The sequence below is a fragment of the Xiphophorus couchianus genome, chromosome 23, assembly GCF_001444195.1.
Source record: "Xiphophorus couchianus chromosome 23, X_couchianus-1.0, whole genome shotgun sequence".
Classification (NCBI taxonomy): Eukaryota; Metazoa; Chordata; class Actinopteri; order Cyprinodontiformes; family Poeciliidae; genus Xiphophorus; species Xiphophorus couchianus.
Window position 1 is genome coordinate 19,473,825 of NC_040250.1, and position 123,535 is coordinate 19,597,359.

Sequence of the window (123,535 nt, forward strand, 5' to 3'; positions counted from 1 at the left end):
TTACATTGTCTTAATTTGCATTAAGCTTAGGGAAAAAATGCAACTTGAGCAGAGTAGCTTTCTCATTAAGAACACACATGAAACTGATTTTCCACTCCTCTCAGCACGAATTAACCTCTTTTAATACAGAGTAATACCTCAGGAAACCATAAACCCACAGTTCTGTTACAACTCAGTTTAGAAAAGGAGGTGGTGGATCCTTGAATCTCCCACGCCAGCAATTCGGTGGTGCCTTAATCCAGGACAAGATAAGAAACAGAGTGAAAGCAGCTTAATAGAAGCAACAGTTTTACCACCTCCAACTGATGCAATGAACATGCCCCGATCAATAAATCAGCGGAGGAGAAGATTGTCTCCTGACAGCCAAGCTTCGGATTACTGTTCTTTTTTAGGGCGGACGATGGGGATGCTCATGCTCAGCACTGTAGTTTTAGTTTTTTTATTTTGTCTTCAAAAGTCTGACTAATTACCACTGCAGCTTTCGTCTGGTATGTTTTTCCTTCGTATTATGTTTGCGGTCCTCTTGAATTTAGATGCACCTTTGATGTTTCCCTCCATGTCTCTGCTAGCCTCCTCTCTCCAGAAATAATCACTGACGCATGAGACCATCCCGATTGCTGTTTTTGTTGGGATTCATATAAAAATATCCATGTATTATTTTGGCCTCATAAAAAATAAATTAAAAAAAGTCTGGTGAGCAACAAGCAACAAATAGCACACACAGCCTCCACTACAATTACAATGTTTCCCATCTTGGTGGATTTATTTATTTATTTTTTTATGTTTTGCTAATTTTATCCACCCCCTCTGACTCATTTAAACCTAATAAAGTCAAACTTCTCTTTGTTCGTCATGCTCCCATTGGATCTCCACTGTGTCTCGCTTTAGGTTTTATGATCCTGTCTCGTCTTGGAGTTTCTATCTGCATTGCACCTTGTTTCTAATTCCTTTACAGCCTTAAAATCAGAGTTAAGAACTCATCAGATGAATTGTTTAGACAAAGAGAACCGTTTTTTTCCAGGTGCACTGCTAACCTCTAAGATGCAACAGCTACATCGTCTTGTTCTGAGTAGCGGGGGATTAGCAATAGATTAGCGTTTGTCACAGCCTTAAAGACTGCATTAACAGTAGGCTACTCTTCTTAGAAGATAAACTGTTTTGACTGTTTACGAATCAGCCTTAACTAAAATATTTTATAACAACCCAAACATTCAGCTCTTTTCCAGCAGGCCGCAGACTTAATCTCTAAGGAGGAATTGCTCTTTTACAGTCATTAGAGAGCATTGCGTTCATTAGCTTCTTCTTTATGGTATTTTTCATCAGCAGCTTGTAGTGCGGCAGCACTGCGACTCAGACCCGTGGTGTCATTATGCTGCATGCTGAGTCAGAGTCCATGCGGAGGATCAAAAGCTGGTCGTTCACATTCAAATCCCCCGTTTACGGTTTCAGATGCTGCAATCTTCCTGCAGACAAAACATGCATCCCAAAAGGAAAGTGTGTGCTTTAAATTGGTGTTTTCTCAAATATAAGGCAAAAAAACCCCAAAAAACTGTTTCCTTTTTCAATTCTCTTTCATCTTTTGTCTCTTTCTGGAACAACTTTCAGAGTAGACAACTTATTACGAATGCTCAATGAGAATTTAATCTCTGAAGTCGATATGCTGAGCCCTGCAACAAAGAGAATCCCTTTCCTTTGAAATGGAGAGGTAAAGCAGACTGGTGGGTTCAAGATGGGCAGGAAAATAGTCTTTGACAGAATATTCTAGCCAGTGAGATCAAACCAGGAATTGTAGCAACAATCATTAGCATTAGACAGAGGCACTGAACACCAGGTGGGTTTCTCCAGCAATGTCTTGAAGTTGTAAGTAGATTGAAACTTGATGTTCTGTAAGGACAGACTTTGATTTTAGGCAAAGACTTTCATTGGTTCAGGATTTCCCTCAGTTAAATAACGCCTTGTTTTACACGAGCCTCGTTTTTTGAGGAGATTTAGCCAAATTATCCAGACAAGGAGCAGGACGGCAAATGATGTCCCTCATTTATTAATGTATAATTTATTTTTGTGTTTCTACCTCTATAATCTACGGCGCCTTACATTTGCATGAAGGAGCACCTTGCAGATTTCTTTGGAACGGACAGCAATACATTAACATCTCATTTCTTCCGGGCATGAGTTATCTTCAGTGCAGTCTGCTCTCTTGACAATTAAAGCAGAGGCTGAAAAGGATCCGGGTAAAAAAAAAAAAAAATAAGGAAAAAGAGTAATACTCAGAGGGTCATGAGATATTTTAGTATTTCAGCTATCAGGAAGAGTTTCACACTCAAAGTTTGTGTGCGATGAAATGTGGTTTCAAGGGAGATAAGAAAAGAGAGGCCTAATTATTGGACTTGAAATGGGGCTGGAAAAGAAAGATGAAGGTCCAAGACAGCAAACTGTTTATATTTTTATTCTGCAGAATTTTTATTAAAGAGTTGGCCAGAGGATTTGCTTAATTTAAATACAAGGAGGGGATTTCTTTGACGTAAGAACAAAAGACTCCATGTCAAACGAACTTCGACCTAGATCAATTGAACTAATCCGAAAATTTTTTATGGCATTATGTCAATAGCCAACAAACAAAATCAGTGCCAGATCTTGCACACTCACACAGGATGACAAGCTGCCTCAGACAGAGAAAACTGTGTCTCCCATGAGGAGGTTCTTCAAGAGATAAGTGCTAAAACAGAGCTTTTCAGCCTAAAAGAGGAAACGCAAGGTCAAAAGTGAGCAAAAGTGCACAAATGGTAAAGTAAAATACTTTAGCAGCCATGTGAATTATGTGATTTAGCTTGATAAGACTATTGAGCAAAAAAAAAAAAAAGATGTAAAAGTTAAAAGAAATTCCTTCACCTGTCTTTGCTCTTTCTCTTGTTTTAAGAGACTCCCCACTAAAGTCGAAAGTCTGCATGAAATCCCAGTTCGCAGCTCTGGGTATCCGAGTCTCCCACGGATCAATGCTGAGTCTCTCGCATATCACCGAGGATTTCTCAGGAAGCGGAACTTCAGCTGCTTGAGGTCAGGAAATGCTAATGACAACCCAATGGAGAAAACAAACAAGCAAACAAAAAAACAGTTTCACTCACATACTTGTACTGTGCTCTGACCTCGTCTTTTTTCACAGAAAGAGAAGGGAATAAGAACATCCAATCGTTTCTTTCAGTGACTTGTAAAAGAGTTTATAACCTTGGACCCTTTTTGAATTTGCCTGTGTATGTGTATTCAGGTCTAAGGAAAAAATTGAAAATCCAGACCATATTGCTCAGCAAGCGTTACCGTGCTGTGTTGCTTTGGCAGGCGTGCTTCAGCACATAAATGTTTTTCTTTTTTTTTTTAAAACAACCACATGTAATTTATTGGAGAACAGGGATGGCCAGTCATGCAGGCAGTGAGTGGTACATGCTGTGGGGGGAGGCAGTGAAGAGAAGAGTGCCAGAGGGAATGTGTCAGACTCCGTTCACAGCTTTTCCATTTCCATCATTAAAACCTGGAGCCTAATCCATGCAGCTCCTTTAATCTCTTAATTCTGTTCCCATTTTCTCTGCAGACTGCGCTCTCCTGTTCCATTCTCTCTGCCTCTCTCTTTCTCTGTCACTAATTCAAAATCATATGTGTTTCTGGACGCAGCGTGCTAACTCTTTCTCCTCTCACATACACAAACTCCACCTGTGGTTTTCACTTTACTTGCACCTTAAATGCTTTACGTGCCTCTGCGTTATTCATGCTAATTTTTTTTCTTTTTTTTTTTTTGCCTGTGTCCTTGATTGTTGTCAGCCGCTAAGCATGACTAATGGTATGTAAGAGGATATACAGCTGCCACGTCGTGGAGCTGAGCAGCGACATGATTTGGATGGGAGCATTAGATGACTCGATTACCAAGACTGACATAAAAGAGTGAATTTTTGCGAGGTGGCAAGACAGATGGCCTGACAGTCCGATTCTGAGCCAGAGAGCTCAGCTCGCTACTTTCATGACATGGCCTGTCTGAATGTGAGGCATGGTGCCGTGTTCCTGTGTTTTTTTTTTTTCTTCTTCATTTTTTTTACAGTGACTGCTGTGTGACTGGAACAGCCTCCAATGCGCTGCATGGAAATTATAATTTACCAAATATAGAAGCACATATCAAACAGGCTCAGCCTCCTGCCAGAGTGTAACTTATTCATAAGACATTGCAATAACTACATAAGCGCACATTAGAGATGTAAAAGCCTACTTAGGACATTGTTTGAATTGATTAAGATTCACCCTGATCATTTCGACAGCTCAGACGCTCATTAATGCTTTCCGTAGCTCACGGCACTGCATTGCTTCCTCCATAATTTCCTCCATTTTCCAAACCATTGACTGTCGATTTCAGCATGCCATCAAATGCTTAGCTCACATGTCACTCTGAAGGTAGTCTGCACCCAACATGCAGATGTGTGAGGAGGAAGAAATGTTTGGTCTGTACTTTTCTCCCAATTGGTTTCTCTCTTTTTTTTTCTCTGCTTTTCTGACCTACAGAATATTAATTAGGTGAAATCAGGCTGAAAAATAAAAACCCTAGACAAATCAGAGCACAGTGTGTGACTCGAGGCAAAGTTTTCTGCAAGTGGAGCTGGTTTCTGATATCTCTTGGAATTAAAATGAAGCAGAGTGAAAAAGTGTATTTTGTACCTTACTAAGAATATATCCGCCTGGCGTGAAGTTCCAAAAGAGAAGGATTTGGTCAAGATGTGTGCACAAACCACTCATAAGATTGTAATGGTAAGTCAAAAATGTTTATTGTTTCAACATGATCAACAACATTGATAACCTACATTTAAAGTCTGTCTGCCCATCTGTCCATACCCTTCTTACTAATCTAGATTGCCGGAATAATGAATGTGGGAGTGAAACCCAGATATCGCTCTCCCCAGTGTCACTGTCCGTGTTTTTCCGGGGGTGTTATAAAGAGTTCAAAAGGGATATGTTTTTCCTCTAGCGAGTCTGAGTCTGTCCTGGATCTCTTCCTGGTTGACCACGACAGGGAAACCTCAAAATAGAAATGCCAAGTAGGACTCTGGATCTGATGTAATGCCTGAACCTCCACAGTCAACTTCTTCCAGGCCTGGCTCCATCCCAAGATTCCTCTGGATGATGGAGCTCCTCACCCTATCACTAAGGCAGAGGGTGGCTACCACATGGAAGCTAATTTCAGCCACTGTTGTCCAGGATTTTTTTTGGCCACAATATTTCTGGACCATAGATGAGGGGAAGAAAACAGACTGATTGGTAGATTGAGAGTTTTGCTTTTTGATTCGGCTCTTGACTCAAAACGGGACCCAATAATGCCAGCGAGGCTCCAACATGTTCATCCTTGCTAGCAAGACATTAAGACGTGAACTTCTCCACTGGAGACAGAGACTGAATCTCAAAGCAGAGGGAGAGAAGCACATTTTCCCAGATGAGAACATATCTGCCCCAACACTTCCAAACCAGATACTCTCCTCTTCATAACAAGACCTTAAGATCCAATCCATGAACACCACAAACGGGATGAGTGACACAAAGAAGCAATGGAGAAGATGAACCTGAGCTTACAACAAGCTGTTCTGGGAATCCAGACACAGGTATTGTTTTCATCATAGAGGGAATAACTGGTCCTTAAAAGCAGCCAGGTATGCCCCACATCGCCCCCTCACAAAATAGTAAAAAGTCCCCACATCAACGAAATACATTCGGAATGGTTAAACCCAACTCCACTGACCTCCTCAGCAACTCTGCAAGCATAAAGCTGTGAGCCATTATCTCACAAAAGCTGCTGCTGCTCTTGCAACTGATATTCGGCAATTAGTCAGCGCCTCTATTCCGACATCCTAGAGTAGACTTTCCCATGGAGGCTAAGAAGAGGCATCCCCCGGTAATCGGAAAATACTCATCAGTCCTCTTGCTAAAAGTATGACCAATTAATTGTCATCTCATTGTAAACTGAAAAGCATAAGAGGAGGAGACGGTGTTTCTCAAAGATATGAGGCAGATGTGTAAAAACCTGTGAGAAAATTCCTGAATAGACAATAGAAAGCACAAACAGATAAGCCACTTAGAGGAAATGTAGTAATGAAGGACATAATTATGAGAGTGGTTTAGTGTTTTACCAGGTACAGATAGTTGTTCAGCAGGATGGTGGTTCTGCTGCTGCCGTATTGTTTTGTCTAATGCCAGCAGCTCAGAAGGCTTACAGAAAGGCTGTGAAGAGTTTCTGACAATCTTCCGAGCCACGTCTCTAAAACCGCTCTAAAACAAATCCTTGTGACGTTACCTGATCCCCTCACTATCCTCTCCAGGGCCATTTTATCTGCGTCGTTGCAGTGGTCTTGAGGATGCTGATAGGGAGTTTGTTTCAGCTTCCTCAGAAAGTGCGGCCTGTTCAAGCAGGCGAGGCCATCAGAGGTCTGTACTCTGATGAACTTCATGCTATTCCCTCTGCTGTGCGGCTGCTGATGCTGAGAACTCTGTGTTCAGTGTGTGACCTCCAGACGTCAAAGATCATCCCCTTCATTTTGTCCAAATTGAGCTTGAGGTTTTCCCTGCACAGATGTCTTGTGGTTTGATCCCTTCTCAACATTGATATGTCGTTCTCATGAATGAGCTCTTCCCACCTCACAGCAACCAGAGAGAACGCTGACATTTAACACCAATTAACCTTTACTCCCACTTTGCCAGACTTCACCTTTAACGACATTTTAAAGACTCTTAAAAGTGCTGCCTTATCGGCAAAATAGACAAAACACAAGCAAACCTGTTATTTGTGAAGATGGTGGCAAACATTTCTGCAAACTACAGAATTTCTACCTAGAATAAGATATTCTAGATAGGTTTGTTGCAGCGTATATTTTTGTAGGGACCCTTGCTACAGTAGAAACCTGCTTCTTTTCTATTTCTGGTGTAATGTCCCTACTGTTCCTGTTCCCCACAGTAATCAGTCTTACTCCACTTTCTTGCACATCCACTCCTTCACTTTCCTTGTTGATGTTTAAGGTCACACCAGTCTTGAGTTTTTGCTGTTTCAACATTCAAGCCACTTTGAATGTTTTGATTTTATTTTATCTCACAAAAAACTAAACTTAACTTTATGCTAATCCTGACTTCCCAACAAAAAGCGGTAGTCATGCATTTTTTATGCCGCCTTGCAGTGTGAGGCACAACTCTTTTAGAGACAAACAACAGAATAGTAAAAGCGTGTGTCTATATCTTCAAAAGCCACAGCGGAAGTTGATTTAATAAGCTCACACTATTAATACTTTTTAAAAATTTTCACGATTTTTGTATTTTAAGCTCTTTGACATCCTGCAGGGATTGTTGCTTCAGTCTTCATATGTTCCTTTCTTTCCTACTGTCACATTTCAATGTGAAGGTTGCAGAATAACAAATCCTTTGTGTTATTAATACTAACTAAATATTTCACCACGATCATCTGAGCATTCAAATGTTCCCTTTGACTTATTCAGCAAGAAAGAAGAGACTATTAGTCTCGTAGGGAGTTGAGAAGGAGATCAAACGTAAAGTCTGACTTGCAAACGTTCAACACTCAGGCATTTCAAGAAGCAGATAGAGTCCATTAAACAACATCATTATTAACAACAACTCTATGGAAACCTTTGAAAAGAAAACCCCCACAGAGGCGCGGAACTGCCGTCTTCCATGCAGCAGAGGCGTTGTGGCGAACAGGATGCAGATAGTAGATTTCTTGGCTCCGTATACCCGCTGTGTCAGCCTGAGTCACCGTGCTCTGTTGGCATCGTGTACTGCTGAGGAGGCTCCTCAACACACCGGGGCTGTACATCATCATCAGTCTCTGTATTCTGTGTGTGCGTGTGCGTGCGTGGACATGCAGGTTCGCTGCAAAATCTCCCAATAGGCCCCACTGACTCTGGGCGCAACAAACAAACACTGCGGCATCAACAGACCCAGCTCAAATTCCCTGCTGTTCCCAAATATACGAGGAGGATTGTTTTCCTCCATCTCTTCTATCCGGAGGCGCTGTGTACCACAATATACTGCAAGCACATAAATATTCTAAAAAAAAAAAAAAAAAAAGGAAATTACCACTAAATAACATTTCTTTTTTTTAAATTATATATAGAGTTATTTTTTTCCTTTTAATAATGAGGCTAACCATTTAATTCAGTCATTTCTTTTATTAGGAATAAAATCTACCAGTGCCTTTTTTTTCTGTCTAATACCATTTTAAACCTTAATTAACTGTCTCAGTGACTAACGTTCTTGAACAACCTAAAACCCAAACTAAACAATAACTTTAGTTGGATTTAAAACCCCGCTTGTAGTGCTTTTCCATTTGTGCACAATCCGTTGACTTGCTTAACTTCCTTTTAGTTTTCATGTGCCCTTGTTGTTTTCTGTGACATAAACCACAACAGTTTGTTGATGAGTGTATTTTTAGAGAGATCAAAAAATTCTTATACTGAATCAAATCAAAGCTGTAAGGTGTAATGTAATTATAAACTATATTAAGTTTTTTTAAGTGATGCAGTTTAAAAAGTGTTTTTTAGGGTTCAGGAGACAACATAGGGTCAAGTGAGCTTTGCTTCCTGCTGTGACAGCATTAGCTGTCACAGCAGGAAGCAAAGCAGGTTCAGATACTAAACTTTACATTTGTTCACTTTTAGGTTTCAATTTCTTAATTAGATTGTACAAATAATTCAATGTTCAGTTTCAATAAATGTCTGTGAGCATAAGCTGTTGTTTTCCATGTCCTTCTGAGATTGGTATCCAATTCCAAGCTACCGGCTTGACAGCGGATGAATGGATGCTACGTCCAGTGTCACGTTTTCCACCTGAGATAGAGAACACATTTTCAGCGCAGCCGGTGAGCCGAAAATAAATGAGTTGTCTCTGAAAAGCCCAGACACTGACGCATGCCTGTTGACTCGGGTTCAGACTAATTATAATTTGTATTTCGTGGCCTCTAGGCACCGTAACAACCAATCAAATGATTACATTGTTTGCTTAGGTTATTTGAATTTATGTGAAGTGAGTGTGAGTCTCTGCTTTTCTATGCTGGTGTTAATTTCATTTGCCCCTTTCACATAAAACAATGTCAGACTGCTGTTGCTGTTTGTTTTACTTGCAGTTTGGCTCCTGGAAGCTTGTCAGCATTGACTACAGCGTTCATAGTGTGGTTCCCACTCTCAGAACCACTGATTCACTTCGATGATAGTAGATAGCAGACGTTGCATTAAAACAGGAAAAGTTCTCCAAAATTCAAAGGCTTCACTTTTCTGAAGGATATACTGTATCTACGTTATACAATCCCTGCAATGACAGGATTTCTAGTCACCATTTGCGTTGTAAAAGAAAACTAAACTGGGCTGCTTTAAGAACATGTCCATGAAAGCAGCTTGTCTGTTGAGTGTGTTTTTTAGTTTCAGCAGAAGGAGCAGTCCCTCTCAGGTGGCTCGTGTTATTAAAGTGCCCGAGGAATAATTACCTCTAAATTAATTGGGTGGGAGGAACAATGCACTTTAGAGCGGACTCCTTTTGTGTTATCCATTACGTATAGGCCCGCTGACGGCTTTGAAGTGATCATCACACCGCTGTGTTCCTCCACCAGAGTCGTGTGAAGTTCTTATTATGGCCTTTGGGTGTATCCGTGTCTGCAGCACATCAAGGTGAGTGGAGAGAACACTCTCGCCTGCAACCACCTTATGGACAGGATTCAATTATAAAAAAACCTCCAACAGAACTCGCTGGAATTACTGAGATTGAATCAGTCTGTCACGCTGGAAAAACTCCGACTGAATGCAAGCAATTAACGGAAGAATGAATGAATTAGCGGAGGCCTGAAAGAGTGAAATGCTAATTGTGCTCAGGCATTCTCTAAGCAGCGCATTTGTTCTGATGTAAATATTTCAATAAAGTGCATTTATGATTTAGCTTTCCAGCAGCTGCTGGAGCCCACATCTGAGTACACAGTAACGATCACAACCGAAAAACATATGTGAATGTTCATACTAGGTTTGACATACTAGGCTGTCATAAAATGGTAATGAAGGATTTGTGTCATTAAACCACTCACGCAATTTCATATCAAGTTAGTCTAAGCCCACTGAAAATACATTTTGCAAATGTAAACTGGGTGTTTATTTTAGAAACTTGAAATGCTTGATAACATTGTTTTAGCCTTGTGTGTCAGCCACTGGCATATTTTTCATCCAACTAGACATCACGGAGTAATTTTCTGCATTAATAAACTAGATGTTCAGTAGCCTAAGCATCTGAAAATTGGACTACATTTGCTTTTTGGCATCTGGTGTAGATCTAGTTTATTGCTTAAATACCACATTTTCTTTAAAACTGCCATAATAACCGTTTTTATTTTAATTCTAACTTCTTTTTCTGATATTCCCCTCACTTGTTATCATGATCATGCTTGTTGCTTCTTCTTCCAAAACAACACTTTCTGCAAGTCTTTTTGACGTTGCTGCAAACACCCTACATGAACTGAGCTGTTCATTGCAATAAAACCATGTTTGCGTCTTTTTCTCTTAAATCACAAGAATCTACAGGCAAACATTGACATGTTTGTGTTTTCTTGTTGTAGTAGCTTCACTGTAAAACACGTGTGTGGCTTCAGTCCGAGCGCTGCGCTTAAAGGACAGCAGGCAGCGGGATTCTCACTTCTCAAATGTAAGAGAATCTCTTACATTTAAGATTCTCACTTCTCAAATGTAAGATAAGTAGTTACATTTGTGCGTGAGTCTGACACCATGGGATTCCTTCTTTCAGTCGTGATTACAAGATATCTTTGCTCAGTGTTGCTCACACGATGGCGTCCACATTAATGATGAAATCTGTATGGAAAAAATATGGATCTAAATGTGAAAAGCCCTTCCTAGATCATTCACAAGGCCTTCGTCCTACTTGCATACGTTATCTGTGCTAAATTTGTACTTTTCCGCTTGTTGATAAATGTCCCCCAGTAGGCCTCCTTCAACCTTAATTATGCAGTATTAGCTTTAATATTTTTTTTCTTTATCCATTCAGTGTTGGGAAAATATATTCAAAAGAGGACAAATTTTCATCGTGATGTGGCACATGCAATAGAGCTGCAACATCGCTGCGGCGAGTCTCCGGCTTCCGACGCCGCACGCTCCTCCGAACAAAGTCTTTGGAAGGCGGACGGAGGACGAAGGCCTCCCCATATTGGTTTAGCCTGTTATGGCATGAATGTGACCTTGCACAAGCTATTGATCTGTATCTCCACTCATTCACGTTTTCAAAAGGCCCGTTGAGTCATGTCAGTCATTTCAATATCACACCTCTCTTGTGGTTTCTTTTTCTTTTTTCCTGTGCTGTTTTGGGTCGAGCCCAGATAATTGGATTTTCCAACCACGGCCTGTGTGCAGAGTCAGTCAGAGAGAAGGGGTTGGGGGAAATTAAAATCTTCCGTGTGGAGTAAATCAATGTTAAAACACTCCCTCTTACTCTCAAAAAGTGCTACACGTGCACAGAAAAGCAATTAACCCACTGCAGGAATTGATTTAGTCCACTACGGCTTATCTCTTTTGGCATGGTTGAGATTTTTCACACCCACGGGGACGATCAAAAATCTTTTTTTGTCTTGTTTCAAAACCCAGCGGCATTTCGGGATTAGCACTGATTTTTATCTTCACCAAGCAATTACCTGCTATGGTAATCAATGCCGGACTGATGTCTTTAATAGTCTATATAGCGTCGCCTCCTCAGCAGGCTGCGCAAATTACAGTGATTCATCACCAGAGCGTCTCGCTGCTCTGCTGGAAATGCTGAATCAATTCTCATATACTGAGCACACATACAAACCTTCCTTCCCATGATGCGACTCCAGTGGCAGCAGCTCTCTGTATTCTGGCAGAGGTCACAAACACCTTGCTGCCTTTAAAAGGAGGCATTTCATCAGGAATATTTGAGTCAGGATTTTGTAAGTTTGAAGCTAGAGTGGCTCTGTCATGAACTTGTCTGGTGGGGAGGTGCTTTACAATTAGAATCCTGCAAGAACGCATGTTCACCCCTGCAATCTAATACATGAGTGGGTGTGCAAAGAGCAGAATAAAACTCTCCCTCTCTCTCTCTGATACATTGAAATAAAGAATTTATTGCTCCTGCACAGCTGGGCGCTGATAAACTAAGGGAAGACAGCTTCTGCTCCACTGAGCCACAATGAACACATCTGTAGTTCTCCCTCGTCACTTTCCCCCCCCCCCTGTCTTCTGTGCGCGCACACCCTCGGATAGAGGAAATCGATAAGTGTTGTTTCTATCTCCGCGTGACACCTGCCAACTCCTGCAAAGCTGATGTCTCACATGCAGACGTTTTTGACGAACACGCCGCAGCTGAGGAAGGTTCAGGGGGAAGGAGCCGAGACAGGCGAAGTCAAAACAGGAAAGATGGCTGATCATCAACTCCTGACAAGATGGACACACGTGGGGCGCAAGCGGTGGTAATAATAGATGGATGCATGACGCAGTGATGCACTCAGGCAGCAGGGACGCTTACTCATGTGGCAGAAAAATATCACCCAAGATGTGATGTCATCTGTGCCGCAGGGTGGTGTAGTTATTAGAACAATAGTATTACAGCACTGGAGACTTTTTGGACATTGTTTTTTCTTTTTGACTTCTTGTACTTGCCTCCGTTGTCTTCCGGTGGCGCAGCTTCCTGCCAGAGTTGATTTAATCAATGAAAGCCTGTCGCTTTCCACCTGCAACTCTTTGTCAGAGTTGATGCAGCTAAAAGTTGTAAGTTGTTCAGTAGACTCAATTTCTTGTGTAAAACTTAAAGTTTGGAGTATAGAGTTGTGGCAAAAAGAACAATGTGTTGTGAATTAATGTACATCTCCTTAAGGTATCCACACAGCTGTCTGGGTCTGCAAGATACTGAACCCGTATGAAGCACCTGCATCAATATTTAAGAAAGTTCATCTGCAGTGTTCTAAGTCAGCCTCGTAGGAGGCAATACTGCACTTTTTATAGCAGGAGAGTAACTGTATATTTAAAGGAGATAAAAAAGAAAGAACTGAGCTAAATAATAAAGAAAATACTGTGATTTTTGTCCTAGATATTACTGTTTTTGTGATCCTTAGATGAGTTATCCAAAACAGCTGTATTTCTTTAAACAAACAAGGGTCATTACTGTTATTCTTCTTCTATTTATCATCTAACTAAAGCAAGAGCAATTTGTCAGAATCTTTTTAAAAGATTCAGCAGTTGTTCTTGATATTTTTGTATCATTTGATACATGAAGCTGCAGTCGACTTTTCACATGGCTGGCACTTTAAAAAGGAATCTGTAAGCTTTATTTGCCAAATTATGTGTTTGATACCACAAATCCTCAAGCTATAAAATGGAGAATATTTTGTGAAAATTACTTTTTGTAAAAAGTAATAATAGTAATAAATAAAAGACAACAACAAGTCACTGGCAGGATCTGAATACATTGATTTAGTCCCAATGTGCTGAAGTCAGGAAGTCCTGCAAGCAAGCAAGCAAGCAGTACCTCAGCAGTATTGATGTTTATGTTGTAAAGCCTGGATATTTAAAAGTATTTAAATATTATTTGCATTTAGAATGACCTTAGTTCATCCAAATGCATTTCCCCATTTATCCAAAGGGACAGAAAATGTTTAACTGACTAAATTTTGACCATAATGTGATGACATTACTCACAAAATCTGACAATGAATTTAATTGCCACATTAGGACAGATTTATTTTCTCACATCTCCATCCCCATTGGCTCCAGTCTGATAAGACTAACCTATAGCTCCTTTGATTGGTAGATTACATTTTTGATGTCGTTCTCTACATAGGAGCTGTGCAATGAGCATCCTAATCTTGACTCCACTCTTCACAAATGGAAACAATATCATCCTGTTTTTTAGCAGCACAAACAGATTGGCGGATAAACTCCAAATCCACGAGTAGCTTTTCAGTAGTGGTAGCGTTTATCCGACATTTTCTTTGGTTCTATCCCCGAGAGCGAGGGATCAGCTGTGTCTGCGTGTGCCGTCCAATTTCAGATTTTTATTGTAAGACAGATGCTGCTGATAAAAAAGCACTTACTGTGTGTGATGTCTCTATATTCCCGTTCAAATTATCGAAACTCAGAAGCAATTACCAAGAGGCCTTTTTGTGCCAAAACACGTGTTTAGGCACGAAGCAAGTCCCGCAGTTCTGTTCACATGAAAATGAATCTGAAATGATTAAATGCATCTGCCTGAGAAAATTGTCTCAAAGACTCCAAACGGAGCTCCTCGGGATGAATCTTTCAGAAGTTAAAAAAATACAAAGGCACTCAAACAGCAATCAAAGCCCACTAAAAATACAACAGCAGAAACAAAGAGCTAAGACCGTAGCAATGATTGCAGGAGGAAAAAAGAACCACTGAAGAGACTTAAAAGACTTTGCAAAGACTTAAAGTAAAATTAAAGTGACTGCTCGGATCAAAATGACTGAAGTGCCAGAGTCGAAGGGGTTTTAGAGTCTAAATGCATGGAGGAGGAAACTGTTGACTAAATTACTGGGTCTGGTTTTTATGTGTCCACCTGATAGTGTAGAGATCTTTAATGATGCCCTGTTCTCTGAATAGATCAGCTCTGAAACAGTTTATAGGCAGATGGTTATGGAGACATGGATCATTTAAAAATACTAATACTTACAGCTTTTTGGTGTAGAGCTGATTTAACTTGCAAAAATAAGGTAAATAATAAACTAGTGACCTTTAACATGCTGCCGAATGAAAAGCTAACCCCAGCATTGTGTTGTTTAATGTTTTACAGAACAAATAGTCTGGTAAAAACTTATTTCATACATTGACTCTGGACTCTCGGCTATTGAGAAATGTCTCTGGAAGCCTGGACTGTATTGAAATTTTACATTATGATGCTATTATAACATTCAACTGTGATGTATATAAATCGCCAGCTCGATCATGAAGGAAGCTACGCTATGAAGCTTACTGGAAATTATGTTTCTCTGGTAGAAAAAGACATCATCCCCACTGTAAAGAGAGAAATGCTGATCTTAACGAGATGGATGTCAATGAGAGCTGCAAGAAAGAAATGCATCCTAAGAAACCGAGCTCAATGGGATAAATCCAAGTGACTGGAACACAGAGAGATGAGAATCAAGCGATTGTGTAGGAAGGCAGTAGCCGGGCTGCAGAACAACCCAACCGGGTTTCTTTGTTTACTTAAATATCCAGAAAAACTGGAGATTTTTGAATACTGTCTAAATTTAATAAACCAGTGTTGAGAAACCTTTCAATCATGAGACAATTCACTGTATCTGGACAGAGGAAGGGGCATTTAACAATAGAAATGAATATGGTCTTTAGGGAGGAACTCAGTGAGGTAAATATTTTCATTCTTGTGCTGTTCTGTCTTTCTGAAGGTGAACGTCGGCTATTTTCCCCTATTTCCCCCCCATCACTCCTGTTTAGTTATGCAGTCAAGATCTTTCACCTTCAATTCTCAGTCAATCAGCCTATAATTTATTCTTTATAAATTGTAGGCTATTTCAGTTGCTCTGCTCTTTAGGATTGTACTTATGCAACCCCTCTCACCCCATCTTCTCTTCTTTTGAATCAATCTCCTAATGTTGCCAACACCGGTGAAGGTTTCTACTTAAATAGTTCAGCTTTAAGATTTCAGAAGTCCTTCAATTCAACTTTCATCAAGTTCAGTCCTCATTTTAAGCTCTAATCTTGCCATGTTTTCTGTTTTGAATGTGGATACTAGCACATAAACCATCCACGAAACCTTTAACAGAGTTAATATTAGAAGGGGAGGAGGGAGTTGTGTAACATTATCTTTTTTGAGCTGTTCCATCAAAAACATACCCGAAGTGTTACTTTGATTTTTTTCATGTATGTTTGAGAAACCGTCTAATCGTTCCCGTGTCAGCCGTTCTGGGGGTGCCTAAATGCTTGCTCCCACAAAGTGGCAAGAGCAATTAGCAAACACCTGGTCAGCTGAGCTCATCATAGGAACTACTTCTCAGTCCAATGTTCCTGAGAACTGTTGTAAACGGCGTAATTATCAAATGCTATGATGGCATGCTGATGGTGGAGTATGAGAGTAGGAAAACAAGCTCAATTTTAAGGCGTCAAGCTGCGAAATCACATTTCTATTAAGCTATATGCAGTGTTTTTATAGCAACTGAAGGTAACAGAGTTACTTGATTGTGCTATAAAATGGCACTATGTACCTGGGAGGTACAAAATGCCTCCCCTTTGTAGAACCTCATTGAGGCAAATGGGTTGTGGATTATTAAATGAGATTGATTGAGACTCGCAGTGCTTGGGTTGTGGATTTTCCAAAGGAACCATTCTGATTGGGGCCTTCGATCTGCAGATGGTGATAAGAACAAGGTCAGATGGGCAGACAAGTTACCTTGAGTGGATTGTTCACAGAGGACCCACCAATAAGTGGGTTTAAGTCCCGAGGAAACAAGGCACAAATTATGAGCGACCTCCAGGAACAAATAGGGTCCAGATTACGACACCGTAGTTGGACAACCTGGCACTGCTTAGCAGGCCTCTCAGGCTGTTGCTTGATGAATTGGTCATTTACAGGCAGTGAGCAGCACAGCCTGCTGTGGAGCAGACAAAAAGACAAGAGGAGATAAAATGAAACACAGACCAAGTTCACACCAGGATATTCACATCTTTATATTAAATTGCTTTAATTTTCATTTTTCTTTCCTGCATATTTGTTAAATAAATCCTGTTACCACTGATTCTGGCTCTAATTAAATTTTGGACCAGGTGATTCTTATGGGAAATCTTTAGGTGTTTGCCAATTTCTGTTGACTTGGCTTGGCCTGGGCTTTCTTAGTATTAACAGTATAAGCCATTTTCAAGCTTTCTAAGGGATTCTGTTAACATTCAACCTGTATTTTCTGGGTGCAGGAGGCACATAAAATAGTTATGCCGAGTGTCCTAAGTGTCCTATCGTCTTAAGTCATTTTATGAAGCTATAAATTCTCAATAATGACATCCAGAGGGATGCTAGCGGTGCTTTAGAAACCCTGGCACACCACATCATTCTACTACAAAATTTAATGTGCTTTTTGTTCACAAACCTAATTGAAAACAGGCTGAAACAACAAGCAAAAGCAGCTCGCCAACATTTGGCTGAACAGTGACTGGAAAGCAAAACACTCTCACAAATAAAATAAATATGAAGTAAAAAATGACCCACGGAGAATAAAGCTATTGAGTAATTTTACTCTGGAATAAGACCAGAGTTTCTTGGACAGGAGTTTTGCATTCATGTGCCTTCACCACATAGATTTCCATCCCAAAATTGGATTTTTTTTTCTGTGTTTTTACACCTCGCTTCTTCTCTTGCAAAACAACTCATACCATGAGGATAAAAACCCAAAGCACAAACTGTCAGGGGAGAGCTGACTGGAAATATAAATATCCAAAATGACAACAAGGCTTGACATCATTTTGTTCTCCCCAGAAACTTCTTGCAACTCCAAACATTACTCCAGCTCCATAGAGTCAGAACATTTTAACTTCAAACAGAGTTAACATGCTTGATCTGGATAAATCGGGCATGTTATTGCTCACATTGAAATCTAAGGCATTCTTGGTGTTATGTTGCTGCTGGAAGCTGTAGTTTGGCTGCATGTGAGCATATCCGTCAGTGCATTCCCTGTACAGTCCTCAACTTTGTGGAAGTCTGAACACTGAGTTACAAGAGTGAAAGAAAATACTGAAATTACAAGTTTTAGCTCTGGATATTTATTGCCCATTGTCACAAGTAAATAAATGCTCTACACAGATTGTTTTGCGTGGATTTTGTGGAAGAGAACATTACCAGGTATGACTATATTAGGATCTTGGATTAAGTCCCTTTAAGGGTATCATTGTAAGGCTCAATGAAAGTCTTGTCTTGTTATATAAGCCCCAATTAAAGGAATCAACGTTTGCGGTTGTAAGCTGACAAAATGGATAAAAGCGCAACAGGTGTTATTACATGGTACCAAATATCTCGGATTAATGTTCAACCCTTACAGCTCTATAAAACTGACTTGAAGAAAACAAAACGTGAAGGCAGGCTATCAGATCGGACATGTACAAAGAGTTAAATTCTTGTTTTAGTTACAGGCTGGATGCGTTTACACTGCCTGTCCAGACTGACGCAAACAAAAAGTGAAAGCAGATGTACACAGTGATGCACCTTTCCACTGTTTACAGGGGCTGAGAAGGGCCTTTTGGCTGTTTAGCCTCTATAGGAACATGCATACCAGCCTAATTTCTGAAGTGATAACATTTATTTAGCTGGAGCTCAGTGTTAGCAAAACATGTCAGGATGTGAACACAGTGCAATGCATTTTCCTGCAGATGGATGGGAGCATTATTCTGCACTCAGCGCTTCCCTGAGTAGCGACATCTCGCATCTTCTGCCCCACAGAAAATGAAACTTAATGATACAATTTGCAATCATGGGGCATTCAGTCATTGGCAGCTGGTTCTCACAACTTTTGTTTCAGGCACAGCTCAATCTGTGTTTTGCGTAATCTTTTCCTTTGTGCCTGTGGGGATGTGTCGGGTCCTCAGACATAGACTTAGAGCATGACAGGGCCTGTGCCGGATCAAAGCAGCCTTCACTGTCGTTCAGTAAAAGGAAGATAGAATGCGGACTGTCACATCTGGCTCACCGGCTGCTGCCGTTTCTGCAGAGCCTCACAATCACTGCGACATCTTTGTTATCTCTGTCATCACATTATTCCCCTCCTTCTGTTCTCCTGCAACGCTCCTGCCTGTCTCCTTTCTTTGTGTCTTCACAATGAGCAGAAGCGAATTGCCGATCTGAGAACATTAACGCTGGTAAATTCCACAGGAAGGCAGAGGACGACTGTTTACATAGCGGAGCATGTGGGTTTATAATGAAATTGTCTTTGACTTGCCAAACAAAAGAAGGCCAGAGGTGGCCTGAGACTGAAGAGAATTGCTGTGGACTGAGTTATGAAGGTCCAATACAAAAAAACAACAGCTCTGTTTGCTGAATTCAAAGAGAGACGGCATCCTGGAAGCACTGTGATTTGTTCTTCTGCAAAGCAAGTTAGCAGCAAGAAATACTAATGTGATGTGATAGCTTTACGATCTCGCTGGTGGCAGCAGATATTTTCCCTTGATGTCAACTGAAAATAAATCTCCTTCCCATTTTCTATCCACTGGCCTGACTCCGTGCTAGATAACTCCTTTTTAGAATCAGTGAAATAGATAACATCACTTTAGGAAGAAGATGTATTGCTCCATTTCCTTGCTTCCACATACATAATGTAGACAAGATACGGAAATAGGTGAGAGCTATTTATATTCTTACTAAAATGACTGAAAATGCTTTATTCCAATGAATGCTGATGCTGGGTCGAGATAGGAGAGACAAAAGGGTGTCTACAGGTGTTTATGTACAGCGCAAACCAGAAATTTATATACACTGTTGAAAAAGTAACATAACCAGTTGTTTAATTATTATTACTGTTGGAGGTTAAATCTAAACATTTTCTGTTTTAGATAAAGATGACCAACAATCCCTCCTGTTTGCTAATACCTGAAGTACAGAGCAAGACAATTTGTATTTCTTCTTCAAATTCAGAAGTTTACATTCACAAAAACTACAATGTTGTCACAACATCTGGGAAAGCCCAGAAGATGATATCAGGATTTATGAAGTTTCTAATAAGATAATTTACAATATTTATGCTGATTGGAGACTAAAAGGTTTAAAGGAATCTGAGGCTAGTTAAACATGTTGGCCTAAATATGATGTAATTTTCCTTGAGTTAGAAAGTGGAGCTCTTTACAGCAAACTGTTGGATCGGTGTTTCCACATAGCAGCAGCAGAAACAGCAGCTTTTTCAGTCGACTCTGCCCTTCATCCGTTTGGTCCGCCTCATTTTCATTTCCCCACACGGAAATTATTCTAACACTCCTAATATCGTAACCCAAACATATCCAAACAATATCAGAAAATCCAATGTCACAGGGAGGAGGGGATGTTTACAAGCGATTCAAAAAAAAAATTTCTATAGCAGGCATCTCTTGACTTTGCACTTTGCCAAGCCCAAGAGCTTTGGCTGCAGATGTTTGGTTTGTTTGACGCAGGTAGCCTCTGTTCCCCTGGGAGAATTGCCGGTAATGACTTAGCTGCAATGGAGTGTAGGTGTATGGGTGGGCTGGGATTAAAAGAGAAGGGAATAAAAGCAAGAGCGGGGAGCTAATCACCAAAGCCTAATTAGGCTTTTAAATTTATGCAGAAGTGGCCAGGTTTCTAGTCTTCAAGAGATTGCATTCAATGTGCATGATTTCAAGGTAACTCTGGCAATGACAGTCTTATTCATTACTGTCAAATTACTGCTGCATTTGAGTTCTCAGAAGCAGGTGATGAATTTTAGCTGCAGAATAGGACTCCAGGCTCGAGATTATTTAATTATGGAAATTTGTGCTGCTGCTTTTTGTCATAAAGAGGAAAGATAATGCATCATTTTAAAGCACACATGCTCCATTGAATAAGAAGTCAAATAGCTTTTCCACCGATTTATGGGTTATTTCCTGAATTTCAGAGATGCTAACAGCATTACCTGAAAATAATAGAAGAGTAGTATAAAGAGTAGTATATCTCCTACATTTTTTATTTTGTTTTGCCTCATGTTAACATGAAATCACGATGTACTTAATCGGGATCAAATGAGATAGAACAACATAAAATAATGCTTAATTGTGCAGTAAGAAATATGATACATGACATTCATTGCATTCATTTTGATTGAAAGCCTAGACTTTGACTAATATGTCATTTTGCTATTTGTTCACTTATGTTCTCTACCAAATCTTTTAGGTCTTGAGAAGACTTGTGCCCTTTACTCACATGAAATTATATAGATTGACTCTTTTTTTACCTATTATGTTATTTCTTAAAGCAAGCGGATGCACTTTATTTTATTAAAAGGTTTCACAGTAAATGGAAATTGATTACATGTATGCCGCAATCCTCAGATATCAATTTGAATACAAACCACGTATAATTTTCTTTATGCTGGTCCATCACACAAAATTCCTCTAAAATACATCATAAATATGACAAAAATGAATGAAAGCTCAATAACAAAGAATAAGTAGCATTTAAATTGTCAGTATGACTGTACAATCCGGGAACAAAACATGTATATCATTGCTAGCTGCCTGGAAGTTTTAGAGATTCTGGTTGGGATAACTTTATTCCACAGTGATCAGATTCCTGGTTTAGGTTTTAAATATAAGTCATTTAATTAAACAGTACAGTTTTAGCAGAACTTTGAGTCCAATCCAGGTGTAAGAAAATTAGGTTTGGGTCATCAATAAATTGTAAACCATGGATTTAAGTCTTGGCCGTCTTTCAGGAAACAGTCACACACGAGAGGAAAGGAGATGTAGTAACTTAGTGTGAGCATCAATGTCCCTTAATGCCTGTTTTCTGGTGCAAACTGTTTTCAGACTGCATGTTTTCTACACCATTTTTTTGAAGCAGCTGTATTTGAAGTAATAAAACCCATGCACACAAGAAGAGAGGAAGAAAGTTGCTTCTCAATCATAATAAAATAGCTTAAGAGATCCTAAATATGATCCATTGCTTTCTGCTACTTTTGAACATCTGTTACGATGAATAACTCTGAAAAAAGGGAAAGTTATTTGCATGCAGAAGGAGCACTAGAATTTTTTCAAAGACAAATTAATGCTCAAATTAAAGGACTTAAATCACAGAGTAGCTGAATAGGAGATGGAAGATGGTGCAGAAGTGCAAGAACAGCATAGAAGAGACCATAAATGAGGAATTTCCCCCATTTAAACTTTAATCTCTTCTAACAATTTGTTCAGACCAGGGGTTTCCAAACTGTGACCCCTGACCACAGTTCAAAGATAATACACATTTGGCCCGCATGTATGGGTGGCTGAACCAGTTGGAGAACTTTTATTTTTCAAAAAGGGCAAAATTATTACCTAAAAATTTAAATCTTCTTACAATATTAAATGCGACACATAGTATTTGTCTTTTAATAAACATTCCCTTTTCTTTTGTTTTAGTTTCATACTAAATAGTAACTCATCTGTGCAGTGGCTTTTACGCAAAAGCAGAATTTGGAGCACTGAATTTCCATTTAACAAATTCATTAAACTTAGTTTAATACAGCAAGTGTTTTCAAACTAAACATTTTAGACTATTTTAACAGAAGCAGTACAAAAAATAACAAAAGTAAAGGAGATGGATTATTCAGATCGTTCCTGCCTCAAAACACTTTTGCGATATTGGGTAAACATAAAGACGTGCGGTAAAGAATCCCAACACTGCACCAAAAGGGCAAAGGAAGCCACAACAAGAGTAAAGATGCAACTGTACTATTTTTTAAATAAAATAACTCAAATAGAGAAGATGAACATAGCGTAACCTGAGACTGTCTTTGCAGAAAAGAGTCAGCAGTTACTGTCATCACATTTGTGTAATAATTTATTTTATTTTTTGTGAAAAAAAAAAAAAATCAAAAATGGTCACTTTCAGTATCAACAGTATGTTCATCCAGATTCCCTGTGCAGTGGAGGCCAACACCAGACACAGATAACGGAGCCAAAAGATGCTATAGGTCAAAAAGAGTGTGTGTGCAATACAGATGAGAAATGTAGAAAAGACAAGGCATTAAATCTGTTTCTGTTTCCACACCTCATCCCTTCTGCTGCTCTGGTGGAGCCTGGTGCAGGCAGGGAGAGAGTGTAGTCATGGATTAGCATAAACAATACAGATGAGCAGAGGAACACACAAACAGCTTAAATTTGTTTTATTTTTTTGGTTCCCTCTGTCTTTTCTCTCCAATCAATGTGCAGGAAAGCATGGCCGCATAGCAGCACAGATGCTGTTCTTAAGCAACTTAGGTTACAATAGCCAGGTTGGCTGCATTTAAATATGTTATCTTACTTTGTGGCCTTCCAGTGAAAAATTCAGACTTATTTTGCTTCATAGCAAGTAAAACTAACAAATGTGTGACTAAGGATAACTCTGCTTTATGCAAGCAAGGAGGGAATTGAACAGATGTAAATAATGTCGTAAAAGGCCGGGTTTCAGATTCTGCATGATGATGTAAATGACTGTGATTTTAGCTCGGGATGCTTAGATAGTGAACTAAAAAACATGAATCGATTCATCTTGAACCAACTTAAACTGAACTTAGAACTAGTTCTTAGTGTTATCTGCTTTTCTCATCCTTACCGTTTGACCTTAATCATCCATAAAAATCTCAACAAAAAGGTAACATGGAGATTTCCGATGAATATTTGATCCTTTCTATGCACACAGTAGAATCATTAAACTCTGCACATTACTGATATGATTTATTTAGCAATAATCCTGTTCCTGCAAGGATTTTTAAGTTTTAAGATTGGCCTGTTTCACTCTACCCTGCTGGAGCGTGTCCCCACTAGCCACTTTTCCAGACCAGGTTTTTATGTGCCGAACTTGGAATAGACTAGTGTCCCTCATGATGGCTCCCCCAGAGGAACTTCACTGTCTGCCCAGCATCTGCTCCCTGTGTGTAAGCCTTAGCTGTGGTGAGATAACAGCAGAGCATTTTGGAGAAATAACTCCAAAATGTTATTTTTTGGAAATCATAGCACTCCCTGCTCTGCTGTCATTTCCACTCTCTGGAATGGTGTGCCGCATTTCACATAAGTTTAATCTATACTGTTTACCATCTCATCTATCAGTTTCTGTTTATTTCTGTCACTCTTATACTATATTTTTCTATATTCATCAACTGTGCATTGGCAAGTATTCATACCCACTGAAGATTGTAAGAATTTGGTCCCTTGAGAACCACAAAACATTAACCTACCGTATTTTTCGAACTATAAGCCGCTACTTTTTTCCCACGCTTTGAACCATGCGGCTTATAGCCCGGTGCGGCTTTTCTGTGGATTTTTCTTCAACCACCAGGGGGCTCTTTAGCAGGAAGTGAATCATTGGAAGTCAAAATGATTCCAATGATTCTTTGATTTCTTCTTTGGAAATCAAAGAAGAAAGGACTAATTTTTTATTTAGAACAGGGGTGCCCAAAGTCGGTCCTCGAGGGCTGACTGCTGCTAGTACTGCTGGTACTGCTAGTATCAACAACCTTTTCAGCATGTCAGTGATCTTCTTAGGCCTTCTATCGAGCCATCATTGGATCCAGGTGATTTAAACCAGGAAGAGAACTAAAACATGCAGGATGCCGGCCCTCCAGGACCGACTTTGGGCACCCCTGATTTAGAACAAGCACATGCTAGCAGCAGGCACGACGGAGAAATGTTTTCAAACTCATACACCCTCATCATGGAAAGAACAGGAAGAAGTTCATATGATGCAGTTTTTAAGTTGAAGGCTATCGATCTGGTAGTTCAGATCGATAGCCTTCAGCCGCTGCACGTAAGCTCGGCGTGAACGAATCCATGGTTTGGCGTTGGAGACGCAGGGCTGTGTCCTTAATAGCATATTTAAGATAGATAAGATAAGATAAGATAAGATAAGATTTATTTGTCATTGTCATCAACAGATTACGAGATTGAGATTTGCTCGACTCGAGTTAAGATGTAGGTTATGTGTATATACGTAATATACCAAGATAAAGAAATGAATAGTACATTGTACATAGTACATGTCCTTATTAAGGACGCAACCCTCTGCTGCGTCCTTGTGAAAAACCGAGAGCGGCGGAGATACCAGCAGCATATAGCCCAGTGCGGTGTATATATGTACGTTTCCAATTTTTTAAAAAACCGTTGTAGATGCGGCTTATAGTGAGGTGCACTCCATAGTCCGGAAAATATGGTAATATATTGGGCTGTTGTGTTATGTAGCAGCACAAAGTGTCACATCTATTCCAGCTGTGCACATGTTGGGAATACAATCTGTCAATTTTTCTCAATTTTTTTTGCTCAAACTCATCAGACAGTATATGTAGGGAGAAATTGTCAAGTCTTGCCACAGATGCTCAGTTGACTGTAGATTTGTGATTAGGCTTTTTTGAACATGTGAATATGCTTCAGTCTAGAGTCCCATTGTGTTTCCTTCAGTTGTTTCCCTGCTCAACTCTGCCTACAGTCTTCTGCACGCTCTAACAGGTTTTCAGCAAGAAACAACAAACAAGAATTATATAAACAAATCTATCTAGTCATGTAAAAAGGTTTAACTTTTTTTTTTTCGGGCCAAAAAGTAAAATTTTGGGCTCTGACTGGACCCAAGCACTTTCTTTGTTCGTTGGTGTCATGGTGCTGTTTGTTCATTAATTGTTTTCTATCATACACTTGTAATTATAGTGACATAAGATTACATATTTGTTTGTGACGTAGATAACTTAAACTGCCTTTATTTAGGAGTATTAGAAGAAACTGAATTAAATACAAACACAAACAACACAATTTGTGTAAATTAAAACTAAAACCAATTTTTCATTTCCTTCAATTTTGTCCTTGAGCATTACTCAATACAACCCCATTGAAATACAATAAAGTTGGTAGTTTTAATATGCTGAAATGTAAATGTTTAAGGTGCATAAAAGCATTGGCTTTATCGTCTTGTTCCTGTCGCCATGTCCCATACTCCCTCTCCCATCACCTTTAACGTATCTCCCTTATGAACGCATGTCATTTAGGAGGCTCCTCTCCCTATCTCTGACTCTTGTCTTGTTTAACTCTCTCATTTTAGATCATTAAATATCCTCTGAGCTCGGTTGCGCTCAGAAATACAAACCACAAACAGCTGCACACACAGGAGCACATGCAACAGTGGGATCCGAAATCAATCCGCGCGTTCTGCTCCTTATCCTGTTATCAATAATTCAAGCCCAGCTGATGGAGGCCCACGCGGGGCGAAATGGTGCCGGCTTTGAACGAAAGGTCAGAGCTCACTGGGGCCTCCTGGGTGGCATTAATTAGCTCCTTCCTGGTGCCCCCCAAACAAACATCTCCACAGTAGAACTGCTCTCATTATCTTTTCCCCCTCACAGCGGGTCCTGAACACCCTGACATATATCCACACAATAACACCGCTTGCCTGGGAAGCGTCCCTCCCTCCCGCCGCTCCCTTCCACCTCCCTTTACTCAAACCATCACACATAGACACCCACACAACCTGACCTTGATCTCTTACTGAGCCCCCATCTACCAGCAATCTCAGCTTCTCTCTAACATGATAGCGTTTATGCTGTTCTTCACCATTGTCTCGCTTCTCACGTTTGACCTCTAATGGGCTGATCTTGTTTTATTACTTGTGGAAACCCAACACATTTCCCTCTAACCCTGGTTTCAGTTCCAGCACCTTATTACAAGAGTGATGGCTCACTCACGCTCCCTATCAAGCTGTCCTAGGCGGTCTCCTCCTTCTTTATCTCAGCCATCCATCTCTCCAGCCAGGCAAGGAGGAAAGAAAAGGGCAGTAAAAAGTGGATGTTAAGGAAGACAGATGTATTAAAGGAGTGCTGAGGAGCGGGTTATCAAGAGAGACAAGTTTTACCAAGCTAATCCTGTTGAATGGGTTGTAGAATAGACTGCATCTTTGTTTTTATGTGGTTTGTGTCATAAAGTTGAGATAGAAATAACTCAAGTCCAGGTCTAGATTGGCCAATTCACCAAAGCATGTGGATTTGCTGAAAAAGTCCAAAACAAACTTTGCACGTCTCACCAAATCTCAAAATACACACAAAAACATTAAATGGTGTCTCTGGTGCATCCTTTTTAGATGTGTCTCTGCTTCGGTATACTGGTATTAAATACATGGGACTCTTTACAAGTCGATGAGGCAGTTTAGCAAACATATTTAGTCGTGTCGGACCGGGATGTAAAGGCTGCAGGAGTTTAACAATTTGAGGTTTTGCTAATATTTACTTTTTATATTCTGAAAGACCATAGTGGATGACAATAAAAATCCAAATCTTCTTTTTTTGTAATGTTAATACGGAAGAAGACAAAGGGAGAGGGCAACCTGCTTTGCTGCTGACTTTAACAAACTAATAAATTCAAACATCTCAGAAATTGTTTTATGCTATTATGTTAATCCTGTTGCTATTTAAACTTTTAGAAAACAAACTTTATAACTGCAGATTCATTCAACAGAAATGTCACAGCAACAAGAAATCAAATAAATTAACAATATAAAGAAGATCCTTTGTTATTTCCTTGCACAATTGTGATAGTAATCTCTGCACCATGACACCATGGTCAGAGAGAGGAGATGGCAATTAGCACACAGCTAATATCCCACAATGGAAATCAAACAACCTTTTTTTATTTATTGAGAGAAAAAACAGGATGAAATCTGGGTCAAGAAAACAAGTTTTTCTTTTTCTATTATCACAATCGATCCCAAGTTAACACACCCTATAACTGTAGATTACATTCATCTTTACAGTCTATTGATTTTTGAAATTCAACTCTTTATCATTGCATGATTAAGCTGAAACAGACGAAATCTGTCTTGTGTAATTTGTAGAAAGTAAAGTAAGATATATTCATTTATGTAGCCGCAACAAGGCAGTTCAACGTGCTTTAAAAGTGCATTAAAACATCTACAACCCTTCCTGATTTAGAAACACCAATCTGATTGAGATCAATATCGTTTCGGGAGCTTGAGTGCTTATTTAGGAATCATTTCTTATCTCTGATTATTTCTGCACCCAGAGTGTTGAGCTCGAGAGGACAATTAAGATCTAACACAGAAGCTGGCGCAAATTGCTCCTATCTGCAGAACTTGATGGATCTGCATTGTGAATGTGATATAGAAATATGTGCAAAACAGCTTCAAAAAATGTGGGAGAAACTAACAAACCAGTGAGGAAAATTGTCTAAAATTAGGAGAATGTGTGCACACAGTGTTTTGGGGCTAAATGTTTATGTCAATATGTGGCACCCGAGTGGAGTACCCAATATGAACTAGCAGGGATTGTGAACAGAGTTCCAACAACCAATAAAAGTTCCAATAATTTATTTTAAAAACAGGAAATCAAAAGAAAGAGGAGGCGCAGGCAGTCCTTGTCAAACAAGTCAAAACGAGTCTATAAAATAGATGCTTAGCTCCAGCCTCTGATGAACCTCAGCCGCACCCTGGTCCCGACGGCTCCTCCAGCCGGCCACACGCTTCTTAACGGCGACCAGTCGAGTAACCCGCGGCCTCCAACAGCAACCCGACGGATGGCGCTTCCTGGCAACCCGTCCTCTCGTCGCTAGTTCCTGAGCCTGCTCGTGCCGTCCTCCACAAAAAACAGCCCAAGTCCGTCTGCCTCTTCCCTGTAGATGTCTCACCATCGATGATTTTATCCCAGTCCCAGTCTGCACGCTGCTTAATCAGAATGCGGAACACCTGTGCTGATGCAGTGGGCGTCTCCGGGTGCGCGTGGCACGTGACCTCAAAAACATGCAACACAACAATAAACACTTCAAAACATAACAATCCTAAGCAACAAATATAGAAAACATCACTTGAACTCAAAAGGAAAAACGAGGCCACATTACCACAAATAGGCTAACCCTGATTAGAATGCCGGTACTAATCTACCGATTTCCTCTGGACCCAAGCTAATTGGCTTTTGGGAAAGTCCTCAGTTTTGCCTTCACATAATGAAGGAATTAAGTTTATATTTGGTGCACGACCTTTAGATCTGTTACATGGCAGCTTAATTTGCAGGAGGGCAGCAAATGCACAGACTCTTGTGTGAGTATCCTCACTGTTCTCAGCTCAGCTGTCTCGCAAAGGAGCACTGCATCCACAAAATGTTTGCAGAGAAGAGAAAGTGAGAACTTTACTCTGAACCATGCTCTTTCTAATAAAAACGATCTAATTATCAGATTGTGATTCTAACAGAGACATGTTTAAACAAGTTACGAAGTACTGAGTTGTCCATAAAAATAGCAAAATCTATGATCAGGCTGCATTTTTTTTGCTTGTGTTTTCAATATTCAAACAAATCTTCAAACAGGATTCTTCATTCAGTTCAGCACATTTCAATTATTGGTAAATGTGTATGAAGACATTTCAAAATAAAAGCAAGTCATATTGAGAGCAATTTCACACAAACAGAGAAGTACGAGTTTTAACCCTTTCATGCATGAATTATGATCCTTTGTGTCCGAATTTTTTTTCCATTTTTTAAATTTTTTTTCTTAAGGCATGTGGTAGGACATTTTTTTTTGTAAATATATATATATATATATATATATATATATATATATATATATATATATATATATATTTTATGTGATCAATTGTAATTTTGTCCAAATACAAAGTTGTTATTTGAAAAATACATCAGTAGTATTGTTCCTTAGGGGTTATCTAATGTCACAATATTTATTTTACTTGCAAGAGTCGTCTACAGTAGAAGGAGGGACCGGGTCGGTTCTCATGCTTTTTTGTCTGTCGGCCATATTGTATTTAACAAAAATAATTTCTTGCATTTGCAGCTGATGGCCAGTAGTTGATGGTATATTTTATGATGCATTAGTGTCCACTTCAGTGGTCTGTGTGCATTTATAACATAAGAATCCACAGGAAGCACAAGAAAATGGCTTTTAGAAAGCTGTCCACTGTAGTGACCACTATGCATGAAAGGGTTAATTTCTGCTGATTTACTGAGAGCGCAAAAATAATCCCACATTTCGAAATACCTGTTAAAGCAAATGTCACCAGCGCCACAACAACTGGACAGCCGCTACAAAATAAATAAAATGTAACTCAAGCATTTCTTTATATGCATTTTTTTTTCCCTTTTTGAAGTTGATGACAGTGTCTAGAATGTTTTAGTAGTAATTCATCACTTCCTGTTTCCAGGGGAGGAAATGTGACAACACCCAGAGCCCAGTCTGTATTACTCACTCTCCAGATGGGAAAAGCTGGAAAAAACACCAATCCGTCAAGGTAGATGAGTGCTGGTCTTCATCAAAATGGTGTTGTGTCCTTTTTGTTCCATATCTAAAGTAAGAGCATTAATTAAAATATTCAGATCAACTGACACTTGGACAAATACGACTGGATAATAACCCAAATTCACTTGCTGCTGCACATTTTTCATTCATGTTTTTGATCTCAAAATAAGAGAATTCAAATTACAGGTCGTTGTTTTTTTTTTCCCTAAAAACGTTAATGTGACATAATTCTGCTGCACTCTTACACATGTGTACCCAAGGGAGCTGAGGAAATTTGAATTATTTTTGATAACTTTGCAGAATGTCTCCAGAGTTAAAAGGAGAACTTTAAAAAAAAAGCGAGAGGAAAAAAACTCCTTCTGTATTTTATGCAGCTCAATGCTAAAATTTGCCCCTGGATCAAACATTTTGCCCAAATCTAACTAAACATGAAAGTAATAGGTGAAGGATAAAATACACTTCTTCAATCATGCCATTCCAGTTTATGGTGACATTTTGTCAACATTTCTCACTTTAAAGAGGTTTATGCGCAACTGAGCATCTGTCACTAGAAAGATTGATATCCCCTACTCTATCCTCCCACTCCCCCCACTATTAAATTTTAACGGAATCACAAAAGAGATGATTCATCCTCCATGCATCATAAATGTCTGCATGAAAATTCCCCACCAACCCTAAAGCTACTCGGCTGGAATGGCAATAAATGGATTCTGCTGATAAAATGATTATCTGATAGAGTTGGGGAGCATTTTCTGCTGTAATGATGACAGTACAATAATTTAAACAATGAGATTATGTGTCAGCAATTGCTTAAAAGTCAGAGGATCCTTGAGAGCGATAACTTTCTTAGACTGTCGTCCTTCAGCCCCATGCAGTTTATCTTTATATCTAACCAATGTGGCCACAAACACTGGCATGCACATAACTCCCCTGCAGATTACAAACACATAGTTTATCTCTGAGGCAGTCAGGCTGCAGAGTGCAGAGCACACATTTTGCCTTCAGGCATTCCTTCAGCTTGTCTTTGCGGCGAGATAAAGGATGAAGGGGTTGTCTTCCCTCCCTGCATGGTAAGCTTGATTTAACGGGGAAATGGAGAGAAGCCAGCTATTGATTGAGAACCAGCAAGAGGACTGAATCAGATAGTTTTTCACTGGGATGTCCTCAAGGGGCCAGAGGCAAAGCTCCAGATTGGAATCTGCCATTTCTCCCACTTTGGAGGCCTCATGCATACTAAAGACTGGTCTCATCCTCTTATAAAGCGCCACGGGCAACTTCTGCCAGCCTTTTTACACTTTTAATTTTGCCCTTCAGCTAGTTTGTGCCATTCCCTCTGACACGTCAGACCTGAGCTTTTCAGTTTATATTTTTTTATCCTTTGCCACAAGCTCGCTCCCTATTGGTGTGCATGGGTCAGTCAGTCACCTCCAGAGTCCCATCATATCGCTCCAAATCCGCTGCCGAAAACAAAGGCCGGTGCTGGCTGAATTGGATATTAATTATGCTCCATCAGATTTGATTACTAGTGAGGTGTGGACACTGCTGTTAGTGTGTTTGTGAGTGCGTCGTGTGTGTTTGTGTGGACACCGCGTGGGCTGATGAATCACAAATCTATTTTGGTATTGAGGAGAATCACTGCAGAGAGTATAATTACAGACATCTCTGTTAGTGATGGGGAACACATGGAGATCACGACAGAAGCTGCAGGTTAACTGGGAGGCACTAATGGAAAAAAAAAATACAAATGCAGGAAGCACTTGTCTTTATAGTCGTAGCATTTTAAAAACATTTGGCAAGGCACATTTGGTCTCCTATTGGCAAATTGACATAATTTCCTGAGGATATAAAAAAAAGTCTGTGACACAAGTCTTTGCACAACACCCGAAAAAATGGTGGTCCATTAAAGGCCCTGTTAAAAACGACCATTTTAAAAGCAACTGTTTTCATGTGGTAAATTTACAGTGCTTTGTAAAAGTACTCATACAGTTTGAACGTTTTTATTATTTAGTCACTACTAAGACAAAGAAAAGCATCACTCCCAGACACACACCTGCCATGGACATAAATGTCATATTTCTCATGTGTTCCTTTCTTCCTTGATTATCTTTTATCTTACATGTTCCCTCAGGTGCCTGCATTTATTCTTCACAGCAATTTTTAAATAGTTTACAAGTGCAACTTGTGATAGCGTCACTATAGTATTTTTCTAACGTCAAAGACCTAACCTCGTATCTTGTGGACTATTTTTTCTGTCGGCACTCATGCTGATTCTGATTATTTTGCAGAAAACCTTCAGTTTCAACTTTGAGAAACCAGAAAAATTCTTGCAACCTTTCAGATTTCCTATCATCCCCCATTTTCTACCAAATCACAATAATCCGGAGACAAAATTATTTCGAGGATTGGCAGGTTATGAAGCTCTTTTTTACATTTGCAACTTATTATAGGTAAGAGAAGTACATTAATAATCCTCCCCAAAGAATGAGAGTAGGGGTCATATTACCGGTCCCTTACGGAGTCAAAATTGACTCAAAGAGACTTAATAGATTCTCCTCCTGATCTTTCCTTTGCTTTAAAGGCCGAAAACCCTGCTCAGCTCTGTAGGCATCACAGAAGCTTGCTGGATGTTTTATTCAATACCAATCTTATTCGTTTACTGCTGTGCTCTGTGCCAACTAGATAAAGTTGTCCTCTTTCTTCAGCTGTGAAATTAAAACTTGTGGGGGGGAAAGACAGTAAGCCCAGAGGGCGTCACAGGGATGCTGTGAGGGTGAAAATGTGGCTGACCTCATGAACACGTGTGTCTGGTGACGCGCGCAGTAAGCGAACCGCTCTTTAAAGCCGTCGCAGGGGTCAGGGTGTATTTTCATGTGTCTTTTGGGGCTGCCTCTTGTTGATGCTTCATGTTTGTGCATCTCTGACTTCATGAGCAACGTGCAGTTGATTGGCTGCTTGTTGCCACATTGACCTTCAGTAAGGGACTGCTCACAGCGTGCAGACGGGGGTCAAACACTCTCCAGAGGAGGCAGTATACTTTATTACTGATTAGTGCATGAGTCGCAGAGGGTGGTGAGGAGGTGGGGGGAGGAGGGGGGGTCTTCACTCACCGCACACAGCTTGAGCCAACAACCATGAGAACTCAAACCCGGGCCTCTAAGCTGAGGAAAGGCACATTAAGAGGAGACATTTTCCTCTTGTTAGAACAACCAGATATCTGATAGTCCAGCAAAAAGGATGAGGAGCTCAGTGAAGGCTGAGCTTTACAAGCTGTTACATCAGAGGTAATGATGTATCTTGATCTCGTTGAAAAAAGTCAGACATTGAAGCTGAAATGTCAACATGTGAAGAAGTGCTATCTCACGTCCCTGTGCTTGTCTCTCCTCTTTCTCCCCCTGTCAGTTATGCTCCTCGGGACGCGGGTGGCGGCGTGTCAGCCTGCATATTACCATGGCCTTTAATTGGGCTAATTTCCTGTTTCCATGGTCACAGAAAAGCTGTCCGTCTCGCTACATCAGATGTTATAAGAGCAATCCATTGATTTAAGCTCCGAGACATCCACGGTTTACACACACACACACACACACACACACACACACGCACACGCACACACACACACACACCCCTCCATGTGAGCCGAGAACTAAGAAAGCATTGCAAATGCAAACAACTTCAGCTCATCTCAGTCAATTTTGTGCAAAGGAAGCAACGGCGGAAGAGATAAACACCAGTCTGTGTATCAAATGATGGTAGTTCTTGATAAATACGGCGCATTTGTTTCCAGTTGAAGTTTTAATAATATGCTTGGATGGAGCTTTCTTTTGTATGGAGTGCTTTACCTGTCTCCAGATAAAATACATAATAATCAAAGGCATAAAAATAAATACATAAATAGATTTTAGATAAACACGTGTTTGTGAATACATAAAGTAAAACAACTCTGTTAAGTATTTTTATCTATTATCTATCTACTTAGATAATAGGTGAACCAGAATAATTTTTTGCAATGAAATCAGTGCTAATGATTACGTACAAAAGCAAATACACGTAACTTATTTCAAATAAAAGCTTTTTGTTCAAAGTTAGACATAGAGGGGAGAAAATGGGTTTATTTAACATTTCAACATCCATACAACTTTGAGTTTCAAAAGGAGTTTTACATTGTTATTGTTCTGGCAAAAAGAAGACGGCACTAAACACAATTTTACTTGATCTGTCATTGAGATAAAAATCTGTTTCTTCTGGGTTTCTTTGAATATGCAACTTAAGCTTCAAGATGAGAATTCAGATGTAGTTTAACTCTCTTGCAGTTGTATGGTTTGAAAGGTTATGCAGCTGTAGATTACAGTCAAAGTGACATTGTGTTTTTAAAGGTTTATTTAAACTGTTCTTGTTTTATGTTAATCACAACACTTGTTGCTACTTTCATGCTCAGTATGAAGGATTGCTGTAAAGTCAATAGAATAATGCAGTTGTCTGCTGTCACTATATGCTGCAGAAGTGAAACGCTGATAGTCTGTGACTCGTTATCTGCTGCGTTTCTCTAGATAGAAAACTTTTCTAACCAATTTCTCTACAGGAAATAAGGAAGCTGGATATTTGGCTTTTTTCCCCCCTCACATGATTTTGATGGCCAAAAGCGCTAGGCGTGCAGGCCTTCTTTCAAAGTTTTATGGCTCATTCGTATTCCCAAAAGATCTCGTTTCTGGAAAACTGTGCTCAGAGTAGATGTGTCGTAAATGCCTTTGTCTCTCCGAGGCTTTCAGAAAAAAGAATCACAGTCTTCTAAAAATATTCCATTACGCCCTTTTTCTTGCCAGAATTCTTCCATCCTGAACGGAAGTCGGAGTATGAAGTTTATGTTTTGCGGGCCAAGTATAACAGTTTCTGCACCAGTGACGTCGGTTGCTGTCCTAAAGACGAGCTCAGCTGCACATGTTGACCTCTCAGCGGCCCTCAAACAAGTCAAACGCAAACATGCACTCATGTCTGATCTGCTCCACTCTTTCTCATGTGAGATAAGACACAGTTTGGACTCACTGTGGGTTGACTTTAAGCTCAGACAGAGTCATCCTCATCAACTACGATAGATGAAAACAAAAAAATTGGACTGAGGATTTGAAGGAGCGCGGTTAAGTAATAAAGAGAGTCAGCTTCCAACCACAAAAAAATAAATAAAAAATTGCTCCCCTCTCCTCTTGGGATCATTTTCCACCTGGTTAAGCTTCACAATCTACTTTGATATGAGCAGAACGGTAAAATCTGCTCCTCGAAGATGAGGTGTCTAAGATCAAAGCAGACCCAGTGCTGCAGGAGAGCAGTAACTTTCTCAGGCAGCACGGGATGTTCTGTCCTGAAATGAGAAAAAAAAAAAACACAATAAAACATAAAAGCCACAGCCAGTTATAGTAGATGTGTCAAAAAGAAGCACCAGCTCGAGTCTAAACAGGTCCAATGTGTAGCTGAGGTAACCCTCCTGAGGTTTGCAATGCTTCAAATCTGTAATGTTTAGGTCAGCAACAAAGGTCGGAGTGACCTTTCGTTCGCTGACAAGCACTGAAAAGGTCCCAGGCTCTTACCAGCAGATAGCTGACACAGATGTTGATGACGGTGGTGGAAGGAAAGTCAGACATAATTGTAAGAGGGGCTTGTTTAGACTTAAAAGCATTTGGTTTAATGGTCCATTGTTATTCGAGTGTTATGACAGCTCAGACAGAGCAGTAAAAGCTGCAGCTTGCTTCAGGCGATCTCAGTTAAAACGCACACTGTCGATACCACTCACTGTCATCTTACCGACAGCATGTTTCACAACACTTATCTTTTCTCTCACCTCACCTCCCGTCTCCTTGCAGTGGTGTGAGCTGTGTTGCCGACAAGTGTCAGAGTTGACTCTCTCCAGCGCCTCCAGCCATCTGGTCCGCCCTCAAAACGCGGTGAGAACATCAGACATCAGTGAATGACAGCGTTGCCAACAGACCCTTGTGGCTTCAGAAGGATTGCGCATCAACAACCGGCGGCCGCAGAACACCAGACAATCCAATCAGCCCGGGTTTTCATTCTGTAGTTTGTTTTGTTCTCAGAAGTGCTCAAGCTGTTAGTTTTGCGATTCAAAGGCCCCAGTTTCCAACCTCCGAGCTGCAAACCAACATAATTAATACTTCAGCATCAGTGTCTGTTCTTTTCTTCTCTCTTTTCTTCCCTCTCTTATCTCTCTCAGAATAGCTCAACACTTAAAGGTTCACATTCGGGGTGCTTTTTGTTTTCAGGTATGTAAGTAGCACTGGCAGAAAATAAAGTTAACAAACCTTTGAGTCTGGAGATTATGCAGTGGGAAGTCATCCTCGGATTCAGATAAAAACTTAAAAATGATTTAAAGGAAATGTAAGGATTTTTTATAATTAAACTCACAGTGAGTCTGAACAAATGTGAAGAAATTTGAATCTGAAAGTTACCGACTTGTTAGGGTGCCATTATTACTGCCTCCATACAGTCCCTTAATATTTAGCCTGTGGGGGATTACAGAAGTTAGCCAGAAAAGTCCCAACATTTTTATGGCAGTGGGTTTTTCTTTCTTTCTTGAAATTCAGAAGTTTACACAAATTTCCTTAATATTTTGTAGAACTGCCTTTTAAACTGACAACTAGTCAGATAACATAGGGATTAAAACTTTTCACTTCTGCTCACAAACTATCTCCAAAACATTGACTTTGTTGTCCTTAATCCCCTTTGACTAATTTTACAGTATGCTTAGAATCATTGTGTGGATGGAAACCATTTGTGACGAAGCGCTAGCCTCCTGGCTAACATCTTTAGAGGTTACTTCAATACTTACACACATTGCTTCATCTTCATGACACCGTCTACTCTGATGATGTTCTGAGACCTGCAAGCTTCTCCCTATTTTCTCCATATGTAATTGGAGAAGCAATTTTAGCTTCATCAGATCACAAGACACGTCTCCATAACTAACAGTTGTTGTCCCTGATTGCAATCGCTAACTGCAGTCTAGCCTTTTATGTTGCTCTGGGAACAATTGCCGTGTGAGTAGGGCCAACGCCCATGTCTTACAGGACTAATTTCAATTTGGATAATAACACAATCAGCATTTTTACAAGGTCAAGCAAGCAACTCCACATGCTGTTTATACTTGCAATTGCTTAAACAGAAAAAACAGCACATTCAGACATCAGGAAATTTTATTCAGGAGGAGCCTGACTTGTGGAGGTTCAAATTTATCTTCCAGATTTCTTCCCTGTTTTTTTTCTTGTTTCGTCTATTATTAAGATATTAACAACAACAACAAAAAAAAATGCAACCACAAGCGTGCATTCATTCAGAAATGCACACGGTCAGGTCACAATTTAAGTTTTTCTAAATCGTTCAAAGACATAATATCCTTACTGTACCTAAAATTCTGGATTTAAAAGAAGCATTGCTTGAAAAGAGATTCTCCTGCTCCCAATTCCAGCATTTAGCAAATATTGCATGCTGTTTGTGCCATGTTGGTAGACTGAAAAGCAGTACAAAATGTAACAACAGAAAGTAAAGGGTGATTTTAATTTACAAAAACAAGGAGCTTACACAGAGAGGGAGCAGGAAACAAACAGGGACTAGGTTGCATGTAGGTAGGCAGGAATGAATGAAGGAGAGGAGGTTAAATACTTGGGGAGTGATTACTAGATCAATGGACTAATTAACTAACAGGTTGCAGCTGTGATGGAGAAATAAAAGGCAAGCTGAGGGAGCGAGGGAGATGGAAAATGGGAGCAAGGATGAGTTAACATTAGCAGGTGATCAGGAAACATGAATTTAATTGTGACAAAGAATGGCTAAACACTAGAAACAAATAAACACAAATTAACTATACAACAATATTGCGGTTCTCATCTGCAAAGCAATAAGGAAGACACAGAACAGTGTCTTACTTTAGTGAAAGAACAAACAGTTGTTAGCAGAGGACAGCATCTGTCACATGTCTCCATGCAGAAGAAGCAAAGCAACTTATGTAAGACATGAGAGTCACGTCTGCAAAGTCTGCGTTCAAACTACCTGGTTTCCAAATTCTCCGCTAAACAAACAGTAACTGTAGTCTCTACTCATTCTATTACTGCTTTGGGAATTCATTCAGCAATGCGCCACAGCATCAGCATGTAGGTATTGCAGTAGTCTTGTCACTCTATCATCTGAATTGAAGATGTTAGCTGCCAGCACTGATGGTCTGTCTGCCTCAATGCAGGGATGTTATTTTGGAGATGTCTAGAAAAAGCCACATTGGTCTCTTGACTGTGCGTGTACATGCTGCATGTGCACTTCCTGCTGCAAATGACTCATCATCTTCTCGAAGGGGCGAATATTAGCAGGAAAACACTTTGTGGTGTAGTTGTTTCAACAGGTCAGCTCCAAGCTACGCTCAGCTCAGTCATCTCCTGCCCTCTCCAGTCCCAGCACATCATGGTCTTTATTCAATCAGCGCAGTGAGCTGGTAGCCTTGAGTCGACTGTTATTTCCCATTCGTCATAAAAGTTTTAGAATTTCCACAAAAACACATAAAACACTCTCCCGTCACAAGTCGACATAAAATTACATTTCCGGGAGCAAGAGAGACGACTGCAAACTCCTGTGTCTCCACTCCTGATTAAAGTCAGCTTTTAAGATGGCAGACTCAGACAATGGAGGCATGATTTAAAAATATCCTAACATTACAGTAATTGCAGCATCGTTGTATTGGCGTCTAAAGTTTTGTGTAGCTGCTATAGTCAGACATGTCTTCTGACTATCAATTGTAAAAATAAAATTTCCTGAAAATGTCTTATTTAAATTGATTGATATGATTTATCCAACAAACTGATAATGCACAAAGAGATGTATGCCAAAGTATTTTCTGAGTTTCAGTGTTTGTCCTTTTAATTGTTTTAACTAACACCGAGTCCGATTCATTAGCTTTTTCATATTCTTGTCTTATTTTGTCCATTGAAGTATGGAAGAACGTCCAAGTCATTTTAGTTATTTGGGGTAAAGAGGTAAAGGGACTGAACTGGCACCTAAAACAAGAAATTATGTTTTCTTTTTGACAAATGGCGGAGAATTTAGAGATAGGAGCTTTGATTGGTAATACACCCAGTTCTTCCTTTATTAAATTTATTTATACAAGACCAAAAACCATGATAATGTCTAGTTTGACCTATAGTCATAGCTTGGTCTCACATCATTTACAATTACTACCAATAACTACAAATGCACCAAAAGGTTGCTGTACTTAAAATATTTAAATCAAAGAAGTTAAAATGTGCAGTCATGTATTATGAAATTACTATTTTTTTTATCAAACATTTACAGACTGACTTAGCATCTGTCTATATTAGTCATCACGCAGCACTGACAATACACACTTTGTCACTTATTATCCCATTTTACAGAGAATATTTAAACAGATACAGTTTATGACTACAATATATTCATCAATGGAAAGGAACAGGGGAGCCTTCATTTTAAGTACCTAAGTAAATAGGACCCAATGTTTTCCTTAAATTTCACAGTAGTATAAATGCAGATATCATGGATTGTTGATTTATTGGCGGTTTATGTATTGTAATTTCCTTCAACTGGACTTTGACAATTTGCTCTTACTAAGAACGATCTTCCATTGTTTTACCACATGGATAAAAATAGTCCTCCATGTTCTATCTGTAAGAAAGTGTTGCTTCCCAGTGGGAAAAGGATGATTCCTGGATGCCTTGCAGTTTTTTCCCGTGTCAGACTTTCCGTCCTTCAACCTACACCCTTTGGTAGAATTTAAATTCAATGTAGCCCCCCAGGCCTCTTCTTCCCAGTCTATCCTTCATCCTATTGACTGTCTTTCCATCACTGTCCTTGGATAACACTTTCTCCTTCACTTCAAGCCCCGATTTGTTACAAACACAGCCATCAGCCTTCTTTCCCCTCTGTGTTTCTTTACAGTCTTATTTTCCATCTCTCTGAGCTGGAACAGTTTGATTGGGATGCCGAACTTCAGCTTTTTCAGCCTAACTCTGGCTGCGGGCTGTCTATTAGATTGGAGGTTTTTCATCTCACAGTCAAGGAGAAGGCAAAGAAGAAGACTTTCCGCAGTTCCTATGCTGAGCGAGTGATGCCCAGCTCTTCTCGTTTTATCCAGAGCATCATCAAACCCACAGCGAGAGCAACGAGAAGGAGAGGGGAGAAAGAGCTGAGAGCAAGGTCCCAACGGAGGCCATCACTCCCACGCGCTCCACGCAGATGATTCACAGAAAGGCTATCCAGCCTGCCCTCAGCTGCACATTTCTATGAATTTCACCTCTAGCTCTTACATTCAAAGGCAGAGGCTGCAGTGCGACTGTGTGTGAAATCATCTAAACTTACATCACTGGAAGCGCACTGTAAACAGAAAACGAATTCTGTTTAGTGTCAGCCAAAAGACGTGTGTGAGTGTGAAGTGCTGTCTGTGTTGTATTTTTCAGGCAGTAGAGTTTGGCAGAATGACTAAACTCTGATAATTCATGTGAAGTTTGTGATAGATTTGGCTTAATTTGGAAATCTTTTCTCTAATTTATTTTAATTTGCGTGGCTGTCGTGTCCAAACTCAAAGCTCCTGTCATTCTGAAAGAAAAATCACAAATGGATTTCTGGAATATGATGGGTAGAACTTCAATGTCAGGCGATTGCATTGTTGTGTTTCACAAAACATTGTTAAACCATTTATTTCCAACCTGCTGCTGAAACTGCAGTGCTTTGCAGTTCTAATGCCTTTCCATCTAAATCAGCATGAGCCTTTTGAGCAAATGTTGAGTACTTTTTTTTTGTTGGGTTAGAAAATAGAGACTTTTTTGTTTACCTACCAATATTATCTCCCTATATATACATAACTGGGCGTTTACTTTTCATATTTTTGTTGCAGGCTTATCTATCTTGCTCTGTTTTTGTTTAGTCCAGGGGTCTGCGAGTGGAAGTGCAAGTGGCTCTTAATAACTTTGTCTGCAGATGAGAACAAAAACAACAAATACTTTTAAATATAGATATAAAAACAAATCCAGCTTTTAGCAAATTTACAGCTTTTTCTTTGAATAATTGAATTGTACCAATAACATTCTTATACCTAATTATCTTGTCATTACGTTGAAAACAATGTGCTTTTCTTTGCCAATATCAACATCCCCTGAAAGTGTTTTTTTGTATATTAAAACCCAAAAATAGAAATAAAATGGAGGTTCTTTGAAAATAAATTTCTTACAGTTCAATTTTTCATCAAAATTTTTTTTTTAATTCCAGCTAAATAAAATGAGTTTTATTTAGCTGGACTGGAGGCATAAATGGCTCTTTGAATGGTAAAGGTTGCAGACTCCTATTTTAGTCAGAATCACTGTTAAATGCATTTTGGTAAAGTGAAAAGGAAATAGGATTTGCTCATTTCTTGGCTCCTCACTATTATCTGTGCAAGTGCAAGCTCTTGAAGCTGTAACTATGTCTTAAAATCATATTGGATCATCAGCAGGATATAATCACAAATACCACTACGTTCTGGCTCCCATTGCTGCTTTTCTTCTCCACTGCTGTTTTTCTCCTTTAGCTGCTTTGTAACACCTTTTCTGGGGGGAAACTAATGCCTGCAAACCAAACAGTTTATTTTAAAGCCAGTTCACTAAAAACTGGTCACATTAATGGACCCAAGAATGACTGACCCTCCCTTCTTTAGCCCACTGCAGAGGGATCAGCCTTTCTTATCCTATTTAATTCAGTCAGGCCAGAGTGGAGGTTTTTGCAAGTAATACTTGGCAGAGTTCACTGAAACAATTTATTTCCCACTAACGCAGACAAACTCTACAAGCTGTAAACATACTATCAGCGTTGTCCTCATTCAGAGAAAGACTGCAGGAGGAAATGCATTCTGAATTTCGCTACAGTGATGTTGTAATGAGCCTTTGGCTGAGCGCAACTCGTCTGTCGTTTGTCAAAGCCTCCACCCATAAAGGTCAAAGAAATATTTCTGAGTAAGCAAGGGAATGCTGACTTTTTAAGCGCCTCAAATGGATTCCACTTGCGGGTGTCTGCCTAACTGAATAATGGCTCTTAGGAGGGTATAGACCATTGACTCGACCATTAAATGTATGGAGGTAGAAAAAATGTAAGGGGCTTTGAAAAATGGTTCTCGTGCAGGACAGTGTGAGGCTGTGCTAGCAGGATGTTTCCATCTAGTGTTCACATGCTGTAACTGAGAATCACAAAAACACCAGACCGTAAACATTTCCCAAAGGACTTCAGAGTACTTTACTTGGGGGATTTCTTTTTGTCTTACATCAACAATGTGACTCAGTATCACCTTTCACCTTCATATGACTTCATTGTTCCAGTATTTGCAAAGTGGGGTTGTGCAACTGCAGGGCCTGGCAAAAGCATTCATATCCATTAAACTTTTCACATTTTCCCATCTTTCAAAAAGAAACCTAAATAGAGAGTAATAGCATTTTGGGATACACTTATAAAGCGGTGCATTACTATAAAGTGAAATGAAAAGGATATAAAATATGTATATATGTTTATACAAATAAAAACATTTATTCTTTTTTTTTTTTCATCCAGCCCTTGTACTCTGATACTGCTAAATACAATCCAGTTACCAACGTTACAGTCCATACATAGGATTACTAACATTGAATGCCACCATCAAAGATAATGGTGTCATTATCACACTGAAGGGACGCTCTCGTTGAGCTTTAACAGAGAAGCTGGTCAGAGTTGACAGAACAATGAATGATGTTAAATAAACAGAAAACCCAGAAGAAAACCTGTCAGAGGCTGGAAAAGAATTGAGAGTAAAAATATAAAACGATGCCACACAGGCAGAGCTACAGTGGAGTGGTTTAGAGCAAAGCATGTTTGAGTGTGGGAATGACGCAGTTAAAGTCCAGACTTCAATTTGATTACAAATCCTGCGCAAGAATTGAAAATCGCTGTCCATTCAATCCAACTGAGCTTGAGATATTTTGCAGAGAAGAATGTGCAGAAATTTTAGTCTCTCTTGCAAATCTCTTAGAAATATGCTTCAAAAGACTTCCTGCTAAGTTCATATATGTGTAGGCTGAACCTTTTAGAATTTTCATTCTGAAAAGAGAGACGGAGAAAAAAAACTTGCATCATTATCTGTCCACTTTACCCTGTGTTCACATAAAACCTCAATAAAAGACTGAGGTCTTGGGGTAATTTCACAAAATCTGAACAAGTTGAAAAGCATGGTATCTTTGTTTCTTTCTAATTCAAATATAATATATTGTAATTTCTTTATGAAGTAGTACGTTAGTGTAAGACGCATACTCTAAGGACTTAAAACGTAAAACAATTTAAAAACAAAGCCAAGAACAAATTAATACATGACATGTGCTCTGTTGCATTGCTTTTGTCCTTAGCTGCACCACAAGAGATAAATAAGGAAGAAAGGCGTAACACAGGAGAAAGCAAAGTGAGAAAGACGTCAGACAACCTCCTTTGTTCCTCTGCGTCCCTTTTCATCTGTTGATCTTCATTATTCCTCTCCATTGTCCAAATCTGGGAACTATTTATTACAGCAGCACACACTTTTCACAATTCTTTTTAGGGGCTGGAAACAACACCACCCTCGCAGCTTCCTCAAAAACCTCCCTAATGTTTTCCTGCTGCAGAGCAGAACACTCCATGTATTTAACGGCCCCGATCTGCTTGGCCAGGATGTCCCCCTGCTGATGGGTGGTGGGCGCCAAACCCTGCTCCTTTAACTTCTTCACCGTTTCTTCATCACCTCTCAGGTCTGACTTGGTGCCCAGCAGTAGGATTGGCACTTTGGGGCATTGCTGAGACACTTCGGGTTTCCACTTGAGCCTGACGTTAGCGTAAGAGGAAGGGCTGCCAATAGAGAAGCAGACTACGAAAACATCTGCCTGAGCATAGGCGAGGGCACGCAGCTGCTCATATCCCTCACGGCCTGCTGTGTCCCACAGAGTGAGGGTCACCGTGTGCCCATCAACACTTATGTCACCAGTGTAATTGTCAAACAGTGCAGAAAGGTGTTTTTCTTTAAAAGCACTGGTCGTGTAAGTGACGAGGAGAAAGGTTTTACCCACTTCCCCATCACCCACCATCACACACTTTATGGTCTGCATTCTCCTTACTGGGACTGCAGTGCCTAACAACAAAAAGGCAAAATGATAAACAATAAGTAGCAGCACTTACCAATCATAGCTCTACATATTTACTTAACAAATTATCAATAAACTAGCACACTTAATATACAATCTTAGTTAAAGTTAATTGACTTCAAATCACACTTTCTACTGTTTCCTTCTCAATAACACATTTAAAAGCTTATGCCTAAAAGCTCCATATCTGATCCAACAACACTTAGACATTATTGTCAACATGCTATTCTTCTACAAAAAGTCTAAAATACAAACATTGTTATTAGCAGTAAAATTTAGAAGGATTTCTTTGACTTACCAGCTGTTGACTCTCAACCCTTGTCGCTTGATAATTCCAGCTTTATTAGGACAGCTGTCCATTATGTATTGGCAACGAGCAGAATGTAATGCAAGAAGCTACTTGCAAGCGGTGTCCTAATCCCAGAAGTTCCCCCTCAACGCAACCAAGATGTGTTGAAATCACTTTTCTAAATAGCAATACTACACTATCAACGCTAGGGGCGTCAGTGTCCTCCTAAATCTCAGAACAAAAATCTCAAAGACTTTCTACAAATTGTTAAATTAACTCAGCATTATGGAAAATAATATTTCTCTTGACAACACACTTATATATACACATTAAAATGACTGTTATACATGATTGTATTTAAATGTTTTTCAATGTAATTATGTTGTTCTTATAAAACAGAAATATATATATTTTTTTACATTTCTAAAGCTGCCAATAGTCTGCTGTTGTCTGTGAAACTTTTACACACAAAATTCATCCTGCCTTGTATCAACCATGCAGGCAAGTGGTGGTGAAATGGTGCATCGAAAATGTTCTTTTCACATTCTGGGCCCCTAACTAAGGATTGCAAAAACACTACAGCCTGTCTAACCATTCCTTTGTGACTATGTAAACTATACTGTAAACATATTCTGATAGCTACTTATAGCAGGATAATGCACAAAGCTTAAATAACAGAAAACTATTTTCTTAAACATGACAATGAGCTCACTGTACTCCAATGGCCGCCACAGTCATGAGATCCAAAGACAATATAGCACCTTGTAGTTGAATGAGCGAATCACTTCATGGATATGCAGACAACAAATCTGCTGCAGCTGCATGGTGCTGTTGTCATCTAAACATGGACCAAAACCACGTCTCTGGCACCAGTATATGCCATAAAGAACTAATGCAGCTCTGAAAGCAAAACAGGGTCCAACTTGGCAAGACTTTTTCTCTTCATTGTTTTTAGACAGGCTCCCCAGTATGAACCTGAGACTACTACTTGTAAGATTTTTTCTTAACAAGTAGGAGACACAGCCTGACTTCTGGCTGTGCAGGGAGGCCCTGGATGTGCTGCTTGACCCTCTTCTCTAGGAACAAAAACTGCGGAACAAAGGACTTTATGTTTCTGTTCTCTGGCTGACAAAAAGCACATTTTGTCCCCTAGTGCTGGAGAATCTGTGAGAGAGACACGTCTTCCCCGCAGGCTAATTTTCTTTTGAACTGTGCAGAAAAGTATTGTTCGTGTGAAGTTTCATTGGGATAAAAACTTGGAGGACTGAAGAAGAGGACAGAGCAGAACTAAGTTCGATAGAACCCTAATTCTCCTCTGCTTTAGGTTAAAAGAGTAATGCTGTACACAAACCTAAACATGAAAAAGGATGTTAGACATGTTATACGTGTCAAAATAAGCTCAAAGAAACAGAGCGCGATTGCCATAGAGATAAAGCCATATCGTATATTAATTATTTTCCTGTCAAGTAGATATTACAACTTTAAAAATCTTTGCAAATCTTATTTGTAAATCAAAATGAAAGAGAAGAAGAGTTTCTGTTTCTTTGAGTACATCGAAGGCCACAAGATTTAAAGTTAGAGTGAAGTGAAGGTAAAAACCTTGGTTGAGCAATATTCTCTAAGCTTACTCTAATATATAATTATTCACACAGATGCATTCTACGCTTATTCACAATCTTCTCCAGGGTTCTGCTGTGAAGCCTTGGATTTAACACAAACATATTTTAATGATTCATTGTAAAACTGAGGAGTTGCTGTACAAAAATGACCTTGCCTCCTGATGCTACATCATTAAAAACATTCGGCTTGCATGTCACACGAGAATCTGAAAGCTAATTTAAGGTAGAGGGAAGTGAGACAAAACCAAGGCCAGAAGTAAGCCGTTGACTCATGCAGATGACAATCTGCCCAGCACTGTTATTAAAGCCAATATCACGTAATTAAAATGAGTTATGCACACACACAGAAATTCTTGCTTATGTGAGACATTTTATGATTAATATGATCCCAGTTATGGGGGCTGATTGATGTCAAGCTGTTGCCAATAACAGTAAGGCTCCAAGGTCTGGGTGAGATGTGAGAGATGAGCGTCATTGTGTGAATCTGCAGAAATCAGAGCTTTTAGGATTAACACTTGAAAGTAAGTTCAAAGTACTTTTAATAAGAGTGATTCCTTTCCATTATCACAAGTTGATGGGTTTTTGCTCCTTCAGGTCTAGCTTTTTATTTTCCTTTAAAAGCAAGAGGATCACAGGAGCAAACCTTTTTTTTTTTTGTTGTTCTTTGGTGGATTTTCTTTGGTTAGTACCTCATAGTCGATTTCATTCAGACACTCACACAGATCCATCATTTGGTTGGATATTCTCTCACAATCTGGATTTTATGTGAGTGACCAAAACCATGTTCTTTATCTTCAGATAAAAACAATCACACTTATTTGACGTGTGAGCATCATCACAGCATCCAAAGAAAGGATTGTAAAGCATTGCCCTGAAGCACAAATCCATTTATTGAAGAGTTCCTTCACCTAAAGTAGAAACACAAGGACTCACCATGTCAATTAAAGTGGCAGGACAGGTATTACTCAGCACATTCAATTGGCAGAACAACAGATAGTAAGTGCACATAACTCTCCTGCAGCTGTCTCCAGTTTGACTATCAGTGATGTGTTAATCTACTTTTACTCAGACAGCTACTCTGGGTCTAGCTCTCTCTTAGCTACGGCTCTGTTCTTTGTGGTTTCAAGTTTCTGTAGCTCATATGACAGCGGTGCGGTTAGCACAGTAAGGAAGGGAACTAGAATGAGTCTCATCCTGCATGGGGAAGGGAATGTTATGTTATGTTCCATCCATGTTATATTGCTTTCTTATTTAGCAGTATAAACATTTGGTTATGTAGTGGAATGTCAAGGTTTGGTCTTTAAGTCCTGCTGACGTGACAGGTGGCACTTAACGAGCACTGCTGATCTTTTTAATACTAAAAACATGATCCCATTGGGACTCATGCACAACAGGTATGAAGCATAACTTGTTTGACAACTTCACACAAAAGGAAGATCAGCAGAGAAAGTTTTTTTTTTTTTGAACAAATATTTGCACGGGAGCTTTCAAGCAGAAAACCTTTAACACTGCCTAAAAGTGGACGCCTTAGCCAATCTTATTGTAATCTGTCTACCTTTGTCGATTGCACTGAGTGTCAGTTCTTTGCATTTTACCATTTTAATAACACAAACCTCAATATATTGTATTGGACTTTGATGCGACAAACCAACACAAAACAGAACTCCTTAATGGAGAGCGTCTGTGAACAGATGTTTTGTTTTGTTTTTTTTTTCCATCTTGCCACAGGTTCTCAGTTGGATTTAGGTTTGAAATTTGACCAGCCTCTCTAATACACCAATATGCTTTGATCTATTGTATTTTTAGTTATTATCCTGCTGGGAGTTGAACCTCTGCCCCAAACTGAATCATTCTTTCACAGCTCTGGCCCCAGCCTGTGACATGTTTGCTTTCAGGATTTCCCTGTTTTAAGCTCAGTTCATCTTCACATCAACCTTATCCCTGCCGAAGAAGAACATCCCCACAACATGACGCTGCCGCCACCTCTCATCTCATCACCTCTTTCATCGTCGTAATTAAGTGTTACCTGTGTTAATCTACACCATAAAATCCTAATAAAACACTTTAATGTGTGTGAGTAAAAGGTGGAACTGTTTCAGGTGTGTCAATGGGAACTGCAGCTATGATGCTGCTCAGCAAAGCAGTGGACGTTTCCACAATTCGTACTTTACCGACTTCTCTAAACAATGCATTTCCCACTAAAACAAGACAATGACACAAAATGTACAAGCTGTAAACATGCTGTCGGCGCTGCTTTCGCTGTGCAGCTTTCAGAGACAGACCGCAAGAGGAAATGCGTTCTGAATATCGCGACGGTGATGTTGTAATGAGCCCTTGACTGAGTTCAACACATCTGTCATCTGTCAGAGCCACCACCCCCGAAAAGGTCAAAGAAACATTTCCATGTAAACTGCGGCAGGCTGACTTTTTAAGCCCCTTTGATTGTTTTTTTTCTATATGCGTGAATGTGGATATTAGATGGAAATTTGCTTTAAAATGTACATAAAATCACACAAAAAATGTACTCGGTATTATCTTAACTTTGGCCCGAGACTGTTTCCATCTTGTGTTCAGACGTGGTAACTGAAACCATAAATATAACATGAACATACTGTATATGCGTACTATAGGAACATAATGTGGTTTAAAGAGCTAAAAATATGGATAGCTGTGCGTCATTGTGACTAAGCCTTACTCTGCGCCTCAGCAGGAGAAGCCTACTCTATTATTTCCTCACTGCTATCAGTAAGAGGAAAGTTAGCTGTACTTGACAATAGGCAAGGAACAGAGAGAGGAAGGAGGATTCAAAAACAAAGAAAGCTTGCTGGTTTTAGGCACCATTTTATTGGGCATAATTTAAAATCATCTCACTGTTAGTTCATTTATACAAATATGTTTTTGTTATTTATAAAACAATTACAGATCTCTACAAATCAAGTTCCCAGTGTAAAAGCGTAGTACCACGCACACGGCAGCATATTGCTCCAGGACACAGATACAGACAGCCCACAGGTGTATGTTCCACTTTAACAGCACTATACGAGTAAATTGGGGACATGATTAAAGAAAAAAAACAAGGTTTTCCACAGATAGCAGTTTAAAATATTGTGCACACACACACAGCCCTTGTCAGACCTTTATGGGAAGAAATTTCATGCGTCTTTTAGTAGATCTAAAAACGCATCCATATTGTCACACAAAACCTCATGCTTTTATTGCTCTTCATTTATTCTAGTCTCTGCACAAGCCACAATCGAGGTTAAAGTATTGAATACCCCAGATGGCAGTGTAAATAAAAATAAGCATAAGGCTTGCTATTATTGCTGCTAGTTGTAAGCACAAAGAGTTATAAAAATACTTTAGAAAAATATATAAAAATCTTCTAATGTGATGCAGAAACACAGACGCAGTTCTCGTTAACTATGAGCACAAGTTGCACTTGCGCTTTGCCCTCACTGCATCATGCGAGGCAAGGATGTAAACCACAATCTGTTAAGAGTTGAGAACCCCGTTTCACAAATGCACACAAGTCTTGCTGTGCATGAAGACAGTTTAGCACCTGTCTTACAAAAAAAAAAAAAAAAAAGCTGCAAGGAGACAGTCATTACTGGAGGGAACTGAGGCACAAAGATGCTTACAAAAATAAAACTGAGATTTTTGGGTTTGTGCCAAAACTTTTCTGGTAGTACTTTTAGCAGTAAAATGTGAGCCTTTGGGCTAGACAAAGATTTAATAGTCTTTGGTTTAGATAAGGCACCCAATCAACATTGTACAGTGGGGTTACAAAGCTACAATTTATGATGAACGTTAAACCATAAAATACAGGATAACATGAATATCACCTGATGTGAACCAGTGAGACTTATTATGGAGTTACATGTTACAATGAGTGGATTATACAGTGGTCGTTCTCCATTGACCCTAGACAATCGTGGTTGAAAAGGGAAGCATTATGGTGCTCTAGTTTATCATATGTGATTAAAAATAGCGCACAGACAGTTTACTGATCAAATAAACATGAGCTATTACAAGAAAAAATATATTCAACTTTGGCATTAACCGCAAATGTAAGTTAAAAACATTTCAGGATTAAGAAAAAAATCATTTACAGAGTAAATTCACAACTAATACACTCTCCTTAACCTCACCTCATGAAAGAGGAACTCTTAAGTATGTTTCTAATGGTACTCAAAGTAAGCCTGAGAAATTCAGATGTAAGACAGAGGAAAGCTAACTGCAGTCTGGCTTCCTGACTATGTTGACTTGAGGAATCCTGCACCAGAATGTAATCATTTGGTAAAATTACGACATTCGCTCCTCTATTAGGAAAGCGGGCAGCTCTTTATGGGTCCAGCTTATCTGCAAAGAGCCATTAGCTCTGACTCGCAGGAAAGCAAGAGAGCACAGCAAGAGGCGGGAAGTGCAACTTGCTAGACAACTCTGACGTACGAGAATGAGCTGAAGAGGAACTGCTGAGATTTGAACCATTAATATGTGCATTTGGCTAAGAGGCGACGGCATTTGTCCAGGAGTCATAACACCTTGTCTGGATTCAAGCCAACTCAAATTAAACACTTCAAGATTCAAGATCAGGTTGTTGACCTCAAACTTGGCAGTTCATTATACATCAATGGGCAACTCAAAGATCTTGATGGCAACTGTGCTTGAGACTCAATGAGATGCAGCTTAGGTGAGAATATGAGGTAGTCACTAGTTCTCCACCTGAACAAACGCAGATCTGCTTCCTCCAGTCAAACAGGGAATGGTTAGTTGATTAGGAAGTTTCCGCTCATGGTAACCATGATAATCATTTTTTTTTAAAGCACAGAATCTATGAATCTAGAAGGTGTAAAATTAAAAGGTGTAGATAAAAAGTTACAATTATAAGGTCTGTTGCCTTCATTTTGAAACAGTCACTTTGGGGATGCAGGCAACTCGGTGAGGTCCTCCAGGAGATGAGTAAGGAAAATTGACAGAGGTGGATTGGGAGCAACTAGATGGCATCCTTTGTTCTACAGAGTCTCTTTTGCATCCGTGGATCTCCATCATCCCAAAGTCCAAATCTGGGAACCATTCATTACAACAGAACGCACTTTTTGTGATTCTTCTTCGTGACTGGGTACAAAACTGCTCTCACAGCTTCTGCAAACACCTCCTTGACATTATCTTGCTTCAGCGCAGAGCACTCCATGTACTTGACCGCTCCGATCTGCTTGGCCAAAGCGTTGCCCTGCTGGTTGGTGGTAGGGGCCAGACCCTGCTCCTTTAACTTCTTCACAGTTTCGTCGTCGCCTCTTAGGTCTTTCTTGGTGCCCACCAGCAAGATGGGAACGTTTGGGCAGTGGTGGGACACTTCAGGATGCCACTTGTGCCTGACGTTTGCGTGGGAGGAAGGGCTGCCGATGGAGAAGCAGATTATAAAAACGTTGGTCTGTGGATAGGAGAGAGTACGCAGACGATCGTACTCCTCCTGGCCCGCCGTGTCCCACAGGTTGAGGCTGACATTGCGGCCATCCACACTCATCTGAGCGCTGTAATTGTCAAACACTGTGGGAATGTATTCTTCTGGGAAGGCATTGGTGGTATAAGAGATAAGTAGGCACGTTTTACCCACTGCCCCATCACCCACTACCACACACTTAATGGTCTGCATCCTGCCAAAGACCACTGGGGCTGTAGCACCTAGCAAAAGAAAGAAAGTAAACACCTAAACATTTACAGATTACAACACTAAAAAGTTACAATGTTGATACATCTCTTCGTCAAAACATGATGATATTACGGTGTCAAAAGAGAATAAAAACGACACATTTAGCAGTTTGGAAGCTTGTGACAATACATGCCAGAAAATAAGTAGTTTTACACTGAGCTTAGCAGCTGAGCTAACTGCAGCTACCGTTAGCTTTTTGGCGTAGCTTTAATTACCGTTAACCAAACAGAAGTGCCTTATTTCTAGATGTTTAATATCTAATCCAGTCGAGAAAACTGTACTTAATCAGTCGGTAAAAAAAGGAATCGGCAGCTACACGCACCTTTTCCTACTTCTTAATATTTTACCATATTCATTTATAACACTAGGCGTTCCCCCTGTGACTAAAATCAAGCTAAGGAACTAGCTCGTTTGTTGCTAACGGACGAGCTAATTAGCAAACAAGCTGAGCATTAATTTCAAAACACTTTATAAAAGGCTGATTTCTGCGCGCTTACTTGTCTAACAGTTACCCAAAAATATATTTTATTCTAATCTGTGCCTCAAACGTAATCATTTGCTGTGAAAAGTGAAATATGGATAAGTTTGTGACTTACCGCCACTTAGCTTTCGATCTTTTCTTGCCTGGTATAGTCAATCACAGCCGCATCCGGGGAGTTGCCCATTACGTAAACTCGACGTAGGTAGCGTAGGCTGGTAAATGTAGTTTCACTTTCGTGATAGCTGTTTGCTTCCTCCAGATGGCGACGTTAGACTTTTTTTTAATTTTTTTTATTTTGATCGATTTTCAAACTCGTTTTATTCAAGCTTTAGGGGTTGTGAAATCCATCGAAATGCTTAAAATATGAAACACATAAATCTGAAACTTCAGTTTCCTACACATGTTCACATAGAATATTGTTTTGGTATATGCTTATTTATGTAAGAAAATATAATTTATCAATGAGTAAAAAGGTATAAAACAACTTTATTTACAGACTGTGCAAATGTTAAAACTATTCTTTTTATGCTTGTTTGTATTTTGTGAGTTAAATTAGGTCAAATTACAATGACAAACTTTAGTCTATTTCATTAAGATTTTACATAATATAGCTACTAGCACAAAGGATTACTTAATTGCAAAAGGAGCATTATACGTGTTTTTAACGTTCATTTTACAAATTAAAATCTGAAAGTGAGCCATGAATTTGGATTTAGCACCTTTAACTTGATACCCTTTAAAGTTACTGCAACCAGTGTACAGAAGTCACCTAACTAGTGAATAGAGTAATTCTAATTCTGTGTGTAATTCTCTCAGTTTAAATGCAGTTTGTTTTATGATGGTTTCAGAAGTTTGTTAGAGAATATTAGTGCTCAGAGTTGATGGTAAACTGGATTGAGTTAAATACAAGACAATATTGGAAGACAACTTGTTATAGGCTGCAAAAATATTGAAATGGCATGAAGGTTAATCTCTCAGCAGGATAACATCCCAAAATATTAAAACAAAACCACAATATAATGGTTCAGATTCCAGCATCAGCTTACTTTGGAATGTCCCAATCAAAGTCCAGACTTCAATTCACTTAGACTGAGTCAAGACTTTAAAGTTGCTGCTTATGGGCACTGTCGTTCTCAATCTGTCTATACTATCGTCAACAATGAAAGAACAAGAAATACTCTTTTGACTCTGAATATGTAAAGTTAGTAGAGATTTACTCCCAAAAAACTTACAGCTGATATTGCAGCAACAATTGGGACTACAAAGTATTGACTCAAGTGTGTTAAATAAGTTCACACTAAACTTTCCTAAATTATCATTTATAAAATGTTTGAAAACCATCATGTTCTTCAGACTTCACAATTGTGCACGGATGTGTGGTTTGCATCATATAAAACTCAGATTAATTACAATAAGGATTGTGGTTGTAATGTCAAGGCATTTACTTATGTCTACTCAGGTAGATTGTTTTAATACAATCTCCACTCCAGAAACACAATACCTTATAGGTGTCAACTAAGGCCTTTTTACTACTCAATGTATACTCATACATTAATTGGAGCAAAGTTTTTTTGCTTTTTTAAAAGAATACCTCTTCTGGTTTTTGTACCAAGCATACTCCATATTATAGCAGATGTCAAATAAATTCAAGAAATTCTAATGTGTAACATTAAAGCTTTTGAATAAAGTAACAGGGATTACATACTACATTAAAATTAAGTTTTCTCAAAATTCTTAATTATGAAAATGAGTCTGGTATGCGATTAGAACCATTGACTTCTTCCCTGCTTATTTCACACCATTTCATTTCACATGCATGCAAGTCCATTAAAGAGCTCAAATTTTGAATTACAAAGTCATGTAACTAGTTTTGCAAATATTTCAAGACAAACTTTAAAAGTTATACATGGTATTGCACTTACTGTCTTGAGCAACCTATTCTTATCAATAAAGACACTGTGTTATAGCCTGCTTTAGACCATACAAACAAAGGAGGCCTTTAAAAAACCTGTTCCCACTATTGTGGCGTTCATCCTGTCAAGCCCAGTCTGAAAACCTTAACATCACTTCATCAGCCCTATTTTTGCCATAATCTCTTTCACCTGTCATATTGAAGCAGAACAAACTGACTAACTCTATAAAAGGATCTGTTTTCTATTTTAGGTGTTTTGTCCTGGAAATGCTGGTGATGATGTCATCTCTAAGCACCGCCGCAGGTTAAAAGGCCAACTGCTGACCAACAAGTGCAGACTTCAGATCACAAAGAGGCACCGGTTTATTGCCTTTCCCAAGAAGTTTTGGCGTCACTGCAGGCTATAAAAAGAGAATTCCCACTGGGACCCTATGCCCACAGTCGCCCTCCACCCCAGGCCTCACACACCCCTTCAATTCTGCCAGGAGATTCCACAAGACAACTATAGCATTTCCATGGCAACAGTCACTAAAAGAATCGGGGGTGACTGTGTCAAGAGATGCAGCAAGAGGCAGTTTTAAACAAGAGGGAGGGGGGAAATGAAGGTCACAAGAGGGGTTGTTATTGTGGATGAATGGAGAGTAAAAGTTTTCAATGCAAGCACAAACATAGTAAGGCCTTGACATAGAATTAAACTTTTTCATATTTTGCCATATTACCGGTACAACCAAAAAGGACTTTATAAAGTAACCATAAAAAGTCAAGTTTATAAATTGTCATAAGGAATAAAGAGGATGCAGAAGACATATGGAAAAGATGCTCCAATCAGATGAAACCAAACTTGAACTTTTGGACTTAATTAAAATGATCATATTTGTGGGAAAACTAACACTGGACATCAACTTGAACACATCACGATCACTGATGAAACACAGCAATAGTATCTTTTCCACAGTATGAAACATAGTCACAAACAATGAAACACAGAGGGCTCTACATTCAAGACATTACTGGAAGACAATTTGTTAGGAGACTCAAAAAAGTTCTCCAAAGACCCGTTTAATTACACCCAAAGAGGTTCTAGAACATTTGGACTCCAGCTAGGCTAAACCTCTATAACTCCATTTGCAATAGATGTGAACAACATATCCTTTTCCTTCTACAGTAATTTGTATGGTATACGCATAAAAAGTTAAATACATTGATACATGTGGTTGTATTGGGACAAAATGTGGAAAAAGCACTGTGCATATTATACAAGAGCCTTCCAAAAACTGAAGACACTTCTTTTCACAATAATGTCTTTATTATTCCTTTGACTTTTTTTTTTTACAAATACATATCTCAAAGTGAATAATTATACTCAATAAAGTTATAGATTTTTATATAAAATAAAAATACAGTAACCATCTCTTTAGGCCTCTTTTCAGTTTTGTAAAGTGCAGCTTTTTCTTGAGGCCAATTGGCAACAAAATTAACTGTTCAATATAGTACCAGTTCAAGTTCAAAACACTGATTACTCAGGTATCAGACACAGTGTGCATAACATTTGGATTACTTTGTTGAAAACTGCTTTTCTACCCACAATATCAATTAAAACAATGTCCTAAAGTGAAATGTTTCTCTAAGTGTCAAGGCTGTTCTACTGGAAGAGGTCTTCTATAGCTGTCCTACTGCCTGCAAAGGACATAAACAGATGTCAAAAGAGGTAGATTGTAGAAAATGCACTACCCTGCTAATGTGTAAAGGACAAGTTATAAAGTATTTCAAAAGCTCTCAGTGGCAAATCAAACATATAAACCAGACACTGAAATAGACAAAAGATTTTACTTAAGATTAATTCAAATCAACACAATGTTTAATTAAAACTGAAAAATACCTAGAAATTCATACAGACATGGAGAATTTCACAGCAAACCCTTTCATCATCTCCACAAGGGCTGAGCTGTAGTAGCCCGGGGCATTTTAAGACCAGGTATCCGGGAAGCAGCTGGAGTTTTAGGGTTAGCAGGTGAGTTGCTGGCACAGGTTGTTGTCTTAGCTGATTTACTGCGGGCAGCTGAAATGACAGTTGTGCGTATGTTCTTGGCAGTGGCCGAGGATGGGCTGCTAGCTGTCCGCGACTGGGATGGCAGTTGACACTCAGAGTTTGGAGCAACACGTTTGGACACACGGGTGGGAGCTCCTCTAATAAAGGTAGATTGAGTGCTGCCACAGACCTTCTCTTGTGGAGTTCTGTCTGAAGACCTCTGAGTCAAAGTGGACTTCTCTGTAATCTGTGACTCATTTACAATTCTCTCCCGTGTACTGGTACTTCGCTTCACTTCCGCCTGAGCTATAGTTGGTCGAACAGAAGAAGACGAGCGAACTGAAGCGCTGCGGGGAATGGACGGACGTGCAGAAAGTGGTGGGTTAGCAGGCGCTGGAGCTCCGTTGGAAGGCTCAGTTTTGGAGTGAACTCGGGGTATGCCTGTGCTGTTGGAAGGGACTGTCCGTGACACAAACCCTCTCTTTGCCCCAATACCACTACGCATCAGGCTCTTCACAGTTCTAGCATCTTCTTTTGGTGCAATAGACACTGGAGCAATCCCCTCGTGCAGGTTGACATCCCTCTCCTTCCTCCACTTTGAGCAAAGACTTGGTGAAGGTCGTGGAAGTGGTGAGGTTGGGGGAGTTAGTTTCTCATATGACCGCAAACCTTTTACCAGAGTATGGCACTCCAGTGTTTCACCGACACGTGAGAATGACCTGGCAGTCTCTTTATCTGCAGTTGGCAAATCAGAGGCCTCCTTTGGCTGTGAATGACCAAACTCTGGCAGACTGGAGGGCATCCAGTCCTCCTTCATTGGGGTTAAAAACCCTCCAGTTTCTCCGTCTTTTGTTAAACTTGCATCAGGTAAAGATGTTGTTGTACTTATTTTAACTGTTGGACTGTACTTTGTCTGTGGCTGGAATGATACTTCCTCTGCAGATGATTGTAATTTGGTCCCAGTCTTTGTATTTCTGTCAGAAAGTGTTCCACAGTTGTTATTGGACTCATGAACTGAAGAGCTTCCAGATTTACTCTGAGTAGAACAATTACTATTGGACAGCCTACGTCTGCAAGCAGAGGTCTGGTTTTTCACACCTTGGGCTGATGTATTGGTGCTTACAGCAGCAGACTCTATACTAGAACTGTTCAAAGTCATGTTTTCAGGAGAAAAATCTGCCTTTTCTTTGTGTCCTGTTGTTTTCAGTTGGTCATGTAGAGAGTAAGAAATGCTCTCAGGCCCATACTGCTTCATAGTGAAGCTTTTTCCATGTTGAGAATATCTAAATACTGCAATGTGGGAGTCTTTTACTGCCTCCATTCTCTCTTTCGACATTCTCATCCCTCTTTCCAGAACAGACTCTTGGTCAAAGGGGGAACATCCCCCATCAGTCTCTGGCGAACTGCAAAGTACAGCACTGGTTTCGTGGTCCGAGGAACTGTTTGAATGATAACCAGTGGATGTCGGACTACTCCCCAAGACCGGAAAGCTCTTGAGAATAGATGAACTGTTGAGATGGGTGTCATTTTGCATGTGGTGCATGAATCTACGAGAATCAGTGGTTCTAAGACTACGGCGATTCCAGGTATAGTTCAGGTTCTTCTCTAAAAGTCTCTCCAGTTCATCTTGGTTTTCTTGACAGTCAGGCTCTCTGGCAAGACTCAGCCCCAGGTCCAGCCCTGTACAAACGGCAAGAGACCGACGCTTTTCCACAATCTTTCGTTGACGTTCTAGACGTTTCTGCTCCTTGAGGTCCCGTTCCTCATTTTCCTATTTAAAAATGGAAGATAAATTAACATTAGTCTTTATAAAGTGATCAACAGAGCAGTTATGTTTTTGTGACCTTCCAAGCCATCTCACCTGAACAGCTCTTTGGAACCGATGGCAAAACAAATGGAAAACCTTGCACGCCTCCTCTAGCTTGAAAGTGCTGTCATCTTCACAGAAAAACTCCATCAATGCTTGACTCGACATCCTCATACCCTCTACCTCGTCATCGGCCTCTTTCAGTCGCTCATTAGCCCTCTGAACACAGATAACACACATTTTCAGACACAGATTTTCATTCATATTGATCTTTATTTCTAACCAGATGTCAAACCAGTGACTTATACCTCCAGAAAGGATTGTGTCTGTTGCTTAATCTCTGTCTCATTCTCTACATTTGTCTTCAGTTCAGCCACTCTGCTTTTTAACTTTGCCAGGTCATCTAGCACAGCTTCTTCACACAACCTGCAGAGTAAAAAATGTGTTTGCAAAATCCAAAGTGGAAATACAGACATGGCTTCAAACCTTTATTAGATAAACACACACTTTTGAAAAGCCTATTAGCTCAGATGTTGGCTCGGAGAAGCAGTTTTGTCTTAACCCACTTTCACACTAGCAACTAACTACAGCTGCAAAACGAGGGAGTGATTAAATAATGCAGTGGATTGCAATGTGTTAGCAGACTACAAGGAGATATTGTTTTTTCTAAGTGGGCTTTGTATCTTCCCTCAGAACTAATCACCACAGAATCCAGGATTCAACAGGATCCAAGGTTTGGGAAGAGACTGACCTGGAGGCAGAGCCAACGTGGCCTAGTTGGCTGGGAAAAGACAGTAAACTCTGGTCTTTTTTCACAGCTTCCTGTGGAGATGAAAACAATTGATTATCTTCTCCATTGTCTGAAAGGATACAATACGCAAGTTGCAAAATGATGACAATGAATGCACTCTGTGGAGCTTTTGGTTTCAAGAGAACTCTTTGGCATTATTTTGTACTTTCCTGCCTAAAATAATTTCTTCTTACAAGAGCCCTTCTACCTTTTTTATTATATCTAGCTTTTCAAATGTGAAAAAGTGAAAAGTGTAGGCCCAATGACCTGCAGGAGGCATCTATTTTTCAAGCATATCGAGTACAAATGATAACAAGTTGTTACTCTAGACTGTTTCATTGTGATTTTCAACAAACTACTTGAGTATTAAACAGTCAGATAGAAACTGGCCCTCAACAAACCTATGGAAACATTTTTTTTTATAATGCAGCAAAAGTCCTGAGGTTGGGATTCAATACCCACATTATGTCACTGAAAATGTTTCTTCCAGTAAATCCACCCCTAACTGAATGAGCCTAATTTATAAAAGCCAATTCAAACAACAGCTAATGTCAACAAGTTTGAGTAATGACCACTATTGCTGACCTCTGACCTGCATTTTCACAGGAATTATACACATTTGTTTCAGGAGGATCTATAAACACCAGCTGGATACATTAGAAGACCAAAGAACATTTATAAACAAGGTTGCAAACTGTCTTTATAAATTCAAGTTAAAATAGTCAGTGATTATCAAAAGAGGTATTATGTGCTATTGTACTCTTATGACTATATTAAAACAAAAAACAAGATGATGACAGACAAAGACCACGTTGTAATCCAGGAAGATGCACACCCTGTCCAGGTGCACCTTTGACAGGCTGTTAGTCCAGCACAGATCTACTATCAGCACAAAGACATACAGGAGAGGCAACCATGTACAAATGCGCTCACAAATAAGTGTAACTTAGAGTGGTCAACACACCAGCACATGTTTTTGTAAGCTTGAATGACGCTTTTTACTGGGAGAAAACCTCCACATACATAGGGAGAACATGCAAACTCCTTCCAGAAGTACCCTGGTCTGTATTCAAATAGCTGTTTTGGGCAACAGTGCTACCAACTCTACCTGCTGGTGAAACAAGCATCTCCCCTCCCAACTTTATCATACAATTCAGAACATACCATAGCAACGAAATGCAGCAAATTCATCCCTGGCTTGTTGGCTTTGGTGTCTGCCAATTTGAGAAGTGATGAAATTCGAAAACCAGCCGCATTCCCTGAATATCCACCCTGAAAAGAAATGCAGACAACTTTAAACAACAGATGAAAGCCTTGAATGCAAATCTCAATCAATCAACAGCTGAAGCATAAACCAAAAATAGCTGATCTTGCATTTTCAGAACCATTCAATAACTGAACGACTGAGTGAATGCTACTCACAGCATTCATGTAGTTCCCTGCTTTCAGCACCAGACGGAGGATGGAGTGCAATTCGGGACAGCTCAGCAGTTCTAGGAGTGTAAAGATAATCAATATCGTGCCTTAGGGCTTAAGTAATGACAATTAATGTGTATCCAGCTGACATCAAGGCCATGTTACAAGTCAGCAACTTTTATGCCCCCAAAAATAGCAGTGCATGCAGGTTTCTAGTTAGCTTGAATGCTAAATAGCTTATCTCATTTCCACTGTGGTGCCTGACAACCACTCAAGACTAAACACAAGAATTTTAGCAGGCCTATACAGTCCCAAGTCTTAATGGTGCTGGAGTACACAACTCCCTGCTGTTACTTTACCTCTTGCCGCCTCCCTGAGACATCTGGCTGCCACACACAGAGAGGTCAGAGCGGGGTCAAACTCTTGTTGTAGGATCATGGCATCCAGACGGAGTCGAAAACTGGTGAAAGAAAAATGAGTAAGATGGATCTATCAGCAAGAAGGGTTGACTGATGAGACAAAAAAGGCACTCTAGATCATTCTTCTGTTCAACAAACAGAAGAACAAGGTTGAGTAAAGAAGGTTGAGGCAAAGTGAAAAAGTAACAAAAATGTATTGGTATGGATGTACATCTGCATGTTTTGTTGGGGATGTACCTGGGAACTTCCACTAAAAGCAGCATGAAAAGATCAGGCTCTCCGAGACAGCTCTGTTCTCCACAGAACCTCCTAAGGCGACATTCCTGAAAGAAAGAAAAAAGACATATGCTGTAAAAAAAAAAAACAGAAAAAAAACCAACTTGTTAAGATTCAGGTCCAATATATTTCAGCAGGATCTTCGTCTGGAAACAGACCACATCATACAAAGTGGTGTAATGGCAAACTTTTGATCATCCTAACTAAAGCCAGATGAGTAAGGGGAGCATGGTGGGGGAAGGTGAAAAGGAAGCAGACTGTCAGTCGTTGTATTTGCACGCTAGATTAAACCCTTTACCTCCTCGCTGTCAGGAAGCAGTTTGGAGAGCTCTGCGAGTTTCTCTGCTCCATAACGATCTCCAACACCGTGCCTGATATCTTCAATGATCTCCTTAGCTGGCCTGTGAGAAAGAAAGGCAAAAGCTCATTTCACAATGCCAGCTTAAGACGAAACAGAAAACTAGATGCATGCTGTGTAAGACGAAAAGTCTGACGCAACAATAATAAAAGAAAGTTCCTAGAAGACAAACAAAAGGCAGAAATGCTCAGGAGACAACCGAGGACTTTAGTGTGTCATGAGGAGGGACTGAAACCGAGACAACTGTTTAACCTCTGCCTCACTTTCTCGGGATGAGACCAGGATTTACTATTCCAGTAATTTTTCATTATTTTCCCCTTTCTGTTACATTCCTCCACCGATGATCATGCTACAGAGAGTAATTCTTGTCGACCAGTTCATCTTATTCTTATCTAAAACTGTCAAAGAATCAATATTTTGAGGAACGTTCTTTCTGAATTGCTAATCTACTGGAAACAAAACCCTGAATGCAATGACGTAAATAAAACCCAAAAACTAAATTATATTTAAGTCTCTAGCAGACAAAGAAAACACCAAACCAGATTTTGTTTAAACTGCAATTGCGCTAACAAAACTTTTACTGTGTCACTCTTTGTGACAGACAGAAAACAGGCGCCCAACAAGACAAATACTTGTATGCAAATGAGAGTCTTTACATAAAAAAAAGGCTTTTTCCTGCAAGTCCCAACAAATCTAGTTTAGAAAAGAAAGCATCTCCAGTTGAGAATCTCATGGTGGCATGGCAGCATTGAAACTTGGCACTTTCCATGACTCTGTGAGCAAGCATTGCATAATTGTCGACACAATAGTTCAGGGTGTCCCAGAGGATAGTGTATTTAAGCTCACCTAAATGGTTATGAAACAACTCTTTCCATTATAATAGGTGCAGCTTTAAACCACACAAAGAAGGTTTTAGGGGATGGCTGACGAAGACAACCCACTGGTGGTTTCTCAGTCAGCAGGGGGCAGATTCAAGATGAGGCATTCTTTACGGGCATCAGCAGGTGTCACCTCGGTCTCCTAAAGAGCTATTTACTCATTGGCCTCCTTAAAACTCCAGCTGCTTAGGGTGCTCAATCCCTAGCAATACACCAGACATCCCCTTCACTGAAGGGGTTTTACACCTCTGACACCGGTTAACGTCTGACATATGGCTGCTTTCTGCAGTTCAAGTCAAGTACTAATCCCTGGGATTCATTTGGAAACATTGGTATTCACCTCTTTCTCTGAACCTACTTTTAGTTTGGGTTAATTTGGTAAAATGCAGGGGGAAACCCTTAGTGCAATAGCTAAGACGTAAGGTGTGTAAGGCACTTTCTTTACTTATGATTGTGTAAAAACAAGGTTCACAAAATGCTTTTTCTCCATTAACTTTTTATGTGCACATATTAAAATATATCAGATCAAATAAATGTTTATGTCAGGCAAAAATAAGCAGTCAAGTAGTCTGATGGTTCTTTGGTGCCTGAAAACCTAGATAACCTTTTGATATCTAGAGAAAACTTGGTGATCTTAAGCTTAAGTGCAGTGGGGTTATGTCACAGTACAATGATCCAAAGTACACAACATTTCCACTGCCAAGTGGCACAAAAAAAAAAGACAGGATTTGGAGTGGCCTAGTCAAAATCCAGACTTAAACCCAATTGAGATGCTGTGGCATGATCATAAACAGGCTTGCAAACTGTTCAAATAATACAATTCTGCAAAGAAAAGTGGCCCAACATTTCTTCCCAGACTCACTGAGCGTAACCGCAAACACTGGGGAGCCGTCGTTACCGCCAAGGGTGGAACAACCAGTTTAAGGTTTGTAGAGGACAATTATTTTTTCACACTGGTGCAAGTTGGTTTAGGCTTTTTTCAGTTTTTAATAAAGACTTATTTCAAAATTTAATTTTACCTTTATTCTGGTTGTCTTTCATATTCAAATATATATGATGAGCTGAAACATTTAAGTCTGACAAAAAAAACAAAACTTTTGTAGTGCTGTAAAAACATTCTGTTCAACTTAAAGTCCAGTTCCAATGATCAATAATAGATAGATAGATAGATAGATAGATAGATAGATAGATAGATAGATAGATAGATAGATAGATAGATAGATAGATAGATAGATAGATAGATAGATAGCATTTATTGTCATTGAACAGAATTCAACGAAATTTCCATTGCAGCTCCCGTGCAAAAGGTAAAATATATACAGTATAAATAAGCAAACACAAGTCAAAACCTGCATAATATATCAGATCTATTACTGTTTAAAAGTTCCCACAGAACGTTCTGGACTGCAATTAAGATTATAATTTAAGAAACGGTATCTGTGCCTGTAATATAGTTATAACGACGCTTGTTTGATTGCAGCATAAAATGTTCATTAAGTAATAAGAAACCATAGCTACATTGTTCTTTATGCTGAAACAGAAGAAACACATTTTAAAACCTTGTTGCTGAGATGGATACAATAAATCTCACTATATTGAGTGTATGTTTGCTATGAACCCCATTAACACTACTATCATGCACCACTAATAAAGTTTCAACAACATAGAATGAAAGCAGCAGTAAATCTTTAGCTTTGATCAGTTAAAAACTTCAAATCTATAAAGGAGTTACGAATCTTACATTTTGAATTGCCGCAGAAATATTCCTATGTTCATGCTGCGCTTGGAATCCAGTAGGAAAATCTGTAAAGAAGCATAGAACACACACACCCACTTAGGACCAAGCAAGCAAAAATGCCAAAAAGTTTGTTGCGTTTAAACGGTCTGACCTCTCCCAGGCTAGCCTGTGGGGATCTGCACCGTAGCAGCGCCGAACGTCGCCTCAGCGTCACGGTTCTGTCCCTTGGCATGCTGTCCTTCTGCCCAAACAACTCATCCAGAGAATGGAGGTCAATAGGAAACTCATCCTCTTCGGGGGCCACACCACTCCACACGCTCTTCCTGCCTTCCACTTTCTCTTTGGGGATACGCTCCCAGTTCAGCTTCCTCAGCCGACTCTGACCTACAGTATCTGCCCGGCTAAAAGGTGAGGAGGATGCAGGCGGCGGTGGGGGAGGAGGCGGAGGAGGAGGAGGTGGTGGTCCTTGAGGGGCAGTCAGCACCTGACGTGACTCCATGGCTGTCATTACCACGGCATCAGCAGTGGGCTTAGTTCCATGAAAGGCATGAGATTCCTTGACGGCCACAGTCAGGTTGATGTGCATAGAGGCTGTCTGGTAGTTAGAGTACGGGGTTACCACAGGTGAGCAGGCTTTGCGGCCTTGCTCTAGAGAAGTCTTTCTGCTCTTGGTCCAAGTTCAATCCATAAAGTCTAGAACACAAAACAGATTCAAAACTGGAATTATAAATCAGGAAATCAAACCAGCTAAAATGTTGATGACTTGCATGAAATGTGGTTTCGTTTATTATTTTATTTTCAACCTGCTTCTCGTGCAAAAGATTCCCCTGGTCTAAAAATCCAGCCGGTGACTCAACTTTCACTGGAAATATCAAAGTACTTTTACAAGAAAGTACAAGGAAGGCAAGATGAGCTCTTCCCATATGTGGGTTGTTTGAACAGCTTGTCTCATCCTGTTCAGTTTCACCTCATTGCATGTGCACACACACAGGCACTCTTCCATCATAGATCTTCCTTTCTAATTATAAAACAACGAGACACTGTTGTTGCGCAACACCCTCCCCCCCCCCCCCCCCCCCTCCTTTCTGTCTCTACTCTCTCACTCTCGTACTTCCTCTTCTGAGAGGGGAGATGTGCTACCAGCTCTCCGTCTAACGGGTCCGTTGAGTTTCCTAAATCTGCTAGGATTTACCCTGTCCAGAACTGAAGTAAACTCTGTTTAAGCTGGTTTCGAGAAACGATTCGCCTGGTTATCTGACGGCCTACATCCAGGTGTCCCACCCTTCTTCCCCCTGTGAATTAGCCAGACTGAGCAGCCTACAGCCAACTAGTTTCACAGAGCACACCTGTTAACGGTCACTCGTTCTCTATTTTGCAACTTGCATTTGTTATTGAACCAGGTAGGTTTTAGTGACTCGGTCGAGTCCCAAGGATGTTGTTTTAAATATGGGCTACCAGCAACCTAAAAACATTTTCCACTTTTTCCTCTCCAGAATCAAACATCACAGCTATTTTACAACCATCAAAGAACTTTAAGGTGACTCATTAACTGAATGTCCACAACATCTTTTAGATTTTCTTTATGCTAAATATTTTATTAGTAAGGCATTTTTGCAAGGGTCAGTACAGCTTAATTCAGTAGCAGAAATAATCAAATAAGTAAAATCAGTCATCTAGTCTATCTTTCCCTACTGCTGACACTGAGAACTAAAAAAGGAACCTTAGAGCGAGACGGACGGAGTTTGGCGCCTCGAACCCCAGACCTGGCACGACGACGAAGAAGGTGTGGCAGCAGGAGGAAGATGTTGATCGGCGAAGGCCAGGATCTCCGCAGGTCTGATGAGCCTCCTCTCCGCATGGATGCTGAGGTCACACAGGACTTGGTGCTGGCAGGAAAAAAGGCACCAGTTCTTCTTCCTTGTCTTTGTCTTCATCTTTGTCTTTGGGGTCAGAACCCAGCCGATGAGAGAAGTGCGATTCGAAGCCACAGATTGTGGGCCAGACGGGTTGGTCTCCATGTGCAGGACAGTCTCCGGCTCCGTGGCCCCGGCTCTTCTTCAGCTGCAGAGTTCTTTGTCCATCTCGATCTTGGCTCGAAGCTGCCCGGAGGATCCAACGAACGGTTCCTCTTTTGCACCCACCTTATATAGGGTTCATCTGTCTGCTTAGACAGATGATCTCATATCCGTCACTGTCTTAAGAGACATCATGTCATGATGTCTGTGCCAATGTCTCAGGGCTGCTCAACCTCCTGTTTCCATATAAGGTGCTGATCATCTCTGCTCTCCTGTTAGTTCCCCTTTTTCCCTTCCTGTCACCTTTCACCTACCATCTACCTCCAACATATCAGTGATGTTTAATTGCAGTTTTACAACCTTTTACACCATTTCAAGTTCAATGTCAAAATCACATTTATATCACATTTATTTTCTTTAGCTTCTCTGATTTAGCATTCATTTATAATTTTATAACCATAACTTATATCACATTTATTTTCTTCAGCTTCTCTGATCTATCATTCATTTATGATTTTAATGTGAGTTATTACAGATGTTTTTCTGAAAAGAAACCAAGAATAATACATGATTCTAATTATTTACTACTAACGTTACAGTTACTTGTTTTTCTTGTAGGTGTTCTCACAAATATAAGTGTAAGTATTATTACAAGTAAACCAATATTAATATAAGTATTTTACTTTGAATCTTATCAAATTACTCAAAATGTTTAGATTTAATTTTTTAAAACTTTCATGCTTTAAAGTAAGGAATAGTCTCAGCTATTTTTATAAATCTGCAGGCTGGAAACTTCCTCTTTTTCCAGGAAACCTGCTTTTCCTGTTTAATGACTCTCTCTGACTGACTATGATTTCTTATGATTAGATAGAAAAAAGTAGAATTAAAGCAAAGTTTGCATGAGACAAAAACAACACACACAACTAGATTTATTTTATTGACACTTAAGTCTACTGTTGGGCCTTGATATCACTTGAGTGATTCATTTTAAAGATAACTTTATTTATTATTACTGTTAAACTAACTTTATTGACACTTAAGTCTACTGTTGGGCCCTGATGTCACTTGAGTGATTCATTTTAAAGATAACTTTATTTATTATTACTGTTAAACTAAAATCTCCAGCATGGGGAAGTGGGATGAGCTCGGATTTTCTTGACAACACCAAAGGCAAGCAAAGACGCAAAGTTAACCAAACGAACAAATGAAGGGTCAGCAGCACCACAGAGCAATAATTTTCTTACCTACATTTGAAAGACATACACACTAACGCACATCCAAGTTCTAGACTGGAACAGTGACACATTTTTTGTGTACTTCCAGTAAAAATCGGATTAATTATGCATCTTTTGTCTCGGCGTTTGTCTTCATCTCTTGCGCTATCTGCCATGAGTCATAGCTTTCGGGAAAACTACAGGCCAATCTGATGGCCAATCTGTTTCATGGAGATCCGCATGAGCACGCTGCAAAAGCCACAGCCAGTAATCTCAGTCATGATCAATTCATGAGATCTGTATCTAGACACCATTTAGTGGAACCTGCATCCTTATAGCTGAAGAATATCACGCGAGAAAATATGTGTTTTTTTTTATTGCGTTGCAGGGGATAGAAAAAGAGTAAAACAGTCTAAAATAGTTTATAATAGACTTTTTACATGCTGCCATTTGTTGTAAAGTAGTATTCCACGAAATATTGTTTATTCCAGCAAAATGTAAGATACCCAACAATATTTCAGCTTAGTTTTAAGTAAAATAAAAATCACATTGTTTTGCTCATTTTCGTCCTTCAGAACCAAGTCAGGTTGTTAGTTTGACTTACCTGATGGCCGCAGAAGTGAGTCTAAAAGCCGATATAAAAACCCACGACCACCGATATCGGTTCCATACGTTTACGCTGACTTTGTCTGTAAATTCCTATATTCCTAAAAACTTATTGCGCCTCGCTCGCTGCAATCTCGCGTCCTCCTCAACTTGTAGGGAAACTTCCACACTGCTCCATCGCGAGCGCGCAGGCGCGCACCCCCACGCTCATATGCACTTTTCTCCTTTCTCCCGCATCCTCCCATTTTTCCCATGGGCGGACTGAGAGTTGTCAGGTGGTAGAAGGTCAGTCTTCAACCTTAATCAGCTGTCACGCTTTGAGCATCTCGATACCCACGGGAATGTATGGGATATCTATAATGAAACGTGTGACTTTCTAAGTAATACTCAGTCAAGTTCTAAAATAATATATTTTATATAGTAATAACAAATGATGTCTATGTTTTAAAGTCTAATGTTGTTGTTTGCGACGCTTGTCAGTCCAAAATAAGACTGCAGTCTTAACTGCCTTGGGAAAAGATTCACACCCTTAAACTTTTTTTCACATTGCGTCAAGCTGACACCAGTTTTTTTTTTCAATCAAAATTTAAATAAAATTTTAGCTAACAAAAGTAAGAAGTATGAATTATGAAGTGAGAAATTTTTACAGCAATAAATCTGTCAGGTCTATATACCTAAATCTGAAATATGTGCTGTGCATTTCTGTTCAGCTTTTACTCTGACAAACTGTATCAGGAGTCACAAAATTTATATTTATAGTAAATATGTCAATTTGAACTTTTTGAAAGATTTATCAGAGAAGATTGCTGAGTAAACATAGGTATGTAGACTAAGTGGAGAAGTTTATAGCAGGTTTCTTGCAATAATGAGCAATGCATGATATCTTGTATCCCATTTGTCTCACCTGTTGCTTTGAGTTTTGAGTTGGTATACTACATAAATAAAGTTATTTGAACTGAATCGAATAAGATCTCAATGAGACTGAGGATTGTAAAAAGGCTCAGTGGGTATGATTTTCTTTTTTTTTTTGCAAGTCACTGTAAAGCATGCCCAGTGTCAAGAACTGTGTAGACAACATGACATGTCTCTGTTTCAGGTTTATCATCAAATTGCTGAAATGCATTTGGTGCAGAGAACCTTGATTGTATCTAGATGGGCATGCTAATGAGAAACTGAGAGAAGGAGCAGATCGGTATCAGACATGGGAAATTATGTCTGCATCTCCTCCCTGAAGCAAGAATGACACATACATGAAAGCTAAGAGGCTAGAAGTCCCTTTAGGGTGCTGAAATGTCCCAGGTGGTGAGATAGAGACCCATGACGCCGACCTTTCATCTAAGGTGATCGAGTGCTCCTGGCCCACGCCACCTAGCTCTCTGCAGCTCCAGCTCAAGTAGCCCCTTTCACAGGCCGCGCTGACAGATCCTCTTCATCACGTGTGGGCCAGCAGTAATTAGCAGGTTATGACCCCAAATATCTGGCTTTTATTGTGTTTGAGCCATGGGGTATGTTATGGTGCGCCCAGCCAGAATAAACGTCTCTCAGGAAATTTTACTTTCTGTCCAGCCGCTCTCTCCTCAGAGTACAGTACACCTCTTAGAATACGAGGAAATGCCTCTGATGAGAGACAGCAGCTTTATAGTCCATGAGGGGCCTGAACAACCTGACACAATTACACCTATTATGCCAGCATTTATGTAGCGAGGACATTGCAACAGTGATTAATGAACAGCAGGGACTTAACTTGGCTTCCCTCACTGGTTTCAATAAAATGGGTTGGACTGGAAACACACAAACAGTCTTCCAGCTGGATGAAATAGAGAACATCGGTGTTTGTGTGTCTCTCTTGGCTCATCGTTTTATGAATGAAGGTGCTCATTTGTAACATTTGCAAGTATTTATCCAAGACGGGAACAAGAACTTTGAGATTTTTCTCTTATGTGTGGCTTTTCTTTGATGTCTAAACCTGCTATACTTCATTTCCTAATGGAGACATAAGGCGTAAACACAAGACCGCAGTGCCAACTACCCTGTAGCTCAGCTCTTAGATCAGTGGGGCTGCTGCAGCCACGGCAGCCAGCTTTAGCCCTTCATCGTCTCCCCTTCTTAATCTCACTTTGAAGTCCTGGAAGAGTTGCTTAAAGGTGAATGCTATTAGCTCCCACCTCCCTTTCTTTAAACACATGTTGGCGATATACTGGTTTTTACAATACTCTAAAACAATCCCAGAAATCAAAACACACCAAAAAACGTGTTTTACATGTTCTGTTTTGACACGGTGATCAGATTCTCTACAGTGACCTCTGCCGAAATTGGCTTTTACGCCGCACAAATGAATCCGGATGTGGCTAGATCAATAGAATAGATTTATTTATTTTCTTTTTTTTCCAGATGCACCATTCACTGTATAGTTTGTGAAAGAGGCAGTAAAATTGTCCCATGTGGAAGTATCGATGTTATGAGTGAGGGGTTTTAGTGTTGATCTGCCTCTGGTTTGCCTTCTGGGTCTAGGCCACTTCCATGCTTGAGTGAAATAGGTCAGAGTGACTGTTGCTCTGTGGGGGTACTAAACACATTCATGTGTGTAGTTGTGCAAGAGGAGAGCTGTGTGCACACGCCGACATGCACACACACACACACACACACCTGGATCCTATTCTAGACTGTGGGGACAGCAGGTCTGGGGTGGCATTCATAATCCAACCCAGCTTTCTCAGATCTTTTTTGGTTTTCCAGCTGCACTCAGATCATGTGCAATTGTCCTAAATGACCCAACAAAGATTTCTGCCTCTGGTTAGAGGACCTGATAAGTAGTGACAATAAGAGACAGGCAGGATATGTGCACAAGCAACCATATGTGAACACACATATGGTTGTGCTGCACAGAAAACCATTTAAGACTGCAGACAAGAAGCCTTATTCAGGCTTGTTTTTCAGGCTTACTCATCTTGTTTTGTTGTCTTAGACTGAGCAGGGCTGATGCTTTAGTGAGTATGTGTGCACATCATATTATGTTTTTGGTGAGTTAAATGGGCCCCAGCATAGACAGAAAGGATACATGTGGTTTGTGGTGATGTGGCTTTGGATAATTTGTTGTATTTCTGGGGTTAAACTCTGCAGGGAGGAGGAAAGGCTGAGGTGCTTGTGGTCAGTTGTCCATGGGGGAAGGGTTGACCTCACTAGTCTTTGCACATCTGGCCACTGGAGCCATTTCCGACTCCAATTAGGATTTCCTGAGACTCAATAAAGCGGATTATTGGCCCACAAAAACAGCCAGACATACTCACCCACCCATCCATTGTCTTCAACAAATTCAGCTGCTGCGCTCATCAGACTGAATAGAGCTACAGCTGTGCTGGTTCTTTCATCTAAGTTCTAAACATTTTGTGTTGTGCCTTTCTAAAGTATTCTTACCTCTTGGACTTGTTTGCATCCTGTCACTTTATAACTATAAACTGCGTAAAACTTTGTTGAGATTTTAGGTCATAGACCCACACATAGAAACACATTGTAAAGCGGAAGGAAGATCATTTGTGGGTTTTAAAGCATTTTACTGGAAGAAATATGAAATCATCTGCATTTCTATTCAAGTCCTGCCACATAATTTAAATGAGATTTTGGTCAGGACTTTGGATGTCACAATGTACATGAATATGCTTTAATCCAAACCAGGGGTCTCAAACTCCAGGCCTTGAGGGCCGCAGTCCTGCAGTTTTTAGATGTGCCACAGGTACAAAACACTGGAATGAAATGACTTAATGACCTCCTCCTTGTGTAGATCAGTTTTCCAGAGTCTTAATGACCTAATTATTCTGTTCAGGTGTGGTGCAGCAGAGGCACATCTAAAAGTTGCAGGACTGCAGCCCCCGAGGACTGGAGTATTCAAGTCCCCTGATCTAAACCATCCTATTGTAGTTCCGGTTGTATGTTTAGCGTCTTTGTCCTGCAGGAAGATGAACCCCTAGCCTAGTCTTACGTATTTTGCAGCTACTAACAGGTTGTCTTCTAAGATTTTCCAGTATTAACTCTTTATTCAAACTAGCTTCCCTGTCAAATTTCTTCTTCCCCCTCTTCTATGACAGTCAAGCACAACTAAGAATTGTCCTGTCAACAAATTCTCCCACCTAAGCAGTGGATCCTTACAGCTCCCTCATTGTCACTGTGACCCTCTCGGCTTTGTCACCGATTATGTTCTCCCTGTCTTGTCTGTTTAGATGGGCAGTCATTTCTTGGTCTTTTTGCTATGTGATACTCTTTCTATTTCCAGATGGTGGATTGAGCAGTTCTCCATAAAATGTTCAAAGCTTTTGATATTGTTTCATACCTAAACTTTGCTCTAAACTTTTCCGCAACTTTATTACTTATTTGCCTTGCAAATAAGGCAAATAAGCCTGGGAAGCTGGGGTGCTCTGATAGGGGGTCTGAGCGGCTAGAGGGATCACACAGTTCTTTTGCCGTGCTGAATCTTCAGTAATTTACTTAAAACCCAGCTGTATTTACAATTATCTTAAATTACACTCAAATGGACATCAAAGAGCAACATTAAAAGGGGAGGAATACAACATATCCCACTTTTCAGGTTTTTCTTCGTGAAACCTTTTTTTAAAATGTGTATAATTTTCTTTCCACTTATCAGTTATGCACAAAACACGTTAAAGTTTGCAGCTCTAATCTAACAAAATGGGAAAAAGTTAGAAAGAAATTAATATTTTTATACATAGCACTCTATGATTGATTTTTAAGAACATTCTTGTGGTAATAAGAATAAATTTCAGGAAACATAAAGTGATTTTCTCCCTTAATCCCTGAAACAGCACAGTCTTTATGACAACATGACGTTGAGCACAAAGCATTAGCACAGAGTTCAGGGAAGCTGGGATGCACTGATAGGGGGTCTGAGCGGCTCCTTGTGTGGCTAGAGGGATCACACAGTTAATATTCAAAGGGCCGAGCTTGTTGTAAAGAAGCAGCTAAATAGAGATTGACAAAGCGCATCGGTCAAACAAAGGCTTCTCCCTAAGTAGGCTGTGTGTATATAGCAAGAAACCTAGTAAACGAATGGACTTTGCTGCGTTTGCTATAGACTTTGATGTGTAAAGTCTATAGAAAGTTATTAAAGCAGGGGGTCCACCACAACAAACTCAACTACACATACAACGAGACTTAAATTTATTCTTAAACATTGACCAAAAACTACACATTGTGGTCCCAACTTACATCATTTGTTGTAAACTCTTAAAACATTTTTATTTGACCTAGTTTCCAATGAGACTTCGAGGAACTGTATGTGTGCTCCATATGAGTGTTGACTCCATGGTCTACGTGCTTTAGGTTGAGTAACGCAGAATCCCTTCTACATCAACCAAAACTCACCAAGCGCATAAACACACAGACAGTCACTTCAACCATCCAAACCTAATTATTCCAGGCCTGCTTCCCTGTGCCAATGAGTGATGTCACCCACTGAGAGACAGTGGGATTGTTGGCTCGGCGCCTGAGGGTGGCCACGCTGACAGGGAGGAGAGCAGAAACAAAAAGAGGAGGAAGTTAGAAGAAGATTAGCGGTTGAGAGGTTTGCAAAGAAGGAAAATGTGGGGAGACCCCCTATGTTTTGTCCTGCCCCTCATGTTGGGATTGCAGAGGTTAACCTGCTCTGCTCCTGAACCCACAGAGCCCAGTCTCTACACTATACTTTCTCCATCTCCCGTAGACTTTCAAATAAACATTTAAGGCTGAAAAGAAAACGCAGAAGGGACCATGAGCGCAAGGTCCCAAGGGGTCTCCGTCTAGGATTAACCTAGCTGTTGCCCTCATCCCATCAATTCCACTGGAATTCACGTTGCTGAAGCTTATTCATTCTCACCAGCTTGTTGCATAACAATGTCCAGTGCCTTGTCCTGCAGCACCGGAGCTGTTGGTAAAACAAGGCACCCTTGGGCCCCGGGACCCTTGAGCCAAGGCCCACTTTCTTGTGCTGTGGATGGGAACCTGTTGACGCTGTAGCTATTGTGCGACTGACTGGACATTTGGGGCAGACGTCACAACTGCTAACTAATGAGTGCTGCAAAACTTTTTAATAGCTTGAAAACAATGTTCAGGAGGATGGGAAATATGCTCACTTTCTCTCTTGTGAATGGAAAAAATGTATACTGCAGCCTTTTTCTTTTCAAAATGACATTGCTTAGGTAACAACATGAAACAGTTTCTTGTACAGTCCTCATGCATCAGGTGCAGGCATGTGGGAGTCAGGTTCTTTTGGTAAAAAATGCTATATGTGCAGTTTGTACAGTGACTTTCAAAAATGTGGTAATACAATTGCAAAATTCTGTTTGCTTTTTGGGGTTTTGATATGACAGACTGATGCAAAGCAGTGCAAAACTGTGATTTTTATTGTTTGTGAATAAAAGTCTGAGCAGTGGGATGTGCATTTGTCCTTAGCTCACCCTGAGTCAATACTTCGTGAAACCACTTCTCAAACGTGAGAAACGCTGGAGGTTTGTTGTGGTTCGATTCAGCAGTCTTATCTGGAAGAGAAAGCAGGGGGTGGGAGGCAGCAAAGATGAGTTTACACACCACTAGTATAAAAAGTAACAAAATCATTACAGTTTTGGTCTCATCATAAATATGCTTTAATCTAAACAATTTTATTATCACTCAAAGTTTAGCGCATCCTAAGGGTTTATTTTAACAAGGCTTTCTTTTTTTCCCCCCCTTTTCCATAAAGAACAAATTTCTGCAGAGTAGATTCCCCCAACTTGGTTGTGGAGTGAACCAAGCTATACATTTTGTTGTCCAATGCAATTGGACTCCATCATGTATATTATTTTCTTTCTTTCAGCTAGTGCATTTTTAATTAAACTACTTTTTTTGAACATTGATATGATAGACTGACACTTCGTATCAGTCTATCATCTCAAAACTCAATGAAGCAAATAGAATTTTGCGATTGTATTACCACACTTTTGCAAGACTTTTAAGAGAAATCCTGCCAGCCATCACTAAGTAGACAGGTTTGCCTGACCTAATTTGGAGAATGATCTGAGACATTTGAGTTTAGTCACTTATACCTCGTAACTCAGTATTTTTACAGTCATTTTAGATTTTTATATTGGGCAGGGCTGTGCTCAATATTGATGCCTGTCATACTGCTTGGAGTAATGCTGACTCCATATTTTTTCTTCCCACTTAATCAAAAAATGGGCTACTACCAACCCCACTTGTACTGTAAGGATGACCTCAAAGCAACAAACAGGGTGCAGCCGAATGAAGCACAAATGACTTAATGCGAACCAGATAAATAGGAAGCTGGCGTGGACTTTTTCTTTCTCCTCCCTGGAAATCATGTGCAAGCCCTCTCTCCCTTCCTTCCTCTCCCTCTGACACATGGAGATCTGGCATCTTTGGCAGAGGGAGAAAAGAGAACAAACAAAGAGATGAGTGACCAACATGGAGATGTGAAGACCAGCTGAGTTATTTGATAAAAACCCAGTAAAATTGAGAGGCAGGCTGTTGCCAGGCTGTGCTGTGAGAAAGTGTGAGTAGTGCAGTTGAACTGCTTTGAAAAGAACTAGCCCTCTGTTTACTTACACTCATATGCTGCTTTAGAAGCACTGCGATTACCACCAATTGCTCACTATGACCTATTATCACTCTTTCTGAGCCTTTATTAACCACTCGGCTTCTTAAAAGGATCTAAAGGAATTAACAATTGGAAGTAGCACTGAAAGCAGGTTGTAAGAAAAACATTTTATGTAAAGGTATGTTTTGGTAGTGATGTCACCACTTTTTATAGTCATCATAGATAAGGTCCTGTAAGGATGAGACTTTGCTCTGTTTTGTTTGAATCACATACTAAATATTATGGTTGTACTCTCCATGTCTGACCTACAACCTCAGAAAAAAAGATATTTGTTGTTCTGATTACATCTATAATTACAGGTAGAACCAGTCTGTATATTGAACAGACTTTTCTGCGTGGAGTGTAACCTGGTAACCTGGTTACTCGGGTAACGTGGTTACTCAGGTTAGCAGGTTGCATTGTACCAATATACAAAACCATGCATGTGGGGCATAAGGTGAAACTGTGTGCACATAGTAATTTTGGTTTGAGTATCTGTGTGATAAACTAACAAAAATTAGTTATTCCAGATGTGACCAATGACCATTCAAATGTCTGTTGACATGTAAAAGTCAGCTGAAATAGGTATTTCAACATGAAGAATGTAAAAAAAAATGCTAAAATAGATTTTGCTACTCATACAACAATCATTTTTTTCTACCCTATGTACATTCAAATCTAGTTTTTATTATGTTTTATGAATTGTAAATATGGTCTGTAGTGGTGTAGTACGTCTACACAAGAAATAGTCATTTACTCTCAAACAATGCAGAAAAGAGGTACATTCCTCTTCATGTGTCCCTCACAGTCACCTCTGATTCTGTGTTGTGAAACCTATAGAGGAAATGGTCTCAGAGGATTATCATGGGCTGGTCCTGGACACAAAACCAGAAAGAAGGAGAACAAGATATAGGCATATCAAGAGAGACCTCAAAAACAAAGTAAACTAGAAGATAAAATGGTTTTCAGTTAAATGGTTTCGGACCATGAAGGTCAAAATCTCAGAGGCCACTTGTTTGACTCAAAGGAAATCAGTGACTGGATTAATCTACGCTCTTCTGAATAGAGGAAAACTGCTGCTCTTACATTTAAAGGTTTTCAGGATTGAAAAGGGCAGTAGACTCACATCCATCCTCCGCACATAAATCCAGATAGTGTACACCCCCATGCTGTGGTGCATTCTGGCACACTCACTGGTGGTAATTGTGTGCCTTGCTGCTCTGGGCGTGTCTGAATATGGAGCAGGGGTGTGAGAGGAAGTCAGTGGCGAACAGAGGTGTTGAACCCTGTCATCCTGTTGCCAGTGGTCACACCTGTCTGTTGTACACGGAGAGTGCGGAGAGTCAACAGTACGTGCTAAGTTTGTGCATTGTGAAATTTAACAGAGGGGAACCAGTTAATTATACCACAGCCATAACATGGCATGGGAAAAAAAACACACAGCTTAAAAAGCTGAATAGATACAACCAAATAACAATGTGCAGTACACCCACTTGTATTCAGTTGCAGTCTTCTGTAAATTGTGATAGCAAACGTGTTTAATGTTTCTCTTGCTCAACAAGGAGATGCACTACAGTGTGTACTTAATTCTTAACGGTCCACCAACTCTGAGTTGAGCAAAAGGAGGAGGATGAGAAGCTGAACAGGGAGGGAGGTGATGTCTGGAGAATCTAGATGTTTTCTCACTCTGAGCCAACTTGTTTTATTTGCTCATGTTTGTTTTGTCTTGTTGTGTAACTATCTCAGCTCCGCCTTCATTCAGGCATTATTCCCTTTCTTGTCGTACAGGAGACCCCACAGTGAGTCTTGTGCATCTCAGTCGTCTCCAGCGAACCACATGGAAGTCACATATTAGCCTGGGCGATGGTAATGCATGGCTCTCGTTTGTACTGTGTTCTGGCATAAACAGAGCACGCCTGATTACATCCATTGGACACATTAACAATGTGGCCATCATAGTAGTTAAGAGTGGCACATGAGAGCTGGAAGGATCCAGGGCCACGGATCTGGGCACAGAGCTGCTCATTCATATGTAGGCCCTTTGAATCATAACTGACATGGAGGTTTTCTTTGAAGTTCTTTCTGGTGAGTCCTGCGATGTAAAACTGGTCTAATATGCTGAAATGGATCTGTTGTGTCACTGTACCGCACCGCTACACACACCCACACACACCCACACACCTCTTATCCAGTGAATTGCATTGGATTAATACCCCTTGAACTTTTTTTTTCATTTTGCCATGTTAAAAACACAATTTGATTTTTTTTTTTACAATGATTTGTCTAATTGATCAAGACAGATTATGGAAGGGAAGATGCATGAATTTCAAAAGTTTAGACATCTGAACAGTTTTGCAACCATTTGCAAAACCTTTGCTCTGTAAGCTACATAGTTTTCACAGTATATATTTTGGCAAATAAATACTGCTTGAGGTATAACTTAATTACTGAAATAAATACTACATTAAAGTTTTAACAAATAAGTGACAGTTTTAACAAATACATAAAAAAATCACTGAAATTACAGCTTTGCATATTAACAGTGACGAACATTTGCTCATTCTTTTTTGCAAAGTAGCTCAATTAATAGGAATGAAAGGATGTTTGGTGACAATATTTGCAGACATTAGTTTATCTAGTTTGCCTAAACTATAAAGATAATGTCTAGTTTAGGCAATAAAATACAGAGAGGCTCTAACTTGAGGAAATGTGAAAGAGCTCCAGGAATAGAACACCAAAACAGTTTTTACTGATTGAAGTGGGATGACTTTGACTGATTAAATAAATGACATGCTTGTGTCTCATAGCTGGTGTGCCACCAGGTGCTTGATATGATTGTAAAAACATGGGAGGGACACAGATGGTGCAGCCAGGTCTCCAGTGGCCATAATAACATAGTACTCTCATAAAAATAACAGATAGGGTGCTTATTATCGCGGAAAATACTGATACAGCCTACTAAAAGAGCCGTGTGCTGTTTTGTCAGAATAGATTTAACATAAATGAAAATAAAACTGCCTTTGGTGTGTGGAAAGACTAAACGTTTTGTTTCGTATGCTTTGAAAAGTCATTAGCAAAATTGTGAATAGTGATAAATCCACAAGCATACACCGAGTATTCTGTGTCCTCGCCCCATTTCCCCAGCTGCACAGGGGAGGACTTTGCAGAGTAATCCTAATTACGAGTTTGTTGGTTTTAGTATTATGAATCACACAATGGGCGATTTGCTCAACGACAAGAAAGCAGAAGAAAACAAGAAAACAGGTCTCCACAACCTGCATATGAGCCTGCATGTCCAAATTACTGGTTATGTCACTCACTTTTTTTCTTGGCCTAATTTAACAACATTAGAAACTACATAAGGGTATTGCTTTACAAAGACTAGATTTTCAGTTTGAATAGGTGTCATATTACATGCTGGTTGATTAAAGCCTAAAATACTTTTAGTATGTTAGACTATAATAGGTGACAAAGTTTGAAGATTGAATGCTTAAATATATATTTTTTTATTGTTTGTCAAATATCTCACAATAAAAACTTTTTTTTCTCTGCATTCAGTAAATTAGGAAATTCCTTTCTGCTGCCAGTTTCTCAGCCCGAACGTCCTTGCGCCGCTGTTCATCTGCACAGCCAGAGATGAAAGTCACTGAACCAGAGTGAAAGTAAACATGGCAGCAGCCACATTCGCCATTGTCTCAGATAAAAGTGTCTTTCCATCTCGTTTTGGCCTGAAAATTGCTACACTTCAAAGTGACAAAGCATTCAGATCAAAATGTTTGCTATCGGTCTTTTCCACACAGCTGTTGATATGTTACTTTTCCATTTAGAGTTACTGCAACTGCCAACATCTTTCAGACCTGCTTAAGAGGGTATTTTTTCCCCCAAGTATTTTCAGCAGAAAACAAATGGCCCTTATCTGGAAAACAACATGCTCTCTTATGTTTGAGTCAGTGCTTCAATCTGAGCCAATATCCATTTCCTATTGTTGTTGTGCTTCCCCTCTTAATTGTGGCTGAATTAACTTCTCCTGCTGGTATGGGTTTTCACACGCTCTCACAACAACCTGGGAATGCAACCACAAAATAGATCATAAAAATTAGTCTGCATAATTCCCTGTGTATAAAGTCAGTCACATATAGTATGTCTGGTTCCATTGTTTCTCAACCTGTGGTGCAAGTCCTTCTGGTGGTACTTAAGGTATTTTAGCTAGCCTGCTATCAAAAGTCTCAATTACTTACAAGGTAAATGCATACAAGCTAACTATGATGTACAGTTTACATGCAACAGCAACCATGTTGCACTGATCTTTAATTTTGCTTGCAAAAATTTCCAGCAAATACCATTCTGGTGACCCAAACCAAAGCAATCAGAATTAGCTTTTAGCTAGTCAGATTACGATCCTAAAGTTTTTTCACATATAAACTCTGTATATTAGTTATTACTCAGGCTTGCACATGAAAATTGATTTTTTTAAGATTTTGCTGCTGATATTTTGGATAAAAATTGCATCATAGTTGAAGACTTAATTTTACTGTGCTAGCTAATATAAGCTAACTCATTTTATTCTTTTGCCGATTTTGCTCAAATGAAACAAACTCTTAACAAAAGTTTTCATTTTTGAATTTCACCTAAATACTTGTTTTCTGTCCTGATGGCAAATGAAACTATGCTGTTAACAGAAGTAGTGGGCTTTTTAGTCACAGGTTTGTCAATGCATCCACAGGAAAAGTACAAGTGCTATAACAAATAACCTGACTGAGGCTTGTCACCACTTCAGTCTACAATCAAATGCTAACTTTACCTTTTTGTTACAACTTGAGGATCCATGCGTTTTGTTATTTATCTCTGAAACCATAGCTAGCAATGAAAATGTTAACTCTGGCTGACAACATTTTGCAAACTCCAGTCCAGTGAAGTCGACTGGCTGTAAATAATCAACAAGGATGGTCAGTTTGTGAACATCATTCATGTAAGAAACACAAAAACCTTTGGCATTCCAGTGAAATTCCATACAAGGAATGAAAATGGTTAAGATGAGCAAGACGCTGAGGTCAAGAAGTCAACTACTCTGGTTTTACTAATCGAGGATATATATGTATTTTGACTTTCTTGCTCTGTGACCCCTTTATCTTACCAAAACACTTGAACACAGCTGTTGAACCTATTTAATAGCACTATATAAAATTTTGTGCAAAAACATTGAGAAAATTGGGAAAAAAAGGAATGTCAATCTTAACTGGTTCAATGTACCTTATGTTGGGAATTTCTCTGCACTGTGTAACAGAAATGATCTGACCACTGACTCAGTTTTATATCCTTAATGCTTTCACTTTTTATTACTGTCAGCAAGACACATGTTCTTGTTATTCCTGTAATTGTTTCACAAAAGGTAAGAAGTCAAAACTAAGGAATGGGTTCATCTAAATCTGACCAGCTTCCTAATAAATCAAGGTACATTTATTTGAACTTTGCAGAAAAAGAGAAAGTACTTTAGCAGAAGTAAGGACTTGAAGCTAAACACAGTGCACCTTGTTTGTTGGCTTTAAACAATAGAGGTTTTGCAAGAACTTTTATTCCTTAACTTTTAGTTTGCACTGGTTTTGAAAAGCAAGATTATTCCTTGAAATGTTAAGGAAAGGTACAGGAATATTACCCAACTCTTTACACCAAATGTCAATATCATTGTGTTAATAAAAGAAGATGTTAATATCTAATAAATAAACAGAAGACTTTAGATTATCATTCTGACTTGTATTTGTTTAATACTGCATGCTGTGTGTTTAACTCTGAGTAGATTAATGATTAGTATTTGCTGAACAGACTGTGATCAGCTTGTTTAAGCAAAGGTCTCACATATTAGTGGTACACAACAACACCATTTTTTTTTCTAATCTGAAGGTTAGACCAGAGTGGATGCAGTCTGTGACACATTGCAGAAAATGGGCAGCACACCTGCAGCATTGGCTTTTTCTGATCTTCATCATGGTCTTGCTGCTTGTATGGTCGCAATTGTTTGCATTGTGCGCACAGGAGAGAAATTGTGTCAGAAAAGGTTTTATTGCACTTGGTGGCAAGAGTCGTGGAAGTAGCGATTGACAATCTGCAGCTACGCCTTTTCCTCCAGACTCCTTCCCTGTTCCCTCCGCAGCCGTCTCAGTCCAACCCTTTTCCGACTTGTGCTGTGTACACACAGATAAATAGAAGTGTTCTTTGTTGCATGTTCATAAAATACAACCATAACTTTTTTTTAAGCTATAGATAAATACAAAATAGCTTGTTAGGGAGCACTGCTAACCTGAGAAGATCAAAATTTGAACAATGGTGGGCAAGAGTGACAATATTTACAAAATGTTGTCAAAAACTGATCCATCAGACACAAGCGAATAAAGTCTGTATATATCCCTGTTTCCGCAACATTTCTACAACTGAGTGTGTCCTATAAACAGGATATGTAGAGAGGAAAAGCATGTGGTGGGAAAAGACAGGGACATTCAGGGGTCTGGATGTACAGCTGCAGCTGTGTGAATAAATAATTGTTTGAGAGGAACTGAAGAACCACCAGAATAGATAAGTGGGGATCTAACAGGGAAGATGACCCCGGACTAAACTGTTATGAGCTACGGCTGGGAGCAACAAGTGAAGATCAGGAATGAGATATGAAATATCCTTCAGAAATTATTTTTTATGCTGCTTACTTATTGCTTTTATGGCATTCATTTTCTCATGCTTGGTCTGATCCGTTATTGTGGCATGTTATATAACTTGGACCAGTGTCAATACGTCAGAGAAAGAAAAGTTATTCATTTATTGTAAGACTAAAATAAGTTGAACCTGGCATACAGTATTGATTGTCCACACCTAATGCCAAAAGTTGCAATGATGATACTTTAAAATCAAGCTCTCTCTTAAGCTGCTTATATGAAATTTGCGAGTGGAGCTGATTTAGTTTTCAACAGTGGTGTATTGTGCTCTGAAGGGACGATTTCTTCCCGCTTCTGATGACCTTATTTCGGGACAAAGTGTTTCCCCCAACCATGACTGACTCACAAGATACAGCTGATTACGCAAGAAGAGGGTTTAGTAATGGATGATCCATTTTTGGGGATAAAAGGTTCTGCTTAGTGGAATGACTTCTGCGTGAGAATGGAGTACAACAAGTCCTGTTTACTGCAGGTTGCAGGCCTCACGTTAATAACGCTGTAACTGTCACTGATTAGGATTTGAGAGCTGCAGAAAAAAAACCCACAGGGATTCTGAAAGAGGTGATAACTGCCAGGTGAATGACCAGCACCATTAGTCAAAACAAAGAAGATCCACAGTAAAGCAAGACTGTTGTGTGATTTAGTGGAATAATCAGAGTTTGTTGGGACTTCAGTCTCCCAGTTTGTGGTTACAGTGCCTGTATTGTTTCATCTGGCTCTAGCAGGTGTACAGCTTCAGCAGAACCTAAATAAACAGAGGAATATGCCAAGACAAGGGCTTTGTTTTTAGTGGAGATGACAGCAAACATAATTGTAGGGATTTTCTAGTTTTATGCAATTGTAGTGGATAAAGATATGTGACCACTCACATATCTTTATCTGTCTCCTCTAATTACCTTGAAAATGCCCTTGCTTATCTTACAGTTATCCAAACAAGCTCTTATGTTGGTTCTGAGTCTTTCAAGTATCTGTGCTAATAGGACCCTGAAGACTGATGTTATAAGAACTTGTTGCCTGAATGTTTGTGAATATATCCAAATATCTTTTATATGAATTATTTATTTTTAAATTACCTCATGGTTGATTATTTTATAAGCTGTTTCTTTGATTTTTTAAAAATATCAACATAATTTCCTTAAAAAGTCTGAAATGTAAGTGCATGTTCATTAGTTAGAATGATTGTAAGTTTTGGCCCTTGAAAAAGAAGAAGATCCAAGCCAAAAGATAGCTGTTATCTACAACGATTGTTTACATGTCCAATAACCTCAGCAAATGGAGCACCTACTCAATAGTTGGAGATGTTAAGAAAAAAATGAAACAAATTTTGGCAACAGTGTACCGGTGCTGCCAAAATGTGTCTCCTTTTTTTCTTAACACCTCCACCCATTCAGCATCACTTTATGATTTTCTTTGGAACATTTTATTGTTAACATCCAATTTTGTTCTGGAAGGATCAAAAATAAGACAACAAATTGAATCTGAACCCAGTGCCCCTCACTCTCTATGAACCCCTCCACCAGACATAGCGGCAGCTGCCGGGCTGAGGTTCCTCTGTCAGCAACATAAACCGAAGTCTGATTCTGTTCAGTGAGCGAGCCAGCAGCCAGTTCTGGACATTCAACAGAGACACGCTCTTTCTGCTTCATCTCATGAGATGGTTCTGATGTGAGAAGCAGACAGACATAAAGGCTGTTGCTCGTTTCAATTTCTATCCTTTCTTTTTCTTTTTTTTTATCCCCAAATTAGCCTTGCAAATAATAACTCAAATCCAGAAAATGTTCTCCTTGTAGTTTTGTTGTGGTAGGCAGAGATACAGGTACATCTCAGCAAATTAGAGTATGCATTTTGATGTCATGTTTGTCAGATCTTTTAAATAACAACCTTCAACCGGGTATTATTATCAAGTTAACATTCCTATATTAAAATAGTTTGTTACTGGATGTAATATTCTTGATGTTCATGAGGCAGAAAGCATCAAACTTAACAGAAAGAAACTCTTGAAAACTTCAATCTGTGTGTGGATTATTTATGTAATTTGTTTCTGTTTTTATATGACAAAATGCAAAAGCATTCAATGAGTATACTTGTACAAGCACTTTGTATGGTACTACACTGAAAACTGGTAACCCAATGTTTAACTTGGAAGAATACAGCAGGCAGGAGTGCAATTTTATGCATACTTGTTATGTTCAGACACAACCTTTTACCACAACATGTATGGCTGTAAAACATCAGTCTGCAGAAATGTTTTAAATAAAGGGCAGGGGCATGAATCAAACATCTACTACCTGATGATTAACCTGTTTGGCAGCTAGAAGCCTAATTTTTGCCTAGTCTGACTGCTGTGATGTTTTCCACAGAGAGAGCACTATTAGATTACTTGAAGGATAGCTCTGGAAAAAAGGATCTAGTCTGCCTTGAAGTATGTTAGTGTGTCAGCCGCAGATATTAAACTATAAAAGTTGAGGAAATGCCTTTGTTCTGTTGTTTCTTTGTCTGCTTTATTCAGAGGGAAAACTCATAATGATAAATATGTCTGCTGCTGAAGGGCCATCTGGCAAAGCAATAATGCCTCAAACCCAAACACTATTATAGTATTCTGCTTTTCCTATATTGGTTTATTAATAATGCCTTTCAGCTTAAAAAATCATAAGTGCAGTATTGAATGTGGTTCATAATAAGTTTGCTCTTGCAGTGCTTTGCATAAGTAATTACATCTCTAAACTATTTACCTTATTGCCACGTTTGGTTGCAGACTAATGTAAAGAGTCTTACTGAGATTTTATAAGATAGACCAAAGAACAAGATCCATAATTATGAGGTGGACAGAAAAAATAAATTGTTCTCATTGTGTTTTACAAGTAAAAATCCACATCCGTATACATTTTTTCTTCATCTTCATCTTCATATTTTTGTTTAACTGGCTTCTGCTAATTTATAGTGGGGAACTCTGTATGTTTTCACCAGTTTTGCAAATGTACAGAAAAGATAGCTCAGTCAAACCCGAGACAGGGATTCTGTAAATAACAATTTCCAAGTCTTGCAAGAGATTCTCCCTGGATTTAGGTTTGCACTTTGATTGAAATCACTCCATTGTGGCAATAGCTGGATGTTTAAGGAACATATTACACAGGATAAATGTTTCAGATTTGGAAATGTCAAATTTTACATATCATTCTCCCTCTACATATCAATAGACTAACCAATAAGCATAAAACATGTTGTAGTTTGTGTTTTTAATGTAATTAAATGGGAAACAGTTCAAGGGGGTATGACAATTTTGCAAGGCATTGTATTGGGCTGCTTAAAAATGCTTTGTGATGCGCCTTTTGGCTTCCTGGAAAATACATTTAGAAAATGGTTCCATGTAGTCTACATTTTAAGGGAAAACAAAACAAAAACATGTTTTTGAAGTCCTCCAGCAGGGTTGGAGCACCTGATATAAAAAACTCCAATAACACAGTTGTAAAATAAAGAGGACTCATTCATCAGAAAGTCTGAAATGTAGCTGGTTTATGAGGTTGCTACAACTTGTTGTTGCAACAAGTTCAGATGGCATTTAGGATCTGAACTGAACTGTTCTATACGGCTGCAAATAATGTGGGTCAGCAGCATGCATGGAATCTTATAAAATAAATGGGCTGTGGTAATTTAGGCCACGCACTCATTTGCTCAGATAATATTCTTTCCCATTAATGTCGCAACAGAACAAACATCAGATTTCTCTGTGCTTTTTTTTTTTTTTTAGTTTTTAATAGAGACCTGTCTAAATACATCAGTGAGTGAATTAACCTCCCACTCTCACGTGTCTCCTAAAATAGCTTGAGTGAAAAGAAGCTCTGTTGTGTGGGTCTGTCACAGACCCTTTTGGGCACCGAGAAGATGTGTCCCCCTTCCACAGCCTTCCCACCGACTGAAGCATGCACAAAGACAAAGCATGTCAGATGCAATTGCCATAGACACACAGCGGCCATGACATCATTCTGCACACAAGTGACCCCCTAGCTCTGTGAAGAGCGAGAGGGGACGAGTGCAACGTGTGGAAGAGTACACAAACCCAGCACCCTCTGCATGCTTTGAGCACACAGAAGAAAACCAACATGAGCAGTGATGTCAACTGGTTTCCCATAGAGAGGTGCTGGGAAAGTTTGGGCAAGCAGTAGCCCCTTTTTCTTTAACACATTTACAATCACTTTAGGGGCTACATGGTTAAATATTTTGTATTATGCATGAGGCAAGAAGATCAAAAATAAACTTAGATTTTATCATGGAGGTTTGAACTGATGCAACACAAAAGCAAGCTGAAAAATATGTTGTTCCTTTGGTGTGAAATGAGCAAAAGAATACAAACTAAAAGGCAAATATTTGATTTATAATTTCACCCACAGCAAGAAAATTGTAATACAACTTTAAACCTGCCCAAGCTGAGTTTGTATGGATGAATGTGATTGTGCTTGGCCTTCCGTATGCTGCCCCCTGTTGGTGATTCTAAAATCTAAAACAATGTTTCCACATGAGGCAGCCACTGAATAGAATAGCTATCATGGACCTTTACTTTTTGGCCATAACATTATGTCCTTAGACAGGTGAAATAAATTATATTATATCTTTATCATGGCGCCTGATATAATTACCACAGAAAGAAGCAGTGAAGGTGGATGAACAAACATTTAATGAAAGGGGAAAAGAAACTTCCTACAATTAACTTGTAAATCAGTTACTGTTGAATAAACAGAATAGAAGTACACTGGTTGCTTCATTTAAAAGTGGAAATATATGTATGTACTCAGATCAACTGAAATGAAAATTAAAATATCAATGCAAATTAACCCATCGGGCTATTATATAACCTGTTTCAGCAAAACAAATAAAACCCCACACAACACGGGAAACTCCCCACAAGTGTTCAGTCACTTCCTCGATGCTTGTAGATTTCTAGATTTCTAATGTGGAGCAGTAAGTTCACCTACACATCCTCCAGAAACGTGGAGTCAAAAGGCTTTGCATGACTTCCTGCTTTGTTTGCATAATACCTCACCTGCTTTTACATTTGCATAAATATCATTTTTCGGAAATTCAGATCATGTGACACTATTTTTTTAAACTTCCCAAGTTCAACACTCTTTCATATCTAATGTCACTTTGAGAGAAGAACACATATTTCCATCTGATGCATGTTTGTGTGTCTAAATTATTTTTTTGAATTTGGTTTAAATGATTCCTACGCCTTAAACACATACGTGTTTAAACACGTATGTGTTTTCCCTAAGAAGTTTTTTTAAGAACTTTTAAGACGTTTTGGGGGGAAGCAATTATAAATAGTATCATAAAAGAATAATAATGTTGAACATTTTGAATAAAACAGATGTTGTTACATGCTTTTATTTTATTACGCTCTTTTAAAGGGATTTTTTTTAATACAATGATATCAAAAGTTGCTTTCTTGTATGTGTAAAGGTATTTTTTGTATATTTGCCCATAAGGCACTTTTCTGGATTTTAGTGTGTTGCTTTGTAAACTGTCACCTATGAAGCAGCCAGGTTAAGGTAAAATATCAACTGCAGTCAGTATTTAGCCAGAAATGAACAGCACATCCTATCCTTCTATAGTAGTGGCCTAAATCACACCTATTGGGTAAAATATTGTTAACATCAGTTACCAAAGAGGAACTTATATAAAAAAGCCCAGTACTGATTTTAGGTTGGTAAGAAATTGCAATTATCCATCCATCCATTTTCTTACACCCTTGTCCATAGTGGGGTTAGAAGGGGTGCTGTTGCTTATTTCCAGCAAGACATTTCTGGCGTGAGGTGGGCTGAAATCGTAATTAATTATTGACTATTTCAATTTTCCTGCTGGCTATAATTTACCTGAAATGTGGACCATTTATCAGCCTAGGCCTATATGATTTAAAACACTTCAAAAATTGCAATTGTCAAAAACAAATTGTGTTATCACACCTCTGCAAGTTACAGCTTTTGTTTTTTGTTCTTCTTTCTGTAATCTAAGATGTATTTGTTGCACATTAGGGTAAGCCAAGTTACAATTAGGGTAACTTGGCCATGCACTGCATTTCAGCCATTTGTTTAGGAGGAAAGGAAAGATTCACCACCTGATAGTGGCTAAGAACAAAATAGAGCAAAATATCATATATGAATGTGGGAGGTTTGCTTTAAGGATTATTTCAACTCACTGAAAAATGTTTAAATCGTTTTTATTAATTGTTTGATTTTATGTGCTCTCTTTTACCTGCTTTTCTTTTCTTCTTTATTTTTTGCTTAAGCGCCATGTTGCAAATTGTGCTCCGGTGCTCTCCACAGCATTCGTGCTTCGTCTCACTGCACCAATATGTTCTTCCGCGAGATAGGTTTACAATTACACTATTCTTCATTTTCTGACGTTATTACTCACACCAGAAGACAGCAATTAATTTTTCTATTCAAATAACATTTTCTTACAGAAATGCCCAGGTTACTATAATTTATGCAACGTTTCATGCAATTGCGATGTTGGGATCTATTTTGTCTCAAAAAACAAGTTCCACCCATTTCGCCATTTTATGTTCAATAGCCGCTTTGTTGAGGAGAAGAAGCTAGGGGCTTTCAAGCGTTTAGCATCAGCATATTGAATTAAACCGAAAATTTAGATAATACAAATCAATTATTGTCTTAGGATATAGTAATAGTAATTACTGCAATTTTTTTTATTTAAAATTAATCTATGAAAAGTAGGATGTTAGAAAGGTTTGGGAAGGTAACCTTACCCAACTAGTCAGGCAACGTGTTTTCCTGTCGTTGACTAGAAAACAAAAAACAAACAAACAAAAAAAAAAAACCGACTAGTCAAAACATTTCTCTGAAGCTGTTATTTATAAGAAGGCAAATTGACGACCAACGTGCAGTCCCCGAAGACCGAGGAGATGGCGAGTTCAGTGGGAAATGTGGCCGACAGCACAGGTTGGTTGTTTTACGTGGGGCTAACAGCTGCTAGCATTACTGTTTAAGATGCTTTACAACCCTTAAAATATGCTTAACTTGGAAAAATATAAAATATGTAAGTCGATTGGATGCTCCTTAAACTGTGTTTTATTTACGGCGGTATTTTAATTATTTCTTAACACTATATTTTAGGGATTTAACAAAGGAGGCCCATTGTCATATTAGCATCTTTTAGCAGCGTTTGTAACGCATTTTGTTTTCTGAATGTGCACTGAACAAATATGAAACTTTACTCTGCGATAAATGTTTATATTATTTACGAAAGTCGCCTTTAATTGTTTTTTTCTCGACTGTTGAAATGGAGTAAATTTAAGGACGTGATGTTTTTATGTATGTCAAAAACTTCTTCCTAAATTTAGCATTGGGGATATTTTATTCAGTCCAAATTTTCACCCATACTGGGATCTGTTGCTGAGGTTTGCTGATAAAGCTAGCCGACAACAGCCAGCACTATGTGGCGCAAATGCTGCACTGGTATTAATTTCTTCACCCATCAACCCAGGTTTTTAAAACCAAAAGTTATATTTTGAAGTTAAGCTGTCATAATTTGCATCATTTTGTTAAATCTGATATTATGTTTGTACAGAGTTATTAAAGCTGCCTTGGTTATGTATGAAAATATTACATAATTGTCACGAAAGCATACAGCCATGGTATCTTTCATATTTAGTAGGTTTGCTGAGCAAGACGTGTCTGTATTTATGGTTCTGCTCCTCCCTGCTAAGCCAGTTTGCATTTCACATAGGTATTATGCGAGTAATATAACGTGTTAGACGAGTTGTAGTGATGTAATTGTCTTAGAAATACCTGCTACTGGATAATAATTCAGCCACCAATGACCACGTTTGGACATTTGAATTAAAACGGTCTAGTTTCTGTATATCTTTTTAACATTTTTGCATAAAATCAGAAACTCTTATTTAATAAAAAATGAGATGAGGTTGGATAATCATCTAATTTCTTAATTTTTGTATCACACCTCAACCTCTATCAAAGAACCTGCAGCACATTTTAATCCTTTGTGTGTTCAGTTAGAATATAAGACTACCAAATCCTAATTGCAAACGCTCAAGAGTTTCATTCTGACAACTAACTTGTCATAATAGTCGGGCTGTGACTGTCATGGTTGGGTATGAACAATGGTGTGCTTAAGAAAATTTGGCCACACCTTGTCAAAGAAACGTGGCATATTACACAGACTTTAAGCACTATGGCGTCAAATGTGGGAAAACATTTGTAGAAAAATTTTCAAGCCACAGTTGTCTTGGTTTATTTTTGACAATAAATTCAAGTAATGTTGTTTTGAAAATCTTAAAGGCACTTTGTTCTATGAGTATCAATAAATTTGAAAATACAATATATACATTTACTGTGCTTAGGTTAGTTATAAAAATCACTAAAAAAATTTTTTCATGTATCCTGTGTTTAACTGCGAGAGCTTAGAAATAAATTCAGCGGTATCTTGTTTAAATGACAACTTTTCTCATTACATCAGATTAAAACAACTCATTATTAAAGCCAATGTATCTTCTCTTTTAAATAAGGGCATAACAGTAAAAAAAAAGCAATACCTCTTGCGATTTTTAGATGTTTCTTTTTAGAGAAACAGAGTGAGGAGAGTCTGTAAGATATTTGGTTCCAGTTGTTTAATACAGAATAAAAAGGAAGCTCAAGACATGGTAAAGTTGTTTCAGTGCCAAATCAGAAATTAGGTAGCAACTTTTTCAGTAAAACCTTAAAATAGAAATGAGTATTTTTATTTTTCACTAACTGGATAAACTACCAACCTTCTTGGCTCTATGTGCTGTAAACACAAAGCAGAAACAGTTGAACACTTTTTAAATACTTATTATTTTATTTCTAGTCATACCTTTATACTTTCATTCAACAATATTGTTGGATATTTTATATTTTCTTAACATTTTGTAAGGATAGTTTGCAGTGGAAGCTATGAATATTTGTAAAATTGAGTGGAAAATATTTTCCCTGTACATCATCCTTTCCCCCACATTTGTTTCATCTCACACATTTTCATGTTTTTTTCTGTTAAATACTTTTCTATGTTTTATTCAATAAAAACCTGCTTTATTTAGGTAATTACCAATATCTTGGTCCTGATAAATCGGTACTGGTAAATTGATGCCGTCTCATTCAAAGGTTTATTAACCTACTGTGTTGACATTCATTAAATGCTTCAAATGTACACAAACGGTCAATTACAGCCTTGCATTTTATCTCATTAAACCATCAGGTTTGTATTTTTGTGATCCAATACAGCATTGATGCTTTTCAAATCTTTGCATTGTTACTGCTTTAATTAACAATGATTTTTATCAGTTCCTTCAGTTGAGTTCATTTTATATTTTATAATGAAAACATTCTCATTCTTTTGTTTTCATTTGTCTGATTTCATTCCTTCCATCACCTCTAACGTGTTGTTTTCCCCCCTCCTTGGCTTGTGTTGGTGCTCCAGAACCAACAAAACGTATTCTTTCCTTCCAAGGGTTGGCTGAACTGGCGCACCGGGAGTACCAGTCAGGAGATTTTGAGGCAGCTGAGCGCCACTGCATGCAACTATGGAGGCAGGAGCCTGATAACACAGGCGTGTTATTGCTTCTGTCCTCCATCCACTTCCAGTGCCGAAGACTTGACAGGTATCACTTACCTAGCGCCTTGGCGCACACTGAACATGCGGTGTGGTGGTAGCTGACGACAATGGGGCTTCTTGGTTTGTGTACATGCAACTAAACTGGAAAAAGCTGTGAAAATACTGAGTTGCACTGTTTAATTAGGTTTCATACTTTCCATTTTGGTTGTATACGGTACTTGTGACGAAGGGTGAGGGTTCTGGGTGATGACAGTCTAACAATGTCTTGCTTTTCACACTTTTTACACTAAGACCTTCATCAGAATGTATTGATGGCAGGATAAAACATTCTCACAATTTACAGCACTACTATTTTTTTTGTCATTTTGCCTCCATAAAGACAGAAACTGTGGGAGTATGTTAGTGCAATACGTTTCACAATGTTGTGACTATTCTCCATCCTGTCAGTAAAAAGTTATTTCAGCTTCACACTTTCATTGGCATCTCTTTACATGAATATGTTGGATAGGTTTCTGAGTTGAAATTTCAGCCAGTTCAGGTCTACAGTGCTTGAAATTGGAGTTACTGGTCAGAGGCTATCGATGCAGATTAAACTAAGTCAGAGGTTTACCCCCTAACAAATCCCAGTTCTCTTTCCATTTCCTTGTTTTTCTTTCCTTTTCTTCAAACTAATTTGCTGAGCTTGTCACAACTTAAAAAAGGGAGTGAAAACAGCTTCAGTTATCTCACTTCTGTGTTTCAATATAACAAACTGTCAGTGTTGGGCTTCTAAGGGCTTGATCGTACCGCTTTAAGACAAGTGTCTTCTTCCTTCCTCTTGTTTCCTGCTTTTTCTGCCCAAAGCTGCTGGAATGTAACTATCGTCTGCCCATTTTGTTTTGCTTCCAAGGTCTGCTCACTTCAGTACCTTGGCCATCAAACAGAACCCAATGCTTGCAGAGGCCTACTCCAACCTCGGGAATGTGTACAAGGAGCGTGGGCAGCTGCAGGAAGCCATAGAGCACTATCGCCATGCCCTCAGGCTGAAGCCAGATTTCATTGATGGCTACATCAACCTGGCAGCAGCCCTGGTGGCTGCAGGAGACATGGAGGGGGCAGTGCAGGCTTATGTGTCTGCATTACAGTACAACCCGGTAAGTCCAAGCAACATTTCTGTTGCACAGGGGTGCTTTCCTCCACTCCTCAAGGACCGGTGTCCTGCAACATTTAGATGTGCCTCTGCTGCACCACACCTGAATAGAATAATTCGGTCATTAGTAAGGCTCTGGGGAACTTATCTACACTAGGAGGAGGTAATTAAGCCATTTCATTCCAGTGTTTTGTACCTGTGGCACATCTACAAAGACCGGTGCAGGACACCGGCCCTTGAGGACTGGAGTTTGACACCTGTGCTTTAGAATGTAATCACTGATTTTTAGCCGAGTTATAAAAACTGAAATCTGTCTGCCTTCCCAGGATCTCTATTGCGTGCGCAGTGACCTTGGTAATTTGCTGAAGGCTCTTGGGCGTTTGGAAGAGGCTAAGGTATGTTGCAGTGGGATGGCTCTGATATATCTGTGTTGTTCTTTTTGTTTTCGATTATATTGCATTTTGTTTCTATTTGAAGTGTTCACTAAGACCAGATAGATGCTCTTCATATTACCCTTTTATACATTTTAAATTGCATACAAATTCCCTTTGAGTAATGCCTCCAGCTAAGACAGAAAACTATCACTGTGAGCTTCTCAACCAGTCTTAGCAAAGTCCTTTAGTAAATATTGGACTGGAGCCAGTAAGCATTCATATGAGGCAATCAGGCTTTAACGACGGGACTAAAAAAATCATGATGATTCCCTCTAGACAGCCTCATTTTGTTTTCCAGTAACTTTCACACATCTGTCCATACAATACAATATTATTTTAGTCCCACTACCCTTTGCTGTACACTGACCTTTTAGCAAAGGTCAGCCCCCTGCCCTTTCAGGAAGAAAGGCTGGAGTTTTTAAATTCACTAAATGGATCCAACCTCGGCCGGGCATTTTCATGTAGTCCTGACTGGAGGGAAAATGCTGGCTCGGTCTTGGAAGTAAACATGAACTGATGAGAAGCTAGGTTATCTTTTTGAAGTGCAAAAGATAAGATGGTTTATAACCTAATTGCTATACTCCTATTTTGTATGTAAACTACTGAATGATTGTATCTTTTCATATTGCTTTGCTGTCAATTCAGCTGCTGTCAGTGTGGGTTTTTTCCCCCCCTAGAGTCACCATGTAATTTTGTCTCATGAAAAATTGTTCATTCTAGGGGGTGGCAACCTTGGTGGGGTTCAAATGTGGAGGCATGGAGTTGTCCTGCCGGTTACAGGCCATCTTATTTCGTGCTAGAGGGGGGTAACGGAGTGGGGAGGAGCACCGGGGAGTCACAACCTCCTCCGCTCTGTCGCTCCGCCCCCCGCGCGCTCGCTAAGGTTTGGTGGGGTGTATGCGCTCCGAGTTGTCTTCCTGACCAATCAGCTTCATCCACTCTGCACTCCAGCACACTCACATTCATTTATTCATGTGTACATAAATCAGTTATTTTAGATCATAGCTGACGATTAAAGTTTCATATAGATGGTTATCTATTCGGATAACCACTGCACTCAGATGTGTTTTTAATAGGGCAACTCAAAAAAAAATTGTTGAGTTAACATGGCGGCTGTAGCGTCAAGCAGACAACTCATTATCTGTACTCCACCACCTGCGTCAGATGCTTGGTTAGAAAGTCAGAAACGTGCGCAGCAACTGCGATGACCTCTTTATTTCAGAACTGTGGAGACTTCTAGATACAAGTAATTAATCCACAGACCTTTTTTTCTCCACCCATTGGCCAGGATTCAAGAAAGCAGGCCAGGATAAGGAGATCAAAATATTTCATGAAAATGCTAGAAAGTAAAAATCAAGCAATAAATAATTTTTCTTTCCTTTTTAAAAAATATGTAATAATATTCCCAAAGAAATGGGATCAGTTCATTTGGGAAAGATCAAGCCAGTAGCTGCCCTCCTGTAATTTCATGTAAAAGCAAATTTGAAGGCTAACTGGAAGTCTGATCATATGTCGCTGATTAACTGTTCACATGAAAGCCTTTCTTCCCTCCCGCTTACCCTGTTAGCACTCCTTTTTGTTTCCTTTGAAATGCTACATTCATTGCATGACTGAAAACTAGGAATAGCATTATGCTTTTATTCCCTGTTTGTGAATTTGGTGTTTTATTTCCATATTTTAAAAGAATGTATTGTTTGAAACCTTTTACTAACGATCTTGTTTTCTGATTTTGTCTCTTTTGGTTTTTTCCACAACTGATACTGTTATTTAGAAGGTTTCAGGTGGGTGACACTATTCCTGCGTAGGTGCCTGGCGGAAAGGAACACTAGGGCAGCCTCAGTCCTCTCCTCTTCTTCCAGCCAGCTGCGACCGCCACTCTGACAAAGTCCAAAAATATGGTAACGGGTTTGTAAATGCCAACAAAAGAAAAACCACCTCTCTTCATGCTTGAGCTCCTCTGTCTTGTGGCTTCCTTTGAAGAGCAAAAAGAAACAAAAGTAACATAATTTACAGTAAGCATTTCTTAAAATAAGCTCTACTAATTACCCAGTTTTATATTATATAAAAAGAAAACTTGGATATGGAAGCTATAATCGTGTCTTTTATTTTAAAAAAAAGAAAGCAATTAAGAACCCTCTAACTCTTACATATTGGTTATTTTTCCTGTTTTATTTTGTTTTTTCCTTCTTTATTTGGAGTTTCAGCGTTCTGATGATGCAGATAGTGCGCTGTGAGTCTGCAGTAGCGCAGGGGCTGCGCAGCGTTACCCTTCAAGCAACCAAAATGGCGGAAAGCGCAAGCATGCTCACCCTTATCCCCTTCATTCCCTTTGGCCTGTTGATTGTGGACCTCTCCCCACTCAAACCAGCCTCGCCCCCGAGTGCACCCAAATTTTCAATCATATTTGGCTCAATGAGAGACTTTTGTCTCTTAGATTAAATATTTCTATTAATAGTTTTCATGTTTTTTCTTCTCCTTTTTTAACACTCTTTCTGATATTCCTAAACCTTAAAACATTTTGCCTTTAGTTTATTTCTGAACCCACATTGGCCCCCTTCTTTAACCTGGCCAACCTTCGGGTGCCAAGTGTGGGCTAGTCTGGTGTTGCAGTTATTCTGCAGGGGTTGGTGGTCTGCAGCTGTCCCATCTGGCCAAAAAGCGAACGCAGCAGCGAAGTAACACCTTTGCCAGGCGCAAGGTCATTGCAAGCAGCGAGAAGTGGTGCATTGTGGTTGTGGCAGTAGAGCCACACGACGCGCTGGCGATTGTTGCGCATGCTTTACAGGGACCATCACCTGCACTAACTGGCCAGCATCCACGGTTGTGAGGTTTATGCCAACATGTGTACCAAGTTATTTTCTCACTCCATCTATTGAATATAATACTGTAATGTGCAATTCCTCGTACAGATAATTAATATGCCACTATATTTTGAAAATGTGGTCATAACTACAGGATGAGGGCCTACGTGTAGGTGTTGGTTGGATCTGCGCAGCGTAGGAAAAAGCAATGCAGCTTTGCGCGGCAGAGTTTTGCGCCTGCGAGCCCATGCTGTAGACTCACTTTTTGCCATCATGGAGAATGGACACTAATTTTCTTTTCTCTGCCCTTTTTGTTTTTCTTACTTTTATTCTCAATCTATTTTATTTTACAATCCCTCCCCTGCTCTACCTTTTGTCCTCTTTCCTGTGGTTTTCATTGTAAATGCACTGAAGGCTTGCTACCTGAAAGCCATTGAGACTCAGCCCAACTTTGCAGTGGCTTGGAGCAACTTGGGTTGTGTGTTCAATGCCCAAGGAGAAATATGGCTCGCCATTCATCATTTTGAAAAGGTAACTATTATTTATTGTATTAAGGTGTCCAGACAGCCTTTTAAAAGTCTTGTGAAAGATAAAAACTAATGTTTTTTTATTATTATTATTTCTATTTAAATGACATCATTACTACATTACAGCTTGACTTAACATTTCAGTTAACTTTTTGACTTAACACTTCAAAATCATAAATCTTAACCAGCGAGTCTATCAAAATTGTAAATTGTTGGACGTATTCATACAGCAATTTTATGTTGATTATACTTGCAGAATCAGTATTTTTGAAGTTTACAAACTGCTTCAAAGATGATGTATTAATTGGACAAATGTGTCAACAATGGAACAAATGCAAATGCCAAAAAAGGCAGAAGTTGGCTTCTAATTTAACAAAGTTAACGGCGTTATTATTTTATATTTTGTGTTGCATACCAACTGTAAAAAACTTTTAAAATAAATGTTTATACTCAAGCGTAATAGTGTCATGGATGTTGTAAACCTATTTGGGACAAATCTAAATAACTTGAGTTGAAGGAATATGGAATTTGTTTTATGAAAATACAAAACCAATCTCACATATTTTGTCGGAATTTATGTATATTTTTACATATTGTTTAAGCGCATTTCTTTTTTAATTTTAGGCAGTGACTCTGGACCCAAACTTTCTCGATGCATACATCAATTTGGGAAATGTTCTGAAAGAAGCCCGCATCTTTGACAGGTGAGTTTAAAAGATCACACAAATCTGGTCTTACTTTCTAAAAAACAAAACTTTCTCTAAATCTTTAGGCTCTCAACTGACAACCATTCACATTTTTCTTAAGTGAAAATTTTTCCTAATCCACCAAAACATCAATGTTTTTTAATTCTTTACACAGCAATGCTTCAATTTCTGCTATTTTAGAGGTATTTTCAAAGACTTAGAAGATATAAACTGGTACTATTAAAAACCTGACATTGCTTATGGACAAATTTGCAGTTAGCATTTGTAAATTCAGTTGATCTACATATGCTGGACATTAACTTGTGACAGACAATATTCTATCAAATAGTACGTGAGATAAGCTCATGTATTGCTGGTCCTCATTTAACTTTGTATCTATGTAACTGCGTACTACTTTTATTCAGGATTGAACTGTTGCAACTTACCAGAAGTCTCCAACATCTTTAACAGTACAATGCATATTTGGATCATTTTTGTCAGCACTTAATATATAGATGTAACATAGACTGTTGCAGAGCAGACGTTTTAATGATAACCTGTGTGATTTCAGAGCTGTGGCTGCCTACCTGAGAGCCCTGAGTCTGAGCCCCAACCATGCTGTCGTCCATGGCAACCTGGCCTGTGTCTACTATGAGCAGGGCCTCATTGACCTTGCTATTGACACCTACCGCCGCGCTATTGAATTGCAGCCCCACTTTCCTGATGCCTACTGCAATTTGGCCAATGCCCTGAAGGAGAAAGGAAATGTAATTTGCCCTTCCATGTTCTGCATTTCAAATTGTTTTTGCTCCTACTTGCATGAGTCAGCAATTGTTAAATCCTGTCATGATCAGGTTTCTGAAGCTGAGGAGTGCTACAACACAGCATTGCGTTTGTGTCCAACTCACGCCGACTCCCTTAACAACTTGGCCAACATAAAGCGTGAGCAGGGCAACATCGAAGAAGCTGTTCAGCTTTACAGAAAAGCCTTGGAAGTAAGTTTTTTTGTTCTTGTGAACTTTTTTGAAAGGAAAGTGAACACCATCACTTAATGGTGTTTTTCTTTTTCCATATTTGTCATTCAGGTGTTCCCAGAGTTTGCTGCAGCTCACTCTAACCTGGCCAGTGTCCTGCAGCAGCAGGGCAAACTCCAGGAGGCCCTCATGCATTACAAGGAGGCTATACGGTTTGTATTCACATTAAACTACAGGCATATTTGAGACACTATTTTCTGTTGCTGTGGCAATAGATGTATATTCCCATGTTTTATGTATATCCAACCTATCAGTCAATACCTGTGCTAAACGCTGCTTTACTTCTAGGATCAGCCCCACATTTGCTGACGCCTATTCCAACATGGGCAACACACTGAAGGAAATGCAGGATGTCCAGGGAGCGCTGCAGTGCTATACTCGTGCCATCCAGATCAACCCTGCCTTTGCTGACGCTCACAGCAATTTGGCCTCTATCCACAAGGTGGGGCTGTTTTCTGGTTTCAGTGTTTGGTGTTGCTGTTTGATGCCTGTACAATTGTTTTCAAACACAAAAACAACTAAACATAAAGAATTCAAATTAAACCCCACCTTGCTTTTAAATTAACTTATTAATGTGTTAATTAGGATTCTGGAAACATCCCAGAAGCCATTGCTTCTTACCGAACAGCCCTAAAGCTCAAGCCGGACTTCCCTGATGCTTATTGCAACTTGGCTCATTGTCTGCAGGTTTGTATAATCTTGTTTATTTTACAATCTAGTTGAATTTAGCATTGACAACTTTAAATGTAAATTTATCTGGCTTTTTTTTTTTTCCCCCTTGCATTCTCAGATTGTGTGTGACTGGACTGATTACGACGAGCGCATGAAAAAGCTCGTTAGCATCGTGGCTGACCAGCTGGAAAAGAACCGCTTGCCCTCGGTTCACCCCCACCACAGCATGCTATATCCTCTGTCTCACGGCTTCCGCAAAGCCATAGCCGAGCGCCATGGAAACCTTTGTCTGGACAAGGTACTCGCAATGATCAAAGCAAGTAACGTTTAAATTATATTTTTGGGTGGTGGTGATGGATGGGCCGGTATGTGGGGGAGGTAAGAAATCAGCAAGGCTTAATCTAAGTAGAAAAAAGCAGAAGGGGGGCTGGTTGTGAATTGGTTGCTTGCTATGGAGGGAAATTTAAAAGAAGGGTATGGCAGATTCTATTTTTCATTGATTCTCAGAAAAATTGACTCATTCTTTGTAGAATTTTCTCCTCTACTATGTTAGTGTGTTCACACTTTTTCTTACTCTACAGATTAATGCACTCCACAAACCTGCCTTTGAGCACCCTAAAGATCTGAAGAGCAGCGGCGGTCGCCTGCGCATCGGTTATGTCAGCTCCGACTTCGGCAACCATCCAACCTCTCATCTGATGCAGTCCATCCCTGGAATGCACAATCCTGAAAAATTTGAGGTACAGAATCTCTTTTTTTTGTTTGTTTGTTTCAATATTCTTTATCATACTTTATCATATGTTCAGCAGCTGTGTCTGTCAATTTACTACAAAAGCTAGATTCTAAAATGTTTGTTTGCTGTCCCGTTTTCACAGGTTTTCTGCTACGCTCTTAGCCCTGATGATGGTACTAACTTCCGTGTGAAAGTGGTTGCAGAAGCTCATCATTTCACAGATCTCTCTCAGGTAACCTCTCTGAGCTGGAGAATACTTTTAGGTTTTAATCAAAATAAATGTGGAAAAAAAAGGAACTCTGTACCATTTCCTAAAAGGTTGCATTGATCTGTCCATCAGTCTTTCAATCATCTATTTTCTTTCTATCTATTCTCTTTGCCCATCGTCCATATTCATTATTCCATCTGTTTTACTGTCTGTTAGCCTATCATTCAGTCTGTCTTTGGATTATGCAAGTTTCATATTGACTGTCTCTCCTATGTAGAGAAGCTTGAAACAAGTTGACAGTAAAACATATTTGCACATAAAATTGCCCTTTGCGTTCAGATTCCTTGCAATGGAAAGGCAGCTGATCGGATTCATCAGGATGGAATCCATATTCTGGTCAATATGAACGGATACACCAAGGGAGCACGGAATGAGCTGTTTGCCCTTCGCCCCGCCCCAGTTCAGGTGAGCTTCGGTCAGATATTACTGTAGAGGAAAAAAAAAAGAAAAAGGAACATAATTCCTCAGCTGTCTTTATGTTAGTTATTTTTGGCCTTGAAAAAAAGCTCAAATGGCTGTTTCTGCACATTGAACAGGCGATGTGGCTTGGTTACCCTGGAACCAGCGGCGCTCCGTTCATGGACTACATCATCACTGACAAGGAGACGTCTCCTGTTGAAGTAGCTGAACAGTACTCTGAAAAACTGGCCTACATGCCCAACACCTTCTTCATTGGAGATCATGCCAACATGTTCCCTCACCTCAAGGTTTGTGAAGCGCCCTGTTGTTGCCACAGCTCTTATTGTTCTGTCATAGAGAAACCACCTAAACAATTCTTCATCCACTCTCCAGAAAAAGGCAGTCATTGATTTCAAATCGAACGGACACATCTTTGACAACCGGATTGTTCTTAACGGCATCGATTTGAAGGCTTTCTTGGACAGTCTGCCGGATGTCAAAGTGATAAAGGTGTGTTTAAAAAAAAAAAAAGAAAACATTGCAAAATGAATTCAGTGTTAATTATTGTGTTAAAAATTTGAGGTTAAAACTTTCCTTTGTGATCAGATGAAGTGCGACAACAACCAGGAGCCGGCTGCTGGAGATACAAACGGAGCCCTGTCCATGCCTGTGATTCCCATGAACACTGCAGCAGAGGCAATCATCAACATGATCAACCAAGGCCAAATCCAGGTCACCATTAATAACTTCACAGTCAGCAACGGCCTGGCCACCACACAGGTACGACTGCTGGGCATAAATCAAACTTATTAAGATTTAGGCATTTTGGTATATCGATGCTTCAACTCTTACTCGACAGTAATTGCTTAATTTAACAGTTGTAGGGAAATGGTTTCTTTTTACAGGTCAAGTTTTTTTAAATATTTATTTTAATCAGTATCTCAATGAATGTCTCAAAATATATTTTAGTTCTATAAACACCATCCTTGGTATCAGAGACGCAACACTAGGTTTAGTTTGTCCGGGTTAAAATCTAAAACAAGGTTTTCCCTTGATGCTTTGAGCCTTGTTGAACAAGCTGAAGACAAAAGCAATGAAGCAACACTGTTTTGCTCCAAATTATAGATCAATAATAAAGCCGCAACCGGGGAGGAGGTGTTGCGGACCATTGTGGTAACGACCCGTTCCCAGTACGGTCTCCCTGAGGATTCTATTGTCTACTGTAACTTCAACCAGCTCTACAAGATTGATCCTCCTACTCTTCAGATGTGGGCCAATGTGAGTGGAATAGTTGTCATTTTAAACAGCTCTCTGTTTTCTCTTAGCTTTCTAAAAACCCACATTCCCGTCGTTAATCTCCCTTGTTGCTGCAGATCCTGAAGCGCGTGCCCAACAGCGTGTTGTGGCTTCTTCGCTTCCCCGCTGTTGGCGAGCCAAACATCCAGCAGTATGCTCAGAACATGGGTCTGCCTGCGTCTCGCATCATCTTCTCCCCCGTGGCTCCCAAGGAGGAGCATGTGAGGAGAGGCCAGCTGGCAGACGTGTGCCTCGACACACCTCTGTGCAACGGGCACACCACCGGCATGGATGTTCTCTGGGCTGGAACCCCCATGGTAACTATGCCAGGTGAGGAAGCTCATTTATTAAAAGAATGACTTCATTCTTGCATTAAATAATGGCTTTGTTTAGAATTGATTCAATTTGGAAGTATGTTTTTAATCAAACTTTCTTGCAGGTGAGACTCTTGCGTCCCGCGTGGCTGCCTCACAGCTGAACTGTCTGGGCTGTCCAGAGCTGATTCCTCAAACTCGTCAGGAATACGAGGATGTAGCTGTCAAACTGGGATCTGACATGGAATAGTATGTAGATGGCTTTCCTGACCACCTTTTTAATGGGGGGGAAGTTTTCTGTTATATCTAACTTGTTTTATATTCTTCCATCCTGCAGCCTAAAGATGGTCAGAGCGCGTGTTTGGAAACACCGAATCTGCAGTCCCCTGTTCAACACCAAGCAGTACACAATAGACCTGGAAAGGCTTTATCTGCAAATGTGGGAACATCACAGCAACGGCAGCAAGCCAGACCACTTGGTCAAACACCTAACAGTGGAGACCAGTGAGACCGCTTGAACTGGAAACTATTTTAACCCTGATCAGCAGCATAGTTTGAACGGTCAGGATTCACTCAAGCTCCCTGCCCTTCAGTGACTGTTTCCATATTTCTCATTTATTCTAAAGGGGGGGACTCTTACGTTGAAGGAGCCGACACACACACACGTTCACACTTGGCCTCCCATTATGTTGTCATCGAGTCACACATCTGCTGAGCCAGATATGAAGCCTGAGCTATTTTCAGGCAGTTTGTCTGAGACTCTTTATATTGACACACTTGATGTACTTTGTGAGCATGAGAAGGTTGTGAATACCTTTATTTCCCTTCAGTACTTTGGAACAGTGGATTTTCCTTTGAGTCCTGTCGTCGTGCGTACAGGACTAATTGCAGCTTGTGGAGAGAATACACAGCCATCTTTAATTGTTCTATTTAGACATGGATTAAGAGTGTTGTATGTTTTAAAACGGCGTTGTTGCTCCATTTAAATTGTAGGTATTGGCTTTATCAAGCAACGAATGAGACATAAATTGAATCTGTTTTTTTTGTGTGTGTGTGTGTAAGCTGTTCTTAAATGGCTGCAACAAGTAAATGTGCAAGTTTCCAAACACTTCCTCCCACACAAAATGCCAGCTTTTAATAATTTTGTCAAAAGATTTGTTCAGTAGGTGTTGTCCTATTTGATGTCAAACTGAGTTTGTCCTAATTGGATAAAAAATGAGTTTGGAAAGCACCTGATCATCAGTTAAAGCATAAAAATGATATCTTAATAGATTTTGGGGTTTTTTAACACAAGCCAGGAATTGGATTGGTAAGTATGTTCTGAACAGTTTTTGTTTTGTACTGTTTAACTGTATGCTGTCGGTGAAGCTGCAAGTCTCTACATATAATAAAAAATAGGGATTGAAACCAAAATGTTTTGTTCTGTTCTTGGTCGATACCAATAAGGATTAAATCTGCAGGCACAATAAATTCACACACTAATGTATTTTTCTAAACACTACAGGGAAAAGTTTGGGGCATAAAACTTATCCTACGACTAAAGGCAAAGACAGTGCAGTGTTTAAATATATATTTCAGTGTTTGGATCAAAATGCTGCATATTTTCTATAAGTCTGCTGTGGAGAATGCGGCCTCTTCTGCCATCTATTGTAGCTGCATGAAAGCCAGTGGCATGAAAGGCTAAGCAACCCGATGAGGAAGGCTGCTTCTGTTAAGGAAACTAAGGATTTTTCATAAAAATCAAGAAAATGACGTGCAACCCTAATTGTCCTCTTGATGAGACTTGTACAACGGTGACTCGAGAGATTTCCTCACTGTAACCCTGACTGCTACAAGAGATCTTGCATCAGCATCTACAATAATTATTTGAGGAAAATCATGAGTTACAACTCTCTTTGTGGTGAATAAAGCAGCTTTGAAATTGAATGTAAAAAAAAAAAGATACAGGACCATGTGTAGGGGAAAAGTCACCCTCAGTTCGCCATGCCCATGGTGGGAACATGGTGGTGGCAGAATCATGCAGGGGCAATGTTCTTATTTAGTGGAGACAGAACATGGGTGGAGCCATTACTTGTGTGTTATAGATATACTAAGCCAGAAACAATTTTTGTTCTCTATTTGTCCATTTTGCTCTCACACACACACACACACAACATGCTGTTAAGAAATATATTTCTTCACCAATTAAATCACAGTTTACAGAATATGTTGACTAAATAACAAAAAATCTGGTCTTTTACAACAAACCGAAGTAACATAAAATCTTTACGTCTATGGTAAGGAAGCTGAAGACAGTATCTTACGTTGCAGATGTCCACGTGATGACGTATTACAATAAACTTACTCTGATTGGTCAAATATCTTCCTGACGTCTGACGTAACGTTTTCGCACGATTTGAATTTACGAATCGTTTTGTAGCCAACCTATTTTCGTCTCCATTTAATAACAGACGTGGTATCTCAATTATAGTGAGTTTTTCGGTGTTTCTTACTTTGAATGAATTCTACATTTCGGTGAAAAGTTTTCCTGCTAGCTTTAGCATTATGACTGTCTAGTTATTGCTATGTTGCTAATGGAAATGCTAGCATTTTCTTCCCCCGAAGTGTGTAGCTGCAGGGCCTTGTAGGCTACAGACGATAAACGATCGGTTTAATTTAAACTGTTTTTTTAATATTTGGTTGTGTGATATAAGTTCTTTATTGACACAGGTACTGTTTTTTAAGGAGAGGGGGAAGGAAATGAACCATGATCTCTGCAAGTCGTTTGACAGAGTTGCTAGAAAGATGGGCTGGATGGATGAGGGACTGGACTCAACCCAAAAAAAGGTTACCCTTTAAACATGACCCACCTGGCCTTAAGCAGTGTAAACCATTTGATGAATATTTGTGGGTTTTGTTTGTAGTTGGTGAGTATGATCGGCAAGACGCGTAATGGTGGGACAAGTGGAGCTCCTAGCGAGTCCAGTGATGAAGAGTTTGACAACTGTGAGTGGTTTCTGTTTCTGTTTTCATCCTTTTAATGATGAGAGTCCTGTTTTCTATGAAATGTCAACTTTTTTATTATTATTTTAGTTCTTATGAAAAACTTTACACCCAAAACAAAAACTAAGCCACAGAAGCCAATCAGTGCTGCAAAGACACTCAGGTATGGCAAACACAGCAAGGAGTTTTTTTTTCTTTATATATATATACAGTATGGAAAGATTAAACTATTTTTGGTATTTTAGCTCAAATGTTCCTGTGGTGAGCTCAGGTGATGAAGACGACTTTGAGATATGTAAGTTCGTTACTACTTTTGTTTAAATGTACATCAGTCAGTTGTGAAACCATGTCTTTGTCTCATGTTTCTCTTTTTGACACTGAAGTTTTGCAGCGAGAGAAAACCCCCGCCGCCAAAGCCAGGATAAGATCTGAAAGTGACAGTGAAGACAGGTTAGTTTCTGACTATATTTTTATTGAAACACGGCTTTGAAATGAAACAAAACAAATCTTTATCCTTCCTGTCTTTTTCCAACAGCCTGAAAAACTTCATAGTGAACGATTTCTCATCTGATGACGATTTTCTTGAAACCAAGTCATCCTTAAAAGGTAATGTTTTTAAGTCGTTTTAGTTAAGACTTTCCCTATAACTACGGCATTCTTTTGAAATTTGAAGTTCAGTTTTGGTCACATCTGACCGAAGACTCTGTTTACTGTGTATCTTCTTGTAATCTTTTTTTTTTTTTTTGGCAAGTTGAGTGAACTGATGAAATGAGATTGAGCAGCATTTGCAAGTTAATTATATACGCTTTCTATTTTGCAGTTCCTCAGAAGATCAAAACTCCAGTAGGGCAGCGTCCATTCAGAAGACCTCTCGCGCAGTTGAACTCGCCGGTGTTTGTTAGTGACAGTGGGGACGATGATGACGAAAACATTATCGTAAGGAGTACTTGGAAGACTCGTCACTCAAAGCCCAAATCTCTGCAAAGAGTTGAAAAGAGTGAAAACGAGCAGGAAGAGAATCGTTCACCATTGCTGCCCAGTTTATCTGACTTCCTCCGTCCTCCCAGTAACACTCCGGCATTAACGACTTCCCCCAAGCGGACTTTTTCAGCGCCTTCTAGGCTGGTCGAGTCGAGCGATTCTGAGGAGGAGTTTGCATCCCTGTTGGAGAGGCTGAAAAAGAAAAACAATCTCACCAGCACCACATTCACCCCAAACACCAGTAAAGGTAAAATCTTGATAAACTTTTGTATGCTTAATATCGGTTTCCTTAATTATTCAAATTTTTTTGTACCTTAGAATCTGAAACAAAGCTTGTGATCTCAGCTCCTGCTGTGAAACCATTCACAACGCCAAGCTCGAAACCGATCAAGGAGAAACCTCAAGCTGTAAAAGCACATGGAAAATCCTCCATTTTGAAGCCTAAAGTCAGTCAGACGGACCCCAGGCCCGCTGCTGTGAGCAGGTACATCTGCCTTCACCAACAGCGAGTCTGAATGTTGCCAACTTTAAATGTCGCGTATAGAGAGATTTATCTGGACTTGTTCTTTCCAGGATATCAGTGTGTAAGACCCCTGGCTGCTTCTTGGAGTCACTCACAGTTCCTGGCTCCATATATGGATCCATTTTCAAGAAGAAGAAGGAAGAACTCACAAACAAGCTGTACCAGCTCTACAATACCAGCGTGTTTGACAACAAGGTGATCTAAATCCAAACTTTCTCTTCCTTCGTTTACATTCAGATGGTAGAAACTTTAGGGTTTAAGCGATTGTGAATGCACCTTTTAATCATTTATTTGGTTAACAAGTATTTTTGTTAAAAACATGCACACATGCTCATTTCAGCGGGATTGCATAATTAAAATATTATAAGAAACAGCCTCTTTTGGCTTTATCCACGTTGGGATAATTGTGTGCATCAGAGGTGATGCTGTTTGCTACAGTGCAAGTGCAAATGTTACATTTTGGTGTATATTAGGGCTTCATGACATCAGAAAATATTCCGTGTTCGTTTATGTCGTGACAAAAATAAAATTACTTGCAAAAAATGAACAAATACTTAAGTTTGTGGTGCTAATGTCCATATGCTTTGTTAAATTGCAGTCAGATCCTAGTTATTGAATGTTGTGGTTGAGTATAATGCTAATGTTTCCATTAGCTGTGGCACCCTTAGCCTGTGCTGCTTAGTTATACCACCAGTCCTCACCACGCCTAATAAGCTTGGTAAAAAGCTATTTTAAAAAATTGATTTGCAATATTAACTTTATTGTATATCGATGGCTGTTTTTTTTTAGCTCCCAACCAACATGTCTGTAACCTGGAATAAGAAGATGCGGAAAACAGCGGGTTACTGTATCACAGGACAGGAAAAAGGTGGAGGAAACCGCTACGCTCGTATCGAGCTGTCCGACAAAGTCTGCGACTCTGCAGGTGAGACTCCTAAAAGGGAAGTGCTCTGTAGTGATGTCTGATGACGAGTACATATGTTCCCTCTTGGGCCGGCATCTGAATTCAGCAGTATTTCTGCCCGTCTCAGATCGTCTCAGGGACACGCTGATCCATGAAATGTGCCACGCTGCCACGTGGCTTATAAACGGCGTGAGGGACGGACACGGAAACTTATGGAGGCTGTACGCACGCAAATCCACACTCATCCATCCTGAGCTGCCCATGGTGACGCGCTGCCACAGTTATGACATCACGTACAAGTTCCAGTATCAGTGCAAGCGCTGCCAGAATACGTAAGTCTGAGCAGTGATCAGGCTTTTCCCGACCAATGCTGATTTCCCGTCTACTCTGACATCTGACCTTCCATTTTTGATTGTTTGATTGATTCAGACTTTTGTCCTCTAACATTGAGGCAACATTTGTAAAAAAAAAAAAATTCTGAAGTTACTTTGACAGAAATATTTAGTTTTGAATCCAACAGAAAAAGAGTAGAGGGTGTTTCTTACTTTTGATGCATTTTAAGGAATAGAAATTACAATTTTTCAATATTTGACCAGACGATCAAAGAAATTTGGCCGATTTGTTCCAGATTGATCAGAGCAGTTCTAATTAACTCCACTGAAATAATTTTCTTTTTAATTGGCTTAAATTGTTCACCACATACACCACATCAACTATTTTTTTTTCTGATTCTTCGCAGGATCGGCCGCCACTCCAAGTCTCTGGACACGCAGAGGTTTGTGTGCGCGCTCTGCACAGGTCAGCTGGTCTTACTGACTCCTTCGAAGCCACGGGCTCCCGCGCCTTTCGCCACATTTCTCAAAGAGAATTATGGGAATGCGAGGCAGGAGCTGGCGGGGCAGAGCCACGGAGAAGTGATGCGGAAACTGAGCACCGACTTTGCCTCAAAGACCAAACTTGGTGAAAGCTGAATGAGCGGATGTACTGAAAACTCTTTACCTCTTTCTATGTTCTAACCTTTTCGGGCCACTGTGATGCTTTTTCTTTTGTCATTGGTTGCTGTAACTGGAAATGTGAACAAAAACAGCAACGTTTTCTGTCCACTATATTTTTTTTGTATTCAAGTTGATAGAACTGTCTCATGTCTTATCCTCTCTCTAGAATATGCTGGATTTTTGTTTTGCCAGTAATTTTAACAATAAAAAATTGGTACATAAAACAAATTTTTTTTTCTCAAGTTTTTCTTGCCACTAGTGGCCTTCATCTGCAGTAGATCAGACAGGAAAGAGACGGGGAGAGAGGCCTCAGGGACAGGAGTCCAACTCTGAACAGCTGAATTCATAGCAGACTAAAAATCTGCCAAGACCCACAGTTTTCTATGAAAGTAAACTTGGGGATGTTTATTGTACTCTAAAATTTTCTTCTGAATTATTGATGTTGTTAATGTAAGTAAGTAATGAGCACTACTCACATGAGTAATGTTTTTAATCGAATGGAAGTGATTTATCTGAAAGATATTGGTGTGTTTTATTGCCATGACTTTATCAAGCAAATATTTACAGGTAGGATATATTATGTCTGCTCACATGCAGCCCTGCTGTTGTTGGCTGTCATTTAATGTAACCTAACAGAGCTGATCAAATATGGATAAATGCAGCTTGCAATAGTGAAATGCAAAAAAAAACAAGATGGACTGCTTCACCATATTTATTTATTTTTTAAGTACTACTCTGCTACGTATTCACGCTTCAATTCACAATATGCAAAGCACTCGACAATTCAGAGGAGCAAATGTCCACAGCAGAATCAAATATATAGGAAACGTACAATATTCAGCACTCTGGTGGGACAAGTGAGGAAGGTGTGTGTGTGTGTGTGGATCTGTGCAGCATCTTCCCTGATTGTGGTGATGGCACCTTTATCAGGCGCAGGCACAAATCCACAGGGAGTGCAGGGATGAGACGGCACTCCCCGTTTATCCAAGTTAAGTTTTCCGCATTGCACTAAAATTGGCATAAAAAGGGCAAAAACGAAGAGCCCGGCAGAACTTGATCCACAAAGTCGTCTAGCAAATAAAGCACTGGAATGTACTTGTCATCGTTTTTAGCAGGCACTAAGAAATTTCAAATGATCTCAACTGAATTTGGCATCAATGTGAATCTATATTCCTTTTAGAAACCTGCAGCATGTTTAGTTTTATGACTTTAAATCAAATACGATTGGTAATTTGGCTTTTCACCTGTCGTCTTCCAGTCCTACGTTTATTCCACTCTAATATATCACCGTGCAGTTTGATACGTTTTAGGTGACAATTATGGCACAACACAACAATTAAAAGTTTTCTACATGCGTGAATGAGCAGCATTACACACAAAGCGCTGTCCAGACGTGACTCTGCATCGCCTTCAGTACAGGCAGGTTTTCTTCATGATGCGCAAGAACTCCTGCTCGTTCACCTCTCCGTCCCCATCCCTGTCCGCTTCATCTATCATTTCCTGCACAAACAGGAAATGTAGAAGTAAATAAAACAATGTTTTATTGTGGATGTTTCATTGTGGATGTTTTATTGTGCGATGTGGCTCACCTGCAGTTCCTCGTCTGTCAGGTTTTCTCCGAGCTCTTTGGCCACCCTCTTCAGGTTTTTAAAAGAGATCTTGCCTGTTTCGTCGTCGTCAAACAGCCGGAACGCTTTTAGGATCTCCTCTTTGGAGTCTTTGTCAGCCTGAAAATTGAGAGAGCAATATTATTAGGAATTTTCTACTGGAAAAGTACACCGAACTGGTACGATCGAAGTCTTCAAACAGAAGTACTCTGCTGTAGTCTCCCCACTTATTATCCAAAGAATACCCCATGTGGAATGCCTTGCAAAACTATTCACATATTAGCTTACCCAACATTTCGCCACGTTATGACTGCAAAGTGTCACTTTGCAGTCATAACTTCACTTTTCACCTTAAATCAAAGCGTATTCAGTGATAAAATGGACCAGTCAAAGTACAAGCCTAAATCCAAAAGAGTGTACTGAAGCTGCCCAATCTGACTGAGCTTGTAGTATGTTGCAAAAAAAAAAAAAAAACGGCCAAATCGTTTATAAAAACAAAGCGTGGTTATAACGTAACCAAAATGTGAAGCAGATGTATAAATGCAGCTGCTAGGCATGTAAACCACACTATGTGCTTGAATACCATTTTCTGTGTCATGATTGCCAGAAAGTCAGCGAAGGAAATCTTTCCCGTCCCATCCTTATCCACTTCTGCAATCATCTTCTTGATCTCCTCCTTCTTTGGTTCGAACCCCAGAGCTCTCATTGCAACCTGGCTCAGAGTCAGAAACATGCACTGGAGTGATCCTGGAAAACATTTTTACTCTTGTATTCATGCTCAGAAGACCTTCTACCTTGAGCTCCTTCACATCGATGTGTCCAGAGCCATCGGTGTCAAACAGCTCAAAGGCCTCCCTGATCTCCTGCTTCTGCTCCTCAGTCAGCTCTGGCTTGGGAGTTGTCTTCTTGCGAGGAGGGGGCACTGGACCCTGTAGGGATGGCCTCTTGGCACTGGTTGCCTGTTTGGATTTCACAAGAGGAAAATGAAATGAAAAAGCTTTTCTTGTTTTTTTTTTTGTTTTGTACGTGGGTCTTTTTACAAAACCAACCCAACAGCTCATATTAATAAATTGTAGTTTAAAGAAAAATGCATAAAGCCTGCCCCTCCAATAAAATCTGATGTCACTTACCATTTATTCCTGTGTATTTGACCGGCAGTTTACTAAAGAAAAAAAAAAAAAAGAGTGTGTTTTTCTTCTCCGCTGTAAGGCCTCTGTATCATGTAGGAGAGGGGAGATGAGTGGATCGCATGAAAGATTAGCCTGACACCTCCGGTTTTATTTTACACAAATATCAGCCATAATGTGGAGGGGAATCGCGTTTCTAGCTAATAACCTGCGCTCCAGCAGCTGTCACGGACTGGACAATTTTAACCCATTGTTTGCCAGCCGACGCACGCACTGGTCTATGGCCACAGACTGAGAACCACGGTGAGGAGGCTGAAAGGAGCGCACGGTGCAAGGAATCAAACGCACCGGTCGGGAAAAGAGCTGATTGGTTGTTGAAAATCACAGGGTACATAGGATTACAAAATGATTGTAAAGCACAAAAAAAAAAAGAAAGCTCGATATGTGGTGATCCTATAGTATAATAATCTTTGCATCATATATGAACACCCGTTTATTACATTTGAAATGCCGCAGTTTTGAAATTGCCTCATTACTCACCCCCAGTGGCAGTTTTTAGAAAATATATATCCCTGTGGGATACTGTAGTGGAGTCTGCGTTGATACATCATAGGAGTAATGTTTTACAAAACATATATATCACATGGATATAAAAGTTTTCTATTTGGTTTTGATATGGTGAATTTTAATATACATAAAGATATATATTTTTAACGCAAATATAGTGACATAATAGCCTTTGTGAGTTTCAACCTCCAACTATCTATCTATCTATCTATCTATCTATCTATCTATCTATCTATCTATCTATCTATCTATCTATCTATCTATCCAGTATATATATATATATATATATATATATATATATATATATATATATATGGTTTTCTACAAGTCCTTCAAAAAAGTTATGAAGGGCATAGATTATGAAATTAAAGGAATGAAACATATTTAAAAGTTTATTGGTCCTAGTAGGTAAAGTTTTCCAAAAGTCTAATAAAAATTTTTATGAGATGCACATATATTGAAACTTATATGTTAGGTTCGTTACTGAAAGAGTTAACGAACCTAACATATTGAAGTTTCTTGGCCTTTGTAGGCAAGGCTTTCCACAAGCACTTTCAAAAGTTATGAGAGGCACTTTAAATGGTCTGGGATTCTCTGCCCCACACAAAAAAAGGTCCAAGATAGGTGATAGACTGGCCACCTCACCAAGGGGTACCTCACTTCCAGGTGAGAATTACACAACCTGCTGATTGTGTAATGGTAACTACAAAATAAACAGGTGCAGAAATGGAGGATTGGATGGATGGTTACTCATCTTTCTGAGATCACGTTGATGGGAAACGATGAAAGAAAAGCTTATGATTGGCTGCCGAGTGCCTATAGATTGGAAGGAAAACCAAAGTCCCGTCGCCTCCTTCCTACATTCTCAACATACCACATACCAAGCCGTGTTTCTTTTCATTTTTTTGTCATTATTATTTCTATTATTATGTCCATTAAACCTCAGTTCTCAACATACCACATACCAAGCCGTGTTTCTTTTCATTTTTTTGTCATTATTATTTCTATTATTATGTCCATTAAACCTCAGTTCAAGTCTGTTTGAGGTTCTTAAAAATTATATATTGTTTTCCGTGGTTGAGTTGGGAGTCAGTGGTAGTCCTGTTTTCTTTGTTTTGGCCTCGGCTCCCAACTCTGCTTTTTTTATTTGAATATCAGTTCAACCATTCTTTTGGTTGGATACTAAAAAAAACCTGATGACCTCTGTGATGTACTGGTGATCTGTGGAGAGTGACATCACCTCTGACCCAGTGACAGTGACAGCTGGATATAGTGCATAAAGCCTGGAAGGAAATCTGAGTCCCGTCTCTTCCTTCCTATATCCCCCAGCATGCCACACACCAAGCTGTGCAGATTTATTAATAAACCTTTCAAATTATCCTTTGGTGTCTGTTATTCTTCTTCATTCAGTAAAACTTAATTCAGTAAAATAAAGTTTTAATCATTTTATCGAGTGAGTAAAATGAATAAAACTCATTTTGTGAGTTTTAGTCATAAAATGAATGCCCCTCTGTAACCCTTTAAACAATGTCTTTACCAGCATTGCAATGAGAAGTAGTCTGTGCAACAAGCTCAGCAGATGCACAGTTCCACCAGGTGTTTGCTAATTGCTGCTGGCTAGTCTGAAGGAGATGATTGGGAGAGTTAAGGTAGGGTGGGGGTGGTAGATCTGCTCTGTGAGGCAGGAACTGCGCCTTGACGGTGGGCTAGGTCTAACCAGGCGTCAAGACAACACTCTAGGTATGTTTTTAAGGCATCCTGCATACTGAGGGAGGTATGCAGGAAGCCACCCTATAAGCATTTATTATTAATGCTTATCATGTAGGCGGGGCCACTGAAACCAGCCCGAACTTGTGCCCGATTCTGAGCAATAAGATCTGTTTATTGTTAAAGGTTATTATCAATGATCTACATGCAGGAGAGATGCATCTGTTTCCTCATTCTTTCACCTCCTGCAGCCTGAAGATGTGACAGGCTGATTTATCTCCAGCAGCTCACTAGAAGCTCCTCTCTTTATTTGCAGGATTATAATTTTCTCTTCACGTATTCGGATGAGTTCATGAGAAGATGTTTGCAGATTAATTTAATCAGCAGATTAATTTAATCAGCAAACAGGTTCTTCTGTCTGGATTGTGACCTTCCTCACATGATTCCAGATATTTTAAATTGATTTAAGACTACACATATTAATTTGATTAGTTAAAAGGCCTCAGATTTACCTTTAAGCTGTACAGAGGCTTCAATTTAGGATATCTGCAATAAATACTGACTATCTGAAACATATTTCAGATATCATTAGTCAATAAAAAGTGACCATTCAGGGGTCTCAAACTCCAGTCCTGTAGGTCCGCTGTCCTGCAACTTTTAGATGTGCCTCTGCTGCACCACACCTGAATAGAATAATTAGGTCATTAGCAGGACTCTGGAGAATTGATCTACACAGTGAGGAGGTAATTAAGCCATTTCATTCCAGTGTTTTTTGTACCTGTGGCACATCTAAAAACTGCAGGACAGTGGCCCTCGAGGACTGGAGTTTGAGACCCCTGAAAGTGTTATTTTATTTATCATTTCACAAAAAAGTGAAATAGGTAAATAAATCTATATGGATTTAGATGAAACAATTTTTGTCAAAGGTAACAATGAAATGATAAAATAGACAGAAATCTGTAAAAACGCACAAGAACAAGACTTAATAAGCCCTTATTGTATAAATTATATGTCCTCTTGTTAGAATACCAACAAACCTGAATGAACTCTTGGTTTGTGGTGAAACGTCATGTCGTAAACACTGAGAGGCGTGGCTTCCGAGATAGGAGGTGGAACTAAGCTTATCACGGTTCTCCATTGGCTAAAGTTGTGGCGTTCTTTGACGTATCGCAAACCTTATTGGCTGTTTGTGGACGCCACCTTTGCATTTGATGATGGGTTGACCAATCACTCAGAGGTTTTCTCAGCTGATAGAAACAGTTCATATTCGTTCATTGTTGAGTTACAGGAGGTTTTTGTGTGGAATATTTGTAAAAGTTGCACACCGTGCTCTCCATGTTCAAGGGTGTACGTGTCTGTACCTCTGTTTAGAAAATAAAGGAGACGCAGCCTTCCTTAAGCGAACTTCTCCTAACTGCGGTAAAAAAAGTAATTTTTTCTCCACCTCTGTGCCAGTTTTCCCTCATTATGGCCACACGTGTTCGACCGGTGAGTGGCAGATAATCTGTTTTAAAGTTTTTATTAGTGGTGGCAGCTGTGTTTGGTTAATAATCACTGTGACTCTCTGCCGCAGGGCAGTAAGCGGTGTGCAGTGATCGGAGGGTCTGGTTTCCTAGGTAGACACCTGGTGGAGAAGCTCCTGGACAGGGGTTATTCTGTCTCTCTGTTTGACATCCGGCAGAGCTACGAGCTTCCAGGCGTCACCTTTCACCAGGGAGACCTCTGCGATAAACAGGTCAGACTTCCTCTGTCACTGTTTTCTCCTTTCTCCGATGGAAGCAGAAAATTATTTAACAGTTTGAGACTGGTCTAAGGAAGCAGGAGCAATGTCTTCATCTTGTTGTTTTAGAGGACTGGCCCATTATTTTGACCTTACTGTTAAACCTTTCTACATTTTCTCAGGTCACAATCGATTTATTTATTTTTTTGGGAGTGCATGTTGTCAAATGTGAGAAAAATAAAACATGTTTGTCAAAATGTGCGCGGGTAAAAATCTTAATAGTGTGGCAGGTTCTTCCCCTTGGGCTGTGTATTTCTGCAGCCCCTCTACCAACAGATTCTTGCTTGTCTGATAATGATCCACTTGTCCGGCCTGACAACTTTTTGTCGGCCATTTCTGGACAGGTTTGCGGTTGTGCCACTACACTTCCCATTGTAGATTGAAGGATTAAACCACAAGATATTCAAATCTTGGAAAAATATTTTCTAATCTAAACCCACTTTAAACTACTCCACAAATCATCCACTGCTTAGTATTACTCTTTGTTTTTCTTGTCACCTATTCCACATCTCCAGCACAGATATAGATACAATTGATAAAGGGGCTTTTAAAAATCCAGCAGTCAGCAGCTGTCACTGTGCTTTTCTTGTCTCCAGGCTCTGCTTTCTGCTCTGAAGGACGTGTCTCTGGTATTCCACTGTGCCTCCCCAGCTCCTTCAAGTGATGACCGGCTGCTGTTTGAGAGGGTCAACATTCAGGGCACCCAGACGGTTATTCAGGCCTGCTTAGACGCCGGAGTACAGGTGCTGTTGGTTTTTCTTTCTTGTGGCTTTGAAGAACTGGGCTTAAATACTTAAGTGGTCCTGTTGACAGAAACTGGTCTTGACGAGCAGTGCCAGTGTGGTGTTTGAGGGCACAGACGTCAAGAATGGAAAAGAGGATCTGCCGTACGCCAAGAAGCCCATTGACTACTACACTCAGACCAAGATTGAACAGGAGAAGGTAAGAGGCGTTGAAAAGGACTTCTTATCTAAGCAAGCATCTCTTGCCTCTGGAAATCAAACGAAATTGCAAACAAAACACTTCAGAAATACATGTGTAATACCATAATAACTCTATGTACAGTCTTACTCTGGTAATATTGCAGTGCAATCCTCTTTGCCGAACCTCCAAATTTGACCTATGTGGTGTGTTTTAGTTGGTTCTGGAGGCGTGTAACAAGCCAAAGGGTTTCCTCACGGTTGCTATTCGGCCTCATGGCATCTTTGGCCCTCGGGATCCGCAGCTGGTTCCCACCCTGGTGGACGCAGCTCGCCGGGGGAAGATGAAGTTCATCATTGGGTGAGCGATCGTTTCGTTCCTCGAAGGCATTAACTATTCAAGCAACTTCTTTTAACTCAAAAACCATGCATGAGTATTTTACAAATAATCAAGCTGTGTAGAAAACTGTTTAATTAGTTGAAATGTTTAAGATCAAGATACAAATATTACATCAGACCAATTACAAAAGCACTATTTTTAATTGAAATATCTGGGCTTGGTAAAAAAAAAATAGGTATAATAACTGGTTTAAAGTTTATATTTTTAAAATGTACTTTTATTTTACATATGAGCCTCATCAGAACGCATGTTCTAATTTGTTGAATATGACCATGTGTTTTTTAAGTTTTATTAAGTCCCCTGTTTTAGAATTTAGTTCAATTTGTGCTAGAGCTGCACTGAGAAATTGACTGATGACTGAAATTTATGGGCCCTCACTGGTCTCCAATTAATAAAAAACATATTCATTCAGTCTTTCTCTGATCACTTAGTGCATCACTGCTGACAGCAACACTCTTAGGAACGGATGCTCTGCTGTTGCTGAGGGGATATTTTCCTAATTTGAGAGGTTTAAGAGAAAGCACAGAAACTATAGATGGTTGTTAAAGAGAAGACCGAATTTTCTGTGGAGGCACTTAGGCTGTTCATTAAAACTGCTGCAACAGAGCGGGAGATTTCTATTGGTTGATGGTAAAAAAAAATCCCTCCACGTGATTGCTGGTTTACACTTGCAGTGGGTAAAATGTTTTTGACCTAAACATAGGTCAAACTGACAAAAAAGTGGACTGATGTGGGGATTATTTCAGTAGATATCTGGAGGGATGAGCAGAGTACAGAAAAGTTGATCTTATTCTTTTGAACTCTTGACCTCTGTCTGTCATGGACCAAGCTGGATTTAAAAATGTCTGCACTATTTCTTGAAAATCTCAAAATTAAGGCAAGTATCTACATTCTCCTGAGAAAATGGAGACTTTTATGAGCAACAATAACTGTGCTCATTATTCTAATGACTCCTATAAAATGCACAAATCTGTTTAAAATGTCACTTCCAAATGTTTATGTCCCTGCTTTAAAATGTTAATGAGACCCTATTTTATGGTGAATAATTTCTCTCACACAGCGTAAGAGATCCAAGTATAAGGTTATAAGGATCATTCCCAGTCGAAAAGGTCAGAAATATTTTAAACAGGCAGTTTTAATTCTTATAGTCTGATAAGAATCAGCAGCTCAAAGCTTTACAAAAACCAGAGATCAGAAACTAGATAGAAATCTCAGATCAGTTCATCTTTAGCCTTTATATTTTAGTAAAATGGATTTCACATAAATGTGTTTATAAATTTTGTTCGACAAACTTTGTAGCCATAACTTTGCTTCAAGACATTTATGCTGATTTGCGGTCTAATAGGAATTTTAATAAGGTTTATAAACAATTAACAAGTGATGATCTACTTTCTTTATCCTCATCCACCCTCTCAGCGCCCCCTCCTGCTTGCTAACATAGTGTAGTATGCTGAGAGACTTTGAACTTTAACCTCTGCTCTTTCTTTGTACGTTTACTCACTAATTAGACCATTTGAATGTGTTTTTTCTCAACCAGTGATGGAACCAATCTTGTAGATTTCACCTACGTGGAGAATGTTGTTCATGGCCACATCCTTGCTGCTGAGCACCTGAGAGCAGATTCCCCTATCTGTGGAAAAGTGAGTGAGACTTCAAGAATATATAGATAGATCAATAACATCTCTGATGTCCTTCAACTTCCCTCTTTAGTTTCATTGTTTTTATTGGCTCTCCACTGACCTTTATCTCTGTACCCTCCTCCCTTTCCTGCAGCCGTATCACATCACCAATGATGAACCAATCCGCTTCTGGGACTTCATGTCTGAAATTCTGGTGGGCTTGGGATACGCCGCCCCACGCTTCCACCTCCCATACACACTCGTGTATGGTCTTGCCCTTCTTCTGTGGCTGCTCACCTGGATCTTGCATCCCTTTATGTCTTTCAAACCCACCTTTACACCCATGAGAGTGGCTTTGGCCGGGACCTATCACTACTACAGCTGTGAGCGCGCCAAAGAACACCTGGGCTACAAGCCGGTGGTCAGTCTGAAGGAGGGGATTGCACGCACGGTGGCGAGCTACCCTCATCTTAGACGTGGAGCTTGATGGTTTGAATGAAGATGCTGAAACCAGCAGGACGCACTGAAAGAACTATTCAAATCACTGATCATCTCTGGAGGCTTTTGAAACCTTTTCTTGGTCTGCCCTGTTTTCACCAGCAGATGGCAGCAAATGGCTCCTGTACTCTGAGAGTTGTTGCATTCTGCTATCCCACTTTTTAATCAGAAAACGCTAAACTTGTGACGTAATTTTTCCTTTGATTAATTATTTATCATACTGTGCATGTTAATGTGCGAATTATTCGAAGGACTCATTTTGTTAATCAAAATGGACTGAAAGAGCTGGATGATTGTGCATTTGAATGACTGAGTGTCGTTTGCGACGTGAAAGCGATTTTTGATTTGTAAACCAAACTCGACATGATGTATTTTCACTATTTTTGAAAAATATAAAGTACGTTTGCTATATTGCCCCTTGCTGTCTATGTTTTTGGGGATGCCGTTCAGTTACTTGAATTTTACTAGAAAGAAATTGAATGTCTCACACTCTGCCTGTGTAATTACTTGAAGGCATATTTTCTTTCAGATGGAAGTTGGATATATTCACATTCCTCAGATTAAATTCTTCATTAGAGGGACATCAAGCAGATTTTACAGTGCTTGGCAACACATTCTCTCATGTTTTGATTAAACGACTACAGCACATTACCTGTAAGGTAAATTTCATCCCATCCTGTTGTATTTCGTTTGAAGCTGCACATCTCCACACTTTTTTATTAAATGTTTGCAAAATTATGTAGCCAAATAAATAGGACATGATATTTTATTAAAAGTTGACTAAAATAGGTGGATCTTCAGAACTGTGAGGTTAACTTTTGCTTTTGATATTTTCTTTATTAATGATTATTAGCAGTAATATCCTTTGCTTTATTATTTTGTATTGTGCATATGATGGAACATTAGACTTGCATTTTTTTTTTTACCAGATTATGTCTATTTAAATATATTACTATCAAAGTAACAGTAACCCATATGTGTAAGGCATTAGTTCTCTATGCATTGATCAAATTAATCAAAAAGACAATTTTCAAATTGATAAATAAATAACCATAATATTTTAAAGAGGCTTTATTTCAGTTTACGGTTCCTTCCGAGTTACCCTGATTTCATCCTTAAAGACGGATCTGCTCTTCCACGTTGAGCTCAATAAAGCAGCTTCAGTCCTGGTCCTTCCTCCTGACCTCAGACTAGTAAATAAATATAGATGGATAGAAAATTGTGTGGAAACCGCGTGGTGCAGGATATCAGCAAATGCTTTTGCTCTCATATGTCTTTAAGTTTGTTTTTGCATCCTTCTTCTAAATCTAGGCAGTGAAAATATTAGTACATTTTTCAATATTGCTCAGATTTATGCCACCCCTTCATCCCTTGAAGTCAGACTCGTATAGGAATGAAGCATTACCGGTTTTTCACACAGCTATTAGTAGGTTTAATAACATTGTAAATCATATATCTGAGGAATTCAAAACATTAACTCAGACCAGCTGCTTTTGGCGTTCCAAGGCTCACCTGATTCTTCTTAAACCATTTTTATAAAAAGAGTTGTGGAGCCTTCTTCTAAAACTAACCACACCTGAAGTCCAGTTATCTGTCTTTTCCTCGGCACACACCAGTACAATGTGTCCAATGACTTGTCAAGTCCCCACTGGATGCTCGTTAATTCATGTGACGCACTGCAGCACTTCTGGTGGGCGTTCCTGATAAGTGTTCCTGGAATTATAACGATAAACCCAAATCAAAGGTGTTCGCAAAAATAGATACAATTTGGGTTGCTGCTTGTGCTCTGCAAGGAATAGCAAAGGCAATATTTACATAAGTGCTGCCCTTGTGTTTTAAAATATTACTGAACATATTCATCTCTGTATAATGTTTTAATAGCAGAGTTGCACCACCTTGTTTATTTTAAAGTGTAGTAAATGCTTCTTGTGTATTAACAGAGAAACGCTATTTTCAGTATTTGTGCTTCTTAGACCTCAGTCATTTATTATTATACTAGCATAATGATAAAAATTCTTCATTGGATTCCACAAAATATGAGATTTGATATCCATCTTGCCCAGTTGTAGTTTATGTTGTTGGAAAGGTAAGATTCATGTATTTCAGGTGAGGCAAACCGTATAATGCACATATAACCAAAGATGATACAGCTACTGCAATACCAAAAACTTTTCTTTAATCACCTTTTACAGATTATGTTGCTTGTGTGTATAACCAACACCTACTCTTCATCTTTAATTTTTTTCTCTCCTATTAATCCAGTTTGTTTATCAGACATTTTGTTGGGGTATAAAGCTAGAACCAGCAGCTTTTAATCCACCTCTGTGTAAACACTAAAGTAGCTCCCATGTCTTTTTTCACAGTTTACTTCATAGAACAAGACTTCATTGAGAATCTATGGACATATTTGCAGAGAAGCTAATAACTTTTTTGTGGAGATATCTAATTCAAATATTGTGCTATGTAACTTAAAGGTCACAAGTGAAGTCGGATGGAACCGGGAAATGAATATCTCACCGTTAAAACATCTGCGGCTCAATATTGGAGACTTTAAAGTTATTCTAAAAATTTAGGGGGGAAAAAGAACCTTTTCCATTACGTTCAAGAATAGCTTTCTGGGTGATTTTAAGATTTAAGAAATGGAAACAAGAATAGGATTACCTTGTAAAATGCCTGTTTTATAAATGTATCTTAAAATGATATCTTTCTTTAGTTACAGCAGAAAAATCTCATGTTGAAAATTTTCAATAAAATATTTCTTCCTTTCTTTCATGAAAAAGAAATCAGATTGATTAACTGAAGCATTTTTGTGATGTAAACTTGACTTTTTAAATGTGATCAGGCCATTTCTTTGAGCTGTTATACAAAATGGTAAAGACTAGACAATGTGTCGGAAGTATGACAAGGAAGAGTTTTTTCTGTCCTAAGATCACCAACATGGACGTGTGGCGTTTGTTAAATGCTACTGAGCTTCAACTGGACGAGTGATTTTGTAAGATGACTCAGTGCCACACCTTGGAGAATTGGCCGTCGAACAGACAGTGTTGGTGTGAATTGTCTGGTTCAAAATATTAGAGGTGTGTTTTTTGAAATGCATCATAGATCACAAGGTGGTACTCACTAAAGGTGTGGAGAAGTTTCAGTCTGGTGGAGAATCTGAAACCCAACTAAAATAAGTTCTCATATTTTTCATCAGGACAGTGACCAAGATCTAGAATCAAATCGAAACAGAAGTGATTCAGCAGACATAAACCAACCTTTTTCCATGGCTATATTTGTCTGCCTAGATTAAATGTTATAGAATATTTGAAGGCAAAAGTTTAACACAATACCCGGGACTCGAAGCAAAGGAGCTTTTTACAAAACAACTGATTTTGTTTAAAAAAAAAAAAAGGGAATTTTTTCCCCACTTTAAATAATTGCACTTTTCTACGTGAACTTATTCTGCTATGATATCTTTACTAAGGGTGAAAAGGCTCAAAGAGGCTCCTGTATATCCTGTATTTCATCATTCTGGGAGTGGAAAAAGAAGAATGGTTACATTCAGACTGAACAGGAACTTCATAGAAATGTGAATGTTTCTAAGGGCAAGGAGAGCAAACTATTAAAATCGCAGACAGATGAAGTAACACTGATAATTATGTTGATACAACTACAGCTGCTTTTTATTTTGAATTCTGCAACTGACCCGAGCATTGCTGCTGCTGTGTCACTCCAGGACAATGAACCCGGCCGCACCACAAAAATGACAAATCATAGTCAAATAAGAATAAAAAGGGAGGACAAAAAAAACAAAAAACAAATTGAGTTAAAGCTTAAACTGCAGAAGAAGAACTGATCATGTCGAGTCAATGTCGATTTTGACCACAGATTTATCCAAACTCAACAAACCCTGGCATTCCAAAGAAAACAACAAATACATTCCACTCTCATACTTCCTCCGCTAGGATGTGTTTTCACGTGACAAACAAAGTGACAGAAAACTATTTAAGGAATTTAACTGAACACAATAGATAATGGGGTAATGAAAGGACACAGCAGTTGTCTGTATACTCTGACTTTCTGATCGTTGCGAAGGCATGAAGCCTGAAAACGATCAAGTCACAATCAGCGGGGATCCTCGTTGTGATTGAAAACCCGAGTCACATGCTCCACTTACTACACAGGTTTCCGATCACTTCAGCTGCGACATTGTTGCAATTCCAGTTGTTGGTGTGGTGAAACAGAGGTGGGGGTTAAGTTCAGATACTTTGCATTCTCATTTTAATTTTGTGCCAGCAGCACCCTAATGATTCATTGGTGAAGTCAGAGCTGAAGGCCAAGGCCGTCTGACTGGTTTGGTGTTTAAAGGAAAGAAGGAGGATAATCCACTTAGATACTCTGCTAACCAGAGTGAAACCTTGGCTCTCGGATAAAATCTCCTCTTCCCGCCCCGTTTCTGTGACACGTTGTGAAATCCGCGAAGAGCTCCGCTCTGATTTCAGAAGGTTTTGTGAAAATATGGATCTAATGGGATGTTGTTTATCTTGGCCGCTTACTGGCGGGGATTTTGCTGATTTTCATGCTGTGGCTGTTTTCATCTGTTGAAGAAATTGCATGACATTTGCAGAAAACGTGAACTCATTTTTCTTGCCTTTCTCTTAAACAAACATCAACTCAGTCAGTCAGTCAGTCTGAGTAAACAGTCTGTTTACAATACGCTCTGTGGCCCACTATCAAAGCCTGACCTTTACAATCCCAGAGCAAAATGCCAAAAAAGAACCTTCAGGGTTTGTGTTTTAAATATAAAACAGGAGTTCAAGATGTTACAGAAGATGTCACCATAAATCAAGTCTTAATGTTTTTGTTTTCTCGGCTCAGCTCTTCGCGCTGTTCTTGATTTTGTTTTAATGATGTGTGTTTGCTTCCCGGCTTTTCCTGCCCACTGAGCGTGACACGAGCATTCCCCACAGGAGACGCGGCTGCCACCCGCCTCATTTATGTGTG

The 123,535-nt window shown here is 39.5% G+C and overlaps 7 protein-coding genes and 1 long non-coding RNA gene across 14 annotated transcripts; 3 read left to right on the plus strand and 5 right to left on the minus strand.

Moving 5' to 3' along the window:
• Positions 1 to 33,757: 33,757 nt before the first annotated feature.
• On the minus strand, positions 33,758 to 36,345 carry LOC114138786 (uncharacterized). Of its 2 annotated transcripts, none has more exons than XR_003594300.1 (3): positions 36,290 to 36,345; positions 35,820 to 36,119; positions 33,758 to 35,337 (listed from the first exon to the last, which is right to left on the minus strand). It is a non-coding gene; the product is annotated as an uncharacterized LOC114138786 (long non-coding RNA). The 2 variants fall into 2 exon arrangements; XR_003594299.1 differs by having other exon boundaries at positions 35,815 to 36,119.
• A 5,888-nt stretch (positions 36,346 to 42,233) lies between these two features.
• LOC114138662 (rho-related GTP-binding protein RhoG-like) lies at positions 42,234 to 44,622 on the minus strand. The gene is made up of 2 exons (XM_028008044.1): positions 44,463 to 44,622; positions 42,234 to 44,151 (listed from the first exon to the last, which is right to left on the minus strand). Exon 2 carries the CDS (start codon positions 44,126 to 44,128, stop codon positions 43,553 to 43,555), a length of 576 nt encoding a protein of 191 aa, XP_027863845.1. The 5' UTR covers positions 44,129 to 44,151; positions 44,463 to 44,622; the 3' UTR covers positions 42,234 to 43,552.
• Positions 44,623 to 48,896: 4,274 nt separating this feature from the next.
• On the minus strand, positions 48,897 to 52,464 carry LOC114139329 (rho-related GTP-binding protein RhoG-like). Its single transcript, XM_028009213.1, has 2 exons — positions 52,379 to 52,464; positions 48,897 to 51,754 (listed from the first exon to the last, which is right to left on the minus strand). Exon 2 carries the CDS (start codon positions 51,723 to 51,725, stop codon positions 51,150 to 51,152), a length of 576 nt encoding a protein of 191 aa, XP_027865014.1. The 5' UTR covers positions 51,726 to 51,754; positions 52,379 to 52,464; the 3' UTR covers positions 48,897 to 51,149.
• Positions 52,465 to 55,466: 3,002 nt separating this feature from the next.
• On the minus strand, positions 55,467 to 69,906 carry LOC114139652 (FH2 domain-containing protein 1). The gene is given in 13 exon segments (XM_075410487.1): positions 55,467 to 57,975; positions 58,066 to 58,230; positions 58,320 to 58,437; positions 58,763 to 58,833; positions 59,966 to 60,073; positions 60,224 to 60,294; positions 60,577 to 60,677; positions 60,874 to 60,959; positions 61,211 to 61,313; positions 63,890 to 63,951; positions 64,038 to 64,543; positions 64,546 to 64,579; positions 69,838 to 69,906. Coding segments are annotated over 13 exon segments (3,369 nt in total). The 3' UTR covers positions 55,467 to 56,100.
• Positions 69,907 to 88,607: 18,701 nt separating this feature from the next.
• ogt.1 (O-linked N-acetylglucosamine (GlcNAc) transferase, tandem duplicate 1) lies at positions 88,608 to 103,352 on the plus strand. Of its 4 annotated transcripts, none has more exons than XM_028009513.1 (22): positions 88,608 to 88,996; positions 91,512 to 91,692; positions 92,536 to 92,779; positions 93,102 to 93,170; positions 96,425 to 96,541; positions 97,162 to 97,241; positions 97,795 to 97,990; positions 98,078 to 98,218; positions 98,309 to 98,409; positions 98,546 to 98,699; positions 98,843 to 98,944; positions 99,048 to 99,245; positions 99,511 to 99,669; positions 99,805 to 99,894; positions 100,210 to 100,335; positions 100,467 to 100,637; positions 100,723 to 100,839; positions 100,936 to 101,109; positions 101,455 to 101,607; positions 101,703 to 101,955; positions 102,065 to 102,188; positions 102,277 to 103,352. In XM_028009513.1, the coding sequence occupies exons 1-22, from the start codon at positions 88,960 to 88,962 to the stop codon at positions 102,455 to 102,457; spliced, it is 3,168 nt and encodes a 1,055-aa protein (XP_027865314.1). In that variant the 5' UTR covers positions 88,608 to 88,959; the 3' UTR covers positions 102,458 to 103,352. The 4 variants fall into 4 exon arrangements, with proteins under 4 accessions (XP_027865314.1, XP_027865315.1, XP_027865316.1 ...); XM_028009514.1 differs by having other exon boundaries at positions 99,048 to 99,227; XM_028009515.1 differs by having other exon boundaries at positions 91,542 to 91,692.
• A 927-nt stretch (positions 103,353 to 104,279) lies between these two features.
• gcna (germ cell nuclear acidic peptidase) lies at positions 104,280 to 108,552 on the plus strand. Of its 3 annotated transcripts, none has more exons than XM_028009595.1 (13): positions 104,280 to 104,408; positions 104,649 to 104,765; positions 104,843 to 104,924; positions 105,012 to 105,084; positions 105,167 to 105,216; positions 105,305 to 105,371; positions 105,457 to 105,527; positions 105,742 to 106,149; positions 106,221 to 106,386; positions 106,476 to 106,620; positions 107,215 to 107,350; positions 107,457 to 107,661; positions 108,069 to 108,552. In XM_028009595.1, exons 2-13 carry the CDS (start codon positions 104,679 to 104,681, stop codon positions 108,298 to 108,300), a joined length of 1,722 nt encoding a protein of 573 aa, XP_027865396.1. In that variant the 5' UTR covers positions 104,280 to 104,408; positions 104,649 to 104,678; the 3' UTR covers positions 108,301 to 108,552. The 3 variants fall into 3 exon arrangements, with proteins under 3 accessions (XP_027865396.1, XP_027865398.1, XP_027865397.1); XM_028009596.1 differs by having other exon boundaries at positions 104,296 to 104,408; positions 104,664 to 104,765; XM_028009597.1 differs by lacking the exons at positions 105,012 to 105,084; positions 105,167 to 105,216.
• Positions 108,553 to 109,020: 468 nt separating this feature from the next.
• Positions 109,021 to 111,335, minus strand: cetn2 (centrin, EF-hand protein, 2). The gene is made up of 5 exons (XM_028009598.1): positions 111,062 to 111,335; positions 110,726 to 110,890; positions 110,515 to 110,643; positions 109,914 to 110,051; positions 109,021 to 109,824 (listed from the first exon to the last, which is right to left on the minus strand). Exons 1-5 carry the CDS (start codon positions 111,062 to 111,064, stop codon positions 109,735 to 109,737), a joined length of 525 nt encoding a protein of 174 aa, XP_027865399.1. The 5' UTR covers positions 111,065 to 111,335; the 3' UTR covers positions 109,021 to 109,734.
• A 3,232-nt stretch (positions 111,336 to 114,567) lies between these two features.
• On the plus strand, positions 114,568 to 118,965 carry nsdhl (NAD(P) dependent 3-beta-hydroxysteroid dehydrogenase NSDHL). The gene is made up of 7 exons (XM_028008946.1): positions 114,568 to 114,820; positions 114,906 to 115,067; positions 115,709 to 115,855; positions 115,926 to 116,054; positions 116,251 to 116,393; positions 117,970 to 118,072; positions 118,206 to 118,965. The coding sequence occupies exons 1-7, from the start codon at positions 114,800 to 114,802 to the stop codon at positions 118,536 to 118,538; spliced, it is 1,038 nt and encodes a 345-aa protein (XP_027864747.1). The 5' UTR covers positions 114,568 to 114,799; the 3' UTR covers positions 118,539 to 118,965.
• The last annotated feature ends 4,570 nt before the right edge of the window (positions 118,966 to 123,535 follow it).

What these genes read in the sequence shown, in the direction of transcription:
- gcna (XM_028009595.1), top strand. Translation starts at nt 104,679, where the DNA reads ATGAACCATGATCTCTGCAAGTCGTTTGACAGAGTTGCTAGAAAGATG. An exon ending in GAAAGTGACAGTGAAGACAG is followed by an intron (nt 105,372 to 105,456) that starts GTTAGTTTCTGA and finishes TTTTTCCAACAG; the next exon opens with CCTGAAAAACTTCATAGTGA. An exon ending in CCAGCGTGTTTGACAACAAG is followed by an intron (nt 106,621 to 107,214) that starts GTGATCTAAATC and finishes GTTTTTTTTTAG; the next exon opens with CTCCCAACCAACATGTCTGT.
- LOC114139329 (XM_028009213.1), bottom strand. Translation starts at nt 51,725, where the DNA reads ATGCAGACCATTAAGTGTGTGGTAGTGGGTGATGGGGCAGTGGGTAAA.
- LOC114138662 (XM_028008044.1), bottom strand. Translation starts at nt 44,128, where the DNA reads ATGCAGACCATAAAGTGTGTGATGGTGGGTGATGGGGAAGTGGGTAAA.
- cetn2 (XM_028009598.1), bottom strand. An exon ending in TCGATGTGAAGGAGCTCAAG is followed by an intron (nt 110,644 to 110,725) that starts GTAGAAGGTCTT and finishes ACTCTGAGCCAG; the next exon opens with GTTGCAATGAGAGCTCTGGG. An exon ending in CAATCATGACACAGAAAATG is followed by an intron (nt 110,052 to 110,514) that starts GTATTCAAGCAC and finishes CTCAATTTTCAG; the next exon opens with GCTGACAAAGACTCCAAAGA.
- ogt.1 (XM_028009513.1), top strand. Translation starts at nt 88,960, where the DNA reads ATGGCGAGTTCAGTGGGAAATGTGGCCGACAGCACAG. An exon ending in CAGTGCCGAAGACTTGACAG is followed by an intron (nt 91,693 to 92,535) that starts GTATCACTTACC and finishes TTTGCTTCCAAG; the next exon opens with GTCTGCTCACTTCAGTACCT. An exon ending in AGGTACTCGCAATGATCAAA is followed by an intron (nt 99,246 to 99,510) that starts GCAAGTAACGTT and finishes CTTACTCTACAG; the next exon opens with ATTAATGCACTCCACAAACC.
- nsdhl (XM_028008946.1), top strand. Translation starts at nt 114,800, where the DNA reads ATGGCCACACGTGTTCGACCG. An exon ending in CCAAGATTGAACAGGAGAAG is followed by an intron (nt 116,055 to 116,250) that starts GTAAGAGGCGTT and finishes GGTGTGTTTTAG; the next exon opens with TTGGTTCTGGAGGCGTGTAA. An exon ending in AAGATGAAGTTCATCATTGG is followed by an intron (nt 116,394 to 117,969) that starts GTGAGCGATCGT and finishes TTTCTCAACCAG; the next exon opens with TGATGGAACCAATCTTGTAG.